Source organism: Oryctolagus cuniculus, chromosome 16 (genome assembly GCF_051225735.1).
Source record: "Oryctolagus cuniculus isolate XC-2025 breed Fujian yellow rabbit chromosome 16, ASM5122573v1, whole genome shotgun sequence".
NCBI lineage: Eukaryota > Metazoa > Chordata > Mammalia > Lagomorpha > Leporidae > Oryctolagus > Oryctolagus cuniculus.
In genome coordinates, this window is record NC_142882.1 from 33,516,437 (window position 1) to 33,660,615 (window position 144,179).

Consider the following 144,179-nt stretch of genomic DNA (forward strand, 5'->3'; position numbering starts at 1 on the left):
TTCCCTGACCCCTGGCTTTTTTTTTTTAAAGATTTGTTTATTTATTTGAAAGAGTTACAAACACCCACCCACCCACCCACACACACACACACACACAGAGAGAGAGGTCTTCCATCTGATGGTTTACTCCCCAGCTGGTTGCAATGGCTGGAGCTGCGCTGATCTGAAGCCAGGAGCTAAAAGCTTCAAGTTCTCCCATGCATGTGCATGGGCCCAAGCACTTGGGACATTTTCTACTGCTTTCTCAGGACATAGCCAGGAGCTAGATCAGAAGTGGAGCAGCAAGGACTCAAACCAGTGCCCATATGGGATGCCCATAATGTTTTCTTTAATTGGAGAAATGTTCCTTTGATAGAATGAGCGTATGACCCCACAATATTCTCTACTTACTCATAATAGGGTCTGAAATGTAAAAGTCATGATTAATTTCTTAGAAGAAAATTTACATACCCAGAAGCAAAGAGTGAAAATTAACCTTTTGTTTTTCTCATGAATGAATCAGAGTTTCAAAACTAATACTTAACTTGTATTTTAGAGGAGTTAATGACTTAACCATCTCTTCTATTAGAAATACTACGTTGTGGCCAGTGCTGTGGCACAGCAGGTTAAAGCACTGGTCTCAAGTGCCAGCATCCCATATGGGCTCCGGTTCTAGTCCCAGCTGCTCCTCTTCTGATCCAGCTCTCTGCTATGGCCTGGGAAAGCAATAGATGGCCCACATCTTTGGGCTGTTCTGAAGCTCTTAGCATAGTGAACATATATTAGATTCTCATTATTGAAATCTTTAGAAATGTCAGAAAGCATGTAACTTTCTTTAATGATCTGAAACAGAGATGAGATCCATAAGGGCAGAACTGCTCAGCAGCCACACTGCAGGAATATGTATCTTTCTGACGATATCTTCATCTGCTTCTTGCAGTTGCAGCTAGTCTATGAGCTCTTGGTCTGTTTTCTGCCCTTGGGAGGGCCTAGGGTGCTCTATATTGTCTGTAAGGATTCAAAATTTGTTGTATATTAGTGTCTAATCATAAAATTTCCAAAGTGACAAGCTGGATGTAATAAACTATTCCAGACTGCAAAAAAAAAAAAAACCACAAAAAACAAGAAAATACAAACATGGTGTACTGTCTATAAAGTACAGCGGTAGATCTGTATTATAGAGATACACATCTCTACACAATTCTCTGTTTCTTTCCCTCTGAAAGTCTACATTCAGCTCTCGATGGTGTGATTACTTAGGAATAGATTTCATATACTTACTTTCATAATCAGTGAACTCAGAATTATTATTGTAGTATTGAGGATTGTACTGACTAAAACACTATGTTTATTCCATGTTAAATAACATCATCGTATCTTTGGATTCCATTTGTCCTGCTACTGATGTATTCACAGGAGAGGGGAGGTGGGAGGAAAACCCAAGATCCATCAGGGTGGAGGAGGAATGTCAGAGGCTGTGGTTCTATTGTACTGCAGCTTGGGTTCTGGAAGAACACATTAATGCACCCAGATGGTTTGAAGCTAACTGAAGGGCTATGTTCTGTACAATTGTCTGTGGTGCTGCATTTTCATTTATGTAAAATTTATTTCCTTCAAGTAATATATTAATTTGGATGAAAATGAAGATGTTAAGGAATTTTCAGAATGGGTCTGTTTAACCCTCATTGGCTTTGTTTTTAGGCACTTAACTCAGAAAAGAAAAGATAGAAAAATACGTTTTGGGTTCTCTTCATCTGTACCACGGCACTCTTTGGTTAAGATTTGTCATTTTGTCATATTTGATTCTCTAGACTCCCTGAAAAATCCCCTACTTCATTAGATGGAGTCCGTGTCTCACCATGGCAGGGAAATGTTCCAGCTTTGCATTTAGCTAGGCCGTGGACACATGCCATGGCACTTGCCAGCCAATTGTGTCAGGGGCATCATCTGAATCAGAATTACTTGCATGAAAACAAGGAGTTGCAGATTCTTCCAGTGAAAGTGGAGAGGAGCAAGAGCTGCAGAACATTGCCAGGGTTGAATGTGCCATGGGATGCCATGTGGTGGCTGGTGTCTGGGGTGCTGGTTCTGCAGAAGATAGGGCTTATGGGGGCTGGTGCTGTGGTATAGCAGGTGAGGCTGCCTCCTGCAGTGCCAGCATCCCATATGGTCACCGGTTGGAGTCCAGCCTGCTCCACTTCCAATCCAGGTGTGCTGTGGCCTGAGAAAGCAGTAGAAAATGGCCCATGTCCTTGGACCCCTGAACCCACATGGGAGACCTGGAAGAAGCTCCTAGCTCCTGGCTTTGGATCAGCTCAGCTCTGGCCATTGCATCCAATTGGGGAGTAAACCAGCAGATGGACGATTCTCTCTCTCTCTCTCTCTCTCTCTCTCTCTCTCTGCCTCTCCTCTCTCTGTAATTCTGACTTTCAAATAAATAAATCTTTTTTTAAAAAAAAAGCTTATGCTTAAGGGTAGTGTTCATGGAAAATGTGTGGGACATTTTTCAGCAAGATTTTAGATGAATTTTCCAACCCCTGAACCTCCTAGAGATTGGAATAGACTTCTAATGCGTAACTTCCACTTATGCTTAATTAGGTTTTTGTTTTGAATTGTTTTTGATGAAACAGCAAGGAATTCTGAGTTATAGACTTCCTATTTCAGAGACAGAAGAACACTGATGCCTGCATTATAACTAAATAATGCCTATCACCCTTTCTTAAGCAACAAATGATCACAGATTCTCTCTTTGCTGCTAAGTAATGAGCATGGTGATTCTTCCCACCGTAACCACCTTCCCACCTACACTCCCTCCCCTCTTCCTCCTTCCTCTCCTATTGAGATGGAATGCCTTACATAGCTAGGCTGAACTTTTAATCCACTTGGCCCTAGGTGTTCATACACTTCAACTCTGTGTGATTATTCATATGCCCTTTTTATGACAAGGCTTATGTCAGAATGACAAATTATATATTCACCTAATACTGAGAGTCATCAAATTGATTTCTATTTTCTTCTCTCTTAGGCAGTTCTTGAGGGGCAGAAATATTTATTTTGTATATCATGTATTTATTCAACTAAAAGACTGACTGTCAAGATGCTGAGTTTTAGTGTCAAAGCAAATATGTTTCTAGACCCCATGAAGTTTACAGTCTGGCAAGAAAGAGCCATCTACCCAAAGAATATTGTTTAACATAGTAAATGCTGGGGTGAAGTCAGTGGATAAAGATTGAAGCATTCTTAATCTAGCACTAACTCTAATCCCATGATCTCTAATTGAGAGAAGTAATCAGAAACACAGAACTCCATGTTAGCCAGTTATCTCTTTGAATTTCTGATTAAAAAATAAAACATATCAAACAACACACAAATACCTAGGAGTGCATAATATTTATATACTATCTTGATATTAAAAATAAGAACAAATAACCATGAAAAATAGCAACTTTGAATCTCCTTTGTTTTCTAGACAAGTTATAATCCTATGTGGTTCTTTACAGTACATTATTACCATAAATTACAGTACATCATTACAGTAAATTATTACAGTAAATAATTACAGTAAATTATTTTTGTAGGTACTCTTCATCTCTCTCACATTTTTCCATTTGATAAATCAGATTTTAAAAACTGAGACACAAGACAAAAGAAATATCTTTAAGCTAGTATTATATATTGATTGACATTCTAAAAAACAGTTATTTATTTATTTGAAAGTCACAGTTACAGAGAGAGGAAGGGGAGAGAGAGAGAGAGAGAGAGAGAAGCATCTTCCATCTTTTGGTTCACTCACCAATTGGTCACAATGGCTGGAGCTGTACAGCTCCAATGCCAGCAGTCAGGAGCTTCTTCTGGGTCTCCCACACAGATGCAGCTGCCCAAGGACTTGGGCCATCTTCCACCGCTTTCCCTGGCCATAGCAGAGAGTTGGATCGAAAGCAGAGTAGCCGGGTTCAACCTCCACCCATATGGAATGTCAATGCTTTACATGCTATGCCACAGTGCTGGCCCCTTGATTGGCCTTTAACTTAGACTTTTTTATGATATTAAAAAACACCATGCTTTTCTAAGCTCTTTCCATTCAGTTTCTATTTTGTAAACTCCAGATAATACTGTCCCCAGAATTAATCTAAGGTATAAATGCTATGATATAAGGCATTTAAACCCTTAACCTGTCTCTTTGAATACGCAGCTATGTTAGCTCTGTGTCCATTCTTCTGTCTCTGTACTAGATGAATAAAAAGACAGTTTAAAATGATTTGAAAAGAACTATAAGGGGTCGGTGCTGTGTTGCTGCTGCCAATTGGGGAGTGAACCAGCAGATGGTAAACCTCTCTTTCTCTCTCTGTCTCTGCCTCTCCTTCTCTGTAACTCTGACTTCCAAATAAATCAATAAATCTTAAAAGAACTATAAACATCAATAAAACACAAATGAAAATTGTATTCTCAAAACTGGATATTAAACCATGCCTTCTACACCTCTGTTAAAAGCTACATTCTATCATAGTCATTTATGATTTCTAGGGCCAAAGTAGTAAATAAGATTTTTCTGGAAGAGACAGAGGTTATGAGGGAGCCAGGATTTGGGGTCAGTTAGCAGCAGTGAGTGTCACTCTTTCAGATTTGATTCAGGAAAGGAAGAAAGCAACTGATCCCTGAGATTTTGGTGGGGGGAAGGAAAGGAAGGAGGGACTGAATAAAAGCAAAGGCCCTCTGGTTGTGGGCACCCACCCCTGACTACAGCCTTTGGGAGGGCCAGCTGGTGTCTCTATGGATGATGTGGCCTGTACTCCATTTCCCAGAGTTCCCAGGAGCTCAGATGTATTATGCCTTCTGAATGCCTGTGCACATGTGCATGCTGCTGCCATTCCCTGGGGCCTGAGTTGGAACAGAGGGAGTTCATTCCCTGATCAGGGTCAGCCCTGGGGGCTGTGCTTCTCCTTCTCTGGCATTTACTGCATCTCCTGCTCTGCACGTGCGATCCCAGGGAGTTTCCAAGTGCTCACCCCGAGCCTGCCTCCTGCTGCATCTTCCCTCTTCATCATTCACCTGTGGGTCCACTTACCAGGGAGTCTCTTCCCGCCACTCCCCGAATCGCTCCCCGTGTGTCCAGAAGAAAGGGTACCTCCTCCAGGGACTTTCTGCTGCAGGTTTGGCATGCAGGAAGGGGCAGGACATGTGTGGGAGAAGGGTGGGTGCCAGGGAGCCATAGATCATGGCAGCTTCCCCCGAGGTCAGGACTGGGACCCGGGCTGTTCTGTCTCCCACCTCCACTTCCCAGGCTCCCAGTGCCTGGAATCTCTCCTGCAGGACCTCACCCAAACTGTCCCTAATGCGCTTTATTTAGTGGTTACAGGAGAGAGGGGGCAGCATTCTGGGAACATGCACATGCAGGGAAGGAAGGCAGAAAGACTCCAGCTCTCCACAGTTAAATAAGCTGGGTTCCCACTGTGGGTGGTCTCAGAATGCAGTCTGGCCAGGCCTCTTGATGTTTACTGGACTGGTTCCTGCAGGGTGGGTCTGGGTGGCCTTCAGCAGGGAGCCTGGGGCAGCAGAGGGGTGGGCAGGAGGATCTGACTAGGTTCTGCCCCACTGCTCTCATCCTGCACCTCATCTTCCTGGTGGGGAGCAGTGTGAAGTGTGCATTGATCCCTCTCAAGTATTAATTATCAGATTTTTCCAATGTGGAATTTGAAGCTGTTCCAGAAACCTGGGGTGGGAAAACTCCCTTCTTTCAAACAGGCACAGAGACAGTGGAGGATCCAAGGAGTTCCTATTAATGGCCCTAGGCTCAGCTGGAATGATTTCCTGAGAATTGTGCATCAAATTCAAGTTTCTTAGCTGTTACAGCATTGGTGGGTTTAAATGGCAGCCTTCATGACTTAGGTCCACATTTCCAATGGTCAGTGGGTCCAGTATGTTTGTAAAAGAGATGCCGGGGACAGATTTATTAGGATAGATTTATGACTGGAGTTTACAGAAGCAGAACTTAGGACATCTTCCCTCCCTAGATAAGATTTCAGTGGGCAGCTGTTTCACTCGTTAATTGTGAGCATCCACTTTTAAAGGTTTGTGTTGGATGTGGTCCACTTCTCTTTCTTTGATGATTTATTTGGCTGCTTTTCATTTTCTGTCTTCAGCTATTTCTTCTCCTGTTAGCAAGGCTGTCAACTGTTTTGACCTGACGCTGATCCCTTTGCAAAGTGAGAAGGGAATTAAAATTAATGCAAGTCTACTGTGTTGTCAATAACTGGAGCTACTTTTTTAAAGATTTATTTATTCATTTGAAAGAGTTACACAGAGAGAGGAGAGAGAGAGAAAGAGAGAGAGACGTCTTCTGTCCGATGGTTCACTCCCCAATTGGCAGCAACAGCTGGAGCTGTGCCAGTCTGAAGCCAGGAGCTTCTTCTGGGATGAAGCTGTTTTTTAAAATAATTATTTATTTATTTGAAAGGCAGAGTTACAGAGTGGAAGAAACAGAAATCAATGGTTGGAGCTGTTTGGATCCACAACCAGAAGCCAGGAGCTTTGTCCAGGTCTCATAGGTGGGTGCAGGAGATGAGGGATTTGGGCCATCTTCTACTGTTTTCCCAGGCCACAGCAGAGAGCTGGATGGGAAGTGCAGCAGCCAGGGTCCCAACCGGCACCCATATAGGATGCTGACACTGCAGGCAGTAGCTTTACCCACTATGCAACAGTGTTGCCCACTAACTGGAGCCCTTTTAATCTGAGTTTGCATAAAGTGGAGAATTACAACATCATAAATACAGATAAGTAACATCTTTTTCTCTGCCCAGTACTTTACAGTTACCCAGTGATCCACTGAGAATATTACATTCCACACTGTGTAATTAAGAAGGTCAGTTAATTGTCTTATTTTGGGTTCTGTGGTTAAACCCATGACATTTTTAAAATGGGAGGATATTAGTTCTACAATTTCATAAAGACTGCTCTGTGGAAGCATCAATAGAAGTTATAACTGTGAGAGTGGTAAGAAAGAAGAGGGGAAGAAATAAGTGCCCCTTACTCCACTCAGAGATGTCCACAAATGGAGTAGAAGATGTGCCCTTGAAAACTATGGCTGACTTTCTGGGACAAACTGTGTTTGAGTGCTTCACATGTTCTTATAGAAAGGTGTTGCCACCAGGTTATTAGTATATTTATTTAGTTAGTTTTTAAAGATTTCTTTATTTATTTGAAAATCAGAGCTACACAGAGAGAGAAGGAGAGACAGAGAGAGAGAGAGAGAGAGAGAGATAGAGAGAGAGAGAGAGAGAGAGATGTCTTCCATCAGGTTCAATTCCCCAGATAATACTACATCATTGTGAACTTTGCTCAGTTCCTGACCTATACCTTTCCTTTAACCTAGTACTTTGCCATGTAGTAGCCCATGAAAACTGCAGACTGCATAAATGAATGAATATTTGGAGGGTTGTGATTTCTTAGAGGAACATCATGAGACAGAAGGAATAAAACAAAACAAAAGTATCCTCCGTATATAGAAGATATACTGTTTTTGCAAGCTATAGAGAAGAGGAAGAAGAAGGAAAGTAGTGAGACTGGAAAGGTTGTGGCAAAGGTAATAGGCACTAGTCAAGAATTCAACAAGCCCATTAGGAAAGTATTTTTTTATTTTTTTATTTTCTTTTTTTTATCTTTTATTTAATGAATATAAATTTCCAAAGTACGACTCATGGGTTACAATGGCTTTCCCCCCCATACCGTCCCTCCCACCCACAACCCTCCCCTTTCCCACTCCCTCTCCCCTTCCATTCACATCAAGATTCATTTTTGATTATCTTAATATACAGAAGATCAGCTTAGTATACCTTAAGTAAGGATTTCAACAGTTTGTTCCCACACAGAAACATAAAGTGAAAAATAATAGATGATTTTTTTTTAAATGATGATGAAATCAGATCAGACCTATTGTCATGTTTAATCCCAGTGAGAGTCAAGTTGGGAATTGATAATTTCTTTTTTTTTTTTTTTACAGAAGATCAGTTTAGTGTACATTAAGTAAAGATTTCAATCGTTTGCACCCCCATAGAAACACAAAGTGAAATATACTGTTTGAGTAGTCGTTATAGCATTAAGCCTCAGTGTACAGCACATTAAGGACAGAGATCCTACATGAGGAGTAAGTGCACAGTGACTCCTGTTGTTGACTTTACAAATTGACACTCCTGTTTATGGCATCAGTAATCTCCCTTTGCACCAGTCATGAGTTTCCAAGGTTATGGAAGCCCCTTGAGTTCTCCGACTCTTATCTTGTTTAGACAAGGTCATAGTCAAAGTGGAGGTTCTCTCCTCCCTTCAGAGAAAGGCACCTCCCTCTTTGAAGACCTGTTCTTTCCACTGGGATCTCACTCACAGAGATCTTTTTGCCAGAGTGTCTTGGCTTTCCATGCCTGAAATACTCTCATGGGCTTTTCAGCCAGATGCGAGTGCCTTTAGGGCTGATTCTGAGGCCAGAGTGCTATTTAGGACATCGCCATTCTATGAGTCTGCTGAGTATCTCACTTCCCATGTTGGATCATTCTCCCCTTTATTTATTCTATCGGTTAGTGTTAGCAGATACTAGACTTGTTTATGTGCTCCCTTTGACTCTTAGTCCTTTCATTATGATCAATTGTGAACTGAAATTGATCACTTGGAATAGTGAGATGGCATTGGCACATGCCACCTTGATGGGATTGAATTGGAATCCCCTGGTATGTTTCCAACTCTACCAATTGGGGCAAGTCAGCCCGAGCATGCCCCAAATTATACATCTCTTCCCTCTCTTATTCCCACTCTTATGTTTAACAGGGATCACATTTCAGTTAATTTTCAACACTTAAGAATAACTGTGTGATAATTACAGAATTAAACCAGTCATATTAAGTAGAACAGACAAAAAAAAATACTATGAGGGATAATGTATTAAGTTGTCCATTAGCAGTCAGGGCTATGCTGATCAAGTCACCATTTCTCATAGTGTCCATTTCACTTCAGGAGGTTTCCTTTTTGGTGTTCAGTCAGTTGTCACTGATCAGGGAGAACATATGGTATTTGTCCCTTTGGGACTGGCTTACTTCACTCAGCATGATGTGTTCCAGATTCCTCCATTTTGTTGCAAATGACTGGATTTCGTTGTTTCTTACTGCGGTATAGTATTCTAAAGAATACATATCCAATAATTTCTTTATCCAGTCTACCATTGATGGGCATTTAGGTTGGTTCCAGGTCTTGGCTATTGTGAATTGTGCTGCAATAAACATTAGGGTGCAGACCGCTTTTTTGTTTATCAATTTAAACTCCTTTGGGTAAATTCCAAGGAGTGGGATGGCTGGGTCGAACGGTTTCTGAGGAATCTCCAGACTGATTTCCATAGTGGCTTGACCAGTTTGCATTCCCACCAACAGTGGGTTAGTGTCCCTTTTTCCCCACATCCTCGCCAGCATCTGTTGTTGGTAGATTTCTGTATGTGAGCCATTCTAACCGGGGTGAGGTGAAACCTCATTGTGCTTTTGATTTGCATTTCCCTGATTGCTAGTGACCTTGAACATTTTTTCATGTGCCTGTTGGCCATTTGGATTTCCTCTTTTGAAAAATGTCTATTGAGGTTCTTGGCCCATCTCTTAAGTGGGTTGCTGGTTTTGTTTTTGTGGAGTTTCTTGATCTCTTTGTAGATTCTGGTTATTAACCCTTTATCTGTTGCATAGTTTGCAAATATTTTTTCCCATTCTGTCGGTTGTCTCTTCACTCTCCTGACTGTTTCTTTTGCAGTACAGAAACTTCTCAATTTGATGCAATCCCAATAGTTTATTTTGGCTTTGACTGTCTGTGCCTCCCGGGTCTTTTCCAGAAATTCTTTGCCTGTGCCAATATCTTGAAGGGTTTCTCCAATGTTCTCTAATAACTTAATGGTGTCAGGACGTAGATTTAGGTCTTTAATCCACGTTGAGTGGATTTTTGTGTAAGGTGTAAGGTAGGGGTCTTGCTTCATGCTTCTGCACGTGGAAATCCAGTTTTCCCAGCACCATTTATTGAATAGACTGTCCTTGCTCCAGGAATTAGTTTTAGATCCTTGATCAAATATAAGTTGGCTGTAGGTGTTTGGATTGATTTCTGGTGTTTCAATTCTGTTCCATTGGTCTATCCATCTGTTTCTGTACCAGTACCATGCTGTTTTGATTACAACTGCCCTGTAGTATGTCCTGAAGTCTGGTATTGTGATGCCTCCGGCTTTGTTTTTGTTGTACAAGATTGCTTTAGCTATTCGAGGTCTCTTGTGCCTCCATATGAATTTCAGCATCATTTTTTCTAGATCTGCGAAGAATGTCTTTGGTATCTTGATTGGGATTGCATTGAATGTATAAATTGCTTTTGGGAGAATGGACATTTTGATGATGTTGATTCTTCCAATCCATGAGCATGGAAGATTTTTCCATTTTTTGGTATCCTCTTCTATTTCTTTCTTTAAGGTTTTGTAATTTTCATCGTAGAGATCTTTAACGTCCTTGGTTAAGTTTATTCCAAGGTATTTGATTGTTTTTGTAGCTATTGTGAATGGGATTGATCTTAGCAGTCCTTTCTCAGTCATGGCATTACTTGTGTATACAAAGGCTGTTGATTTTTGTGCATTGATTTTATATCCTGCCACTTTGCCAAACTCCTCTATGAGTTCCAATAGTCTCTTAGTAGAGTTCTTTGGATCCTTTAAGTACAGAATCATGTCGTCTGCAAAGAGGGATAGTTTGACTTCTTCCTTCTTGATTTGTATTCCTTTGATTTCTTTTTCTTGTCTGATGGCTCTGGCTAAAACTTCCAGAACTATGTTAAATAGCAGTGGTGAGAGTGGGCATCCCTGCCTGGTGCCAGATTTCAGTGGAAATGCTTCCAACTTTTCCCCATTCAATAGGATGCTGGCTGTGGGTTTTTTTATAAATTGCTTTGATTATATTGAGGAATGTTCCTTCTATACCCAATTTGCTTAGAGTTTTCATCATGAAAGGGTGTTGAATTTTATCAAATGCTTTCTCTGCATCAATTGAGATAACCATATGGTTTTTCTTCTGCAGTCTGTTAATGTGGTGAATCACATTGATTGATTTGCGAATGTTGAACCATCCCTGCATACCAGGGATGAATCCCACTTGGTCTGGGTGGATGATTTTCCTGATGTGTTGTTGTATTCTATTGGCCAGAATTTTATTGAGGATTTTTGCATCTATGTTCATCAGGGATATTGGTCTGTAATTCTCTTTCAGTGCTGCATCTTTCTCTGGCTTAGGGATTAAGGTGATGCTGGCTTCATGGAAAGAATTTGGGAGGATTCCCTCTTCTTCGATTGTTCTGAATAGTTTGAGAAGAAATGGGATTAGTTCTTCTTTAAATGTCTGGTAGAATTCAGCAGTGAATCCATCTGGTCCTGGGCTTTTCTTTGTTGGGAGGGCCTTTATTACTGTTTCAATTTCTGTTTCAGTTATGGGTCTATTTAGGTTTTCGATGTCTTCATGGTTCAATTTTGGTAGATTGCATGTGTCCAGGAATCTATCCATTTCTGATAGGTTTTCCTGTTTGCTGGCATACAGGTCCTTGTAGTAATTTCTGATGATTCTTTTTTATTTCTGTGGTGTCTGTTGTTACGTTTCCTTTTTCATCTCTGATTTTATTGATTTGGGTCTTTTCTCTTCTTTTTTTTAGTTAGTTGGGCCAATGGGGTGTCAATTTTGTTTATTTTTTCAAAAAACCAGCTTCTCGCTTGGCTGATTTTTTGTAATGTTTTTTTGGATTCAATCCTGTTAATTTCTTCTCTGGTTTTAATTATTTCTCTTCTCCTTCTAGATTTGGGTTTGGTTTGCTGCAGTTTTTCTAGGTCCTTGAGGTGCGCTGAAAGCTCATTTATTTGGTACCTTTCCAATTTCTTGATGTAGGCACCTATTGCTATAAATTTGCCTCTCAATACTGCTTTTGCTGTATCCCATAAGTTTTGATATGTTGTGTTGTTGTCTTCATTTACTTCCAGAAAGTTTTTGATTTCTCTTTTGATTTCTTGAATGACCCAGTGTTCATTCAGGAGCATGTTGTTCAGTCTCCATGTGTTTGCATACTTTCTGGGGTTTCCTGAGTTGCTAATTTCCAGCTTCATCCCGCTGTGGTCTGAGAAGCTGCATGGTATGATTCTAATTCTTTTAAATTTGCTGAGACTTGCTTTATGGCCTAGTATGTGATCAATCTTAGAGAAGGTTCCATGCGCTGCTGAGAAGAATGTGAAGTCTGTAGATGTAGGGTTGAAAGTTCTGTAGATATCTGTTAGATCCATTTGGACAATAGTGTCAATTAAATCTGCTGTTTCCTTGTTGATCTTCTGTCCGGATGATCTGTCTATTTCTGAGAGTGGAGTATTGAAGTCCCCCAGTACTATTGTATTGGAATCTAAATCTCCCTTTAAGTCCCTTAACATATCTTTTAAATAGACCGGTGCCCTGTAATTAGGTGCATATACATTTATAATAGTTACATCTTCCTGTTGAATTGAACCCTTAATCATTATATAGTGTCCCTCTTTGTCTCTCTTAACAGTTTTTGTATTAAAGTTTATTTTGTCTGATATTAATATGGCTACACCTGCTTTTTTTTTGGTTTCTGTTGGCATGGAATATCTTTTTCCAACCTTTCACTTTCAGTCTGCATGCCTCTTTGTTAGAGAGATGTGTTTCTTGTAGGCAACAAATAGTTGGGTTGTGTTCTGTGAGCCAGTCAGCCAAACGGTGTCTTTTAACTGAAGAATTCAGACCGTTAATGTTCAATGTGACAATTGATACGTAATGAATTTGCCCTGCCTTTTTCCCGGAAATATTTTCTAGTATATGCTTTGAGCTTCCCATGCTCTTTTACTGGTAGGTGTTCTTCCTTTCCCTTCTTTCATATTGATGGCCGTGTTTCTGTGTTTCTGAGTGTAGCACATCTTTAAGTATCTTTTGCAGGGCCGGACGAGTGGCCACAAAGTCTTTCAATTTCTGTTTGCTATGAAAGGTCTTTATTTCACCTTCATTCACAAATGAGAGCTTGGTAGGATATAATATTCTGGGCTGGCAATTTTTCTCTCTTAGCACCTGTGCTATGTCTCGCCATTCCCTCCTAGCTTGTAGGGTTTCTGATGAGAAGTCAGCTGTGAGTCTGATTGGAGATCCTCTGAGAGTAATCTGACGTTTCTCTCTTGCACATTTTAGGATCTTTTCTTTATGTTTCACTGTGGTAAGTTTAATTACCACGTGTCGTGGTGAGGATCTCTTTTGGTCATGTTTATTGGGGGTTCTATGAGCTTCCTGTACTAGGATATCTCTGTCCTTCTCCAAACCTGGAAAGTTCTCTGCTAGTATCTCACTAAAAAGGCCTTCCAATCCTTTCTCTCTCTCCATGCCTTCAGGAACTCCTAGAACTCGAATGTTGGTTTTTTTAATAGTATCCTGTAGATTCCCAACAATATTTTTTAGGTTTCTAATTTCCTCTTCTTTTCTTTGGTTTGACTGTATGTTTTCCTGTGCTCTATCTTCTAAGTCCGATATTCTCTTTTCTGCTTCACCCATTCTGTTTTTAAGGCTTTCTAATGTGTTTGTCATTTGATCTATTGAGCTCTTCATTTCATTTTGATTTCTCTTGACTATTACACTTTCCTGTTCTACTAGTTTCTGAGTTTCATTTTGACTCTTCCTTAAAATTTCATTTTCACGAGAGAGATTTTCAATCTTGTCCATTAAGGATTTCTGTAGTTCAAGGATTTGCTTTTGAAAACTTCTAAATGTTCTTATCATAAATTTTTTGAAATCCGTATCTTGCATTTCTTCTATCTCATCATCTTCATACTCTTGGCTTGGGGTGTTTTGCTTATTTGGAGGCATCATAGTGTCATCGTTGATCTTGCTCCCTCTATTTCTGTGTTTGTTACTCGGCATAGTTAATTCTTCTTGCGTCACTGTGCGTTTTTTTTCTTTTTTTTTTTTTTATACTGTGTCCGTGTTAAGTGGACTGCCTGCTGTTGGAGGAGCCTTGGAGGCTTGAGATGGGTGCGGCCTGAGAGCTCTGCCTGGTTCTTCCTGGTTAAGGGTGTGCAAAGGTGACACCCTCAGGTTATGCGTGGTAAATCTCTCTCTTTTTATTTATTTATTTATTTTATTTATTCAGGGGGTAAGTAACACCGCAGGGCAGGGCTGTGCAGAATTGATGGTATTTAGCTTCCAGTCTTTGGCTCCTCTGGACTCCCACTGGGTTGGCTAGGCTACTGAATTGTAGTGACTCAGTTCCTTAACTCTCCCCCATTGATATGTAAATCCAAAGAGGAGGCCTGCTCTTTGTCTCTTGGGAATTCTTCAAGCCTTGCAGCCTTGTAACCTTTGCAAGGTTAGGGGGAAGAGAAACCCCAAAGCTTTTTTTTTTTTCCTTCTTTCCGGTAGTGAGTTTGCTGCACTTTCCAGCCCCCCTCTAGATTCTGACCCCCGTTTCCCCACCAATGTCTCGGGTTATTGAGCTCACCTCCCCTTCCAGCGCCGATGTGTGGACTCGGAGCCCTGAGCGTCCCAAGTCTCCCCGCTGTTGTCTGTGTGGCATGCACTCCCCTTGGAGCACTGTCGCGCAGACCCTGGGGCTTCTGCGTCTGGGTCCCGCGACTTGGCTTCCGCGTGGTGGGCGACCTTGTTCTCCCAGTAGGTCCTCCGATTCACGCCTGCTCCATCCAGAAGGGTTTCCCCTGTATCTTTGTGGGGAATCAAGGCAGGACTGCCTGTTGCTCAGCCACCTACACCCACACCTGAGCAGTTTCTGGACCACTTCCCGCTTGCGAGGTCTCAGGCTTCCTCTTCTCCCATTAGGAAAGTATTAAGGATTCTTTACTTCCATGTAGACTCTGCCCTCTAATGGTGAACAGGGTCCTCTAAACCCACTTGTTGCACAAATGAAAACCCAAGCATTGTCTTCTCCCACAGATGGAGTCTGCTATTGGTTTTGATTTACATTTCCCTAATGGCTAGTGATATTGGGCATGTTCATCTATGTCTTGACAATTGAGATTTCTTCTTCTGAGAAACATCTATTCTGATCATTGCCCATTTCTTACGTGTACATTTTGCTTCTTGTTTGGAGTTTTTCCAGTTCTATATATGTATGTTCTGGCTATCAATCTTTTGTCATAGTCAGAGTTTTCAATGTTTCCTGCCATTCCGTCCATTGTATCTTCACTCTGTTGATTACTTTGTTGTGAAGATGTATCTTAATTTGATATGCTCAAATTTGTATATTTTATTTTTGTTACTTGTGCTTTTGGAATCTTATGCAAACTGTTGTCTCTGCTAATGTTTTACAGTTTCTCATATGTTTACTTAGGTTTTGGGTTTTTTTTTTAACATACATAATTTTATTACAAAATTTTTTTTAAAAAAACAACACAGAATGCAACATCCTAACAAAAAATCCAAATTTACAAATGATACTAATTCCTACAACTTTGCTGCGCTACCATACACAAGTCAAGAAATTAAAGAAACCATTAAATATTTAGGAACATTCAACATCAGAAGCTTTAAAATCTAACTGTATGTAGTAGCCCCTCAAAAAGCTACAACCTGCATTTTTTAAAAAAAGTATTTTCTCTACAAAGAATCTTATCAGCTATACAAAAATCTGTACAGTTTTTTTATACTGAAGCTAATATTGAGCTGCACTTGAATTCACATTCTTAGCAAAACAACTGCCTGAGCACACACGCACACTCCACACTCATCATTACAGGATAGCCATTTATTCTTCATCTTCATCCTCTTCCTCATCATCTTCATCTTCTTCTTCTTCCTCTTCTTCCTCCACATCTTCAGGTTCATTCTTCTTGTTTGAGCCTGTGGGCCTACCAGGGCCCTTCTTTCCCGCTTCACTTTTGCCCTTGGCACGGTATGCAGCAATATCCTTTTCATATTTCTCCTTTAGCTTAGCTGCTTTCTGTTCATATGGTTGTTTATCTTTGGCTGAGTGTTCAGACCGCATCTCACCCAATTTTTTTGCAGTGTCCCCAATGGACAGGCCAGGGTGTTCACTTTTGATCTTTGGGCGATGTTCAGAGCAAAAGAGAAAGAAGGCAGATGGTGGTCTTTTAGGAGCATTGGGATCCTTTTTCTTTCCCTTCTTATCACCCTTGGGAGGAACGTAATTTTTCATCTCCCTGTCATAACAAGCTTTTTCACTTTTTGCCATATCTTCAAACTTGGACTTTTCCTTTGCAGACATGGTCTTCCATCTCTCCGAGCATTTCTTAGAGAATTCTGCGAAATTGACCGAAGAGTCAGGGTGTTTCTTCTTGTGCTCTTCCCGGCACGTCTGCACGAAGAAGGCATAGGAGGACATTTTGCCCCTTGGCTTGTTGGGGTCTCCTTTACCCATGACGACGGAACGGCGGCCACCTGGTGTGAGTTGTTCCTCAGACTCCCGCAGAGCGGCCAGATCCGACGGCATTGCTTCCTTCCCTCAGCTCCGGCATGAACTCAGGATGTGAGGGCGATCTGGCTGCGACATCTGTCACCCCATTGATCGCCAGGGTTGATTCGGCTGATCTGGCTGGCTAGGCGGGTGTCCCCTTCCTCCCTCACCACTCCATGTGCGTCCCTCCTGAAGCTGCGTGCTGGGTCGAAGAGGACGACCTTCCCCGCTAGAGGAGGACCGGTCTTCGGTCAAGGGTATACGAGTAGCTGCGCTCCCCTGCTAGAACCTCAAAACAAGCTCTCAAGGTTTTGGTTTTATATTTAGACTTTTAATTAACCTTGAGTTGCTTTTACATAGTGTATGAGGTGTTGGGGTATCTTTTCAGGCTTCTACATATGGATAATCACTTTCCTTTAAACCATTTGCTAAGGGGATTCTTCTTTCTCCTGTTTGTTTTCTTTCCTTTATTAAATAGGGGTTGGCTGTAGAAAAGTCAGTTTATTTCAGCTGCCTATTTTTTCCATTGAACTATGTGTCTGTTTTTCCAACAGTGCTAACACTGCTTCTATTTTTTTTAAGATTTCTTTATTTGAAAGGCCAGATGCTTCTTCCAAGTCTCTCATGTGGGTGCCAGCACCCAAGAACATGGTCCATCTTCCACCAATTTCCCAGGTGCATTAGTAGGGAGCTGGATTGGAAGTGGAGAACCTGGTCTTCGAGCAACAACATATGGGATACATGCACAGCAGGACAAGGCATTAACCTACTACACCACAGCATCAAACCCTTCCTTATTTACTTCTGCTGTGATCTTTCATTATTCACTTTTCTACTGCCCCACAACTTGACTCATTCCTGTTTTTTTTTTTTTTTTTTTCTGGGTCCTGGAGGATGGTAGTAGGTTGCTTCTGGGATATCTTTTTTATGTTAGTAGGTGCTTGGTAATCTAAAATCATAGTTTTTACTTTCTATATTTCTCTGTTAATCACGAGGACCTTCTAGATGACAGCAGAAAATGCTAGCAGAAATGAGGATATATTAATTTGCTAAGAAAATACCACAGAGAATATGATTTAAATCATGGAATTTTACTTCTCAGAGTTGTAGAGCTTGAAAATATCAGATCAAGGTGCTAATAGGCTCGATTTTTCCAGAAGCCCTTCTCTGATGTGACAGACACATCTATCATTTGATCTGCTTAAAAGCACTTTCTTCAGGTAGAGTTATGTTGGTGGTTAGCACTTCAGTGTTTGAGTTTTAGGGAGGCACATTTCAGTCCACAACAGCAAAGGGGCCCTGTGGTCTACTTCAATGACAGCCATCTCTGCGGAGGATAGAAAGTTTGAAATCAGCATTAGGATTTCTCACATTATTACTGTCAGTGCTATCTCCATCAAATGTGCATTCATGTACACACAAACAAAACTACCTGTACACATAAACACATTCAACAGTGGAAATGCCTGATGGTTGTGTACAGATAACATCAATATAATAATCCATAATATGGCCTATTAGCAGACATTAAAAGAGAATTAGAAAGAATGACAACAAAATCTGCAGTTACCTATATTTATGTCTATATGTATGATATTCAGTATTTATAGTTGCTAAAAGATGAATACTGATGTGTGGAAATAAAAGCTAAACCTTACCTTGCAATATTGCAGCCTAGTCTACATGAAAGATGTCTTCCTAAAACCATTCCCTGGGCCCACTCTGTGGCATAGTAGATTAAGCATCCACCTGCAGCACCAGCATCCCACATGGGCACCAGTTTGAGTCCCTGCTCCTGCACTTCCAATCCAGCTCTTTACTAATGGCCTAGGAATGCAGTGGAATATGCCCTGAGTGCTTGGGCCCCTGCACCCATGTGAGAGACCTGGAGAAAGCTGCTGACTCCTGGCTTCTGGCACCTGGCTTCAGATCGGCCCAGCTCCAGCCATTCTGGCCATTTAGGGGTGAACCAGTCGATAGCAGACCTCTCTTTCTCTTCCTCTCTATATCTGTCACTCTGCCTCACAATAAATAAATACATTTTTTAAAAACTTTTCCCTTTTTAAATTTCTTAATTGTTTTAAAGATTTATTTATTTATTTATTTATTTACAAGTCGAGTTACAGACAGAGAGGAGAACCAGAGAGAAAGAGGGAGGTCTTCCATCTGATGTTCACTCCCTAATTGATTGCAACTGCCATAGCTGTGCTGATCCGATGCCAGGAGCCAGGAGCTAGTTCCAGGTCTCCCAGATCGGTACAGGGGCCCAAGGACTTGGGCCATCTTCTACTACTTTGCCAGGCCATAGCAGAGAGCAGGATCAGAAGTGGAGCAGCTGAGTATTGAACCGGCCCCCATATGGGATGCTGGAGCTTCAGGCGAGGGTGTTAACCTGCTCCACCACAGCACCAGTCCAACATTTTAAATTTCTGATACTCTAAAGTAGCAAAGGACTGCATTACATCTAGGAAAGATGTATTTAAAAATTATAAATCTAGTGCATTTTAGCAGAAGTCCTAACAAATACTTCTGATTTTCTCAACATTATGTATAAATAAATGATAGAATGAGTCATTGTCAGATTAATAGAAGGAGTTTGAGAGGATTGTCTCTCTTTCAATTGTGTTGAATAGTTTGAGAAGCATTTGTTCTTTAAAAGACTTGTAGAATTCAATAGTGAGGCTGTCTGATCCTGGACTTTTCCTTGTTGGGAGGGTCTTTATTACTCATCCAATCTCTGTCTTGGTTTTTGATTTGTTTAGCTTTTCTATGTGTCTTCATGACTCAATTTTGGTATATTGTGTATGTCCAGGAATCTGTTGATTTTTCCTCTAGGTTTTCCAATTTGTTAACCATCACAACAGATGCCCGCATCATATATTGCAGTGCTAATCTGAGTTTTGGGTACTCCACTTCCAAATCAGTTTCATGTTAATATCCCTGGGAAGCAATGGATAATAGCTCAAATTCTTTCCTTCTTGTCATCTAATTTGGAGAACTGTAACCTCAATGGGGACTTGAAACCTGGTCTTGCACAGTGGTAGCCATATAGAAAGTGAACCAGCAGATGGGAGATCTCTCTGCTTCTCTTTCCTTCTCTCTTTGTCTCTGTGTCTCTCTGCCATTTTTTATCATATTAAAATATTTAATTACTTATTTGAAAGAGTTACAGAGAGAGGGAGAGACAGAAATCTTCCACCACCTAATTCATTTTTGAGATGACTTTAATAGCCAGAGTGTGGCCAGGTTGAAGCCAGGAGCTTTTCCTCCGATGTGCGTGGCAGCATCCCAGCCACTTGGGCCAACTTTCCCTGCTTTTTCAGTCCATTGGTAAGGAGCTGGATCAGAAATGGAATAGCTGGTACTTGAACTGGTGCACGTAGAGGATGCCAATGTAACAGATAGCAACTTTGTCCACTGCACCACAACCACCAGCTCCTCTTTCTGCCTTTCCAATAAATAAATCTTTTGAAAAAGAATTTAAGGTAGTAAAAGTAATCATGACTGAGCAATGACAAATTTATTGAAGTGATCGACTTTCTTAAAGGTCTATTTATGAATTTGAAAAGCAGCACTAGAAAGAGAGAGTGGGAGAGATGGATCTTCCTCCTGGTTTGTTCGCTCCTCAAATGGCTGCAGTGACTGTGGCTAGGCCAGACTGATATCAGGAGCCAGGGGCTTCTTCCAGGTCTCTCACATGGGTGCAGGAGCCCCAATATTTGAGTCACCCTGTGCTGCTTTTCCAGACACATTAGCAGGGAACTGGATCCGTTTGGAGCATTAATGTCTATGATACTCTCCTTGCAGTTGAAGGATTTAGAATCCATTTCAATTATGGGTGGGCCAAGTACAACAGCTCCCAATTGTCCAAGGTTTGGATTAGATGGGTTCTGAGAAATTTTGTTAAAATAGTTATTAATCATAACTCTCAGTTTAAGCTTTTCTTACCCAATTTTCATGTTTGCTGATGTTTATATCTATGGGAAAATTGGGTCTCTGGATTGTAACCAATGAAAGCATCCAGACTAACAGTAATAAGGTCAACAGTCAGCAGAATGATGTCCAGCTGAACTGAAATAGCTTTTCTTATTTGGTAGAGGGGTTACCTCCTGCATTATACTGACATACTGACATAGACAGTAGATATTGGAGCCTGTCTCCTCTGCCAAATGGAGAATGCCGCATTTTGATCCATCATATATATATTTATATATTATAATATATATTATATATTTCTATACATAATATAGAATTACATATAATTATCATAAATATATAATATATAATTATATATAAATATTATATATGAATTTATTTATATATAAATATATAATTATTTCTGATCCAGCTCCATACCAATGGATTGAAAAACCAGTGAAAGATGGTCCAAGTGCCTGGGTTGCTGCCACACACATTGGAGGAGGAGCTCCTGGCTTCAACCTGGCCACACTCTGGCTATTGAAGTCATCTCAATAATATATATATATGATATATATAATAGTTATAATAAATTATATAATATTATCTGTTTATAATTATTATATATTATATAATATATGATAAAGCATAATATATTTTATATATGAATATATTTATATACATAAATATATATAAATAAATGTAAATATATATATATATAGAATTTATTTACGTATTTGACAGGTGTACTTACAGACAGTGAGAGGAAGAGACAGAGAGAAAGGTCTTCCATATGCTCATTTACTCCCCTAATGACTGCAATGTCTGCAGCTGGGCCAATCTGAGCTAGGAGCTTCTAGGTCTCCCACATTTTGGCAGGGACCAAAGCACTTGGAACAGCTTCTACTGCTTTCCCAGGCTATTGCAGAGAGCTGGATGGGAAAAGGAGAAATGAGGACTAGAACTGGTGCTCATATGGGGTGCCAGCACTGCAGGTAAAGGATTACACCACTGCACCACAGTGCTGGCCCCAGTCTATCCTTTATTAAGGAGATCTCAGTAATCATGTTCAGGTATTGCTGTCCTATATTCATGGCCAAAGTCCTAGCAGACAACATGGTTTGGAGAATCGTAAGCACAAGGTGTGTAGGAGACTTCATTTCTCATACAGCACAGTTAATAACAAGGTTCCAAGAGGGGAAATTACTTGCATCATAGTCTTTGAGAACTAATGGACATCACAGGTGATCTAAAGAATTTAGAAGGTTTGTGAGCCCCTAGAGTGAAAAAGTCACTGGGAGCACAAGGACAGTGCCTAGAGTTTATTTTGATGGATTTTAGCCCCTTTCATTGGAGGGAGGCCCGAAGAAGCTGGACTGATTAGTAAACCTCAGAAGTGTCTTTTCAAGGTGAAGGCAAACTGAGACTGAGGGGTTTTTGGAAAAACGTTGAACAAAAGACATTTCCCACACGTGGTTAAGACACATCATTTATCTACTGATTTTCATCAGATCTGTTAACATTAGGTATAAGGTACAGTGGACATGGTGGATGGCATATAGCAATATGATTTTAGTAATATATCATGAGGTGCTTTTTTTAAATGGATTTAGCAGGTAAAATTGGGCTACCTAATGGGATGTAGCTGGAATAATCACCTTTTTGTTAAATAAATCTGAGGTAATAAATGTTAGTGTATGAAGACATTGAGTTTTCTTTTATTGGGCCTTCTTGGTTATTTTAATCTGGGATCTGCGAATTCTCATTTTCTTTATTTTATTCCTCATCATGTCGGACCAACTCTGCTGCTTTGGGGATTTTTTTAGTACATCTGACATTTGGAAATTTAGACAATAGTATAGTTAAAATGAGATGTACCAAGTAAAGTATTTATTTTTATTCTGATACATATTTTGGAATTCTTCTAAAATTCCTATTGAGTATCCTTGTTAAATTTAGTTGCATCCCAGGTTAAGACTTATTGGAGGCAGGCTCCATGGCTCAATAAGCTAATCCTCCACCTGCGGTGCAGGCACACCAAGTTCTAGTCCTGCTGGGAGAGCCAGATTCTGTCCCAGTTGCTCCACTTCCAGTCCAGCTCTCTGCTATGGCCCAGGAGTGCAATGGAGGATGGCCAAAGTGCCTGGGCCCCGTACCTGCATGGGAGACCAGGAGGAAGCACTTGGCTCCTGGCTTTGGATCAGCGCCATGTGCCAGCTGCAGCACACTGGCCGCAGCGGTCACTAGGGGGTAAACCAACAGAAAAAGGAAGACCTTTCTCTCTGTCTCTCTCACTGTCCACTCTGCCTGTCAAAATAAAAAATAATTTTTATAAAAAGACTTATTGGAGCCACTTTAGTGATTACACCCATGAAACTTTGTTAATAAATGCAAATAGAACCTGGGAAAATTGATGTATATCTTATGCTGTAGAGACTTAAGATTGAACATCTTTTTAATCTTTTTTAATTATATAATTTAAAAACAAATTTTAGATTTTTTTTTTTTACTTTACTAAGTCACAGCTCTGGCCCCATTAATATGACTTAACAATGTTTTTTCCTCTCAGACTTATCTCTATTGTTTCAGTTAACTGCATGCCTTTTCTTTACATTCAGATTCCCTCAGCTGTCAAAGCTTATTCATCTTAATTCTGTTGTTCCTATTTCCCTCCCTTTTATTCTGTCCCTAGGCTAATTGAGATCATGATTCTCCATTCCTTCTGTGTGGTGTCACAGTAGGCTTGAAGTGTTCTTTTTCTCTTCTGATTTCTAAAGAAAGAAATTATGTATTCCCCCAGTTTAGATATTTTAATAATGCACTCTAAAACAAAGGTTAAATGTTCTTAATTTGACAAGAATTTTCGGGGCCAGTGGTGTGGCATAGTGGGTAGAGCCACCACTTGCAGTGCTGGCAGCTCATATGGATCCAGATCTCTGCTATAGCCTGGGAAAGCAGTAGAAGATGGCCCAAGTCCTGGGCCCCTGCACCCATGTGGGAGACCTGGAAGAAGCTCCTTGCTCCTGGCTTTGGATTGGCACAACTCTGGCCATTGCAGCCAACTGGGGAGAGAACCAGTGGATGGAAGACCCCTCTCTCTTCTCTGCCTCTCTCTGTGCAACTCTGACTTTCAAATAAATAAATAAATCTTTTAAAAAAAGATTTTTTTCTAATTTTAGATTTGTTCTACTTCATTGCCACTTCAGGGTGTGTGTAAGGAGTGCATATCCAGTTTTTCTATTTTGGAATTTGGGGATTTTGTATTAGCTCTGCTGTGTATTCATTTTTCTTGAGCATTGGTGATATCTTCTCCTTAGTTGTATTAAGAGAGAGAGCAATAGCCCTCATGTCTTTTTAGGTAAGTAAGACATATTAAAAACAGAGCATTCAGTATACATTCATAGTATTTTGACTTGTTCAATTGATTTTCCTGACCTCCCTTGGATATTCTTGGTCTTTGCTGTACAACTTTCTATACTCATTAATTCTTTGATATTCCCAAATCCAGAAAATGAATGACTCAACAGCTGTGTTCCTGTATTTGCTGGGATTCAGGGTAAGAAGCAAAGTGGAGGTGTTCAGGAATCTAAAGTTACATGCTACATAGCAAAGCACATCATTTCCTATACAAAGTGACTGGGAAATCCAGAATCTTTTGCACACATATTGGATCCTGAACTATTACTGACCTATTCAGTAAGATTTTAATGTATTTATTTTCTGTGTGTGTGTTTGTATTTCTAAATAAACTCTGCTGGGCTACTTAACATTAACATGTATTGCAGAATTCTTTCATCAGTTTTTACTTTTAAAAAGTTTCTCTTTCAGTTTTATGGGAGAGGGTAGAAGTTTCCTGCTATGTAACTGAAAATTCATTCATTCATTAAAGTTAAAAATATTTGTTGCAAATTGGTAGAATACGATTAATTCTCATGTGATTTACATGAAACTAAATACATTCTCTATTTTGTTTTGCTTAAAATTTCCGCATGTGTGGACTTCTTTTTTCCTTCTTGCCCCAAATCCCTTTTTGTATTGGGATGGCAAATGGGTTTTACACTGGAGAAAACATGTTATTTTGGCAAAGAAGTACTTAGCGTTCCTGCTTCAAGTATTCAAATATTGCATTGGAAATCAGTATATTTGTTTACTGTACAAATGTCCTTCATACAATTTTGTAATCTTCTGGGATGGGAGAGGAAGCAGGAAATAGGAGGATTATGGGTGGGAGGGATGTTTTGGGGGAGGGGAAGCCACTGTAATCCAAAAGCTGTACTTTGGAAATTTATATTTATTAAAAAAATTAAACAATTTTGTAATCTTCATCTTCCTTTTTATTTCATCCTTTTTTTAAAAAAATTCATTTATTTTACTTGAAAATCAGAGTTACACAGAGAAGGAGAGAGAGAGAGCAGTCTTCCAACTGCTGGTTCACTCCCCATTTGGCCACAATGGCTGGAGCTCTGCCAATCCAAAGCCAGGAGCCAGCAGCTTCTTTTGGGTCTCCTATGCAGGTGCAGGAGCCCAAGGGCCTGGGCCATCCTCTACTGCTGGATAGTAAGTCTTACTTGCCTAAAAAGATGGATAGTAATTTGAGTAGCCAGGACTTGAACTGGCACCCAATTGGAATGTCAGCACTGCAAGCCACAGCTCTACTTGCTACTCCACAGCATCAGCCCCCTAAATTCTTATGAGTATTGCTACACGATTGGAATTTATAATTGATAATGCTGAACAATTGAAACTGTCTTATTTACAATTGTAGGACTGGATATGGCAGTTCTACTTGAAGTAAAGTATGTAGCCTGCTTATTGTATGATTTTCGGAAAAGCATGTATTTATATATAACAGCAGATCTGTTAATCATTTAAAAGTGAATTGTCATGATTACCCAGATGTAAAGAATGCAATATGTGCTAATGAGTTAGCAGTCACAGACATTTAGAATTAGAGGGATTTTAGAACTTTTTCAATACTGCAGTTTTTATGAAAAACTGATAATTTTTTTTATTTGACAGGTAGAGTTATATACAGTGAGAAATCAGAAAGGCCTTCCTTCCATTGGTTCAGTCCCCAGATGGCTGCCACAGTTGGAGCTGTGCCCATCCAAAGCCAGGAGTCAGGTGCTTTCTCCTGGTCTCCCATCCGGGTGCAGGGCCCAAGCACTTGGGCCATCCTCTACTGCCTTCCCGGGCCATAGCAGAAAGCTGGACTGAAAGAGGAGCAACCAGAACACTTTGCCCATAAGGGATACCAGCACCACAGGTGGAGAATTAACCAAGTGAGCCACGGCGCTGGCCCCCGATAAATTTACTCTTAACAAAATATCAAAATATCTTATTTAGTATAAAGTTAGTAGTGAAAAGAGACTACCTTGTTGAACACAGAAATTTGAGATTATATTTCTTGGTATTAATTTGCATCTTAAGGCTTATTGCCTAGTTTATTTCAATATTTCAATCTAATATTCCTAATAATATCTTGTACTTAGTGGTTCACTGTGTGCCAGACAATATTCTTTTGATTTTTTAAAAGATTTATTTATTTATTTATTTATTTGGAAGTCCGAGTTACACAGATAGTGAACAAGAGGAAGAGAGAGAGTTCCTCCATCTGCTTTTTCATTCCCCAGATGACCTAAAAGGTCAGAGATATGCCAATCTGAAACCAGGAGCCAGGACCTCTTCAGGGTCTCCCATGCAGATTCAGGGGCCCAAGGACTTGGGCCAACTTCCTACTGCTCTCCCAGGCTATAGCAGACAGCTGAATGGAAAATGGAGCAGCCTGGACTTGAACCGGCCTCCATATGGGATGCCCCCACTGCATGCAGTGGCTTTACTAGCTACACCACAGCACTGGCCTCAAGACAATGCTCTAAAATGATGCATTAATTATTCCCAAATATTGAAAAGTGGCATGGTACACATTTGAATGTGTTGTTTTGTACTAGTTGTAGAAACAGTTTAAAATATATTTAGATTTAAAAATGTAAGCTTTGATCTAAAGGTTTACTTTCCCTTAAGGTGCCTGTTTGGAAACTGAGAGATCATTGAAGTCTCAAGATAGAGTACAACTGATCTTATCCAAGCCTCCTTTATCACATGAGGATGCTAAATGCCAAGCCCAGAGAAGTAAAGTGAATTGTTCAAGGTCACATAGGTAAGTTGTGGCAGGGATAATTCTGTATTAGCATTAGGTATCCTGATACATAGGCCACTGTTCTGTCAATTTTGTACTCCTTCTGGAGTTAAAGATTCTAAGTTGTGGAAAATTGAATTTGGAAATTTAGTGGTTGCTATGTTGTTATGGTGAGAAATTTCTGTGTATAGCTATGAGTTGCTTAAATTTTATTCAATATATTTTTCTAGTATGTTTGCTATTTATTTGAAATGTATAACAAATAGCTTCATCTATTTGCCAAAAGAATTTTTTAAAGATTTATTTATATTATTTGAAAGTCAGAATTACACAGAGAGAGAAGGAGAGGCAGAGAGAGTGGTCTTCCATTCACTGGTTCACTCCACAGTTGGCCTCCATGGCTGCAGCTGTGCTGACTGGAAGGCAGGAACCAGGAGCCTCTTCCTGGTCTCCTATGCAGTTGCAGGGGCCCAAGGACTTGTACCATTTTATAGTGTTTCCCAGGCCATAGCAGAGAGCTGGATAGGAAGTGGAGCACCCAGGTCTTGAACTGATGCCCCTATGGAATACCAGCACTGCAGGTGGCAGCCTCACCCACTATGCCACAGTGCCAGCCCTTGCCAAAAGAATTTATAGAAGCTATTCCATATATACACTTAACAATTATTTAGTTACTTGACATGAACTATCCCTGCATATTTGAAAATTTTGAATGGTATCACTTGGGTTTTAAGAATGTTATATTTTAGGTCTCTTAATATTTTTAGTGATGATGTTTTAAAGGCCCTTCCTGTTTTATGAAAAATGATAAGGATTTTGTTTTACAATGGCCATAGTATTACTACTTAAAGCAATAGATTAAATAACACTTTTAAACAAAGTCATTTAATACTAAATTCTAACACACTGGTATATTTTAAAGTGAGAAGCCGGATTTCTTTCAGATATTCTAAAGAAGAATGATAATCAAAATTGAAGACATCTACAGTTTTTAATCACTTGTTTTAAATATTGGTCATAATGGTCCAATTTTGAGTTTAATTTTAATTAGCTTTTAAATGATTCAATATGTTTTATAGAAAAAATTCGGAGAACATAATTATATACTCAACCTCCCTCCCTTCTTTTTCCTTCTTTGTCATTTTTTTTAGCTTATGAAATGACATTTTCAGTTTACATTACATTAAAAACGGTTGTTGAATCAAGGGACAAGTTTAACAGGCAAAAAGCAAAAAGATCGTAATTTAGAGGGAATACAGACAATGGCTCTAAACAATATTTGAATATCACATCTAAACAATATTTGAATAAATTGATAAATATTTTAATTTCTCCTACTAAAATGCTCAAAGTCTTTAATTATTTATCAAATATTAGTGCAAAATTATGGATTTAAATGATCCCAAAAAGTGATGAATTTTTGTGTAATAAAGTCCAATTTTTGTCAAGGCTTTTTGACAGTCTCACAGAAAACTTATGTTTGTGAATGGGAAGAATAATACCAAAATATCCATACTACCAAAAGCAATTTGCAAATTCAATGCAATCCCAATCAACATACCAACGATGTTCTCAGAGCTAGAAAAAATGATGCTAAAATTCACATAGAAACATGAGAGATGCTTAACATCTAAAGCAATATTATAAAGCAAAAAAAAAGCTGGAGACATCACACCATATTTTAAGACATATTACAGGGGTCAGCACTATGACAAAGCAGGTAAAGTCACCATCTGCAGTGCTGGCATCTCATATGGGTGCCAGTATGTTTCCCAGCTGCTCCACTTCTTATACCCCTCTCTGGTATAGCCTGAGAAAAAAGTAGAAAATGGCCAAAGTCTTTGGGCCCCTGCACCTGCATAGAGACCTGGAAGAAGCTCCTGACACTTGGATTCAGATCAACAGAGCTCCGGCCATTGTGGCCATTTGGGGAGTAAACCAGTGGATGGAAGACCTCTCTCTCTCTCTGCCTCTACCTCTCTGTAACTCTGCCTTTCAAATAAATATACTGCAAAAAAAAAAAAAGAAGAAGTGTTAGCACTGATATAATAACAGACACATAGTTCAATGGAAAAGACTTGGTAGCATAGAAATAAACCCAAATTTCTACCAGCAACTCATATTTAACAAAGGAACTAAAATGAACTGGAGAAAGAAGAATCTCTTTCACAAGTGGTGCAGAGGAACTTGATTATCCATATGTAGAAGCCTGAAAAGAGACTCCAACATCTCTTACACTATGTGAAAGTGAACTCACAGTGAATTAAAATGTAATCATAAGACCCAAACCCAAGTAAACATAGGGAAACTCTAAATATTGTCAACACACAATAGCTTTTGGGTAAGATTCCAATAGCAATAGTCACAAAAATAAAAACAGAGACATTTGAGTATATCCAACTAAGATACTTCTTCACAACAAAGTAAACATCAGAGTGTAGATACAATGAACAGATGGCAGGAAAAATTAAAACTCTGAATGTTTACAGATTTCCAGAACATTTACATGAATTGGAAAAACTCCAAAAAATACAGTGAAGAAACAGGCAAGGATCTGAATAGACATTTCTCAGAAGAAATGTACATGGTCAAAACATGTGAATATGCCCGATGTCACTAGCCATTATGTAAATATAAATCAGAACACCATATCAGTCTCCAACACCTGTGGGAGAATACAACACTCAGGTGTTTGTGTGTGCAGCAAGTGGGTTTAGAGGACCCTGTTCACCTCTGGAGAGCAGAGCCTACAGGGAGGTAAAGAAACCTTACTGCGCAGGGGCATGCTAATCTTCTCTGTATCATTCCAATTTTAGTATATGTGCTGCCGAAGCGAGCACATGTGCTGCCGAAGCGAGAAAGAGATGAAAAGAATTTATCTCAGCTAGCCACTAATATTCAAGAAACAAGGTCTTCAGGAAAGCCAACTCAACTGACATTTTCATGTCATTGTTAAATAAAGGAAAAATTATCTAGGTTCAGCAATACGTAGTTTATAAGAGAAAGACTACAGAGTAATTTCCTTGGCATAGAAATAACTTTGTCTTTTTTTTTTTTTATCTATGAGGGCTTGCTATCACCACCACACACCCACATCCCATATACAAATGTCTGGCTTGAGTGGTAGCTTCTCTGCTTTGAGGCAAGTTTCTGCTAGTGTGCACCCTGGGAGGAGACGGAGGATGGCAGAAGTGCTTGGGTCCCTGCACCCAAATGGGACATCCAGAATGAATTCCCAGTTCCTGGTTTTGGCTTGGTCAAGCTTTGGCTATTGCAAGTGTCTGGGGAGTGAAGCAGTGGTTCCCTCTTCCTGTCACTCTGCCTTTCAAATCAATAACTGTTGTTGGTAATGACTAATAATGATATTCACTGATTGTCAAATTTTGAATCTATTAATTATAGACAATTTCTCTTTGTATTTTTAAACTTTCATAATGTTCTGTAGCCAATTTCATCACTAGAAATAAAAATTTTCCTCAAAAAAAAAAAAAAGAAACCTTACTGCTTTCCTAATGTGCTTATTAAGTTCTTGACCAGCGCCTGTTAGTCTTGCCACAAACTTTCTAGTCTTACTACTTTCCTTCTTCTTCTTCTTCTCTGTGACTTGTAAAATAGTATACATTCTATATACTGTGGATACTTTTGATTTATTTTATTCCTTCGGTCTCCTATGAAGTTCCTCCACAAAAGCACAGCCCTCAAAATATTCATTCATTTATGCAGTCTGCAGATTTCATGAGCTACTAAATTCCAAGTAGTATGTTAAAGGCAAGATCTGGGCCTAAGAGAAAAGTGGTCTAAATTCTGTGCCTAGAAGAGGATTTGGGACATAGTAGAACTTCAGTGAAGTGCTATGTGAATGACATGCACTCATTAAATGAGTAATCTAAAGCATACACTTCATTTAAGCAACACAGCAGCCCTACTCACCTCAGGTAGAGCAATTGAGAGGAATAATGTGAACAAAAATAAGACATCAATAAGTTGAATAATAACAGAGAAAAAACAAAATGAGATAGATGCCAACATTACTGAGCTATTTTTGAGGAATTAAATTGATAGAGGGGCTGGCATTGTGGCCAAGTGGGGAAAGCTGCAATCTGTGAGGCCAGCATAACATCTGAGTTCCACTTTGAGTTTAGGAATCTCCACTTCCAATTTAGCTCACTGCTAAACACCTGGGAAACCAGCAGAAGATGGACGAAGGACTCAGGTCCTTGCCACTCATGTGGGAGACTTGGATGAAGCTCCTGACTCCAGCATGCCCCAGGCTCAACTGTTGAAACTCTCTGGGGTGTGAGCCAGCAGATGAAAGCTATCTATGTCTTTCCCTCTCTCTCTAAATCCACCTTTCAAATAATAAAGATTTAATAAACAAATTAACTGATTTCAAAATACACAAAAACATGAACAATACTATATCATTTTTATGCCAAACTGATAAAAAATAACAAATGCTAGAGAGCACATGGGAAAAGAAAACCACCATATATGGTAGGTGAAAACACAAGTTAGTACAGATGTTATGCATAACAGTATGGTCATTCCTTAAAAAGGATAAAAATTGGGGCTGGCGCTGTTGTGCAGTGAGTTAAAGCCCTGGCCTGAAGGGCCAGCATCCCATTTGGGTGCCAGTTCTAGTTCCAGCTGCTCTTCTTCCAATCCAGCTCTCTGCTATCTCCTGGGATAGCAGTAGAAGATGGCCCAAGTCCTTGGGCCCATGCACCCATGAGGGAGACCCAGAGGAAGCTCCTGTCTCCAGGTTTCAGAATGGCATAACTCTGGCCTTTGTAGTCATCTGTAGAGCGAACCAGCTAATGGAGGAACTCTCTGTGTCTCTACCTCTATTGTAACTCTTTCAAATAAATAACAAAAATTAAACTAAGATAAAAATTGACCTACCATGTGAGAGTTATCTTGCTCTTGGCTATATAGAATAAGGAAATTTTATTAGAAGGAAAGGAGGAGAGCATATCAAAGATACAGCAATTTTCCCATAACACAGCCACTATAACACAGTTCACTGCAGCCAGGATGTGAAACCAATCTAGCTGTCCATCAATGAAAAACAATGGACAGGGCAACCTCTTTTAGATACAAAAAAAGAACAAAATATTATTAAATTAATTGAAATAAGCCAGAAGCAGGAACACAAATGTCACCTGGTCCTTGTCGCATGTGGAAGTGAAAGAAAATAATGGATCTGAACACAGAACTGTGATTACTAGAGGCTGAGAAGGGAAGCAGCTAGGGATAGAGGGGGATTGGATAATAGGTATCAAAAATCAAAGAGGCAGAAAGAACTTCTGGTGTTCCATAATATAATGAGATGACTACATTCAACCATATTAGGTTCTGTGTAAAGAACTGAAGGAGAGGAGCTGGTAGTCTCAAATCATGGAGAAGAATTAGAAACTGTAGTTGCTTGGGGGCCAGCATTGTGGCACAGTGGGCTAACACCCTGGCCTGAAGCACCAGCATCCCATGTGGGTACCAGTTCTAGTCCTGGCTGCTCCTCTTCTGATCCAACTCTCTGCTATGGCCTGGGAAAGCAGTAGAAGATGGCCCAAGTCCTTGGGTCCCTGCACCCAAGTGGGAGATCTGGAAGAAGCTCCTGGTTCCTGGAATCAGATTGGCAGAGCTCCGGCCATTGTGGCCATCTGGGGAGTGAACCGGCAGAGGAAGGCCTCTCTCTCTCTCTGCTGCTACTTCTCTCTGTAACTCTGTCTTTCAAATAAATAACTCTTTAAAAACTTAATAAAACTGTAGTTGCTTAGCTTGATCACTTTTTACTGCATAAATGTGTGCAAATATTGCACTACACCCTGTAATAATGCATGACTAGGACACATTAATCACAAATTATTTCAATGAAATTTTAAAAATTAGAAGCATTTCTTTATATTAACAATGAACTATTTGAAAATGAAATTAGAGAAACATTTCCATGCATAGCAGCATAAGAACCAGGAACCAATGTCTTCAATGTTATCAGTGATGAATCAGATTCACAGCCCCCAGCACTCAGTTTTTGCCATATACTTTACCATGGCAATTGTGGGCATATAGTAGTAAATCAATGGACAGGAATCCTTTGTCTCTAAATCTGCTAAATAAATAAACAAGGAATTCATCAAAGAAAAAGAGATATCAATTTGGATGCCAGGCACAAAAACACATGCACTTGAGCTATCCTCCAGTTTGTGATGCCAACAAATCTTTCAGACATGTTACATTTTCAGAGACTTTTCTGTAATCTTGCTAAGCTTTCTGGAAATCTGCCTTATAGCAAAGGGTTTCCCAATTCCATTACACTCATGATTTTTCTTTTGTGTGATATATTAGTTTACCATCTAGAGATAATTTATGGTACAAAACTTTTCTATGCATGCATGTTTTCTCATTTGTGAGTCTATTCATGGGAATTGAAGACTGATTTATAACAGAAATACATTTTCCAAATTCATTGCATAGACTTTTGTTCCTTATGAATTCTCTGAAGTCTGTTGATGTCTAATTTCTGGCTAAAGGTTTTATTGTATTTACAGCATGCAAAGACTATCACCTTTTGTGAATTCTGTGTCTATACAAGCCTGAAATAAAGAAAATGTTTTTGCACAATCAGTATACGCCTAAGAAACCACCTGTGTCAATTCTCTGATGTACCATTGACTTCTGACTCTAATAATATTTATAAGCTTTCTCCTTTACATGAGTCTCTGTTGGATAGGATGTGATTTCCAGCAAAAGGTTTTGTCACAATACTTACATGAATTTTGGAGAAAAGCTCTTCCACATTCATTATATTGTTAAGGTCTCTCCCTTGTTCAAATTCCATGATGGATTATGAGGCATTACCTATGTGAAATGACTTTCTCACATTTATTTCATTCATTAGATATATATGTTGTGCATTCTGATATAAGGAGAGATTTGGGCAGAGCTTTCCAACACTCATTACACCCATAAGGTTTCTCTCCCACGTGAATTCCCTGTTGTCTTATGAGGTATGGCTTCTAATTAAAGGGATTTTACTTTCAAAGGAGTTTTTCCCTATATGAATTTGATGATGTACAATGAGGGCTGAATTATGGTAAAAGGCTCTGAGTCATTACATTCATAAAATTGCTCCCCATGAGAATTCTTTTATGTTTGATGAGGTCTGATTTGCACCACAAAGGCTATTCACATGTATTATATTCATGCATTTCTCCCCTTGGTGAATTCTCTAATATTTCATGAGATATAACTTGCACAAAAAGGTCAAGTAGAAAATTCCCTGTGTGGATACTCTGATATCTTATGAGTTATGAAGTACAGCAAAGAGGCTTTCCACCATCCTTCCATCCATAAAACCTACCTAAATTGAGCAACAAAGATATAAAAAACCTAAACACACACATAACCAGATGGAAATGATACCAGTAATAAAGACCATCACTACCAAGAAAACCCCAAAACTGGAAGGCTTCACTGCTGAATTCTAACAGACATTTAAAGCACTAACTGCAATTCTTCTCAAGTTATTCAAAACAATTGAGAGAGAGGCGATTCTCCCAAATTCTTTCTATGAAGCCAACATCACCTTCATTCCTAAACTTGAAAAAAGTGCAACAAAGAAAGTAATTATAGACCAATTTCCCTGATGAACATACATGCAAAGATCTGCAACAGAATTCTGGCCAATTGAATCCAACAATGCATCAGAAAGATCATCCACCCAGACCAAGTGGGATTTATCCTTGGTATGCAAGGATGGGACCAAAGGCTTTTCCACAGTCATTTCATTTATAAGCTTTCTCCATGGTGTGAAGGCTCTGATACTTTCTGAGGTTTGACTTCTCAGCAAAGGTTTTTCCACAGTCATTGCAATCATAAGGTTTCCCCCAGTACAAATTGTCTGATGCTTTGTGAGCTTTGATTTCTCAGCAAAAGCTTTTCCACAATGATTGCATTCATAAGGTTTCTCCCCTCTGTGAATTCTCTGATGATTTATGAGGTTTGCCTTCTGGCCAAAGGATTTTCCATAGTAATTGCATTCATAAGGTTTCTCACCTGTGTGAATTCTCTGATGATTTATGAGGTTTGCCTTCTGGCCAAAGGATTTTCCACAGTCATTACATTCAAAAGGTTTCTCACCTGTGTGAATTCTCTGATGATTTATGAGGTGTTTCTTCTGGCCAAAGAACTTCCCACAGTCATTAGATTTGTAAGATTTCAACCCTGTGTGAATTCTCTGATGTCTAATGAGATCTGACTTCTGGTGAGTGGTTTCCACACAATCATTACACACATGAGGGTTTTCCACAATATGAGTGCTGTGATGGAGGGTATTTAATACTGAATGAATTCCCACAAGGTTTACATGCATAGGATTTCTTCCCTATATTTGGTCTATGATTCAGTCTAACATGTGATTGGTAAATGACAGGTTCCACAGTCCCAATATACTTATAAATGTTCTCTCTTTTCAGGTGAATACAATCAGAATTCCACAGTCAGTCAGCTGGGAGGGGTGGATGAATCCGGAAACAGCTGGTTTCCTTGTACTAAAACAAGCGCCATATCACGAAGGACTCTTGCATTTCTTTTTCTTTTTTGCATTTTTCACATTTTCTTATTTATCATGGTTTGTAATAAATTTTCTGATGTGGGTTGTGGTTTTGAGGCTGGCTTAAGGAGTTCAGGGAACCAGAGGAATGGTCTTTTTCAATTAGGGCACAGCTGTTGTTTCTCTCCAATTCTGGCTTTCTGTAATTGCTTTGGGTGCCTCAGGCAATTTTTCATTTTGAGCGACTTTTTCCTAAATGCTTTGTTGGTCTGAGTTGGTTTTGCCTTTTTCCTTTTCAAATTGTGTATTCTGATGCAATACAAACAAGGGTTTAGAACGAGGATCCATTAGGAAATTGAAAAACAGAACATATTGGGTTTTCATGATTAGAAATCATAGGCAACATGACCAAGATGAGTTTTTGGGTTTTGGAAAATGACATAGAACCCTTCCACTGAGGGGCAGATATTAATTTCCTCCAAATCGAGAGTGAGTGCGATTTTCAGGTGAATTCAATCAGAATTCCACAGCCAGTCAGCTAGGAGGGGTGGATGAATCCGGGAACAGCTGGTTTCCTTGCAACTAAATCAAGCCCAATATCACAAAGGACTCTTGCATTTCTTTGGCTTCTTTCACTTTTTTCTTTTTATCATGGTTTGTAATGAATTTTCTGATGTGAGCTTTGGTTTTGAGGCTGCAATATAGAGTTCAGTGCACAGGAGGAATGGTCTTTTACAAACAGGGCATAGCTGTTGGCCTGCTTCAATTCTGGCTTGCTGTCATTGTTTTGGGTGCCTCAGCCGATTTGTGGTTTCTTGTGTGGCAATTTCCTAAATGTTTTCGGGGTCTGAGTTGGCTTTGCCTTCTTCATTCCCAAATTCTGTATTCTGACGCAACACAAACAAGAGTTTGGACAGAGTAGCAATTATGAAATAAAAAACATTACAAATGGGCATTTGAAGAATATAAATCTACAGGTAACACGACCAAGGTGAGTTTTTGTGTTTTGGAAAATCAAATGGAACACTTTGGCTGAGGTGACAGATATTAATTGCCTCCAAAATAAGTTACACTGTGATTTTCAGGTTAATTCAGACAGATTTCCACAGGCATCAGCTGGAGGTGCGGATGAATCCGGGATCATTCGGTTTTCTTGAGACTAAATCAAGTCCAATATCATCATGGATTCTTGCATTTTTTTGGCTTTTTTCTCATTTTTCTTATTTATCATGGTTTGTAATGAATTTTCTGATGTGAGCTTTGGTTTTGAGGCTTGCATATTGAGTTCAGGGCACAAGAGGAAGGTTCTTTTTCAACCAGGGCACAGCTGTTGGCTTGCTCCAATTCTGGCTTGCTGTCATTGTTTTGGGTGCCTCAGCCGATTTGTGGTTTCTTGAGTGGCAATTTCCTAAAAGTTTTCTGGGTCTGAGTCGGTTTTGCCTTCCTATTCCCAAATTTTGTATTCTGATGCAATACAAGCATGTTTTGGAGAGTAGCCATTATGAAAAAAAAAAAAAAAAAAAAAACACAGCGCATTGCCCTTTCAGGATTAGAAATCTACAGGCAACACAACCAAGATGAGTTTCTGTGTTTTGGAAAATGACATAGAACGCTTCTGCTGAGGGGACAGATTCTAATTCCCTCCAAAATGAGTGTGAGTGCGATATTGAGGTGAATTCAATCAGAATTCCAGAGTCAGTCTGTGGAAGGGGGGGATGAATCTGGAAACAGCCCGTTTCTTTGTGTCTAAATCCAGCCAAATATCACAAAGGACTCCTGCATTTCTTTGGCTTTTTCACATTTCCCTTATTTATCAAGGTTTGTAATGAATTTTCTGATGTGAGCTTTGGTTTTGAGGCTGCAATATAGAGTTCAGGGCACCAGAGGAATGGTCTTTTTCAAACAGGACACAGCTGTTGGTTTGCTCCAATTCTGGCTATTGTCTTTGTTTTGGGTGCCTCAGCTGAAATTTGGTTTCTTGAGTTTCACTGCGATTGTCAGGTTAATTCAGTCAGAATTCCACAGGCAGTCAGCTTTAGTGGTGGATGAATCTGGGAACAGCCGGTTTCCTTGCAACTAAATAAAACCCAATATCCTTATGGATTCTTAGATTTCTTTGTCTTTTTTCTCTTTTTTCTTATTTATCATGGTTTGTAATGAATTTTCTGATGTGAGCTTTGGTTTTGAGGCTGGCATATTGAGTTCAGGGCACAAGAGGAAGGTTGTTTTTCAATCAGGGCACAGCTGTTGGCTTGCTCCACTTCTGGCTTGCTGTCATTGTTTTGAGTGCCTCAGCCGATTTGTGGTTTCTTGTGTGGCAATTTCCCAAATGTTTTCAGGGTCTGAGTTGGCTTTGCTTTCTTCCTTCCCAAATTTTGTATTCTGATGCAATGCAAAGAAGAGGTTGTTCAGAATAGCCATTATGAAAGAAAAAACACAACAAATAGGCGTTTGAAGCTTAGAAATCTACAGGTAACATGACCAAGGTGAGTTTTTGTGTTTATGAAAATAAAATGGAACACTTTGGCTGAGGTGACAGATATTAATGGCCTCCAAACTGAGTTTCACAGTGATTTTCAGGTTAATTCAGTCAGAATTCCACAGGCAGTCAGCTGGAGGGGTGGATGAATCCGGGAATAGCCGGTTTCCTAGCAACTAAATCAAGCCTTATATCATTATGGATTCTTGCATTTTTTTGGCTTTTTTCTCTTTTTTCTTATTTATCATGGTTTGTAATGAATTTTCTGATGTGAGCTTTGGTTTTGAGGCTGGCATATTGAGTTCAGGGCACAAGAGGAAGGTTCTTTTTCAATCAGGGCACAGCTGTTGGCTTGCTCCACTTCTGGCTTGCTGTCATTGTTTTGGGTGCCTCAGCTGATTTGTGGTTTCTTGTGTGGCAATTTCCTAAATGTTTTCGGGGTCTGAGTTGGTTTTGTCTTCTTCCTTCCCAAATTTTGTATTCTGATGCAATACAAGCAACATTTTTTACAGAGTAGCCATTATGAAAGAAAAAAAAAAAACACAGCAAATTGACCTTTCAGGATTAGAAATCCATAGGCAACACAACCAAGATGAGATTCTGTGTTTTGGAAAATGACATGGAACGCTTCTGCTGAGGTGACAGATTCTAATGCCCTCCAAATGGAGTGTGAGAGCGATTTTGAGGTGAATTCAATCAGAATTCCAAAGTCAGTCTGAGGAAGGGGGGGATGAATCTGGAAACAGCCAGTTTCTTTGTGTCTAAATCCTGCCAAATATCACAAAGGACTCTTGCATTTCTTTGGCTTTTTCACATTTCCCTTATTTATCATGGTTTGTAATGAATTTTCTGATGTGAGCTTTGGTTTTGAGGCTGCAATATGGAGTTCAGGGCACAAGAGGAAGGTTCTTTTTCAATCAGGGCACAGCTGTTGGCTTGCTCCACTTCTGGCTTGCTGTCATTGTTTTGGGTGCCTCAGCTGATTTGTGGTTTCTTGTGTGGCAATTTCCTAAATGTTTTCGGGGTCTGAGTTGGTTTTGCCTTCTTCCTTCCCAAATTTTGTATTCTGATGCAATACAAGCAAGATTTTGGACAGAGTAGCCATTATGAAAGAAAAAAAAAAACACAGCAAATTTACCATTCAGGATTAGAAATCCATAGGCAACACAACCAAGATGAGATTCTGTGTTTTGGAAAATGACATGGAACGCTTCTGCTGAGGGGACAGATTCTAATTCCCTCCAAATGGAGTGTGAGAGCGATCTTGAGGTGAATTCAATCAGAATTCCAAAGTCAGTCTGTGGAAGGGGGGGATGAATCTGGAAACAGCCACTTTCTTTGTGTCTAAATCCAGCCAAATATCACAAAGGACTCTTGCATTTCTTTGGCTTTTTCACATTTCCCTTATTTATCATGGTTTGTAATGAATTTTCTGATGTGAGCTTTGGTTTTGAGGCTGGCATATTGAGTTCAGGGCACAAGAGGAAGGTTCTTTTTCAATCAGGGCACAGCTGTTGGCTTGCTCCACTTCTGGCTTGCTGTCATTGTTTTGGGTGCCTCAGCTGATTTGTGGTTTCTTGTGTGGCAATTTCCTAAATGTTTTCGGGGTCTGAGTTGGTTTTGTCTTCTTCCTTCCCAAATTTTGTATTCTGATACAATACAAGCAAGATTTTGGACAGAGTAGCCATTATGAAAGAAAAAAAAAAACACAGCAAATTGACCTTTCAGGATTAGAAATCCATAGGCAATACAACCAAGATGAGATTCTGTGTTTTGGAAAATGACATGGAACGCTTCTGCTGAGGTGACAGATTCTAATTCCCTCCAAATGGAGTGTGAGAGCGATCTTGAGGTGAATTCAATCAGAATTCCAAAGTCAGTCTGTGGAAGGGGGGGATGAATCTGGAAACAGCCACTTTCTTTGTGTCTAAATCCTGCCAAATATCACAAAGGACTCTTGCATTTCTTTGGCTTTTTTCTCTTTTTTCTTATTTATCATGGTTTGTAATGAATTTTCTGATGTGAGCTTTGGTTTTGAGGCTGGCATATTGAGTTCAGGGCACAAGAGGAAGGTTCTTTTTCAATCAGGGCACAGCTGTTGGCTTGCTCCACTTCTGGCTTGCTGTCATTGTTTTGGGTGCCTCAGCTGATTTGTGGTTTCTTGTGTGGCAATTTACTAAATGTTTTCGGGGTCTGAGTTGGTTTTGTCTTCTTCCTTCCCAAATTTTGTATTCTGATGCAATACAAGCAACATTTTTTACAGAGTAGCCATTATGAAAGAAAAAAAAAAAAACACAGCAAATTGACCTTTCAGGATTAGAAATCCATAGGCAACACAACCAAGGTGAGATTCTGTGTTTTGGAAAATGACATGGAACGCTTCTGCTGAGGGGACAGATTCTAATGCCCTCCAAATGGAGTGTGAGAGCGATTTTGAGGTGAATTCAATCAGAATTCCAAAGTCAGTCTGTGGAAGGGGGGGATGAATCTGGAAACAGCCACTTTCTTTGTGTCTAAATCCTGCCAAATATCACAAAGGACTCTTGCATTTCTTTGGATTTTTTCTCATTTTTCTTTTTTTCATGGTTTGTAATGAATTTTCTGATGTGAGCTTTGGTTTTGAGGCTGGCATATTGAGTTCAGGGCACAAGAGGAAGGTTCTTTTTCAATCAGGGCACAGCTGTTGGCTTGCTCCACTTCTGGCTTGCTGTCATTGTTTTGGGTGCCTCAGCTGATTTGTGGTTTCTTGTGTGGCAATTTACTAAATGTTTTCGGGGTCTGAGTTGGTTTTGTCTTCTTCCTTCCCAAATTTTGTATTCTGATGCAATACAAGCAACATTTTTTACAGAGTAGCCATTATGAAAGAAAAAAAAAAAAACACAGCAAATTGACCTATCAGGATTAGAAATCCATAGGCAACACAACCAAGGTGAGATTCTGTGTTTTGGAAAATGACATGGAACGCTTCTGCTGAGGGGACAGATTCTAATGCCCTCCAAATGGAGTGTGAGAGCGATTTTGAGGTGAATTCAATCAGAATTCCAAAGTCAGTCTGTGGAAGGGGGGGATGAATCTGGAAACAGCCACTTTCTTTGTGTCTAAATCCTGCCAAATATCACAAAGGACTCTTGCATTTCTTTGGCTTTTTCACATTTCCCTTATTTATCATGGTTTGTAATGAATTTTCTGATGTGAGCTTTGGTTTTGAGGCTGGCATATTGAGTTCAGGGCACAAGAGTAGGTTCTTTTTCAATCAGGGCACAGCTGTTGGCTTGCTCCACTTCTGGCTTGCTGTCATTGTTTTGGGTGCCTCAGCTGATTTGTGGTTTCTTGTGTGGCAATTTCCTAAATGTTTTCGGGGTCTGAGTTGGTTTTGCCTTCTGCCTTCCCAAATTTTGTATTCTGATGCAATACAAGCAAGATTTTGGACAGAGTAGCCATTATGAAAGAAAAAAAAAAAAACACAGCAAATTGACCTTTCAGGATTAGAAATCCATAGGCAACACAACCAAGATGAGATTCTGTGTTTTGGAAAATGACATGGAACGCTTCTGCTGAGGTGACAGATTCTAATTCCCTCCAAATGGAGTGTGAGAGCGATCTTGAGGTGAATTCAATCAGAATTCCAAAGTCAATCTGTGGAAGGGGGGGATGAATCTGGAAACAGCCAGTTTCTTTGTGTCTAAATCCTGCCAAATATCACAAAGGACTCTTGCATTTCTTTGTCTTTTTCACATTTCCCTTATTTATCATGGTTTGTAATGCATTTTCTGATGTGAGCTTTGGTTTTGAGGCTGGCATATTGAGTTCAGGGCACAAGAGGAAGGTTCTTTTTCAATCAGCCACCGCTGTTGGCTTGCTCCACTTCTGGCTTGCTGTCATTGTTTTGGGTGCCTCAGCCGATTTGTGGTTTCTTGAGTGCCAATTTCCTAAATGTTTTCTGGGTCTGAGTCGGTTTTGCCTTCTTATTCCCAAATATTGTATTCTGATGCAATACAAGCAAGATTTTGGAGAGTAGCCATTATGAAAGAAAGAAAAAAAAAAAAAACACAGCGCATTGCCCTTTGAGGATTAGAAATCTACAGGCAACACGACCAAGATGAGTTTCTGTGTTTTGGAAAATGACATAGAACGCTTCTGCTGAGGGGACAGATTCTAATTCCCTCCCAAATGAGTGTGAGTGCGATTTTGAGGTGAATTCAATCAGAATTCCAAAGTCAGTCTGTGGAAGGGGGGGATGAATCTGGAAACAGCCAGTTTCTTTGTGTCTAAATCCAGCCAAATATCACAAAGGACTCTTGCATTTCTTTGGCTTTTTCACATTTCCCTAATTTATCATGGTTTGTAATGAATTTTCTGATGTGAGCTTTGGTTTTGAGGCTGCAATATAGAGTTCAGGGCACCTGAGGAATGGTCTTTTTCAAACAGGGCACAGCTGTTGGTGTGCTCCAATTCTGGCTATTGTCTTTGTTTTGGGTGCCTCAGCTGAAATTTGGTTTCTTGAGTTTCACGGCGATTGTCAGGTTAATTCAGTCAGAATTCCACAGGCAGTCAGCTTTAGTGGTGGATGAATCTGGGAACAGCCGGTTTCCTTGCAACTAAATCAAACCCAATATCATTATGGATTCTTGCATTGCTTTGGCTTTTTTCTCATTTTTCTTATTTATCATGGTTTGTAATGAATTTTCTGATGTGAGCTTTGTTTTGAGGCTGGCATATTGAGTTCAGGGCACAAGAGGAAGGTTCTTTTTCAATCAGGGCACAGCTGTTGGTGTGCTCCAATTCTGGCTATTGTCTTTGTTTTGGGTGCCTCAGCTGAAATTTGGTTTCTTGAGTTTCACTGCGATTGTCAGGTTAATTCAGTCGGAATTCCACAGGCAGTCAGCTTTAGTGGTGGATGAATCTGGGAACAGCCGGTTTCCTTGCAACTAAATCAAACCCAATATCATTATGGATTCTTGCATTTTTTTGGCTTTTTTCTCTTTTTTCTTATTTATCATGGTTTGTAATGAATTTTCTGATGTGAGCTTTGGTTTTGAGGCTGGCATATTGAGTTCAGGGCACAAGAGGAAGGTTGTTTTTCAATCAGGGCACAGCTGTTGGCTTGCTCCACTTCTGGCTTGCAGTCATTGTTTTCAGTGCCTCAGCCGATTTGTGGTTTCTTGTGTGGCAATTTCCCAAATGTTTTCAGGGTCTGAGTTGGCTTTGCCTTCTTCCTTCCCAAATTTTGTATTCTGATGCAATGCAAAGAAGAGTTTGTACAGAATAGCCATTATGAAAGAAAAAACACAACAAATAGGCGTTTGAAGCTTAGAAATCTACAGGTAACATGACCAAGGTGAGTTTTTGTGTTTATGAAAATAAAATGGAACACTTTGGCTGAGGTGACAGATATTAATTGCCTCCAAACTGAGTTTCACTGTGATTTTCAGGTTAATTCAGTCAGAATTCCACAGGCTGTCAGCTGGAGGGGTGGATGAATCCGGGAACAGCCGGTTTCCTAGCGACTAAATCAAGCCCTATATCATTATGGATTCTTGCATTTTTTTGGCTTTTTTCTCTTTTTTCTTATTTATCATGGTTTGTAATGAATTTTCTGATGTGAGCTTTGGTTTTGAGGCTGGCATATTGAGTTCAGGGCACAAGAGGAAGGTTCTTTTTCAATCAGGGCACAGCTGTTGGCTTGCTCCACTTCTGGCTTGCTGTCATTGTTTTGGGTGCCTCAGCTGATTTGTGGTTTCTTGTGTGGCAATTTCCTAAATGTTTTCGGGGTCTGAGTTGGTTTTGCCTTCTGCCTTCCCAATTTTTGTATTCTGATGCAATACAAGCAAGATTTTGGACAGAGTAGCCATTATGAAAGAAAAAAAAAAAACACAGCAAATTGACCTTTCAGGATTAGAAATCCATAGGCAACACAACCAAGATGAGATTCTGTGTTTTGGAAAATGACATGGGACGCTTCTGCTGAGGTGACAGATTCTAATGCCCTCCAAATGGAGTGTGAGAGCGATTTTGAGGTGAATTCAATCAGAATTCCAAAGTCGGTCTGTGGAAGGGGGGGATGAATATGGAAACAGCCAGTTTCTTTGTGTCTAAATCCTGCCAAATATCACAAAGGACTCTTGCATTTCTTTGGCTTTTTCACATTTCCCTTATTTATCATGGTTTGTAATGAATTTTCTGATGTGAGCTTTGGTTTTGAGTCTGGCATATTGAGTTCAGGGCACAAGAGGAAGGTTCTTTTTCAATCAGGGCACAGCTGTTGGCTTGCTCCAATTCTGGCTTGCTGTCATTGTTTTGGGTGCCTCAGCCGATTTGTGGTTTCTTGAGTGCCAATTTCCTAAATGTTTTCTGGGTCTGAGTCGGTTTTGCCTTCTTATTCCCAAATTTTGTATTCTGATGCAATACAAGCAAGATTTTGGAGAGTAGCCATTATGAAAGAAAAAAAAAAAGCGCATTGTTCTTTGTGGATTAGAATTCTACAGGCAACACGACCAAGATGAGTTTCTGTGTTTTGGAAAATGACATAGAACGCTTATGCTGAGGGGACAGATTCTAATTCCCTCCCAAATGAGTTTGAGTGCGATTTTGAGGTGAATTCAATCAGAATTCCAAAGTCAGTCTGTGGAAGGGGGGGATGAATCTGGAAACAGCCAGTTTCCTTGTGTCTAAATCCAGCCAAATATCACAAAGTACTCTTGTATTTCTTTGGCTTTTTTCTCTTTTTACTTATTTATCATGGTTTGTAATGAATTTTCTGATGTGAGCTTTGGTTTTGAGGCTGGCATATGGAGTTCAGGGTACCGGAGGAATACTCTTTTTAAAACAGGGCATAGCTGTTGGCCTGCTCCAAATCTGGCTTGCTGTCATTTCTTTGGGTGCCTCAGCTGAATTTTGGTTTCTTGAGCGGCAATTTCCTAAATGTTTGCTGGGTCTGAGTTGGTTTTGCTTTCTTCCTTCCCAAATTTGCTTTTCTGATGGCATGCAAACAGGAGTTTCGGCAGAGTAGCCATTATGAAATAAAAAACACTACAAATATGCGTTTAAAGCTTAGAAATCTACAGGTAATACGACCAAGGTGAGTTTTTGTGTTTTAGAAAATCAAATGGAACACTTTGGCTGAGGTTACAGATAGTAATTGCCTCCAAACTGAGTTTCACTGCGATTTTCAGGTGAATTCCGTCAGAATTCCACAGGCAGTCCGCTGGAGGGGTGGATGAATCTGGGAACAGCCGGTTTCCATGCGAATAAAACAAGCCTAATATCATTATGGATACTTGCATTTCTTTGGCTTTTTTCTCATTTTTTATTTATCAAGGTTTGTAATGAATTTTCTGATGTGAGATTTGGTTTTGAGGCTGCAATATGCAGTTCAGGGCACCGGAGGAATGGCCTTTTTCAAACAGGGCACAGCTGTTGTGCTGCTCCAATTCTGGCTTGCTGTCATTGTTTTGAGTGCCTCAGCTGACTTTTGGTTTCTTGAGCAGCAATTTCCTGCATGTTTTCATGGTCTGAGTTGGTTTTGCCTTCTTCCTTCCCAAATTTTGTATTCTGACGCCATACAAACAAGAGTTTGGGCAGAGCAGCCATTTTGTAATGAAAAACACAGCAAATAGGCATTTGAAGCTTAGAAATCTACAGGTAACATGACCAAGGTGAGTTTTTGTGTTTTGGAAAATCAAATGGAACACGTTGGCTGAGGTGACAGATATTAATTGCCTCCAAACTGAGTTTCACTGCGATTTTCAGGTGAATTCAGTCACAATTCCACAGGCAGTCAGCTGGAGGGGTGGATGAACTGGGAACAGCCGGTATCCTTGCGAATAAATCCAGCCCAATATCATTATGGATTCTTGCATTTCTTTGTCTTTTTTCTCATTTGTCTTATTTATCATGGTTTGTAATGAATTTTCTGATGTCAGCTTTGGTTTTGAAGCTGCAATATGGAGTTCAGGGCACCGGAGGAATGGCCTTTTTCCATCAGGGCACAGCTATTGGCTTGCTCCAATTCTGGCTTGCTGTCATTATTTTGGGAGCCTCAGCTGACTTTTGGTTTCTTGAGCGGCATTTTCCTAAATGTTTTCTGGGTCTGAGTTGGTTTTTCCTTCTTCCTTCCCAAATTTTGTATTCTGATGCAATACAAACAAGAGTTTCGGCAGAGTAGCCATTATGAAATAAAAAACACAACAAAAAGCATTTCAAGGTTATACATGTACAGAAAACACGACCAAGGTGAGTTTTTGTGTTTTGGAAAATCAAATGGAACACTTTGACTGAGGTGACAGATATTAATTGCCTCCAAACTGAGTTTCACTGTGATTTTCAGGTTAATTCAGTCGAATTCCACAGGTAGCCAGATGGAGGGGTGGATGAATCTGGGAACAGCCGGTTTCCTTGCGACTGAATCAAGCCCAATATCATTATGGATTCTTGCAGTTCTTTGGCTTTTTTCTCATTTTTCTTATTTATGATGGTTTGTAATGAATTTTCTGATGTGAGCTTTGGTTTTGAGTCTGCAAGATGGAGTTCAGGGCACCGGAGGAATGGCCATATTCAATCAGGGCACAGACCTTTGCTTGCTCCAATTCTGGCTTACTGTCATTGGTTTGGGTGCCTCAGCTGAGTTTGCTTTCTTGAGCGGCAAGTTCCTAAATGTTTTCTGGGTCTGAGTTGGTTTTGCCTTCTTCCTTCAAATGTTGCTTCTGACGCAATACAAACAAGAGTTTAGACAGAGTAGCCATTATGAAATAAAAAACACAACAAATAGGCGTTTGAAGCTTAGACATCTACTGATAACATGACCAAGGTGAGTTTTTGTGTTTTGGAATATAAAATGGAACACTTTGGCTGTGGTGACAGATATTAATTGCCTCCAAACTGAGTTTCACTGTGATTTTCAGGTTAATTGAGTCAGAATTCCACAGGCAGTCAGCTGGAGGGGTGGATGAATCTGGGAACAACCGGTTTCCTTGCGACTAAATCAAACCTAATATCATTATGGAATCTTGCATTTCTTTGGATTTATTCTCATTTTTCTTATTTATCATGGTGTGTAATGAATTTTCTGATGTGAGCATTGGTTTTGAGTCTGGAAGATGGAGTACAGGGCAGAAGAGAATGGTTCTTTTTCAATCAGGGCACAGCTCTTTGCTTGCTCCAATTCTGGTTTAATGCAATTGGTTTGGGTACCTCTGCTGACTTTTGGTTTCTTGAGCGGCAATTTCCTAAATGTTTTCTGGGTCTGAGTTGGTTTTGCCTTCTTCCTTGTCAAATTTTGTATTCTGACGCAATACAAAAAAGAGTTTGGTTAAAGTAGCCATTATGAAATAAAAACCAGAACAAATATGCTTTTGAAGCTTAGAAATCTACAGGTAACTCGACCATGGTGAGTTTTTGTGTTTTGGAAAATCAAATGGAACACTTTGGCTGAGGTGACAGATATTAATTGCTTCCAAACTGAGTTTCACTGCGATTTTCAGGTTAATTCAGTCAGAATTCCACAGGTAGTCAGCTGGAGGGGGGGATGAATCTGGGAAGAGCTGATTTCCTTGAGACTAAATCAAGCCCAATATCATTATGGATTCTTGCATTTCTTTGGCTTTTTTCTCATTTTTCTTATGTATCATGGTTTGTAGTGAATTTTCTGATGTGAGCTTTGGTTTTGAGTCTGCAATATGGAGTTCAGGGCACAAGAGGAAGGTTCTTTTTCAAACAGGGCACAGCCATTTGCTTGCTCCAGTTCTGGCTTGCTGTCATTGTTTTGGGTGCCCCAGCTGATTTTTGGTGTGTTGAGTGGCAATTTCCTAAATGTTTTCTGGGTCAGAGTTGGTTTTGCCTTCTTCCTTCCCAAATTTTGTATTCTGACACCATACAAACAAGAGGTTGGACAGAGTAGCCATTATGAAATAAAAAAAAAACACAAGAAATAGGAGTTTGAAGCTTAGAAATCTACAGGTAACACGACCAAGGTGAGATTTTGTGTTTTGGAAAATGAAATGGAACACTTTGGCTGAGGTGACACATATTAATTGCCTCCAAACTGAGTTTCACTGCGATTTTCAGGTTAATTCAGTCAGAATTCCACAGGCAGTCAGCTGGAGGGGTCGATGAATCCGGGAACAGCCCATTTCCTTGCGACTGAATCAAGCCCAATATCATTGTGGATTCTTGCATTTCTTTGGCTTTTTTCTCATCTTTCTGATTTATCATGGTTTGTAATGAATTTTCGGATGTGAGCTTTGGTTTTGAGGCTGGCATTTTGAGTTCAGGGAACCGGAGGAATGGTCCTTTTCAAACAGGGCACAGCTGTTGGCCTGCTCCAATTCTGGCTTGCTGTCATTTTATTTTGGGTGCCTCAGCTTATTTGTGGTTTCTTGAGCGGCAATTTTCTGAATGTTTTCTGGGTCTGAGTTGCTTTTGCCTTCTTCCTTCCCAAATTTTGTATTCTGACGCCATACAAACAAGAGTTTCAGCAGAGTAGCCATTATGAAATAAAAAACACAACAAATAGGCGTTTGAAGCTTAGAAATCTACAGGTAACACGACCAAGATGAGTTTTTGTGTTTTGGAAAATCAAATGGAACACTTTGGCTGAGGTGACAGATATTAATTGCCTCCAAAAAGAGTTTCAATGCGATTTTCAGGTTAATTCAGTCAGAATTCCACAGGCTGTCAGCTGGAGGGGTGGATGAATCCGGGAACAACCGGTTTCTTTGCGACTCAATCAAGCCCAATAGCATTATGGATTCTTGCATTTCTTTGGCTTTTTGCTTCGTTTTCATATTTATCATCGTTTCTAATGAATTTTCTGATGTGAGTATTGGTTTTGAGGCTGCAATATGGAGTTCAGAGTAACGGAGGAATGGTCTTTTTCAAACAGGGCACAGCTGTTGGCCTGCTCCAATTCTGGTTTGCTGTCATTCTTTTGAGTGCCTCAGCCGATTTGTGGATTCTTGAGCGGCAATTTCCTACATGTTTTCTGGGTCTGAGTTGGTTTTGCCCCCTTCCTTCCCAAATTTTGTATTCTGACGCCATAGAAAGAAGAGTTTGGGTAGAGTAGCCATTATGAAATAAAAAACACAACACATAGGCGTTTGAAGCTTAGAAATCTACAGGTAACACGAGCAAGGTGAGTTTTTGTGTTTTGGATAATAAAATGGAACACTTTGGCTGATTTGAGAGATATTAATTGCCTCCAAAGTGAGTTTCACTGCGATTTTCAGGTTAATTCAGTCAGAATTACACAGGCAGTCAGCTGGAGGGGTGGATGAATCCGGGAACAGCCCGTTTCCTTGCGACTAAATCAAGCCCAATATCATTATGGATTCTTGCATTTCTTTGGATTTTTCGCATTTTTCTTATTTATCATGGTTTGTAATGAATTTTCTGATGTGAGCTTTGGTTTTGAGGCTGGCATATTGAGTTCAGGGCACCGGAGGAATGGTCTTTTTCAAAAAGGGCACAGCTGTTGGCCTGCTCCAATTCTGGCTTGCTGTCATTGTTTTAAGTACCTCAGCCGATTTGTGGTTTCTTGAGTGGAAATTTTAAATGTTTTCTGGACAGAGTAGCCATTATGAAATAAAAAATACAACAAATAGGCGTTTGAAGCTTAGAAATCTACAGGTAACACGAGCAAGGTGAGTGTTTGTGTTTTAGATAATAAAATGGTCTGAGGTGACAGATATTAATTGCCTCCAAACTGAGTTTCACTGCGATTTTCAGGTTAATTCAGTCAGAATTCCACAGGCAGTCAGCTGGAGGGGTGGATGAATCCAGGAACAGCCTGTTTCCTTGCGACTAAATGAAGCCCAATATCATTATGGATTCTTGCATTTCTTTGGTTTTTTTCTCATTTTTCTTATTTATCATGGTTTGTAATGCATTTTCTGATGTCAGCTTTGGTTTTGAGGCTGCAATATAGAGTTCAGGGCACCGGGGCAATGGTCTTTTTCAAGCAGGACACAGCTGTTGGCTTGTTGGAATTCTGGCTTGCTGTCATTGTTTTGCGTGCCTCAGCTGTTTTTGGTTTCTTGAGCGGCAATTTCCAAAATGTTTTCTGGGTCTGAGTTGGTTTTGCCTTCTTCCTTCCCAAATGTTGTATTCTGACACAATACAAACAAGAGTTTGGGCAGAGTAGCTATTATGAAATAAAAAACACAACAAATAGGCTTTTGAAGCTTAGAAATCTACAGGTAACACGACCAAGGGGAGTTTTTGTGTTTTGGAAAATCAAATGGAACACTTTGGCTGAGGTGACAGTTATTTACTGCCTCCAAACGGAGTTTCACTGCGATATTCAGGTTAATTCAGTCAGAATTCCACAGGCAGTCAGCTGGAGGGGTGGATGAATCCGGGAACAGCCGGTTTCCTTGTGACTGAACCAAGCCCAATATCATTATGGATTCTTGCATTTCTTTGGCTTTTTTCTCATTTTTGTTATGTATGATGGTTTGTAATGAATTTTCTGATGTCAGCTTTGGTTTTGAGGCTGCAATATGGAGTTCAGGGCACCGGAGGAATAGTCTTTTTCAAACAGGGCACAGCTGTTGGCCTGCTCCAATTCTGGCTTGCTGTCATTGTTTTGAGTGCCTCAGCCGATTAGTGGTTTCTTGAGTGGCAATTTCCTAAATGTTTCCTGGATCTGAGTTGGTTTTGCCTTCTTCCTTCCCAAATTTTGTATTCTGACGCAATACAAACAAGAGTTTGGGCAGAGTAGCCATTATGAAATAAAAAACACTAAAAATAGGCGTTCGAAGCTCAGAAATCTACAAGTAACAGGACAAGATGAGGTTTTGTGTTTTGGCAAATAAAATGGAACACTTTGGCTGAGGTGACAGATATTAATGGCCTCCAAACCGAGTTTCACTGCGATTTTCAGGTTAATTCAGTCAGAATTCCACAGGCAGTCAGCTGGAGGTGTGGATGAATCTGGGTACAGCCAATTTCCTTGCGACTAAATCAAGCCCAATATCATTATGGATTCTAGTATTTCTTTGGCTTTTTTCTCATTTTTCTTATTTATCATGGTTTGTAATGAATTTTCTGATGTGAGCTTTGGTTTTGAGGCTGCAATATGGAGTTCAGGGCACAAGAGGAAGGTTATTTTTCAAAAAGGGCACAGCTGTTGACTTGCTCCAAGTCTGCCTTGCTGTCATTGTTTTGGGTGCCTTAGCTGACTTTTGGTTTCTTGAGCGGCAATTTCCTAAATGTTTTCTGTGTCTGAGAGGTTTTTGCCTTCTTCCTTCCCAAATTTTGTATTGTGATGCAATACAAACATGTGTTCAGACAGAGTACCGATTATGAAATAAAAAACACAACAAATAGGCGTTTGAAGGTTATGATTCTACAGGTATCATGACCAAGGTGAGTTTTTGAGTTTTGAAAAATCAAATGGAACACTTTGGCAGAGGTGACAGATATTAATTGCCTTCAAACTGAGTTTCACTGCATTTTTCAGGTTAATTCAGTCAGAATTCCACAGGCAGTCAGCTGTAGGGGTGGATGAATGCGGGAACATCCGGTTTCCTTGCGACTAAATCAAGTCCAATATCATTATGGATTCTTGCATTTCTTTGGCTTTTTTCTCATTTTTCTTATTTGTAATGGTTTGTAATGCATTTTCTGATGTGAGCTTTGGTTTTGAGGCTGGCATATTGAGTTCAGGGCACAAGAGGATGGTTCTGTTTCAATCAGGGCACAGTTGTTGATTTGCTCCATCCGGCTTGCTGTCATTGTTTTGGATGCCTCAGAAGATTCGTGGTTTCTTGAGTGGCAATTTCATAAATGTTTTCTGTGTCTGAGTTGGATTTGCCTTCTTATTCCCAAATTTTGTATTCTGATGCAATGCAAAGAAGAGTTTGGACAGAGTAGCCATTATGAAATAAACAACACAACAAATAGGCATTTGAAGCTTGGAAATCTACAGGTAACAAGACCAAGGTGAGTTTTTGTGTTTTGGAAAATAAAATGGAACACTTTGGCTGAGGTGACAGATATTAATTGCCTCCAAACTGAGTTTCACTGCAATTTTCAGGTTAATTCAGTCAGAATTCCACACGCAGTCAGCTGGAGTGTTGGATGAATCCGGGAACAGCCGGTTTCCTTGCAACTAAATCCAGCTCAATATCATTATGGTTTCTTGCATTTCTTGGCTTTTTTCTCATTTTTCTTATGTATCGTGGTTTGTAATGAATTTCCTGATGTGAGCTTTGGTTTTGAGGCTGGAATATGGAGTTCAGGGTACCGGAAGAATGGCCTTTTTCAATCAGGACTCAGCTGATTGCCTGCTCCAATTCTGGCTTGCTGTCATGGTTTTGGGAGCCTCAGCTGACTTTTGGTTTCTTGAGTGGCAATTTCCTAAATGTTTTCTGGGTCTGAGTTGGCTTTGCCTTCTACCTTCCGAAATTTTGTATGTTGATGCAATACAAGCAAGATTTTGGACAGAGTAGCCATTATGAAATAAAAAACACAACAAATAGGCGTTTGACGCTTTGAAATCTATAGGAAACATGACCAAAGTGAGTTTTTTTGTTTTGGAAAATGAAATGGAACACTTTGGCTGAGGTGACAGATATTAATTGTCTCCAAACCGAATTTCACTGCCATTTTGAGGTTAATTCAGTCAGAATCTCTATTCACTCAGCTGGGAGTTGTGGATGAATCTGGAAATAGCTGTTTACTTAGGAATAAATCAAGCCCAATATCACTAAGAAAACTTGCATTTCTTTGGCTTTTTTCTGATTTTTCCTATTTATCATGGTTTGAAATGAATTTTCTGATGTGAGCTTTGGTTTTGTGGCTGGCATATTGAGTTTAGGGCACAAGAGGAATGGTCTTTTTCAATCAGGGCACAGCTGTTGGCGTGCTCCAGTTCTGCTTGCTGTCATTGTTTTGGATTCCTTAGCTGATTTGTGGATTCTTTTTCTGCAGTTTCCTAAATGTTTTCTGGGTCTGAGTCGGATTTGCCTTCTTATTACCAAATTTTGTATTCTGACGCAATACAAGCAAGATTTTGGACAGAGTAGCCATTATGAAAGAAAAAAAAAAAAACCACAGTAAATTGCCCTTTCAGGATTAGAAATCTACAGGCAACACGACTAAGATGAGTGTTTGTGTTTTGGAAAATGACATGGAACACTTCTGCTGAGGGGACAGATACTAATTCCCTCCAAATTGAGTGTGAGTGCGATTTTGAGGCGAATTGAGTCAGAATTCCAAAGTCAGTCTGTGGAAGGGGGGGATGAATCCGGAAACAGCCTGTTTCCTTCTGTCTAAATCCAGCCAAATACCACAAAGGACTCTTGAATTACTTTGGCTTTCTCAGATTTCCCTTTTTTTATCATTGTTTGTAATGATTTTTTTTTTTGTGAGCTTTGGTTTTGAGGCTGGAATATGGAGTTCAGGGCACTGGATTAATGGTCTAGTTCAATCAGGGCACAGCTGTTGGCTTGCTCCAATTCTGGCTTGCTTTCAAGGTTTTGGGTGCCTCAGCCCATTTGTGGTTTCTTGAGCGGCAATTTCCTACATGTTTTCTGGCTCTGAGTAGGTTTTGCCTTCTTCCTTCCCAAATTTTGTATTCTGGCGTAATACAAACAAGAGTTTGGACAGAGTAGCCATTATGAAATAAAAAACACAAAAATATGCGTTTGAAGCTTATATATGTACTGGTCACAAGACCAAGGTATGATTTTTTGTTTTCGAAATTAAAATTGAACACTCTGGCTGAGGTGACAGATATTAATTGCCTCCAAAACCGAGTTTCACTGCGATTTTCAGATTAATTCAGTTAATTCAGTTAGGATTCCACAGGCTTGCATTTCTTTGGCTTTTTCTCATTTCCCTTATTTATCATGGTTTGTAATGAATTTTCTGATGTGAGCTTTGGTTTTGAGGCTGGAATATGGAGTTCAGGGTACTGGAGGAATCGTCTTTTTCAAACAGGGCACAGCTGTTGGCTTGCTCCAATTCTGGCTTGCTGTCATTGTTTTGGGTGCCTCAGCTCAATTTTTGTTTGTTGAGCGGCAATTTCCTAAATGTTTTCTTGGTCTGATTTGGTTTTGCCTTCCTCCTTCCCAAATTTTGTATTCTGACGCCATACAAACATGAGTTTGGGCAGAGTACCGATTATGAAATACAAAACACAACAAATGGGCATTGGAAGCTTAAAAATCTACAGGTTACATGACCAAGGTGAGTTTTTGTGTTTTGGAAAAAAAAATGTTACACTTTGGCTGAGGTCACAGATATTAATTGACTCCAAACTGAGTTTCACTGCGATTTTCAGGGTAATTCAGTCAGAATTCCACAGGCAGACAGCTGGAGGTATGGATGAATCTGGGGACAGCCGGTTTCCTTGCGACTAAATCAAACCCAATATCATTAAGGATTCTTGCATTTCTTTGGCTTTTTTCTCTTTTTTCTTATTTATCATGGTTTGTAATGAATTTTCTGATGTGAGCTTTGTTTTTGAGGCTGGCATATTGAATTCAGGGCACAAGAGGAAGGTTCTTTTTCAATCAGGGCACAGCTGTTGGCTTGCTCCAATTCTGGCTTGCTGTCATTGTTTTGGGTGCCTCAGCTGATTTGTGGATTCTTGAGCGGCAATTTCCTAAATGTTTTCTGGGTCTGAGTCGGTTTTGCCTTCTTATTCCCATATTTTGTATTCTGATGCAATACAAGCAAGATTTGGACAGAGTAGCCATTATGAAAGAAAAAAAAAACACAGAAATTGCCCTTTCAGGATTAGAAATCTACTGGCAACATGATCAACATTAGTTTCTGTGTTTTGGAAAATGACATGGAACCCTTCTGCTGAGGGGACAGATTCTAATTCCCTCCAAATTGAGTGTGAGTGCGATTTTGAGGTGAAATCAATCAGAATTCCAAAGTCAGTCAGTGGAAGGGGGGATGAATCTTTAAACAGCCAGTTTCCTTGTGTCTAAATCCAGCCAAATATCACTAAGAACTCGTGCATTTCTTTGGCTTTTGTCTCATTTTTCTGATTTATCATGGTTTGTAATGAATTTTCTGATGTGAGCTTTGGTTTTGAGGCTGGCATATTGAGTTCAGGGCACCGGATCAATGGTCTTTTTCAAACAGGACACAGCTGTTGGCTTGTTGCAATTCTGGCTTGCTGTCATTGTTTTGCGTGCCTCCGCTGTTTTTGGTTTCTTTAGCGGCAATTTCCTACATGTTTTCTGGGTCTGAGTTGGTTTTGCCTTCTTCCTTTCCAAATTTTGTATTCTGACGTAATACAAACAAGAGTTTGGACAGAGTAGCCATTATGAAATAAAAAACACAGCAAATATGCGTTTGAAGCTTATATATGTACAGGTAACACGAGCAAGGTAAGTTTTTGTGTTTTCGAAAGTAAAATTGAACACTCTGGCTGAGGTAACAGATATTAATTGCCTCCAAAACCGAGTTTCACTGCGATTTTTTTGTTAATTCATTCAGAAACCAAAGACACTCAGTTGGGAGGTGTGGATGAATCTGGAAACAGCCGTTTACATGGCCATAATTCAAGCCCAATATCCCTAAGAACTCCTGCATTTCTTTGGCTTTTTTCTCATTTTTCTTATTTATCATGGTTTGTAATGAATTTTCTGATGTGAGCTTTGGTTTTGAGGCTGGCATATGGAGTTCAGGGCACAAGAGGAAGGTTCTTTTTCAATCAGGGCACAGCTGTTGTCTTTCTCCAATTCTGGCTTGCTGTCATTGTTGAGGGTTCCTCAGCTGACTTTTGGTTCTTGAGTGGCAATTTCCTAAAGGTTTTCCGTGTCTGAGTTGGTTTTGCCTTCTTCCTTCCCAAATTTTGTATTCTGACGCAATACAAACAAGAGTTTGGACAGAGTAGCAATTATGAAATAAAAAACAAAACAAATAGGCATTTGAAGTTTTGAAATCTACAGGTAAGAAGACTAAGGTGAGTTTTTGGGTTTTGGAAGATAAAATGGAACACTTTGGCTGAGGTGACAGATATTAACTGCCTCCAAACCGAGTTTCACTGCGATTTTTTTGTTAATTCATTCAGAAACCAAAGACACTCAGTTGGGAGGTGTGGATGAATCTGGAAACAGCCGTTTACATGGCAAAAAATCAAGCCCAATATCCCTAAGAACTCCTGCATTTCTTTGGCTTTTTTCTCATTTTTCTTCTTTATCATGGTTTGTAATGAATTTTCTGATGTGAGCTTTGGTTTTGAGGCTGGTATATTGAGCTCAGGGCACAAGAGGAAGGTTCTTTTTCAATCAGGGCACAGCTGTTGGCTTGCTCCAATTCTGGCTTGCTGTCATTGTATTGGGTGCCTCAGCCGATTTGTGGTTTCTTGAGTGGCAATTTCCTAAATGTTTTCTGGGTCTCAGTCGGTTTGGCCTTCTTATTCCCAAATTTTGTATTCTGAATCAATACAAGCAAGATTTTGGCAGAGTAGAAATTACGAAAGAAAAAAAAATACACAGCAAATTGCCCTTTCAGGATTAGAAATCTACAGGCAACACGACCAAGATGAGTTTCTGTGTTTTGGAAAATGACATGGAACACTTCTGCTGAGGGGACAGATTCTAATTCCCTCCAAATTGAGTGTGAGTGCGATTTTGAGGTGAATTCAATCAGAATTCCAAAGTCTGTCTGTGGAAGGGGGGGATGAATCTGGAAACAGCCAGTTTCTTTGTGTCTAAATCCAGCCAAATACCACAAAGGAGTCTTGAATTTCTTTGGCTTTCTCAGATTTCCCTTATTTATCGTGGTTTGTAATGAATTTTCTGATGGGAGCTTTGGTTTTGAGGCTACAATATGGAGTTCAGGGCACCACAGGAATGGTCTTTTTAAAACAGGGCACAGCTGTTGGCTTGCTCCAATTCTGTCTTGCTTTCAAGGTTTTGGGTGCCTCAGCTGATTTGTGGTTTCTTGAGCGGCAATTTCCTGAATGTTTTCTGGGTCTGAGTTGGTTTTGCCTTGTTCCTTTCCAAATTTTGTATTCTGACGTAATACAAACAAGAGTTTGGACAGAGTAGCCATTATGAAATAAAAAAACACAACAAATATGCGTTTGAAGCTTATATATGTACAGGTAACACGAGCAAGGTAAGTTTTTGTGTTTCGAAAGTAAAATTGAACACTCTGGCTGAGGTGACAGATATTAATTGCCTCCAAAACCGAGTTTCACTGCGATTTTTTTGTTAATTCATTCAGAAACCAAAGACACTCAGTTGCGAGGTGTGGATGAATCTGGAAACAGCCGTTTACATGGCCATAATTCAAGCCCAATATCCCTAAGAACTCCTGCATTTCTTTGGCTTTTTTCTCATTTTTCTTATTTATCATGGTTTGTAATGAATTTTCTGATGTGAGCTTTGCTTTTGAGGCTGGTATATTGAGTTCAGGGCACAAGAGGAAGGTTCTTTTTCAATCAGGGCACAGCTGTTGGCTTTCTCCAATTCTGGCTTGCTGTCATTGTTTTGGGTGCCTCAGCTCAATTTTGGTTTCTTGAGTGGCAATTTCCTAAATGTTTTCTGGGTCTGAGTTGGTTTTGCCTTCTTCCTTTCCAAATTTTGTATTCTGACGCAATACAAACAAGAGTTTGGACAGAGTAGCAATTATGAAAAAAAAAACAAAACAAATAGGCATTTGAAGTTTTGAAATCTACAGCTAAGAAGACTAAGGTGAGTTTTTGAGTTTTGGAAGATAAAATGGAACACTTTGGCTGAGGTGACAGATATTAATTGCCTCCAAACCGAGTTTCACTGCGATTTTCAGGTTAATTCAGTCAGAAACCACAGACATTCAGCTGGGAGGTGTGGATGAATCTGGAAACAGCCGTTTACATGGCAATAAATCAAGCCCAATATTACTAAGAACTCCTGCATTTCTTTGGCTTTTTTCTCATTTTTCTTCTTTATCATGGTTTGTAATGAATTTTCTGATGTGAGCTTTGGTTTTGAGGCTGGCATATTGAGTTCAGGGCACAAGAGGAAGGTTCTTTTTCAATCAGGGCACAGCTGTTGGCTTGCTCCACTTCTGGCTTGCTGTCATTGTTTTGGGTGCCTCAGCCGATTTGTGGTTTCTTGAGTGGCAATTTCCTAAATGTTTTCTGGGTCTGAGTCGGTTTTGCCTTCTTATTCCCAAATTTTGTATTCTGATGCAATACAAGCAAGATTTTGGCAGAGTAGCCATTATAAAAGAAAAAAAAAAAAACACAGCAAAATGCCCTTTCAGGATTAGAAATCTACAGGCAACGCGACCAAGATGAGTTTCTGTGTTTTGGAAAATGACATGGAACACTTCTGCTGAGGGGACAGATTCTAATTCCCTCCAAATTGAGTGTGAGTGCGATTTTGAGGTGAATTCAATCAGAATTCCAAAGTCTGTCTGTGGAAGGGGGGGATGAATCTGGAAACAGTCAGTTTCCTTGTGTCTAAATCCAGCCAAATACCACAAAGGACTCTTGAATTTCTTTGGCTTTCTCAGATTTCCCTTATTTATCATGGTTTGTAATGAATTTTCTGATGGGAGCTTTGGTTTTGAGGCTGCAATATGGAGTTCTGGGCACTGGATTAATGGTCTTGTTCAATCAGGGCACAGCTGTTGGCTTGCTCCAATTCTGTCTTGCTTTCAAGGTTTTGGGTGCCTCAGCTGATTTGTGGTTTCTTGAGCAGCAATTTCCTAAATGTTTTCTGGGTCTGAGTTGGTTTTGCCTTCTTCTTTCCCAAATTTAGTATTCTGATGCAATGCAAAGAAGAGTTTGTACAGAGTAGCCATTATGAAATAAACAACACAACAAATAGGCGTTTCAAGATTTTAAATCTGCAGGTAACACGACCAAAGTGAGTTTTTTTGTTTTGGAAAATAAAATGGAAAACTTTGGCTGAGGTGACAGATATTAATAGCCTCCAAACGGAGTTTCACTGTGATTTTCGGGTTCATTCTGTGAGAATTCCACAGGCAGTCAGCTTTAGGCGTGGATGAATCTGGGAACTGCTGGCTTCCTTGCGACTAAATCAAGCCCAATATCATTATGGATTCTTGCATTTCTTTGGCTTTTTTTCTGATTTTTCTTATTTATCATTGTTTGTAATGAATTTTCTGATGTGAGCTTTGGTTTTGAGGCTGGCATATTGAGTTCAGGGCACAAGAGGAAGGTTCTTTTTCAATCAGGGCACAGCTGTTGTCTTGCTGCAATTCTGCTTGCTGTTATTGTTTTGGGTGCCTCAGCTGATTTGTGGATTCTTGTATTGCAGTTTCCTAAATGTTTTCTGGGTCTGAGTCGGATTTGCCTTCTTATCCCAAATTTTGTATTCTGATGCAACATAAGCAAGATTTTGGACAGAGTAGCCATTATGAAAGAAAAAAAAAAACATAGCAAATTGCCCTTTCAGGATTAGAAATCTATAGGCAACACGACCAAGATGAGTTTCTGTGTTTTGGATAATGACATGGAACACTTCTGCTGAGGGGACAGATTCTAATTCCCTCCAAATTGAGTGTGAGTGCGATTTTGAGGTGAATTCAATCAGAATTCCAAAGTCTGTCTGTGGAAGGGGGGGGATGAATCTGGAAACAGTCAGTTTCCTTGTGTCTAAATCCAGCCAAATACCACAAAGGACTCTTGAATTTCTTTGGCTTTCTCAGATTTCCCTTATTTATCATGGTTTCTAATGAATTTTCTGATGTGAGCTTTGGTTTTGAGGATGGAATATGGAGTTCAGGGCACTGGATTAATGGTCTTGTTCAATCAGGGCACAGCTGTTGGCTTGCTCCAATTCTGTCTTGCTTTCAAGGTTTTGGGTGCCTCAGCCGATTTGTGGTTTCTTGAGCAGCAATTTCCTAAATGTTTTCTGGGTCTGAGTTGGTTTTCCCTTCTTCCTTCCCACATTTTGTATTCTGACGCAATACAAACAAGAGTTTTGACAGAGTAGCCATGATGAAATAAAAAAAAAAAAAACAAATTAGCGTTTGAAGCTTATAAATCTAAGGGTAACATGACCAAGGTGAGTTTTTGTGATTTGGAAAATAAAATGGAACACTTTGGCTGAGGTGACAGATATTATTGCCTCCAAACTGAGTCTTACTGCGATTTTCAGGTTAATTCAGTCGGAATTCCACAGGCAGTCAGCTGGAGGGGTGGATGAATCTGGGAACAGCCGGTTTCCTTGCAACTAAATCAAGCCCACTGTCCTTATGGATTCTTGCATTTCTTTGGCTTTTTCTCCATTTTCTTATTTATCATGGTTTGTAATGAATTTTCTGGTGTGAGCTTTGGTTTTGAGGCTGGTATATTGAGTTCAGGGCACAAGAGGGAGGTTCTTTTTCAATCAGGGCACAGCTGTTGGCTTGCTCCAATTCTGGCTTGCTGTCATTGTTTTGGGTGCCTCAGCCGATTTGTGGTTTCTTGAGCGGCAATTTCCTTAATGTTTTCTGGGTCTGAGTCGGTTTTGCCTTCTTATTCCCATATTTTGTATTCTGATGCAATACAAGCAAGATTTGGACAGAGTAGCCATTATGAAAGAAAAAAAAAACACAGAAATTGCCCTTTCAGGATTAGAAATCTGCTGGCAACATGATCAAGATTAGTTTCTGTGTTTTGGAAAGTGACATGGAACCCTTCTGCTGAGGGGACAGATTCTAATTCCCTCCAAATTGAGTGTGAGTGCAATTTTGAGGTGAAATCAATCAGAATTCCAAAGTCAGTCAGTGGAAGGGGGTATGAATCTTTAAACAGCCAGTTTCCTTGTGTCTAAATCCAGCCAAATATCACTAAGAACTCGTGCATTTCTTTGGCTTTTGTCTCATTTTTCTGATTTATCATGGTTTGTAATGAATTTTCTGATGTGAGCTTTGGTTTTGAGGCTGGCATATTGAGTTCAGGGCACCGGATCAATGGTCTTTTTCAAACAGGACACAGCTGTTGGCTTGTTGCAATTCTGGCTTGCTGTCATTGTTTTGCGTGCCTCAGCTGTTTTTGGTTTCTTTAGTGGCAATTTCCTACATGTTTTCTGGGTCTGAGTTGGTGTTGCCTTCTTCCTTCCCAAATTTTGTATTCTGGCGTAATACAAACAAGAGTTTGGACAGTGTAGCCATTATGAAATAAAAAAACACAACAAATATGCGTTTGAAGCTTATATATGTACAGGTAACACGAGCAAGGTAAGTTTTTGTGTTTTCGAAAGTAAAATTGAACACTCTGGCTGAGGTGACAGATATTAATTGCCTCCAAAACCGAGTTTCACTGCGATTTTTTTGTTAATTCATTCAGAAACCAAAGACACTCAGTTGGGAGGTGTGGATGAATCTGGAAACAGCCGTTTACATGGCCATAATTCAAGCCCAATATCCCTAAGAACTCCTGCATTTCTTTGGCTTTTTTCTCATTTTTCTTATTTATCATGGTTTGTAATGAATTTTCCGATGTGAGCTTTGCTTTTGAGGCTGGCATATGGAGTTCAGGGCACAAGAGGAAGGTTCTTTTTCAATCAGGGCACAGCTGTTGTCTTTCTCCAATTCTGGCTTGCTGTCATTGTTGTGGGTTCCTCAGCTGACTTTTGGTTTCTTGAGTGGCAATTTCCTAAATGTTTTCTGGCTCTGACACGGTTTTTCCTTCTTATTCCCAAATTTTGTATTCTGACGCAATACAAACAGGAGTTTGGACAGACTAGCAATGATGAAATAAAAAACAAAACAAATAGGCATTTGAAGCTTAGAAATCTACAGGTAAGAAGACTAAGGTAAGTTTTTGAGTTTTGGAAAATAAAATGGAACACTTTGGCTGAGGTGACAGATATTAATTGCCTCCAAACCGAGTTTCACTGCGATTTTCAGGTTAATTCAGTCAGAAACCACAGACACTCAGCTGGGAGGTGTGGATGAATCTGGAAACAGCCGTTTACATGGCAATAAATCAAGCCCAATATTACTAAGAACTCCTGCATTTCTTTGGCTTTTTTCTCATTTTTCTTATTTATCATGGTTTGTAATGAATTTTCTGATGTGAGCTTTGGTTTTGAATCTGCTATATTGAGCTCAGGGCACAAGAGGAAGGTTGTTTTTCAATCAGGGCACAGCTGTTGGCTTGCTCCAATTCTGGCTTGCTGTCATTGTTGTAGGTTCCTCCGCTGACTTTTGGATTCTTGAGTGGCAATTTCCTAAATGTTTTCTGGGTCTGAGTCGGTTTTGCCTTCTTCCTTGCCAAATTTTGTATTCTGACGCAATACAAACAAGAGCTTGGGCAGAGTAGCCATTATGAAATAAAAAACAAAACAAATAGGCATTTGAAGTTTTGAAATCTACAGGTAAGAAGACTAAGGTGAGTTTTTGAGTTTTGGAAGATAAAATGGAACACTTTGGCTGAGGTGACAGATATTAATTGCCTCCAAACCGAGTTTCACTGCGATATTCAGGTTAATTCAGTCAGAAACCACAGATACTCAGCTGGGAGGTGCGGATGAATCTGGAAACAGCCGTTTACATGGCAATAAATCAAGCCCTATATTATAAGAACTCCTGCATTTCTTTGCCTTTTTTCTCTTTTTTCTTATTTATCATGGTTTGTAATGAATTTTCTGATGTGAGCTTTGGTTTTGAGTCTGGCATATTGAGTTCAGGGCACAAGAGGAAGGTTCTTTTTCAATCAGGGAACAGCTGTTGGCTTGTTCCAATTCAGTCTTGTTTTAAGTTTTTGGGTGCCTCAGCGGTGTTTGGTTTCTTGAGGGGCAATTTCCTAAATGTTTTCTGGGTCTGAGTTGGTTTTGCCTTCTTATTCCCAAATTTTGTATTCTGACGCAATACAAACAAGAGTTTGGACAGAATAATGAATTTTCTGATGTGAGCTTTGGTTTAGAGGCTGCAATATGGAGTTCAGTGCACAAGAGAATGGTTCATTTTCAATCAGGGCACAGCTGTTGGCTTGCTCCAATTCTGGCTTGCTGTCATTGGTTTAGGTGCCCCAGCCGATTTGAGGTTTCTTGAGCAGCAATTTCCTAAATGTTTTCTGGGTCTGAGTTGGTTTTGCCTTCTTCCTCCCCAAATTTTGTATTCTGACGCAATACAAACAAGAGTTTGGACAGAGTAGCCATTATGAAATAAAAAACACAACACATAGGCATTTGAAGCTTAAAAATCTACAGGTAACACGAACAAGGTGAGTTTTTGTGTTTTGGAAAATAAAATGGAACACTTTGGCTGAGGTGACAGTTATATATTGCCTCCAAACTGAGTTTCACTGCGAATTTCAGGTTAATTTAGTCAGAAGTCTACAGGCAGTCAGCTTTAGGGTTGGATGAATCCGGGAACAGCCGGTTTCCTTGAGACTAAATCAAGCCCAATATCATTATGGATTCTTGCATTTCTTCGGCTTTTTTCTCATTTTTCTTATTCATCATGGTTTGTAATGAATTTTCTTGTGTGATCTTTGGTTTTGAGGCTGGCATATTGAGTTCAGGGCATCAGAGGAATGGTCTTTTTCAAACAGGGCTCAGCTGTTGGCTTGCTCCAATTCTGGCTTCCTGTCATTGTTTTGTGTCCCTCAGCCAATTTGTGGATTCTTGAGTGGTAATTTCCTAAATGTTTTCTGGGTCTGAGTTGGTTTTGCCTTCTTATTCCCAAATTTTGTATTCTGATGCAATACAAGCAAGATTTTGGACAGAGTAGCCATTATGAAAGAAAAAAAAAACACACCAAATTACCCTTTCAGGATTAGAAATCTACAGGCAACATGAGCAAGATGAGTTTCTGTGTTTTGGAAAATGACATGGAACACTTCTGCTGAGGGGACAGATAGTAATTCCCTCCAAATTCAGTGTGAGTGCGATTTTGAGGTGAATTGAGTCAGAATTCCAAACTCAGTCTGTGGAAGGGGGTATGAATCTTTAAACAGCCAGTTTCCTTCTGTCTAAATCCAGCCAAATATCACAAAGGACCCTTGCATTTCTTTGGCTTTTTCACATTTCCCTTATTTATCAAGGTGTGTAATGAAATTTGTGATGTGAGCTTTAGTTTTGAGGCTGGCATATTGAGTTCAGGGCACAAGAGGAAGGTTCTTTTTCAATCAGGGCACAGCTGTTGGCTTGCTCCAATTCTGGCTTGCTGTCCTTGTTTTGGGTGCCACAGCTAACTTTTGGTTACTTGAGCGGCAATTTCCTAAATGTTTTCTGGGTCTGAGTTGGTTTTGCCTTCTTCCTTCCCAAATGTTGTATTCTGACGCCATACAAACAAGAGTTTGGGCAGAGTAGCCATTATGAAATAAAAAACACAACAAATAGGCGTTGGAAGCTTAGAAATCTACAGGTAACTCAACCAAGGTGAGGTTTTGTGTTTTGGAAAATGAAATGGAAGACTTTGGCTGAGGTGACAGATATTAATTGCCTCCAAACTGAGTTTCACTGTGATTTTCAGGTGAATTCAGAGAGAATTCCACAGGCAGTCAGCTGGAGGGGTGGATGAATCCGGGAAAGCCGGTTTCCTTGCGACTAAATCTAGCCCAATATCATTATGGATTCTTGCATGTCTTTGTCTATTTTCTCATTTTTCTTATTTATCATGGTTTGTAATGAATTTTCTGATGTGAGCTTTGGTTTTGAGGCTGCAATATGGAGTTCAGGGAACCTGAGGAATGGTCTTTTTTAATCAGGGCACAGCTGTTGCCTTGCTCCAATTCTGGCTTGCTGTCATTGGTTTGGGTGCCTCAGCCAATTTGTCGTTTCCTCAGTGGCAATTTCCTAAATGTTTACTGGTTCTGAGTTGGTTTTGCCTTCTTCCTTCCCAAATTTTGTATTCTGAAGAAATATAAACAAGAGTTTAGACAGAGTAGCCATTATGAAATTAAAAGCACAACAAATAGGCGTTTGAAGCTTAGAAATCTACAGGTAACACGACTAAGGTGAGTTTTTGCGTTTTGGAAAATAAAATGGAACACTTTGGCTGAGGTGACAGATATTAATAGTCTCCAAACTGAGTTTCACTGCGATTTTCAGGTTAATTCATTCAGAAGTCCACAGGCAGTCAGCTGGAAGGGTGGATGGATCTGGGAACAGCTGGTTTCGTTGTGACTGAATCAAGCCCAATATCATTATGGATTCTTGCATTTCCTTGGCTATTTTCTCATTTTTCTTTTTATCATGGTTTGTAATGAATTTTCTGATGTGAGCTTTGGTTTTGATGCTGGCATATTGGGTTCAGGGCACAAGAGGAAGGTTCTTTTTCAATCAGGGCACAGCTATTGGTTTGCTACAATTCTGTCTTGCTTTAAAGGTTTTGGGTGCCTCAGCGTTGTTGTTTTTTGATCCACATTTTCTGAATGTTTTCTGGTCTGAGTTGGTTTTGCCTTCTTCCTTCCCAAATTTTCTGACGCAATACAAACAAGAGTTTGGACAGAGTAGCCATTATGAAATTAAAAACACAACATTACGCATTTGAAGCTTAGAAATCGATAGGTAACACGACCAAGGTGAGTTTTTGTGTTTTAGAAAGTGTCATGGAACACTTCTGCTGAGGGGACAATTTCTAATTCCCTCCAAAGTGAGTTTCACTGCGATTTCCAGGTTAATTCAGTCAGAATACACATTCACTCAGCTGGGAGGTGTGGAAGAATCTGGAAACAGCAGTTTACATGGGAATAAATGAAGCCCAATATCACTAAGAACTCCTGCATTTCTTTGGCTTTTTTCTCATTTTTCTTATTTATCATGGTTTGTAATGAATTTTCTGATGTGAGCTTTGGTTTTGAGGCTGGCATATTGAGTTCAGGGCACAAGAGGAAGGTTCTTTTTCAATCAGGGCACAGCTGTTGGCTTGCTCCAATTCTGGCTTGCTGTCCTTGTTTTGGGTGCCTCAGCTGACTTTTGGATTCTTGAGCGGCAATTTCCTAAATGTTTTCTTGGTCGGAGTTGGTTTTGCCTTCTTCCTTCCCAAATTTTGTATTCTGACGCAATATAAACTAGAGTTTGGACAGAGTAGCCATTATGAAATAAAAAACACAACACATAGGCGTTTGAAGCTTAGAAATCTACAGGTAACACGACCAAGGTGAGTTTTTGTGTTTTGGAAAATAAAATGGAACACTTTGGCTGAGGTGACAGATATTAATTGCCTCCAAACTGAGTTTCACTGTGATTTTCAGGTTAATTCAGTGAGAATTGCACAGGCAGTCACCTGGAGGGGTGGATGAATCCAGGACTAGCCGGATTTCTTACGACTAAATCAAGCCCAATATCATTATGGATTCTTGCATTTCTTTGGCTTTTTTCTCTTTTTTCTTATTTATCATGCTTGGTAATGAATTTTTGATGTGAGCTTTGGATTTGAGGCTGCAATAAGAACTTCCGGGCACAAGAGAAATGTTCTTTTTCAATCAGGGCACAGCTGTTGGCTTGCTCTAATTGTGGCTTGCTGTCATTGTTTTGGGTGCCTCAGCAAATTTGAGGTTTCTTGAGTGGCAATTTCCTAAATGTTTTCTGGGTCTGACACGGTTTTTTCTTCTTATTCCCAAATTTTTTATTCTGACTCAATACAAACAAGAGTTTGGACAGAGTAGCCATTATGAAATAAAAAACACAACAAATAGGCGTTTGAAGCTTAGAAATCTACAGGTAACACGACCAAGGTGAGTTTTTGTGTTTTGGAAAATAAAATGGAACACTTTGGCTCAGGTGACATATATTAATTGCCTCCAAACTGAGTTTCCCTGTGATTTTCAGGTTAATTAAGTGAGAATTGCACAGGCAGTCACCTCGAGGGGTGGACGAATCCAGGAATAGCCGGATTCCTTACGACTAAATCAATCCCAATATCATTATGGATTCTTGCATTTCTTTGGCTTTTTTCTCATTTTTGTTATGTATGATGGTTTGTAATGAATTTTCTGATGTGCGCTTTGTTTTTGAGGTTGGCATATTGAGTTCAGGGCACAAGAGGATGGTTCTTTTTCAATCAGGGCACAGCTGTTGGCTTGCTCCAATTCTGGCTTGCTGTCATTGTTTTGGGTGCTTCAGCCGATTTGTGGTTACTTGAGTGGTAATTTACTAAATGCTTTCTGGGTCTGAGTTGGTTTTGCCTTGTTATTCCCAAATTTTGTATTCTGATGCAATACAAGCAAGATTTTGGACAGAGTAGCCATTATGAAAAGAAAGAAAATACGGCAAATTGCCCTTTCAGGATTCAAAAGCTACAGGGAACAAGACCAAGATGAGTTTCTGTGTTTTGGATAATGACTTGGAACACTTCTGCTGAGGGGACAGATTCTAATTCCCTCCAAATTGAGTGTGAGTGCGATTTTGAGGTGAATTCCATCAGAATTCCAAAGTCAGTCTGTGGAAGGGGTTGATGAATCTGGAAACAGCCAGTTTCCTTGTGTCTAAATCCAGCCAAATATCACAAAGGACTCTTGCATTTATTTGACTTTTTCATATTTCCCTTATTATCAAGGTTTGTAATGAATATTCTGATGTGAGCTTTGGTTTTGAGGATGGAATATGGAGTTCAGGGCACCGGAAGAATGGTCTTTTTAAAACAGGGCACAGCTGTTAGCTTGCTCCAATTCTGGGTTGCTGTCATTGGTTTTGGGGTTTCAGCTGACTTTTGGTTTCTTGAGCGGCAATTTTCTAAATTTTTTCTGTGTCTGAGTTAGTTTTGCCTTATTCCTTCCCAAATTTTGTATTCTGACACAATGCAACAAATAGATATTTACAGATAATAAATCTGCTGGTAACACGCCAATATGATTTTTTTTTTTTGGAAAATAAAATGGAACACTTTGTCTGAGGTGACAGATATTAATTGCCTCCAAACTGAGTTTCACTGCGATTTTCTGATAAATTCAGTCGGAATTCCACAGGCAGTCAGCTGGAGCTGTGGATGAATCTGGGAACAGCCGATTTCCTTGCGACTAAATCAAGCCCAATATCATTATGGATTCTTGCATTTCTTTGGCTTTTTTCTCATCTTTCTTATTTATCATGGTTTGTAATGAATTTTCTGGTGTGAGCTTTGGTTTTGAGGCTGGCATATTGAGTTCAGGGCACAAGTGGAAGGTTCTTTTTCAATCAGGTCACAGCTGTTGGCCTGCTCCAATTCTGGCTTGCTGTCATTGTTTGGGTGCCTCAGGAGATTTGTGGTTTCTTGAGTGCCAATTTCCTAAATGTTTTCTGGGTCTGAGTCGGTTTTGCCTTCTTATTCCCAAATTTTGTATTCTGATGCAATACAAGCAAGATTTTGGAAAGAGTAGCCATTATGAAAGAAAAAAAAAAAAACACATCAAATTGCCCTTTCAGAATGAGAAATGTAGGCAATATGAACAAGATGTGTTTCTGTGTTTTGGAAAATGACATGGAACCCTTTTGCTGAGGGGACAGATTCTAATTCCCTCCAAATTTGGTTTCTTGTGTGGCATTTTCCTGAAAGTTTTCTGGGTCTGTGTTGGTTTTGCCTTTTTCCTTCCCAAATTTTGTATTCTGCCGCAGTAGAAACAAGAGTTTGGACAGAGTAGCCATTTTGTAATGAAAAACACAACAAATAGGCATTTGTAGCTTAGAAATCTACAGGTAACACGACCAAGGTGAGCTTTTGTGTTTTGGAAAATAAAATGGAACACTTTGGCTGTGGTGACAGATATTAACTACCTCCGTTCAGGTTAATTCAGTCAGAATTCCACAGGCAGTCAGCTGGATGGGTGGATGAATCCGGGAACAGCCGGTTTCCTTGCAACTAAATCCAGCCCAATATCATTCTTGATTCTTGCATTTCTTTGTCTATTTTCTCATTTTTCTTATTTATCATGGTTTGTAATGAATTTTCTGATGTGAGCTTTGGTTTTGAGGCTGCAGTATGGAGTTCAGGGCACCGGAGGAATGGTCTTTTTCAATCAGGGCACAGCTGTTGGCCTGCTCCAATTCTGGCTTGCTGTCATTGTTTTGGGTGCCTCCGCCGATTTGAGGTTTCTTGAGTGGCAATTTCCTAAACGTTTTCTGAGTCTCAGTTGTTTTTGTCCTCTTCCTTCCCAAATTTTCTATTCTGACGTTATACAAGCAAGATTTTGGACAGAATAGACATTATGGAATAAAAAACACATCAAATAGGCTTTTGAAAGCTACAGGTAACACGACCAAGGTGAGATTTTGTGTTTTGGAAAAAGATATGGAACACTTTTGCTGAGGTGACAGATATTAATTGCCTCCAAACCGAGTTTCACAGCGAATTTCATTTTAATTCAGTCAGAAACCACAGACACTCAGCTGGGAGGTATAGAAGAATCTGGAAACAGCCATTAACAAGGGAATAAATCAAGCCCAATATCACTAAGAACTCCTGCATTTCTTTGGATTTTTTCTGATTTTTCTTATTTATCATGGTTTGTAATGAATTTTCTGATCTGAGGTTTGGTTTTGAGGTTGCAATATCGAGTTCAGGACACCGGAGGAATGGTCTTTTTCAATCAGGACACAGCTGTTGGCTTGCTCAAATTCTGTCTTGCTTTCAAGGTTTTGGCTTCCTCAGCGGCCCTTTGTTTCTTGAGCGGCAATTTCCTAAATGTTTTCTGGGTCTGAGTTGGTTTTGCCTTCTTCCTTCCCAAATTTTGTATTCTGACGCCATACAAACAAGAGTTTGGACAGAGTAGCCATTATGAAATAAAAAACACAACAAATAGGCGTTTGAAGCTTAGAAATCTACAGGTAACACAACCAAGGTGAGTTTTTGTGTTTTGGAAAATCAAATGGAACACTTTGGCTGAGGTGACAGATATTAATTGCCTCCAAATTGAGTTTCACTGCGATTTTCAGGTTAATTCAGTCAGAATTCCACAAGCTGTCAGCTGGAGGGGTGGATGAATCCGGGAACAGCCGGTTTCCTTGCGACTAAATCAAGCCCAATATCATTCTGGATTCTTGCATTTATTTGGCTTTTTTCTCATTTTTCTTATTTATCATGCTTTGTAATAAATTTTCTGATGTGATCTTTGGTTTTGAGGCTGCAATATGGAGTTCAAGGCACCGGAGGAATGGTCTTTTTCAAACAGGTCACAGCTGTTGGCCTGCTCCAATTCTGGCTTGCTGCCATTTATTTGGGTGCCTCAGCTGACTTTCGGTTTCTTGAGTGGCAATTTCCTAAATGTTTTCTGGGTCTGAGTTGGTTTTGCCCTCTTCCTTCCCAAATTTTCTTTTCTGATGGCATACAAACAAGACTTTGGACAGAGTAGACATTATGAAATAAAAAACACATCAAATAGGCTTTTGAAATCTACAGGTAACACGACCAAGGTGAGATTTTGTGTTTTGTAAAAAGACATGGAACACTTTTGCTGAGGTGACAGATATTAATTGCCTCCAAACCGAGTTTCACAGCGAATTTCATTTTAATTCAGTCAGAAACCACAGACACTCAGCTGGGAGGTGTAGAAGAATCTGGAAACAGCCATTAACAAGGGAATAAATCAAGCCCAATATCACTAAGAACTCCTGCATTTCTTTGGATTTTTTCTGATTTTTCTTTTTTATCATGGTTTGTAATGAATTTTCTGATCTGAGGTTTGGTTTTGAGGTTGCAATATCGAGTTCAGGACACCGGAGGAATGGTCTTTTTCAATCAGGGCACAGCTGTTGGCTTGCTCCAATTCTGTCTTGCATTCAAAGATTTGGGTTCCTCAGCGGCCCTTTGTTGCTTGAGCGGCAATTTCCTAAATGTTTTCTGGGTCTGAGTTGGTTTTGCTTTATTCCTTCCCAATATTTGTATTCTGCCCAAATACAAACAGGAGTTTGGGCAGAGTAGCCATTATGAAACAAAAAACACAACAAATAGGCATTTGAAGCTTAGAAATCTACAGGTAACACGACCGAGGTGAGTTTTTGTGTTTTAGAAAATAAAGTGGAACACTTTAGCTGAGGTGACAGTTATTAATTGCTTCCAAACTGAGTTTCACTGCGATTTTCAGGTTAATTCAGTCAGAATTCCACAGGCAGTCAGCTGCAGGGTTGGATGAATCCGGGAACAGCCGGTTTCCTTGCGAACAAATCCAGCCCAATATCATTCTGGATTCTTGCATTTTTGGGTATTTTCTCATTTTTCTTATGTATGAAGGTTTGTAATGAATTTTCTGATGTGAGCTTTGGTTTTGAGGCTGCAATATGGAGATCAGGGCACCGGAGGAATGGTCTTTTTCAATCAGGGCACAGCTGCTGGCTTGCTCCAATTCTGGCTTGCTGTCATTGTTTTGGGTGCCTCCGCCGATTTGAGGTTTCTTGAGTGGCAATTTCCTAAACGTTTTCTGAGTCTCAGATGGTTTTGTCCTCTTACTTCCGAAATTTTGTATTGTGACGCAATACAAACAAGAGTTTGGACAGAATAGACATTATGAAATAAAAAACACATCAAATAGGCTTTTGAAAGCTGCAGGTAACACGACCAAGGTTAGATTTTGTGTTTTGGAAAAAGACATGGAACACTTTTGCTGAGGTGACAGATATTAATTGCCTCCAAACCGAGTTTCACAGCGAATTTCATTTTAATTCAGCAGAAACCACAGACACTCAGTTGGGAGGTATAGAAGAATCTGGAAACAGACATTAACAAGGGAATAAATCAAGCCCAATATCACTAAGAACTCCTGCATTTCTTTGGATTTTTTGATTTTTCTTATTTATCATGATTTGTAATGAATTTTCTGATCTGAGGTTTGGTTTTGAGGTTGCAATATCGAGTTCAGGACACCGGAGGAATGGTCTTTTTCAATCAGGGCACAGCTGTTGGCTTGCTCCAATTCTGGCTTGCTTTCAAAGTTTTGGGTTCCTCAGCGGCCCTTTGTTCCTTGAGCGGCAATTTCCTAAATGTTTTCTGGGTCTGAGTTGGTTTTGCCTTCTTCCTTCCCAAATTTTGTAATCTGACGCAATAGAAACAAAAGTTTGGGCAGAGTAGCCATTATGAAATAAAAAACACAACAAATAGGCGTTTGAAGCTTGGAAATCTACAGGTAACTCGACCATGGTGAGTTTTTGTGTTTTGGAAAATCAAATGGAACACTTTGGCTGAGGTGACAGATATTAATTGCCTCCAAACTGAGTTTCACTGGGATTTTCAGGTTAATTCAGTCAGAATTCCACAGGCAGTCAGCTGGAGGGTGGATGAATCCAGGAACAGCCCGTTTCCTTGCGACTCAATCAATCCCAATATCATTATGGATTCTTGCATTTCTTTGGCTTTTTTCTCATTTTTCTTATTTATCATGGTTTGTAATGAATTTTCTGATGTCAGCTTTGGTTTTGAGACTGCAATATGGAGTTCAGGGCACCAGAGGTATGGTCTTTTTCAAACAGGGCACAGCTGTTGTGCTGCTCCAATTCTGGCTTGCTGTCATTGTTTTGAGTGCCTCAGCCGATTTGTGGTTTCTTGAGCGGCAATTTCCTAAAGGTTTTCTGGGTCTGAGTTGGTTTTGCCTTCTTCCTTCCCAAATTTGTATTCTGACGCAATACAAACAAGAGTTTCGGCAGAGTAGCCATTATGAAATAGAAAAACACAACAAAAAGGCGTTTGAAGCTTAGAAATCTACAGGTAACACGACCAAGGTGAAGTTTTGTGTTTTGGAAAATCAAATGGAACACTTTGGCTGAGGTGACAGATATTAATTGCCTCCAAACTGAGTTTCCCTGCGATTTTCAGGTTAATTCAGTCATAATTCCACAGGCAGTCAGCTGGAGGGGTGGATGAATCCGGGAACAGCCCATTTCCTTGCGACTGAATCAAGCCCAATATCATTATGGATTCTTGCATTTCTTTGGCTTTTTTCTCCTTTTTCTTATTTATCATGGTTTGTAATAAATTTTCTGATGTGAGCTTTGATTTTAAGGCGGCAATATGGCGTTCAGGGCACCGGAGGAATGGTCTTTTTCAAACAGGGTACAGATGTTGGCTTGCTCCAATTCTGGCTTGCTGTCATTGTTTTGGGAGCCTCAGCTGACTTTTGGTTTCTTGAGCCACAATGTCCTAAATGTTTTCAGGGTCTGAGTTGGTTTTGCCTTCTTCCTTCCCAAATTTTGTATTCTGATGGAATACAAACAAGAGTTTGGACAGAGCAGTCATTATGAAATAAAAAGCACAACAAATAGGCGTTTGAAGCTTATAAGTCTACTCAAAACACGACCAAGGTGAGTATTTGTGTTTTGGAAAATAAAATGGAACACTTTGTTGAGGTCACAGATATTAATGGCCTCCAAACTGAGTTTGACTGCGATTTTCAGGTTAATTCAGTGAGAATTCCACAGGCAGTCAGCAGGAGGGGTGGATGAATCTGGGAGCAGCCGGTTTCCTTGCGACTAAATCCAGCCCAATATCAGAAAGGTCTCCTGTATTTCTTTGGCATTTTTCTCATTTTTTGATTTATCCTGCTTTGTAATGAATTTTCTGATGTGAGATTTGGTTTTGAGGCTGCAATATGGAGTTTAGGGCACAAGAGGAAGGTTTTTTTTTTTTAAACAGGGCACAGCTCTTGGCTTGCTCCAATTCTGGCTTGCTGTCATTGTTTTGCATGCCTCAGCTCAATTTTGGTTTGTTGAGTGGCAATTTCCTAAATGTTTTCTGGGTCTGAGTTGGTTTTGCCTTCTTCCTTCCCAAATTTTGTATTCTGTCGCATTACAAACAAGAGTTTGGACAGAGCAGCCATTATGAAATAAAAAACACAACAAATAGGTGTTAGAAGCTTAGAAATCTACAGGTAACAGGACCAAGGTGAGTTTTTGTGTTTTGGAAAATCAAATGGAACACTTTGGCTGAGGTGACAGATATTAATTGCCTCCAAACTGAGTTTCACTGTGATTTTCAGGTGAATTCAGTCAGAATTCCACAGGCAGTCAGCTGGAGGGGTGGATGAATCCGGGAACAGCCCATTTCCTTGCGACTGAATCAAGCCCAATGTCATTATGGATTCTTGCATTTCTTTGGCTTTTTTCTCATTTTTCTTATTTATCATGGTTTGTAATGAATTTTCTGATGTCAGCTTTGGTTTTGAGGCTGCAATATGGAGTTCAGGGCACCAGAGGTATGGTCTTTTTCAAACAGGGCACAGCTGTTGTGCTGGTCCAATTCTGGCTTGCTGTCATTGTTTTGAGTGCCTCAGCCGATTTGTGGTTTCTTGAGCGGCAATTTCCTAAAGGTTTTCTGGGTCTGAGTTGGTTTTGCCTTCTTCCTTCCCAAATGTTGTATTCTGACGCAATACAAACAAGAGTTTGGGCGGAGTAGCCATTATGAAATAAAAAACACAACAAAAAGGCGTTTGAAGCTTAGAAAAATACAGGTAACACGACCAAGGTGAGTTTTTGTGTTTTGGAAAATCAAATGGAACACTTTGTTGAGGTCACAGATATTAATAGCCTCCAAACTGAGTTTCACTGCGATTTTCAGGTTAATTCAGTCAGAAGTCCACAGGCAGTCAGCTGGAGGTGTGGATGAATCAGGGAACAACCGGTTTCCTTGCGACTGAATCAAGCCCAATATCATTCTTGATTCTTGCATTTCTTTGGCTTTTTTCTCCTTTTTCTTATTTATAATGGTTTGTAATGAATTTTCTGATGTGAGCTTTGGTTTTGAGGCTGCAATATTGAGTTCAGGGCACCTGAGGAATGGTCTTTTTCAAACAGGGTACAGATGTTGGCTTGCTCCAATTCTGGCTTGCTGTCATTGTTTAGGTGCCTCAGATGACTTTTGGTATCTTGAGCGGCAATGTCCTAAATGTTTTCTGGGTCTGAGTTGGTTTTGCCTTCTTCCTTCCCAAATATTGTATTCTGATGGAATACAAACAAGAGTTTGGACAGAGTAGTCATTATGAAATAAAAAACACAACAAATAGGCGTTTGAAGCTTATAAGTCTACTCGTAACGAGACCAAGGTGAGTTTTTGATTTTGGAAAATAAAATGGAACACTTTGGCTGAGGTGACAGATATTAATTGCCTCCAAACTGAGGTTCACTGCGATTTTCAGGTTAATTCAGTCATAATTCCACAGGCAGTCAGCTGAAGGGGTGGATGAATCTGGGAACCGCCAATTTCCTTGCGACTCAATCAAGCCCAATATCATTATGGATTCTAGCATTTCTTTGGCTTTTGTCTCATTTTTCTTATTTATCATGGTTTGTAATGAATTTTCTGATGTGAGCTTTGGTTTTGAGGCTGCAATATGGAGTTCAGGGCACAAGAGGAAGGTTATTTTTCAAAAAGGGCACAGCTGTTGACTTGCTCCAAGTCTGCCTTGCTGTCATTGTTGTGGGTGCCTCAGCTGACTTTTGGTTTCTTGAGCGGCAATTTCCTAAATGTTTTCTGGGTCTGAGAGGTTTTTACCTTCTTCCTTCCCAAATTTTGTATTGTGACGCAATACAAACATGAGTTCAGACAGAGTAGCGATTATGAAATAAAAAACACAACAAATAGGCGTTTGAAGCTTAGAAATCTACAGTTTCACGACCAAGGTGAGTTTTTGTGTTTTGAAAAATCAAATGGAACACTTTGGCTGAGGTGACAGATATTAATTGCCTCCAAACTGAGGTTCACTGCGATTTTCCTGTTAATTCAGTCATAATTCCACAGGCATCAGCTGGAGGGGTGGATGAATCTGGGAACAGCCAATTTCCTTGCGACTCAATCAAGCCCAATATCATTATGGATTCTTGCATTTCTTTGGCTTTTGTCTCATTTTTCTTATTTATCATGGTTTGTAATGAATTTTCTGATGTGAGCTTTGGTTTTGAGGCTGCAATATGGAGTTCAGGGCACCGGAGGAAGGTTATTTTTCAAAAAGTGCACAGCTGTTGACTTGCTCCTATTCTGCCTTGCTGTCATTTTTTTGGGTGCCTCAGCCGATTATTGGTCTTTTGAGCGACAATTTACTACATGTTTTCAAGGTCTGAGTTGGTTTTGCCTTCTTCCTTCCCAAATGTTGTATTCTGACGCCATACAAACAAGAGTTTCGGCAGAGTAGCCATTATGCAATAAAATCACAACAAATAGGTTTTGAAGCTTATAAATCCATAGGTAACACGAGCAAGGTGAGTTTTTGTGTTTTGGAAAATAAAATGGAACACTTTGGCTGAGGTGACAGATATTAATTGCCTCCAAACTGAGTTTCACTGCGATTTTCAGGTGAATTCAGTCAGATCCACAGGCAGTCAGCTGGAGGTGTGGATGAATCCGGGAACAGCCGGTTTCCTTGCGACTAAATCAAGCCAAATATCATTCTTGATTCTTGCATTTCTTTGGCTTTTTTCTCCTTTTTCTGATATAGCATGCTTTGTAATGAATTTTCTGATGTGAGCTTTGGTTTTGAGGCTGCAATATGGAGTTCAGGGCACCTGAGGAATGGTCTTTTTCAAACAGGGCACAGCTGTTGGGCTGCACCAATTCTGGCTTGCTGTCATTGTTTTGAGTGCCTCAGCCGATTTGTGGTTTCTTGAGCGGCAATTTCCTAAAGGTTTTCTGGGTCTGAGTTGGTTTTGCCTTCTTCCTTCCCAAATTTTGTATTCTGACGCCATGCAAACAAGAGTTTCGGCAGGGTAGCCATTATGAAATAAAAAACACCACAAATAGGCTTTTGAAGCTTAGAAATCTACAGGTAACACAACAAAGGTGAGTTTTTGTGTTTTGGAAAATAAAATGGAACACTTTGGCTGAGGTGACAGATATTAATTGCCTCCAAACTGAGTTTCACTGCGATGTTCAGGTTAATTCAGTCAGAATTCCACAGGCAGTCAGCAGGAGGGGTGCATGAATCCGGGAACAGCCCGTTTTCTTGCGACTAAATGAAGCCCAATATCATTATGGATTCTTGATTTCTTTGGCTTTTTTCTCATTTTTCTTATTTATCATGGTTTGTAATGAATTTTCTGATGTCAGCTTTGGTTTTGAGGCTGTAATATGGAGTTCAGGGCACCGGGGGAACGGTCTTTTTCAAACAGAGCACAGCTGTTGGCCTGCTCCAATTCTGGCTTGCTGTCATTGTTTTGGGTGCCTCCGCCAATTTGAGTTTTTTTGAGCAGCAATTTCTTAAAAGTTTTCTGGGTCTGAGTTGGTTTTGCCTTCTTCCTTCCCAAATATTGTATTCTGATGCAATACAAACAAGAGTTTGGGCAAAGTGGCCATTATGAAATAAAAAACACAACAAATAGGTTTTGAAGCTTAGAAATCCAGAGGTAACATGACCAAGGTGAGTTTTTGTGTTTTGGAAAATCAAATGGAACAGTTTGGCTGAGGTGACATATATGAATTGCCTCCAAACTGAGTTTCACTGCGATTTTCCGGTTAATTCAGTCAGAATTCCACAGGCAGTCAGCTGGAGGGGTGGATGAATCTGGGAACAGCCGGTTTCCTTGAAACTAAATCCAGCCCAACATCATTATGGATTCTTGCATTTCTTTGGCTTTTGTCTCACTTTTCTGATTTATCATGGTTTGTAATGAATTTTCTGATGTGAGCTTCGGTTTTGAGGCTGGCATATGGAGTTCAGGGCACAAGAGGAAGGTTCTTATTCAATCAGGGCACAGCTGCTGGGTTACTCCAATTCTGGCTTACTGTCATTGTTTTGGTTGCCTCCGCCGATTTGAGGTTTCTTGAGCATCAATTTCCTAAATGTTTTCTTCGTCTGAGTTGGTTTTCCTTCTTCCTTCCAAAATTTTGTATTCTGACCCAATACAAAAAAGAGTTTGGACAGACTTGCCATTTTGCCATAAAAAAAAAACACAATAAATAGGCGTTTGAAGCTTAGAAATCCACAGGTAATACGACCAAGGTGAGTTTTTGTGTTTTGGAAAATAAAATGGGACACTTTGGCTGAGGTGACAGATATTAATTGCCTCCAAACTGAGTTTCCCTGCGATTTTCCGGATAATTCCATCAGAATTCCACAGGCAGTCAGCTGGAGGGGTGGATGAATCTGGGAATAGCCGGTTTCCTTTTGAATAAATCAAGCCCAATATCATTATGGATTCTTGCGTTTCTTTGGCTTTTTTCTCTTTTTTCTTATTTATCATGGTTTGTAATGAATTTTCTGATGTGAGCTTTGGTTTTAAGCTGGCATATTCAGTTCAGGGCACCAGAGGAAGGTTGTTTTTCAATCAGGGCACAGCTGTTGGCCTGCTCCAATTCTGGCTTGCTGTCATTGTTTTGGGTGCCTCAGCTGATTTGTGGATTCTTGAGTGGCAATATCCTAAATGTTTTCTGGGTCTGAGTTAGCTTTGCCTTCTTATTCCCAAATTTTGTATTCTGATGCAATACAAGCAAGATTTTGACAGAGTAGCCATTATGAAAGAAAAAAAAAAAGCAAAGCAAATTGGCCTTTCATGTTTAGAACTGTACAGGCAACACAACCAAGATGAGATTCTGTGTTTTGGAAAATGACATGGAACGCTTCTGCCGAGGGGACAGATACTAATTTCCTCCAAATTGAGTGTGAGTGCAATTTTGAGGTGAATTCAATCAGAATTCCAAAGTCAGTCTGTTTAAGGGTGGGATGAATCCTGAAACAGCCAGTTTCCTTGTGTCTAAATCCAGCCAAATATCACAAAGGACTCTTGCATTTCTTTGGCTTTTTCACATTTCCCTTATTTATCATGGTTTATTATGAATTTTCTGATGTGAGCTTTGGTTTTGAGGCTGCAATATGGAGTTCATGGCACAAGAGAATGGTTCTTTTTCAATTGGGGCACAGTTGTTGGCTTGCTCCAATTCTGGCTTGCTGTCATTGTTGGGTGCCTCAGCTGACTTTTGGTTTCTTGAGGGTCAGTTTGCTGAATATTTTCTGGGTCTGAGTTGGTTTTCCCTTCTTCATACCCAAATTGTGTATTCTCATGCAATACAAGCAAGATTGTTGACAGAGTAGCCATTATCAAGGCAAACAAAAAACAAAAAACACAGCAAATTGGCCTTTCAGGATTAGAAATCTACAGGCAACATGACCAAGATGAGTTTCTGTGGTTTGGAAAATGATATGGAACCCTTCTGCTGAGGGGAGAGATACTAATTCATCCAAATTGAATGTGAGTGGGATTTTGAGGTGAATTCAATCAGAAGTCCAAAGTCATTCTGTGGATGGGGGGATGAATCTGGAAACAGCCACGTTCCTTTTGTCTAATCCCGCCAAGTATCACAAAGGACTCTTGCATTTCTTTGGCTTTTTCACATTTCCATTATTCATCATGGTTTGTAATGAATTTTCTGATGTGAGCTTTGGTTTTGAGGCTACAATATGGAGTTCAGGGTAACGGAGGAATGGTCTTTTTCAAACAGGGCACAGCTGTTGGCCTGCTCCAATTCTGGCTTGCTGTCATTGTTTTGGGTGCCTCAGCTGACTTTTAGTTTCTTGAGCGGCAATTTCCTAAATGTTTTCTGGGTCTGAATTGGGTTTGCCTTCTTCCTTCCCAAATGTTGTACTCTGATGCCATACAAACAAGAGTTTGGGGAGAGTAGCCATTATGAAATAAAAACACAACAAATAGGCATTTGAAGCTTTGAAATCTACAGGTAACACGACCAAGGTGAGGTTTTGTGTTTTGGAAAATCAAATGGAACACTTTGGCTGAGGTGACAGATATTAATTGCCTCCAAACTGAGTTTCACTGTGTTTTTCCGGTTAATTCACTCAGAATTCCACAGGCTGTCAGCTGGAGGGGTGGATGTATCTGGGAACAGCCAGTTTCCTTGCGACTAAATCAAGCCCAATATCATTATGGATTCTTCCATTTCTTTGGCTTTTTTATCATTTTTCTTATTTTTTATGGTTTGTAATGAATTTTCTGATGTGAGCTTTGGTTTTGAGGCTGCAATATGGAGTTCATGGCACAAGAGGAAGGTTCTATTTCAATCAGGGCATAGCTGTTGTCTTGCTCCAATTCTGGCTTGCTGTCATTGTTTTCGATACCTCAGCTAATCTGTGGTTTCTTGAGCGGCAATTTCCTAAATGTTTTGTGCATCTGAGTTGGTTTTTCCTTCTTCCTTCCCTAATTTTGTATTCTGAGGCAACACAAACAAGAGTTTGGACAGAGTAGCAATTATGAAATAAAAACCACAACAAATAGGCATTTGAAGCTTAGAAATCTACAGGTAACATTACCAAGGTGAGTTTTTGTGCTTTGGAAAAAAAATGGAACACTTTGGCTGAGGTGACAGATATTAATTGCCTCCAAACTGAGTTTCACTGCGATATTCAGGTGAATTCAGTCAGAATTCCACAGGCAGTCTGCTGGAGGGGTGGATCAATCCAGGAACAGCCAGTTTCTTTGCAACTAAATCAAGCCCAATATCATTATTGATTCTTGCATTTCTTTGGCTTTTTTCTCCTTTTTCTTATTTATCATGGGTTGTAATGAATTTTCTGATGTCAGCTTTGGTTTTGAGGCTGCAATATGGAGTTCAGGGCACAAGAGGAAGGTTCTTTTTCAAACAGGGTACCGCTGTTGGCTTGCTCCAATTATGGCTTGCTGTCATTGTTGTGGGTGCCTCAGCTGACTTGGTTTCTTGAGTGGCAATTTCCTAAATGTTTTCTGGGTCTGAGTTGGTTTTGCCTTCTTCCTTCCCAAATTTTGTATTCTGACGCCATACAAACAAGAGTTTGGGCAGAGTAGCTATTATGAAATAAAAAACACAACAAATAGGCATTTGAAGCTTAGAAATCTACAGGTAACATGACCAAGGTGAGTTTTTGTGTTTTGGAAAATAAAATGGAACACTTTGGATGAGGTGACAGATATTAATTGCCTCCAAACTGAGTTTCACTGCGATTTTCAGGTTAATTCAGTCAGAATTTCACAGGCAGTGAGCTGGAGCAGAGGATGAATCCAGCAACAGCCGGTTTCCTTGTGACTAATAAGGCCAAATGTCATTATGGATTCTTGCATTTCTTTGGCTTTTTTCTCTGATTTCCTATTTATCATGGTTTGTAATGAATTTTCTGATGTGAGCTTTGGTTTTATGGCTGCAATATGGAGTTCAGAGCACCGGGGGAATGGTCTTTTTCAAACAGGGCACAGCAGTTGGCCTGCTCCAATTCTGGCTTGCTGTCATTGTTTTGGGTGCCTCAGCCGATATGTGGTTTGTGAGCGGCAATTTCCTAAATGTTTTCTGGGTCTGAGTTGGTTTTGCCTTCTTCCTACCCAAATTTTGTATTCTGACGCCATACAAACAAGAGTTTCGTCAGAGTAGCCATTATGAAATAGAAAAACACAACAAATAGGCGTTTGAAGCTTAGAAATCTACAGGTAACACGACCAAGGTGAGATTTGTGTTTTGGAAAATCAAATGGAACACTTTGGCTGAGGTTACAGATATTAATTGCCTCCAAAGTGAGTTTCACTGTGATTTTCAGGTTAATTCAGTCAGAATTACACAGGCAGTCAGCTGGAGGGGTGGATGAATCCGGGAACAGCCGGTTTCCTTGCGACTGAATCAAGCCCAATATCATTATGGATTCTTGCTTTTCTTTTCTTTTTTCTCCTTTTTCTTATTTATCATGGTTTGTAATGAATTTTCTGATGTGAGCTTTGGTTCTGAGGCTGGCATATTGAGTTCAGGGCAGAAGAGGAAGGTTCTTTTTCAAACAGGGCACAGCTGTTGGCTTGCTCTAATTCTGGCTTGCTGTCATTGCTTTGGGTGCCTCAGCTAACTTTTGATTTCTTGAGCGGCAATTTCCTGAATATTTTCTGGGTCTGAGTTGGTTTTGCCTTCTTCCTTCCCAAATTTTGTATTCTGACGCCAAACAAACAAGAGTTTGGGCAGAGTAGCCATTATGAAATAAAAAACACAACAAATAGGCGTTTGAAGCTTACAAATCTACAGGTAACATGACCAAGGTGATTTTTTGTGTTTTGGAAAATAAAATGGAACACTTTGGCTGAGGTGACAGATATTAATTGCCTCCAAACTGAGTTTCCCTGCGATTTTCAGGTTAATTCAGTCAGAATTCCACAGGCAGTCAACTGGAGGGGTGAATGAATCCGCGAACAGCCGGCTTCCATGTGACTAAATCAAGCCCAATAACATTACGGATTCTTGCATTTCTTTGGCTTTTTTCTCCTTTTTCTTTTTTATCATGGTTTGTAATGAATTTTCTGATATGAGCTTTGGTTTTGAGGCTGCAAAATGGAGTTCAGGGAGCAAGAGGAATGTTCTGTTTCAAACAGGGCACAGCTATTGGCCTGCCTCAATTCTGGCTTGCTTTCATTGTTTGGGATCCTCAGCTGATTTGTGGTTTCTTGAGTGGCAATTTGCTAAATGTTTTCTGGGTCTGAGTTGTTTTTCCCTTCTTCCTTCCCAAATTTTGTATTCTGACGCCATACAAACAAGAGTTTGGGTAGAATAGCCATTATGAAATAAAAAACACAACAAATAGGCATTTGAAGTTTAGAAATCTACAGGTAACACGACCAAGGTGAGTTTTTGTGTTTTGCAAAATAAAATGGAACACTTTAGCTGAGGTGACAAATATTAATTGTCTCCAAAATGAGTTTCACTGCTATTTTGAGGTTAATTCAGTCAAAATTCCATAGGCAGTCAGCTGGAGGGGTGGATGAATCCGGGAGCAGCCGGTTTCCTTGCGACTATATCAAGCCCGATATCATTACGGATTCTTGCATTTTTTTGTCTTTTTTCTCCTTTTTCTTATTTATCATGGTTTGTAATGAATTTTCTGATGTGAGCTTTGGTTCTGAGGCTGGCATATTGAGTTCAGGGTACAAGAGGAAGGTTCTTTTTCAAACAGGGTACAGCTATTGGCTTGCTCCAATTATGGCTTGCTGTCATTGTTGTGGGTGCCTCAGCTGACTTGGTTTCTTGAGTGGCAATTTCCTAAATGTTTTCTGGGCCTGAGTTGGTTTTGCCTTCTTCCTTCCCAATTTTGTATTCTGACGCCATACAAACAAGAGTTTGGGCAGAGTAGCCATTATGAAATAAAAAACACAACAAATAGGCATTTGAAGCTTAGAAATCTACAGGTAACACGACCAAGGTGAGTTTTTGTGTTTTGGAAAATCAAATGGAACACTTTGGCTGAGGTGACAGATATTAATTGCCTCCAAACTGAGTTTCACTGCGATTTTCAGGTTAATTCAGTCAGAATTCCACAGGCAGTCAGCTGGAGCAGAGGATGAATCCAGCAACAGCCGGTTTCCTTGTGACTAATAAGGCCAAATGTCATTATGGATTCTTGCATTTCTTTGGCTTTTTTCTCTTTTTTCTTATTTATCATGGTTTGTAACGAATTTTCTGATGTGAGCTTTGGTTTTATGGCGGCAATATGGAGTTCAGGGCACCGGGGGAATGGTCTTTTTCAACAGGGCACAGCTGTTGGCCTGCTCCAATTCTGGCTTGCTGTCATTGTTTTGGGTGCCTCAGCCGATATGTGGTTTGTGAGCGGCAATTTCCTAAATGTTTTCTGGGTCTGAGTTGGTTTTGCCTTCTTCCTTCCCAAATTTTGTATTCTGACGGCATACAAACAAGAGTTTGGGGAGAGTAGCCATTATGAAATGAAACACACAACAAATAGGCATTTGAAGCTTAGAAATCTACAGGTAACACGACCAAGGTGAGTTTTTGTGTTTTGGAAAATCAAATGGAGCACTTTGGCTGAGGTGATAGATATTAATTGCCTCAAAACTGAGTTTCACTGCGATTTTCAGGTTAATTCAGTCAGAAATCCACAGGCCGTCAGCTGGAGGGGTGGATGAATCCGGGAACAGCCGGTTTCCTTGCGACTAAATCAAGCCCAATATCATTATGGTTTCTTGTATTTCTTTGGCTTTTTTCTCTTTTCTCTAATTTATCATGGTTTGTAATGAATTTTATGATGTGAGCTTTGGTTTTGAGGCTGCAATATGGAGTTCAGGGCACAAGAGGAAGGTTCTTTTTCAAAAAGGGTAAAGCTGTTGGCTTGCTCCAATTCTGGCTTGCTGTCATTGTTTTGGGTGCCTCAGCTGATTTGTGGTTTCTTGAGTGGCAATTTGCGAAATGTTTTCTGGGTCTGAGTTGGTTTTGCCTTCTTCCTTCCCAAATGTTGTATTCTGACGCAATACAAACAAGAGTTTGGACAGAGTAGCCATTATGAATTAAAAAAGACAACAAATAGGCGTTTGAACCTTAGAAATCTACAGGTAACACGACCAAGGTGAGTTTTTGTGTTTTGGAAAATGAAATGGAACAGTTTGGCTGAAGTGACAGATATTAATTGCCTCCAAACTGAGTTTCACTGCGATTTTCAGGTTAATTCAGTCAGAATTCCACAGGCAGTCAGCTGGAGGGGTGGATGAACCCGGGAACAGCTCGTTTCCTTGCAACTTAATCAAGAACAATATCATTATGGATTCTTGCATTTTTTTGGTTTTTTCTCATTTTTCTTATTTATCATGGTTTGTAATAAATTTTCTGTTGTAAGCTTTGGTTTTGAGGCTGGTATATTGAGTTCAGGGCACAAGAGGAAGGTTTTTTTTCTATCAGGGCACAGCTGTTGGCTTGCTCAAATTCTGGCTTGCTGTCGTAGTTTTGAGTGCCTCAGCGATTTTGGTTTCTTGAGCAGGAATTTCCTAAATGTTTTCTGGGTCTGAGTTTGTTTTGCCTTCTTCGTTCCCAAATTTTGTATTCTGACGCCATACAAACAAGAGTTTCAGTGGAGTAGCCATTATGAAATAAAAACACAACAAATAGGATATTGAACCTTAGAAATCTACAGGTAACACAACCAAGGTGAGTTTTTGTGTTTTGGAAAATCAAATGGAACAGCTTGGCTGAGGTGACAGATATTAATTGCCTCCAAACTGAGTTTCCCTGGGATTTTCAGGTTAATTCAGTCAGAATTCCACAGGCAGTCAGCTGGAGCAGTGGATGAATCCGGGAACAGCCGGTTTCCTTGCGACTATATCAACTCCGATTTCATTATGGATTCTTCCATTTCTTTGGCTTTTTTCTCCTTTTTCTTATTTATCATGGTTTGTAATGAATTTTCTGATGTGAGCTTTGGTTTTGAGGCTGCAATATGGAGTTCAGGGCACGAGAGGAAGGTTCTTTTTCAAAAAGGGTAAAGCTGTTGGCTTGCTCCAATTCTGGCTTGCTGTCATTGTTTTGGGTGCCTCAGCCAATTTGTATTTCTTGAGCGGCAATTTCCTAAATGTTTTCTGGGTCTGAGTTGGTTTTGCCTTCTTCCTTCCCAAATTTTGTATTCTGACGCAATACAAACAAGAGTTTGGACAGAGTAGCCATTATGAATTAAAAAAGACAACAAATAGGCATTTGAACCTTAGAAATCTACAGGTAACACGACCAAGGTGAGTTTTTGTGTTTTGGAAAATGAAATGGAACAGTTTGGCTGAAGTGACAGATATTAATTGCCTCCAAACTGAGTTTCACTGCGATTTTCAGGTTAATTCAGTCAGAATTCCACAGGCAGTCAGCTGGAGGGGTGGATGAACCCGGGAACAGCTGGTTTCCTTGCAACTTAATCAAGAACAATATCATTATGGATTCTTGCATTTTTTTGGTTTTTTTCTCATTTTTCTTATTTATCATGGTTTGTAATAAATTTTCTGTTGTAAGCTTTGGTTTTGAGGCTGGTATATTGAGTTCAGGGCACAAGAGGAAGGTTTTTTTTCTATCAGGGCACAGCTGTTGGCTTGCTCAAATTCTGGCTTGCTGTCGTAGTTTTGAGTGCCTCAGCCGATTTTGGTTTCTTGAGCAGGAATTTCCTAAATGTTTTCTGGGTCTGAGTTGGTTTTGCCTTCTTCCTTCCCAAATTTTGTGTTCTGACGCCATACAAACAAGAGTTTCAGTGGAGTAGCCATTATGAAATAAAAACACAACAAATAGGCGATTGAACCTTAGAAATCTACAGGTAACACAACCAAGGTGAGTTTTTGTGTTTTGGAAAATAAAATGAAACAGTTTGGCTGAGGTGACAGATATTAATTGCCTCCAAACTGAGTTTCCCTGGGATTTTCAGGTTAATTCAGTCAGAATTCCACAGGCAGTCAGCTGGAGCAGTGGATGAATCCGGGAACAGCCGGTTTCCTTGCGACTATATCAACTCTGATTTCATTATGGATTCTTCCATTTCTTTGGCTTTTTTCTCCTTTTTCTTATTTATCATGGTTTGTAATGAATTTTCTGATTTGAGCTGTGGTTTTGAGGCTGGCATATTGAGTTCAGGGCACGAGAGGAATGGTCTTTTTCAAACAGGGCAAAGCTGTTGGCCTGCTTCAATTCTGGCTTACTGTCATTGTTTTGGGTGCCTCAGCCGATTTGTGGTTTCTTGAGCCTCAATTTCCTAAATGTTTTCTGGGTCTGACTTGCTTTTCCCTTCTTCCTTCCCAAATTTTGTATTCTGACGCCATACAAACAAGACTGTGGGCAGAGTAGCCATTATGAAATAAAACACAAAACAAATAGGCATTTGAAGCTTAGAAATCTACACGAACACGACCAAGGTGAGGTTTTGTGTTTTGGAAAATCAAATGGAACACGTTGGCTGAAGTGACAGATATTAATTGCCTCCAAACTGAGTTTCCCTGCGATTTTCAGGTTAATTCAGTCAGAATTACACAGGCAGTCAGCTGGAGGGGTGGATGAATCCGGGAACAGCCGGTTTCCTTGCGACTGAATCAAGCCCAATATCATGATGGATTCTTGCTTTTCTTTTGTTTTTTTTTTTTCTCCTTTTTCTTATTTATCATGGTTTGTAATGAATTTTCTGATGTGAGCTTTGGTTCTGAGGCTGGCATATTGAGTTCAGGGCAGAAGAGGAAGGTTCTTTTTCAAACAGGGCACAGCTGTTGGCTTGCTCTAATTCTGGCTTGCTGTCATTGCTTTGGGTGGCTCAGCTGACTTTTGGTTTCTTGAGTGGCAATTTCCTAAATGTTTTCTGGGTCCGAGTTGGTTTTGCCTTATTCCTTCCCAAATTTTGTATTCTGACGCCATACAAACAAGAGTTTGGGCAGAGCAGCCATTATGAAATAAAAAACACAACTAATAGGCGTTTGAAGCTTAGAAATCTACAGGTAACACAACCAAGGTGAGTTTTTGTGTTTTGGAAAATCAAATGGAACACTTTGGCTGAGGTGACAGATATTAATTGCCTCCAAACTGAGTTTCACTGCGATTTTCAGGTTAATTCAGTCAGAATTCCACAGGCAGTCAGCTGGAGCAGTGGATGAATCCGGGAACAGCCGGTTTCCTTGCGACTATATCAACTCTGATTTCATTATGGATTCTTCCATTTCTTTGGCTTTTTTCTCCTTTTTCTTATTTATCATGGTTTGTAATGAATTTTCCGATGTGAGCTTTGGTTTTGAGGCTGCAATATGGACTTCAGGGCACCGGAGGAATGGTCTTTTTCAAGCAGGGCACAGCTGTTGGCCTGCTTCAATTCTGGCTTGCTGTGTTTGTTTTGGGTGCCTCAGCCGATTTGTGGTTTCTTGAGCAGCAATATCCTAAATGTTTTCTGGGTCTCAGTTGCTTTTCCCTTCTACCTTCCCAAATTTTGTATTCTGACGCCATACAAACAAGACTGTGGGCAGAGTAGCCATTATGAAATAAAACACAAAACAAATAGGCGTTTGAAGCTTAGAAATCTACAGGTAACACGACCAAGGTGAGGTTTTGTGTTTTGGAAAATCAAATGGAACACTTTGGCTGAGGTGACAGATATTAATTGCCTCCAAACTGAGTTTCCCTGCGATTTTCAGGTTAATTCAGTCAGAAATCCACAGGCCGTCAGCTGGAGGGCTGGATGAATCCGGGAACAGCCGGTTTCCTTGCGACTAAATCAAGCCCAATATCATTATGGTTTCTTGTATTTCTTTGGCTTTTTTCTCTTTTCTCTAATTTATCATGGTTTGTAATGAATTTTCTGATGTGAGCTTTGGTTTTGAGGCTGCAATATGGAGTTCAGGGCACAAGAGGAAGGTTCTTTTTCAAAAAGGGTAAAGCTGTTGGCTTGCTCCAATTCTGGCTTGCTGTCATTGTTTTGGGTGCCTCAGCCGATTTGTATTTCTTGAGCGGCAATTTCCTAAATGTTTTCTGGGTCTGAGTTGGTTTTGCCTTCTTCCTTCCCAAATGTTGTATTCTGACGCAATACAAACAAGAGTTTGGACAGAGTAGCCATTATGAATTAAAAAAGACAACAAATAGGCGTTTGAACCTTAGAAATCTACAGGTAACACGACCAAGGTGAGTTTTTGTGTTTTGGAAAATGAAATGGAACAGTTTGGCTGAAGTGACAGATATTAATTGCCTCCAAACTGAGTTTCACTGCGATTTTCAGGTTAATTCAGTCAGAATTCCACAGGCAGTCAGCTGGAGGGGTGGATGAACCTGGGAACAGCTGGTTTCCTTGCAACTTAATCAAGAACAATATCATTATGGATTCTTGCATTTTTTTGGTTTTTTCTCATTTTTCTTATTTATCATGGTTTGTAATAAATTTTCTGTTGTAAGCTTTGGTTTTGAGGCTGGTATATTGAGTTCAGGGCACAAGAGGAAGGTTTTTTTTCTATCAGGGCACAGCTGTTGGCTTGCTCAAATTCTGGCTTGCTGTCGTAGTTTTGAGTGCCTCAGCCGATTTGTGGTTTCTTGTGTGGCAATTTCCCAAATGTTTTCTGGGTCTGAGTTTGTTTTGCCTTCTTCCTTCCCAAATGTTGTATTCTGACGCAATACAAACAAGAGTTTGGACAGAGTAGCCATTATGAAATAAAAATAACACTACAAATAGGCGTTTGAAGATTATATTCTACAGGTAACACGACCGAGGTGAGTTTTTGTGTTTTGCAAAATAAAATGAAACAGTTTGGCTGAGGTGAAAGATATTAATTGCCTCCAAACTGAGTTTACCTGGGATTTTCAGGTTAATTCAGTCAGAATTCCACAGGCAGTCAGCTGGAGCAGTGGATGAATCCGGGAACAGCCGGTTTCCTTGCGACTAACTCAAGCCCAATATCATTATGGATTCTTGCATTTCTTTGGCTTTTTTCTCCTTTTTCTTATTTATCATGGTTTGTAATGAATTTTCTGATGTGAGCTTTGGTTTTGAGGCTGGCAAATTGAGTTCAGGGCACGAGAGGAATGGTCTTTTTCAATCAGGGCACAGCTGTTGGCTTGCTCCAATTCTGGCTTGCTTTCCTTGTTTTGGGTGCCTCGGCCATTAGGAAAGAAAAAAAAAAAAAACACAGAAAATTGCCCTTTCGGGAGTAGAAATCTACAGGCAGCACGACCAATATGAGTTTCTGTGTTTGGGAAATGACATGGAACCCTTTTCCTGAGGGGACAGATTCTAACTCCCTAAAAATTGAGTGTGAGTGCGATTTTGTGGTCAATTCACTCAGAATTCCAAAGTCAGTCTGTGGAAGGGGGCAATGAATCTGGAACCAGTCCGTTTCCTTGTGTCTAAATCCAGCCAAATATCACAAAGGACTCTTGCATTTCTTTGGCTTTTTCACATTTCCCTTATTTATCATGGTTTGTAATGAATTTTCTAATGTGAGCTTTGTTTTGAGGTGGCAATATTGAGTTCAGGGCACAAGAGGAATGGTCTTTTTCAAACAGGGCACAGCTGTTGGCTTGCTCCACTTCTGGCTTGCTGTCATTGTTTTGGGTGCCTCAGCCGATTTGTGGTTTCTTGAGTGGCAATTTCCTACATATTTTCTGGGTCTGAGTCGGTTTTGCCTTCTTATTCCCAAATTTTGTATTCTGATGCAATAGAAGCAAGATTTTGGACAGAGTAGACATTATGAAAGAAAAAAAAAAAAACACAGCGCATTGTACTTTTTGGATTAGAAATCTACAGGCAACACGACCAAGATGAGTTTCTGTGTTTTGGAAAATGATATGGAACCCTTCTGCTGAGGGGACAGATACTAATACCCTCCAAATTGAGTGTGAGTGCGATTTTGAGATGAATTCAATCAGATTCCAAAGTCAGTCTGTGGAAGGGGGACAAATCTGGAAACAGCCAGTTTCCTTGTGTCTAAATCCAGTCCAATATTACAAAGGACTCTTGCATTTCTTTGGCTTTTTCACATTTCCCTTATTTATCATGGTTTGTAATGAATTTTCTAATGTGAGCTTTGTTTTGAGGTGGCAATATTGAGTTCAGGGCACAAGAGGAATGGTCTTTTTCAAACAGGGCACAGCTGTTGGCTTGCTCCAATTCTGGCTTCCTGTCATTGTTTTGGGTGCCTCAGCCGATTTGTGGTTTCTTGAGTGGCAATTTCCTACATATTTTCTGGGTCTGAGTCGGTTTTGCCTTCTTATTCCCAAATTTTGTATTCTGATGCAATAGAAGCAAGATTTTGGACAGAGTAGACATTATGAAAGAAAAAAAAAAAACACAGCGCATTGTACTTTTTGGATTAGAAATCTACAGGCAACACGACCAAGATGAGTTTCTGTGTTTTGGAAAATGATATGGAACCCTTCTGCTGAGGGGACAGATACTAATACCCTCCAAATTGAGTGTGAGTGCGATTTTGAGATGAATTCAATCAGATTCCAAAGTCAGTCTGTGGAAGGGGGACGAATCTGGAAACAGCCAGTTTCCTTGTGTCTAAATCCAGTCCAATATTACAAAGGACTCTTGCATTTCTTTGGTTTTTCCACATTTCCCTTATTTATCATGGTTTGTAATGAATTTTCTGATGTGAGCTTTGGTTTTGAGGCGGCAATATGGAGTTCAGGGTAACAGAGGAATGGTCTTTTTCAAACAGGGCACAGCTGTTGGCTTGCTCCAATTCTGGCTTGCTGTCATTGTTTTGGGTGCCTCAGCTGACTTTTGGTTTCTTAGCGGCAATTTCCTAAATGTTTTCTGGGTCTGAGTTGGTTTTGCCTTCTTCCTTCCCAAATTTTGTATTCTGACACCATACAAACAAGAGTTTGGACAGAGTAGCCATTATGAATTAAAAAAGACAACTAATAGGTGTTTGAAGCTTAGAAATTTACAGGCAACATGACCAAGGTGAGTTTTTGTGTTTTGGAAAATCAAATGGAACACTTTGGCTGAGGTGACAGATATTAATTGCCTCCAAACTGAGTTTCACTGTGATTTTCAGGTTAATTCAGTCAGAATTCCACAAGCAGTCAGCTGGAGGGGTGAATGAATCCGGGAACAGCCGGTTTCCCTGCGACTAAATCAAGCCCAATATCATTATGGATTTTTGCATTTCTTTGGCTTTTTTCTCTTTTTTCTTATGTATCATGGTTTGTAATGAATTTTCTGATGTGAGCTTTTGTTTTGAGCTGGCAATATTGAGTTCAGGGCACAAGAGTAATGGTCTTTTTCAATCAGGGCACAGCTGTTGGCTTGCTCCAATTCTGGCTTGCTGTCCTTGTTTTGGGTGCCTCAGCTGACTTTTGGTTTCTTGAGTGGCAGTTTCCTACATGTTTTCTGGGTCTGAGTCAGTTTTGCCTTCTTCCTTCCCAAATTTTGTATTCTGATGCAATGCAAGCAAGATTTTGGACAGAGTTAGCTCTCTGTCCATTCTTCTGTCTCTTTACTAGATGAATAAAAAGACAGTGTAAAATGATTTGTAAAGAACTATAAGGGGTCAGCGCTGTGCTGCTGCTGCCAATTGAGGAGTGAAGCAGGAGATGGAAAACACCTCTCTCTCTCTCTCTCTCTCTCTCTGTGCCTCTCCTTCTCTGTTACTCTGACTTCTAAATAAAAAAATGAATCTTAAAAGAAGTATAAACATCAATAAAACACAAATGAAAATTGTATTCTCAAAACTGGATATTAAACCATGCCTTCTACACCTCTGTTAAAAGTTACATTCTATCATAGTCATTTATGATTTCTAGGGCCAAAGTAGTAAATAAGATTTTTCTGGAAGAGACAGAGGTTATGAGGGAGCCAGGATTTGGGGTCAGTTAGCAGAAGTGAGTGTCACTCTTTCAGATTTGATGCAGGAAAGGAACAGCAACTGATCCCTGAGATTTTGGGTTGGGAAGGAAAGGAAGGAGGGACTTAACAAAAGCAAATGCCCTCTGGTTGTGGGCACCCACCCCTGACTGCAGCTTTTTGGAGGAACAGCTGGTGTCTCTAGGGATGCTGCAGCCTGGACTCCATTTCCCAGAGTTCCCAGTAGCTCCGAGGTATTCTGCTTTCCAAATACCTGTGGGCATGCACCTGCCACTGCCAGTCCCTGGGGCTCAGAGTTGGACCAGGGGAGTTCATTCCTTGATCAGTGTCAACCCTGGGGGCTATGCTGCTCCTTCTCTGGCATTTACTGCAACTCCTGCTCTGCACGTGCGATCCCAGGCAGTTTCCGAGTGCTCACCCTGAGCCTGCCTCCTGCTGCTTCTTCCCTCTTCATCCACCAACTGTGGGTCCCACATGCCAGGGACTCTCTTCCCCACACTCCCAATTTCACTCCCCGTGTATCTGGAAGAAAGGGTACCTGCTCCAGGGACTTTCTGCTGCAGGTTTGGCATGCAGGAAGGGGCGGAGACACATGTGGGAGAAGTGTGCCAGCGATCCTGGCAGCTTCTCCCGAGGTCAGGGCTGGGACCCGGGCTGCTCTGTCTCCCACCTCTATTTCCCAGGCTCAAAGTGCCCGGACTCTCTCCTGCAGTACCTCACCTAAACTGTCCCTAATGTGCTTTATTTAGTGGTTACAGGAGAGAGGGGGCAGTGTTCTGGGAACCTGCACTCACAGGGAAGGAAGGCAGAAAGACTCCTGATCTCCACAGTTAAATAAGCCGGGTTCCCACTGTGGGTGGTCTCAGAATGCAGTCTGGCCTGGTCTCTTGATGTTTCCTGGGCTGGTTCCTGCAGGGTGGGGCTGGATGGCCTTCAGCAGGGAGCCTGGGGCAGCAGAGGGGTGGGAAGGAGGATCTGTCTAGGATCTGCCCCACTGCTCTCATCCTGCACCTCATCTTCCTGGTGGGGAGCAGTGTGAAGCGTGAATAGCTGCTTTGTGTGTTGATCCCTCTCAAGTATTAATTATCAAATTTTTCCAATGTGGAATTTGAAGCTGTTCCAGAAACATGGGGTGGGAAATCTCCCTTCTTTCAAACAGGCACAGAGACAGTGGAGGATCCAAGGAGTTTCTATTAATGGCCCTAGGCTCAGCTGGAATGATTTCCTGAGAATTGAGCATCAAATTCAAGTTTCTTAGCTGTTACAGCATTGGTGGGTTTAAATGGCAGCCTACATGATTAGAACCACATTTCCAATGGTCAGTGGGTCCAGTATGTTTGTAAAAGAGATGCCAGGGACAGATTTATTAGGACAGATTTATGACTGGAGTTTACAAAAGCAGAACTTAGGACATCTTCCCTCCCTAGACAAGATTTCAGTGGGCAGCTGTTTCACTCATTAATTGTGAGCATCCACTTTTAAAGGTTTGTGTTGGATGGGGTCCACTTCTCTTTCTTTGATGATGTATTTGGCTGCTTTTCATTTTCTGTCTTCAGCTATCTCTTCTCCTGTTAGCAAGGCTGTCAACTGTTTTGACCTGCCACTGATCCCTTTGCAAAGTGAGAAGGGAACCAAAATTAATGCAAGTCTACTGTGTTGTCAATAACTGGAGCTACTTTTTTAAAGATTTATTTATTCATTTGAAAGAGTTACACAGAGAGGAGAGAGAGAGAGAGAGAAAGAGAGAGAGGTCTTCCATCCGATGGTTCATTCCCCAATTGGCAGCAATAGCTGGAGGTATGCCAATTTGGAGCCAGTAGCCAGGAGCTCCTTCTGAGATGAAGCTGTTTTTTTAAATAATTATTTATTTATTTGAAAGGCAGAACTTTGTCCAGGTCTCATAGGTGGGTGCAGGAGATGAGGGGTTTGGGCCAACTTCTACTGTTTTCCCAGTCCACAGCAGAGAGCTGGATGGGAAGTGCAGCAGCCAGGATCCCAACCGGCACCCATATAGGATGCTGACAAGGCAGCAGTAGCTTTACCCACTATGCAACAGTGCTGCCCACTAACGGGAGCTCTTTTAATCTGAGTTTGCATAAAGAGGAGAATTACAGCATCATAAATACAGATAAGTAACAGTTTTTCTCTGCCCAGCACTTTATATTACCCAGTGCTCCACTGAGAATCTTACATTCCACACTGTGTAATTAAGAAGGCCAGTTACTTATCTTATTTTGGGTTCTGTGTTTAAACCCATGACACTTTTGACATGGGAGGATATTAGTTCTACAATTTCATAGAGACTGGTCTTTGGAAGCATCGATAGAAGTTATAACTGTGAGAGTGGTAAGAAAGAAGAGGGGAAGAAATAAGTGCCCCTTACCTCCCTCAGAGATGTCCACAAGTGCAGTAGACGATATGCCCTTATGGTTGACTTTCTGGGACAAACTGTGTTTGAGTGCTTCACATGTTCTGATAGAAAGGTGTTGCCACCAGGTTTTTAGTATATTTTGTTAGTTTTTAAAGATTTATTTATTTATTTGAAAATCAGAGTTACACAGAGAGAGAAGGAGAGGCAGAGAGAGAGAGAGAGAGAGAGAGAGGTCTTCCATCAGGTTCATTTCCCCAATGGCTTCATCATTGTGAACTTTGCTCAGTTCCTGACCTATACCTTTCCTTTAACCTAGTACTTTGCCATGTAGTAGCCCATGAAAACTGCAGACTGCATAAATTAATGAATACTTGGAGGGTTGTGATTTCTTAGAGGAACATCATGAGATAGGAGGAATAAAACAAAACAAAAGTATCCTCCGTATATAGAAGGTACACTGTTTTTGCAAGCCACAGTGAAGAGGAAGAAGCAGGAAAGTAGTGAGACTGGAAAGTTTGCGGCAAAGGTAATAGGCACTGGTCAAGAATTTAACAAGCCCATTAGGAAAACATTAAGGTTTCCTTACTTCCATGTAGACTCTGCCCTCTTATGGTGAACAGGGTCCTCTAAACCCACTTGTTGCACAAATGAAAACCCAAGCATTGTCTTCTCCCACAGATGGAGTCTGCTATTGGTTTTGATTTACATTTCCCTAATGGCTAGTGATATTGGGCATGTTCATCTATGTCTTGACCATTGAGATTTCTTCTTCTGAGAAACATCTGTTTTGATCCTTGCCCATTTCTTAGCTGTACATTTTGCTTCTTATTTGGAGATTTTCCCAGTTCTATATATGTATGTTCTGGCTATCAATCTTTTGTCATAATCAGAGTTTTCAATGTTTCCTGCCATTCTGTCCATTGTATGTTCACTCTGTTGATTACTTTGTTGTGAAGATGTATCTTAATATGATATGCTCAAATTTCTATATTTTATTTTTGTTACTTGTGCTTTTGGAATCTTACCCAAAACTGTTATCTATGCTTATGTTTTATAGTTTCTCATATGTTTACTTAGTTTCTGGTTTTATATTTAGACTTTTAATTCACCTTGAGTTGCTTTTACATAGTGTATGAGGTTTTGGGTATATTTTCAGGCTTCTACATATGGATAATCACTTTCCTTTAAACCATATGCTAAAGGGGTTCTTCTTTCTCCTGTTTGTTTTCTTTCCTTTGTTAAATAGGAGTTGCCTGTAGAAAAGTCGGTTTATTTCAGCTGCCTATACTTTTACATTGAACTATGAGTCTGTTTTCCAACAGTGCTAACACTGTTTCTATATTTTTAAGATTTATTTATTTATTGGAAAGGCCAGATGCTTCTTCCAAGTCTCTCATGTGGGTGCCAGCACCGTAGAACACGGTCCATCTTCCACCAATTTCCCAGGTGCATTAGTAGGGAGCTGGATTGGAAGTGGAGCACCTGGTCTCCTAGCAGCAACATATGGGATGCATGCACAGCAGGTCAAGGCTTTAATCCACTACACCACAGCACCAAACACTTCCTTATTTACTTCTGCTGTGATCTTTCATTATTCACTTTTTTCTACTGCCCTGCAACTTGACTCCTTCCTGTTTTTTTTCTGGGTCCTGGACGATGGTAGTAGGTGGCTTCTGGGATCTTTTTGTGTTAGTAGATACTTGGTAATCTAAAATCACAGTTTTTAGTTTCTATATTTCTCTGCTAATCACTAGGACCTTCTGGATGACAATAGAAAATGCTGGCAGAAATGAGGATATATTAATTTGCTAAGAAAATACCACAGAGAATATGATTTAAATCATGGAATTTTACTTCTCAGAGTTGTAGAGCTTGAAAATATCAGATCAAGGTGCTTAAATAGGCTCGATTTTTCCAGAAGCCTTTCTCCGATGTGACAGACACATCTACCATTTGATCTGCTTAAAAGCACTTTCTTCAGGTAGAGTCATGTTGCTGGTTAGCACTTCCGTGTTAGAGTTTTAGGGAGGCACATTTCAGTCCATAACAGCAAAAGGGGCCCTGTGGTCTACTTCAATGACAGCCATCTCTGCGGAGGACAGAAAGTTTGGAATCAGCGTTAGGATTTCTCACAGTATTACTGTCAGTGCTATCTCCATCAAATGTGCATTCATGTACACACAAATCTACCTGTACTCATAAACACATTCAACAGTGGAAATGCCTGATGGTTGTGTATGGGTAACATCAATATAATAATCCATAAGATGGCCTATTAGCAGACATTAAAAAGAGAATTAGAAAGAATGACAACAAAATCTTCAGTTACCTATATTTATGTCTATATGTATGATATTCAGTATTTATAGTTGCTAAAAGATGAATACTGATGTGTGGGAATAAAAGCTAAACCTTACCTTGCAATATTGCAGCCTAGTCTACATGAAAGATGTCTTCCTAAAACCATTCACTGGGCCCACTCTGTGGCATAGTAGATTAAGCATCCACCTGCAGCACCAGCATCCCACATGGGCACCAGTTTGAGTCCCTGCTCCTGCACTTCCAATCCAGCTCTTTACTAATGGCCTAGGAAAGCAGTGCAATATGCCCTGAGTTCTTGGGCCCCTGCACCCATGTGAGAGACCTGGAGGAAGCTGCTGACTCCTGGCTTCTGGCACCTGGCTTCAGATCGGCCCAGCTCCAGCCATTCTGGCCATTTAGGGGTGAACCAGTTGATAGAAGACCTCTCTTTCTCTTCCTCTCTATATCTGTAACTCTGCCTCACAATAAAGAAATACATTTTTTAAAAACCTTTCACATGTTAAATTTCTTAATTGTTTTAAAGATTTATTTATTTATGTACAAGTCGAGTTACAGACAGAGAGGAGAGACAGAGAGAAAGAGAGAGGTCTTCCATCTGGTGTTCACTCCCTAATTGATTGCAACTTCCAGAGCTGTGCTGATCTGAAGCCAGGAGCCAGGAGCTAGTTCCCGGTCTCCCAGATGGGTACAGGGGCCCAAAGACTTGGGCCATCTTCTACTACTTTGCCAGGCCATAGCAGAGAGCAGGATCAGAAGTGGAGCAGCTGAGTATTGAACCGGCCCCCATATGGGATGCTGGCGCTTCAGACCAGGGTGTTAACCTGCTCCACCACAGCACCGGTCCAACATTTTAAATTTCTGATACTCTAAAGTAGTACAGGACTGCATTACGTCTAGGAAAGATGCATTTAAAAATTATAAATCTAGTGCATTTTAGCAGAAGTTTTAACAAATACTTCTGATTTTCTCAGCATTATATATAAATAAATGACATAATGAGTCATTGTCAGATTTTTAGCTTTTGACAGCCACTTATAATATTTCACAGCTTTTTGAAATGTATTGCTAGTGTGTTTTTCTCAACACATGCACTGGATTTTACCAGTTTAGTGCACATGGAGTTGCCTCTTATAGGATTTGCATTTTAATGGGTTTTCATGGCACATGTAATCAACATCTGCAAAGCCTCTAAAACACATAAATAATAACATGAATCAGGCTTTTTTCTTAAATATTAATTTATTTATTTGAAAGAGTTGCACAAATAGAGAAGAGGTAGAGAGAGAGAGACAGACAGACAGAGACAGAGAGGTCTTCCATCGGCTGGTTTACTCCCAGTTGGCCGCAATGACTGGTCTGTGTCAATCTGAAGCCAGGAGCTTCTTCAGGGTCTTTCACATGTGTGCAAGGCCCCAAGGACTTGGGCCACCTTCTAATGCTTTCCCAGGACATAGCAGAGAGCTGGTTCAGAAGTGGAGCAGCCGCGACTTGAACTGGCACCCATATGGCTTGCCAACACTGCAGGCAACAACTTTATCTGCTATGCCACAGCGCCAGCCCCACATTGCATCTTTTTAAGATGATATGGATTTAAGTTCATGAGAAATTATTAGCATAGTGGGAACTGATAGATATGCATGAAGCAGGATGGACTTGTTAGGAATGGTGATGTTAATTTTCTTATAAAATAAATAAATAAGAAATTAAATATGGTCAGACATAAATGAAGACTAAATTTTATTAGTGGTAATCCAGAAAACACTGATCTCAGGTCTTTTTCTTCCAGTGTTAAGTTTATATTTTTAAATGCATATTAAGTGAACAAATTTCATGTAATTTATATATACAGATTGAAGAGCAAACTGATAACATCCTATCCTATCTTCCCTTGTTCTCATATTTCCAACTCCCTCCTTCTTGTTTTATTTTCTTTTAATTTTGACAGCTGCATGCTTTGATTTTATTTTAGAATCACAAGCTTTAACCCTCTACAAAATAAAGAATTCAGCAAGTAGTAGCAGAAATATCAATGAGTATATGTTGTGTACTCTATCAAAGAGTACAGAAAAGTGCTATGAACAATACTCAAATCTCAAAATGTCAATTTAACTCATATGCTGCTTTTTGTTGTCTATATATTAATTACCACCAGTCAGAGAAAACATATGGTATTTGTCTTTTGGGGACTGGCTTCTTTCATGAAGCATACTTGTTTCCAGTTCATCCATTTAGTTACAGAAGATGGGATTTCATTCTCAATTATGGTTGAATAGTATTTTACACTGTATATATAGCTCATATTTTTGTTCCAGTCACCAGTTGATGGACATCTGGGTTGATTCCATGTTAGCTATTGTGAATTGAGCTGTAATAAACATGAGGGTACAGATAACTCATGCCTGTGCATATTCTATTTCATTTCATGCGGATAAATTCCCAGTAGTCAGATGGCAGGATCACATGGTATGTTTGTTTTCAGATTTCTGAGGAACTTTGATACTGCCTTCCATAATGGTTGCACTAGCTTCATTCCCACCAACAGTGGATTAGGGTACCTTTTTCTCTCCCTCTCCACCAGCCTTTATTGTTTGTTGACCTTTTCAAAAGAATTATTTATTTGAAAGATTGAGTTACAGAGATGGAGAGGCAGAGGCAGAGAGACAGAAGTATTTTATCTGCTTGTTTATGCTCCATATGGCCCAACAGGTAGTGCTGGTCCAATCGGAAGCCAGAGTCAGGAGCATCTCCCTGGTCACCCATGCGGGTGCAGGGACCCAGGCACTTGGGCCATCCTCCACTGCCCTCCCAGTCCAGTGCAGAAAGCTGGACTGGAATAGCAGCAACCGGGACCAGAACTGGCACCCATATGGGATGCCGTCTCCACGGGTGGAGGATCAACCCAGTGTGCTATGGCACTGGCCCCCATCAGGGATATTTTTCTATAGTACTCTCTCTCCACTGTATCTTTTTCTAGTTGAAGAATTAAGGTGATGCAGGATTAATAGAAGGAGTTTGAGAGGATTGTCTCTCTTTCAATTGTGTTGAATAGTTTGAGAAGCATTAGTTCTTTAAAAGTCCTGTAGAATTCAATAGTGAGGCTGTCTGATCCTGGACTTTTGCTTGTTGGGAGGGTCTTTATTACTCATCCAATCTCTGTCTTGGTTTTTGATTTGTTTAGCTTTTCTATGTGTCTTCATGACTCAATTTTGGTATATTGTGTATGTCCAGGAATCTGTTGATTTTTACTCTAGGATTTCCAATTTGTTAGCAGTCACAACAGATGCCCACATCCTATATTGCAGTGCTAATCTGAGTTTTGGGTACTACACTTCCAAATCAGCTTCATGTTAATATCCCTGGGAAGCAATGTATAATAGCTCAAATTCTTTCATTCCTGTCGTCAAATTGGAGAACTGTAACCTCAATGGGGACTTGAGAACCTGGTCTTGCACAGTGGTAGCCATATAGAAAGTGAACCAGCAGATGGGAGATCTCTCTGCTTCTCTTTCCTTCTCTCTTTGTCTCTGTGTGTCTCTGCCTTTTTTATCATGTTAAAATATTTAATTACTTACTTGAAAGAGTTACAGAGAGAGGGAGAGACAGAAATCTTCCACCACCTAATTCATTTTTGAGATGACTTTAATAGCCAGAGTGTGGCCAGGTTGAAGCCAGGAGCTTTCCCTCCGATGTGCATGGCAGCAAGGAGCTTTTCCTGCAATGTGCGTGGCAGCATCCCAGGCACTTGGGCCATCTTTCCCTGCTTTTTCAGTCCATTGGTAAGGAGCTGGATCAGAAATGGAATAGCTGGTACTTAAACTGGTGCACATACAGGATGCCAATGTAACAGATAGCAGCTTTGTCCACTGCACCACAACCACCAGCTCCTCTATCTGCCTTTCCAATAAATAAATCTTTTGAAAAAGAACTGAAGGTAGTAAAAGTCATCATGACTGAGCAATGGCAAATTTATTGAAGTGATCTATTTTCTTAAAGATCCTTTTATGAATTTGAAAGGCAGCACTAGATGGAGAGAATGGGAGAGATTGATCTTCCTCCTGGTTTGTTCACTCCTCAAATGGCTGCAATGACTGCGGCTAGGCCAGACTGATATCAGGAGCCAGGGGCTTCTTCCAGGTCTCTCACAAGGGTGCAGGAGCCCCAATATTTGAGTCACCCTGTGCTGCTTTTCCAGACACATTAGCAGAGAACTGGATCCGTTTGGAGCATTAATGTCTATGATACTCTCCTTGCAGTTGAAGGATTTAGAATCCATTTTGATTATGGGTGGGCCAAGTACAATGTCTTCCAATTGTCCAAGGTTTGGATTAGATGGGTTCTGAGAAATTTTGTTAAAATAGTTATTAATCTTGTTTAGACAAGGTCATAGTCAAAGTGGAGGTTCTCTCCTCCCTTCAGAGAAAGGTACCTCCTTCTTTGATGACCTGTTCTGTCCACTGGGATCTCACTCGCAGAGATCTTTTGCCAGAGTGTCTTGGCTTTCCATGCCTGAAATACTCTCATGAGCTTTTCAGCCAGCTCCGAATGCCTTTAGGGCTGATTCTGAGGCCAGAGTGCTATTTAGGACATCTGCCATTCTATGAGTCTGCTGAGTATCTCACTTCCCATGTTGGATCACTCTCCCCTTTATTTACTCCATCGGTTAGCGTTAGCAGGTACTAGACTTGTCTATGTGCTCCCTTTGACTCCCAGTCCCTCCACCATGACCAACTGTGAACTGAAACTGATCACCTGGAACAGTGAGATGGCATTGGTACATGCCACCTCAATGGGATTGAATTGGAATCCCCTGGTATGCTTCCAACTCCACCACTTGGGGCAAGTCAGCCTGAGCATGTCCCAAATTATACATCTCTTCCCTCTCCCATTCCCACCACCATGTTCAACAGGGATCACATTTCAGTTAATTTTCAACACTTAAGAATAACTGCGCATCAATTACAGATCTAAACCAGTCATATTAAGTAGAACAGATAAAAAAAACTACTAAGAGGGATAATGTATTAAGTTGTTCATTAACAGTCAGGGCTATGCTGATCAAGCCACCGTTTCCCATAGTGTCCACCTCACTCCAACAGGTTTCCCTCTTGGTGTTCAGTCAGTCGTCACTGATCAGGGAGAACATATGGTATTTGTCCCTTTGGGACTGGCTTATTTCACTCAGCATGATGTGTTCCAGATTCCTCCATTTTGTTGCAAATGACTGGATTTCGTTGTTTCTTACTGCGGTATAGTATTCTAAAGAGTACATATCCCATAATTTCTTTATCCAGTCTATCGTTGATGGGCATTTAGGTTGGTTCCAGGTCTTAGCTATTGTGAATTGTGCTGCAATAAACATTAGGGTGCAGACCTCTTTTTTGTTTGCCAATTTAAATTCCTTTGGGTAAATTCCAAGGAGTGGGATGGCTGGGTCGAACCGTAGGGTTATCTACGACCTTGTCTAAACAAGATAAGAGTCGGAGAACTCAGAGGGCTTCCATAGCCTTGGAAACTCATGACTGGAGCATAGGGAGATTACTGATGCCATAGACAGGAGTGTCAATTGGTAAAGTCAACAACAGGAGTCACTGTGCACTTGCTCCTCATGTAGGATCTCTATCCTTAATGTGCTGTACATTGAGATTTAATGCTATAACGAGTACTCAAACAATATATTTCACTTTGTGTTTCTATGGGGGTGCAAACTGTTGAAATCCTTACTTAATGCATACTAAACTGATCCTCTGTTAAAAAAAAAAAAAGAAATTATCAATTCCCAACTTGACTCTCACTGGGATTAAACATGACAATAGGTCTGCTCTGATTTCATCATCATTTAAAAAAAAAAATCATCTATTATTTTTCACTTTATGTTTCTGTGTGGGAGCAAACTGTTGAAATCCATACTTGATGTATACTAAGCTGATCTTCTGTATATTAAGATAATCAAAAATGAATCTTGATGTGAATGGAAGGGGAGAGGGAGTGGGAAAGGGGAGGGTTGTGGGTGGGAGGGACGGTATGGGGGGGAAGCCATTGTAATCCATAAGTCGTACTTTGGAAATTTATATGCATTAAATAAAAATTAAAAAAAATAGTTATTAATCATAACTCTCAGTTTAAGCTTTTCTTACCAAATTTTCATGTTTGCTGATGTTTATATCTATGGGAAAATTGGGTCTCTGGATTGCAACCAATGAAAGCATCCAGACTAACAGTAATAAGGTCAACAGTCAGCAGAATGATGTCCAGCTGAACTGAAATAGCTTTTCTTATTTGGTAGAGGGGTTACCTCCTGCATTATGCTGACATACTGACATAGACAGTAGATATTGGAGCCTGTCCCTTCTGCCAAATGGAGAATACCATATTTTGGTCCATCATATATATATTTATATATTATAATATATATTATATATTATACTATATATTTCTATACATAATATAGAATTGCATATAATTATTATAAATATATAATTGTATATAATTATTATATATGAATTTGTTATTTATATATAAATAATTATTTCTGATCCAGCTCCTTACCAATGGATTGAAAAAGCAGTGAAAGATGCTCCAAGTACCTGGGTTCCTGGGACACACATCAGAGGAAAAGCTCCTGGTTTCAACCTGGCCACACTCTGGCTATTGAAGTCATCTCAATAATATATATATATATATATATATATATATATATATATAAAATACATATAATAAATTATATACTATTATCTGTTTATAATTATATATTATATAATATATTGTATGATAAATTATAATATATTTTATATATGAATATATTTATATACATAAATATATAAATAAATGTAAATATATATATAAGGAATTTATTTATGTAGTTGACAGGTTTACTTACAGAGAGTGAGAAGAAGAGACACAGAAAGGTCTTCCATATGCTCATTTACTCCCCTAATGACTGCAATGTCTGCAGCTGGGCCAATCTGAGCTAGGAGCTTCCAGGTCTCCCATATTTTGGCAGGGACCAAAGCACTTGGAACAGCTTCTACTGCTTTCCCAGGCTATTGCAGAGAGCTGGATGGGAAAAGGAGAAATGGGGACTAGAACTGGTGCTCATATGGGGTGCCAGCATTGCAGGTAAAGGATTACACCACTGCACCACAGTGCTGGCCCCAGTCTATCCTTTATTAAGGAGATCTCAGTAATCATGTTCAGGTATTGCTGTCCTATATTCATGGCCAAAGTCCTAGCAGGCAACATGGTTTGGAGAATCATAAGCACAAGGTGTGTAGGAGACTTCATTTCTCATACAGCACAGTTAATAACAAGGTTCCAAGAGGGGAAATTACTTGCATCATAGTCTTTGAGAACTAATGGACATCACAGGTGATCTAAAGAATTTAGAAGGTTTGTGAGCCCCTAGAGTGAAAAAGTCACTGGGAGCACAAGGACAGTGCCTAGAGTTTATTTTGATGGATTTTAGCCCCTTGCATTGGAGGGAGGCCCGAAGAAGCTGGACTGATTAGTAAACCTCAGAAGTGTCTTTTCAAGGTGAAGGCAAACTGAGACTGAGGGGTTTTTGGAAAAACGTTGAACAAAAGACATTTCCCACACGTGGTTAAGACACATCATTTATCTACTGATTTTCATCAGATCTGTTAACATTAGGTATAAGGTACAGTGGACATGGTGGATGGCATATAGCAATATGATTTTAGTAATATATCATGAGGTGCTTTTTTTAAATGGATTTAGCAGGTAAAATTGGGCTACCTAATGGGATGTAGCTGGAATAATCACCTTTTTGTTAAATAAATCTGAGGTAATAAATGTTAGTGTATGAAGACATTGAGTTTTCTTTTATTGGGCCTTCTTGGTTATTTTAATCTGGGATCTGCGAATTCTCATTTTCTTTATTTTATTCCTCATCATGTCGGACCAACTCTGCTGCTTTGGGGATTTTTTTAGTACATCTGACATTTGGAAATTTAGACAATAGTATAGTTAAAATGAGATGTACCAAGTAAAGTATTTATTTTTATTCTGATACATATTTTGGAATTCTTCTAAAATTCCTATTGAGTATCCTTGTTAAATTTAGTTGCATCCCAGGTTAAGACTTATTGGAGGCAGGCTCCATGGCTCAATAAGCTAATCCTCCACCTGCGGTGCAGGCACACCAAGTTCTAGTCCTGCTGGGAGAGCCAGATTCTGTCCCAGTTGCTCCACTTCCAGTCCAGCTCTCTGCTATGGCCCAGGAGTGCAATGGAGGATGGCCAAAGTGCTTGGGCCCCGTACCTGCATGGGAGACCAGGAGGAAGCACTTGGCTCCTGGCTTTGGATCAGCGCCATGTGCCAGCCGCAGCACACTGGCGGCAGCGGTCACTAGGGGGTAAACCAACAGAAAAAGGAAGGCCTTTCTCTCTGTCTCTCTCACTGTCCACTCTGCCTGTCAAAATAAAAAATAATTTTTATAAAAAGACTTATTGGAGCCACTTTAGTGATTACACCCATGAAACTTTGTTAATAAATGCAAATAGAACCTGGGAAAATTGATGTATATCTTATGCTGTAGAGACTTAAGATTGAACATCTTTTTTTAATCTTTTTTAATTATATAATTTAAAAACAAATTTTAGATTTTTTTTTTTACTTTACTAAGTCACAGCTCTGGCCCCATTAATATGACTTAACAATGTTTTTTCCTCTCAGACTTATCTCTATTGTTTCAGTTAACTGCATGCCTTTTCTTTACATTCAGATTCCCTCAGCTGTCAAAGCTTATTCATCTTAATTCTGTTGTTCCTATTTCCCTCCCTTTTATTCTGTCCCTAGGCTAATTGAGATCATGATTCTCCATTCCTTCTGTGTGGTGTCACAGTAGGCTTGAAGTGTTCTTTTTCTCTTCTGATTTCTAAAGAAAGAAATTATGTATTCCCCCAGTTTAGATATTTTAATAATGCACTCTAAAACAAAGGTTAAATGTTCTTAATTTGACAAGAATTTTCGGGGCCAGTGGTGTGGCATAGTGGGTAGAGCCACCACTTGCAGTGCTGGCAGCTCATATGGATCCAGATCTCTGCTATAGCCTGGGAAAGCAGTAGAAGATGGCCCAAGTCCTGGGCCCCTGCACCCATGTGGGAGACCTGGAAGAAGCTCCTTGCTCCTGGCTTTGGATTGGCACAACTCTGGCCATTGCAGCCAACTGGGGAGAGAACCAGTGGATGGAAGACCCCTCTCTCTTCTCTGCCTCTCTCTGTGCAACTCTGACTTTCAAATAAATAAATAAATCTTTAAAAAAAGATTTTTTTCTAATTTTAGATTTGTTCTACTTCATTGCCACTTCAGGGTGTGTGTAAGGAGTGCATATCCAGTTTTTCTATTTTGGAATTTGGGGATTTTGTATTAGCTCTGCTGTGTATTCATTTTTCTTGAGCATTGGTGATATCTTCTCCTTAGTTGTATTAAGAGAGAGAGCAATAGCCCTCATGTCTTTTTAGGTAAGTAAGACATATTAAAAACAGAGCATTCAGTATACATTCATAGTATTTTGACTTGTTCAATTGATTTTCCTGACCTCCCTTGGATATTCTTGGTCTTTGCTGTACAACTTTCTATACTCATTAATTCTTTGATATTCCCAAATCCAGAAAATGAATGACTCAACAGCTGTGTTCCTGTATTTGCTGGGACTCAGGGTAAGAAGCAAAGTGGAGGTGTTCAGGAATCTAAAGTTACATGCTACATAGCAAAGCACATCATTTCCTATACAAAGTGACTGGGAAATCCAGAATCTTTTGCACACATATTGGATCCTGAACTATTACTGGACTATTCAGTAAGATTTTAATGTATTTATTTTCTGTGTGTGTGTTTGTATTTCTAAATAAACTCTGCTGCGCTACTTAACATTAACATGTATTGCAGAATTCTTTCATCAGTTTTTACTTTTAAAAAGTTTCTCTTTCAGTTTTATGGGAGAGGGTAGAAGTTTCCTGCTATGTAACTGAAAGTTCATTCATTCATTAAAGTTAAAAATATTTGTTGCAAATTGGTAGAATACTATTAATTCTCATGTGATTTACATGAAACTAAATACATTCTCTATTTTGTTTTGCTTAAAATTTCTGCATGTGTGGACTTCTTTTTTCCTTCTTGCCCCAAATCCCTTTGTGTATTGGGATGGCAAATGGGTTTTACACTGGAGAAAACATGTTATTTTGGCAAAGAAGTACTTAGCCTTCCTGCTTCAAGTATTCAAATATTGCATTGGAAATCAGTATATTTGTTTACTGTACAAATGTCCTTCATACAATTTTGTAATCTTCTGGGATGGGAGAGGAAGCAGGAAATAGGAGGATTATGGGTGGGAGGGATGTTTTGGGGGAGGGGAAGCCACTGTAATCCAAAAGCTGTACTTTGGAAATTTATATTTATTAAAAAAATTAAACAATTTTGTAATCTTCATCTTCCTTTTTATTTCATCCTTTTTAAAAAAAGATTCATTTATTTTACTTGAAAATCGGAGTTACACAGAGAAGGAGAGAGAGAGAGAGAGAGCAGTCTTCCAACCGCTGGTTCACTCCCCATTTGGCCACAATGGCTGGAGCTCTGCCAATCCAAAGCCAGGAGCCAGCAGCTTCTTTTGGGTCTCCTATGCAGGTGCAGGAGCCCAAGGGCCTGGGCCATCCTCTACTGCTGGATAGTAAGTCTTACTTGCCTAAAAAGATGGATAGTAATTTGAGTAGCCAGGACTTGAACTGGCACCCAATTGGAATGTCAGCACTGCAAGCCACAGCTCTACTTGCTACTCCACAGCATCGGCCCCCTAAATTCTTATGAGTATTGCTACACGATTGGAATTTATAATTGATAATGCTGAACAATTGAAACTGTCTTATTTACAATTGTAGGACTGGATATGGCAGTTCTACTTGAAGTAAAGTATGTAGCCTGCTTATTGTATGATTTTCGGAAAAGCATGTATTTATATATAACAGCAGATCTGTTAATCATTTAAAAGTGAATTGTCATGATTACCCAGATGTAAAGAATGCAATATGTGCTAATGAGTTAGCAGTCACAGACATTTAGAATTAGAGGGATTTTAGAACTTTTTCAATACTGCAGTTTTTATGAAAAACTAATAATTTTTTTTATTTGACAGGTAGAGTTATATACAGTGAGAAATCAGAAAGGTCTTCCTTCCATTGGTTCAGTCCCCAGATGGCTGCCACAGTTGGAGCTGTGCCCATCCAAAGCCAGGAGTCAGGTGCTTTCTCCTGGTCTCCCATCCGGGTGCAGGGCCCAAGCACTTGGGCCATCCTCTACTGCCTTCCCGGGCCATAGCAGAAAGCTGGACTGAAAGAGGAGCAACCAGGACTAGAACACTTTGCCCATAAGGGATACCAGCACCACAGGTGGAGAATTAACCAAGTGAGCCACGGCGCTGGCCCCCGATAAATTTACTCTTAACAAAATATCAAAATATCTTATTTAGTATAAAGTTAGTAGTGAAAAGAGACTACCTTGTTGAACACAGAAATTTGAGATTATATTTCTTGGTATTAATTTGCATCTTAAGGCTTATTGCCTAGTTTATTTCAATATTTCAATCTAATATTCCTAATAATATCTTGTACTTAGTGGTTCACTGTGTGCCAGACAATATTCTTTTGATTTTTTAAAAGATTTATTTATTTATTTATTTGGAAGTCAGAGTTACACAGATAGTGAACAAGAGGAAGAGAGAGAGAGAGAGAGGTCCTCCATCTGCTGGTTCACTCCCCAGATGGCCTAAAAGGTCAGAGATATGCCAATCTGAAACCAGGAGCCAGGACCTCTTCAGGGTCTCCCATGCAGATTCAGGGGCCCAAGGACTTGGGCCAACTTCCTACTGCTCTCCCAGGCTATAGCAGACAGCTGAATGGAAAGTGGAGCAGCCTGGACTTGAACCGGCCTCCATATGGGATGCCCCCACTGCATGCAGTGGCTTTACTAGCTACACCACAGCACTGGCCTCAAGACAATGCTCTAAAATGATGCATTAATTATTCCCAAATATTGAAAAGTGGCATGGTACACATTTGAATGTGTTGTTTTGTACTAGTTGTAGAAACAGTTTAAAATATATTTAGATTTAAAAATGTAAGCTTTGATCTAAAGGTTTACTTTCCCTTAAGGTGCCTGTTTGGAAACTGAGAGATCATTGAAGTCTCAAGATAGAGTACAACTGATCTTATCCAAGCCTCCTTTATCACATGAGGATGCTAAATGCCAAGCCCAGAGAAGTAAAGTGAATTGTTCAAGGTCACATAGGTAAGTTGTGGCAGGGATAATTCTGTATTAGCATTAGGTATCCTGATACATAGGCCACTGTTCTGTCAATTTTGTACTCCTTCTGGAGTTAAAGATTCTAAGTTGTGGAAAATTGAATTTGGAAATTTAGTGGTTGCTATGTTGTTATGGTGAGAAATTTCTGTGTATAGCTATGAGTTGCTTAAATTTTATTCAATATATTTTTCTAGTATGTTTGCTATTTATTTGAAATGTATAACAAGTAGCTTCATCTATTTGCCAAAAGAATTTTTAAAGATTTATTTATATTATTTGAAAGTCAGAATTACACAGAGAGAGAAGGACAGGCAGAGAGAGTGGTCTTCCATTCACTGGTTCACTCCACAGTTGGCCTCCATGGCTGGAGCTGTGCTGACTGGAAGGCAGGAGCCAGGAGCCTCTTCCTGGTCTCCTATGCAGGTGCAGGGGCCCAAGGACTTGCACCATTTTATAGTGTTTCCCAGGCCATAGCAGAGAGCTGGATAGGAAGTGGAGCAGCCAGGTCTTGAACTGATGCCCCTATGGAATACCAGCACTGCAGGTGGCAGCCTCACCCACTATGCCACAGTGCCAGCCCTTGCCAAAAGAATTTATAGAAGCTATTCCATATATACACTTCACAATTATTTAGTTACTTGACATGAACTATCCCTGCATATTTGAAAATTTTGAATGGTATCACTTGGGTTTTAAGAATGTTATATTTTAGGTCTCTTAATATTTTTAGTGATGATGTTTTAAAGGCCCTTTCTGTTTTATGAAAAATGATAAGGATTTTGTTTTACAATGGCCATAGTATTACTACTTAAAGCAATAGATTAAATAAAACTTTTAAACAAAGTCATTTAATACTGAATTCTAACACACTGGTATATTTTAAAGTGAGAAGCCGGATTTCTTTCAGATATTCTAAAGAAGAATGATAATCAAAATTGAAGACATCTACAGTTTTTAATCACTTGTTTTAAATATTGGTCATAATGGTCCAATTTTGAGTTTAATTTTAATTAGCTTTTAAATGATTCAATATGTTTTATAGAAAAAATTCGGAGAACATAATTATATACTCAACCTCCCTCCCTTCTTTTTCCTTCTTTGTCATTTTTTTTAGCTTATGAAATGACATTTTCAGTTTACATTACATTAAAAAGGGTTCTTGAATCAAGGGACAAGTTTAACAGGCAAAAAGCAAAAAGATCGTAATTTAGAGGGAATATAGACAATGGCTCTAAACAATATTTGAATATCACATCTAAACAATATTTGAATAAATTGATAAATATTTTAATTTCTCCTACTAAAATGCTCAAAGTCTTTAATTATTTATCAAATATTAGTGCAAAATTATGGATTTAAATGATCCCAAAAAGTGATGAATTTTTGTGTAATAAAGTCCAATTTTTGTCAAGGCTTTTTGAAAGTCTCACAGAAAACTTATGTTTGTGAATGGGAAGAATAATACCAAAATATCCATACTACCAAAAGCAATTTGCAAATTCAATGTAATCCCAATCAACATACCAACGATGTTCTCAGAGCTAGAAAAAATGATGCTAAAATTCACATAGAAACATGAGAGATGCTTAACATCTAAAGCAATATTATAAAGCAAAAAAAAGCTGGAGACATCACACCATATTTTAAGACATATTACAGGGGTCAGCACTATGACAAAGCAGGTAAAGTCACCGTCTGCAGTGCCGGCATCTCATATGGGTGCCAGTATGTTTCCCAGCTGCTCCACTTCTTATACCCCTCTCTGGTATAGCCTGAGAAAAAAGTAGAAAATGGCCAAAGTCTTTGGGCCCCTGCACCTGCATAGAGACCTGGAAGAAGCTCCTGACACTTGGATTCAGATCAACAGAGCTCCGGCCATTGTGACCATTTGGGGAGTAAACCAGTGGATGGAAGACCTCTCTCTCTCTCTGCCTCTACCTCTCTGTAACTCTGCCTTTCAAATAAATATACTGCAAAAAAAAAAGAAGAAGTGTTAGCACTGATATAATAACAGACACATAGTTCAATGGAAAAGACTTGGTAGCATAGAAATAAACCCAAATTTCTACCAGCAACTCATATTTAACAAAGGAACTAAAATGAACTGGAGAAAGAAGAATCTCTTTCACAAGTGGTGCAGAGGAACTTGATTATCCATATGTAGAAGCCTGAAAAGAGACTCCAACATCTCTTACACTATGTGAAAGTGAACTCACAGTGAATTAAAATGTAATCATAAGACCCAAACCCAAGTAAACATAGGGAAACTCTAAATATTGTCAACACACAATAGCTTTTGGGTAAGATTCCAATAGCAATAGTCACAAAAATAAAAACAGAGACATTTGAGTATATCCAACTAAGATACTTCTTCACAACAAAGTAAACATCAGAGTGTAGATACAATGAACAGATGGCAGGAAAAATTAAAACTCTGAATGTTTACAGATTTCCAGAACATTTACATGAATTGGAAAAACTCCAAAAAATACAGTGAAGAAACAGGCAAGGATCTGAATAGACATTTCTCAGAAGAAATGTACATGGTCAAAACATGTGAATATGCCCGATGTCACTAGCCATTATGTAAATATAAATCAGAACACCATATCAGTCTCCAACACCTGTGGGAGAATACAACACTCAGGTGTTTGTGTGTGCAGCAAGTGGGTTTAGAGGACCCTGTTCACCTCTGGAGAGCAGAGCCTACAGGGAGGTAAAGAAACCTTACTGCGCAGGGGCATGCTAATCTTCTCTGTATCATTCCAATTTTAGTATATGTGCTGCCGAAGCGAGCACATGTGCTGCCGAAGCGAGAAAGAGATGAAAAGAATTTATCTCAGCTAGCCACTAATATTCAAGAAACAAGGTCTTCAGGAAAGCCAACTCAACTGACATTTTCATGTCATTGTTAAATAAATGAAAAATTATCTAAGTTCAGCAATACGTAGTTTATAAGAGAAAGACTACAGAGTAATTTCCTTGGCATAGAAATAACTTTGTTTTTTTTTTTTTTTTTTTTTTTTTTTTTTTATCCATGAGGGCTTGCTATCACCACCACACACCCACATCCCATATACAAATGCCTGGCTTGAGTGGTAGCTTCTCTGCTTTGAGGCAAGTTTCTGCTAGTGTGCACCCTGGGAGGAGACGGAGGATGGCAGAAGTGCTTGGGTCCCTGCACCCAAATGGGACATCCAGAATGAATTCCCAGTTCCTGGTTTTGGCTTGGTCAAGCTTTGGCTATTGCAAGTGTCTGGGGAGTGAAGCAGTGGTTCCCTCTTCCTGTCACTCTGCCTTTCAAATCAATAACTGTTGTTGGTAATGACTAATAATGATATTCACTGATTGTCAAATTTTGAATCTATTAATTATAGACAATTTCTCTTTGTATTTTTAAACTTTCATAATGTTCTGTAGCCAATTTCATCACTAGAAATAAAAAATTTTCCTCAAAAAAAAAAAAAAAGAAACCTTACTGCTTTCCTAATGTGCTTATTAAGTTCTTGACCAGCGCCTGTTAGTCTTGCCACAAACTTTCTAGTCTTACTACTTTCCTTCTTCTTCTTCTTCTCTGTGACTTGTAAAATAGTATACATTCTATATACTGTGGATACTTTTGATTTATTTTATTCCTTCGGTCTCCTATGAAGTTCCTCCACAAAAGCACAGCCCTCAAAATATTCATTCATTTATGCAGTCTGCAGATTTCATGAGCTACTAAATTCCAAGTTGTATGTTAAAGGCAAGATCTGGGCCTAAGAGAAAAGTGGTCTAAATTCTGTGCCTAGAAGAGGATTTGGGACATAGTAGAACTTCAGTGAAGTGCTATGTGAATGACATGCACTCATTAAATGAGTAATCTAAAGCATACACTTCATTTAAGCAACACAGCAGCCCTACTCACCTCAGGTAGAGCAATTGAGAGGAATAATGTGAACAAAAATAAGACATCAATAAGTTGAATAATAACAGAGAAAAAACAAAATGAGATAGATGCCAACATTACTGAGCTATTTTTGAGGAATTAAATTGATAGAGGGGCTGGCATTGTGGCCAAGTGGGGAAAGCTGCAATCTGTGAGGCCAGCATAACATCTGAGTTCCACTTTGAGTTTAGGAATCTCCACTTCCAATTTAGCTCACTGCTAAACACCTGGGAAACCAGCAGAAGATGGACGAAGGACTCAGGTCCTTGCCACTCATGTGGGAGACTTGGATGAAGCTCCTGACTCCAGCATGCCCCAGGCTCAACTGTTGAAACTCTCTGGGGTGTGAGCCAGCAGATGAAAGCTATCTATGTCTTTCCCTCTCTCTCTAAATCCACCTTTCAAATAATAAAGATTTAATAAACAAATTAACTGATTTCAAAATACACAAAAACATGAACAATACTATATCATTTTTATGCCAAACTGATAAAAAATAACAAATGCTAGAGAGCACATGGGAAAAGAAAACCACCATATATGGTAGGTGAAAACACAAGTTAGTACAGATGTTATGCAGAACAGTATGGTCATTCCTTAAAAAGGATAAAAATTGGGGCTGGCGCTGTTGTGCAGTGAGTTAAAGCCCTGGCCTGAAGGGCCAGCATCCCATTTGGGTGCCAGTTCTAGTTCCAGCTGCTCTTCTTCCAATCCAGCTCTCTGCTATCTCCTGGGATAGCAGTAGAAGATGGCCCAAGTCCTTGGGCCCATGCACCCATGAGGGAGACCCAGAGGAAGCTCCTGTCTCCAGGTTTCAGAATGGCATAACTCTGGCCTTTGTAGTCATCTGTAGAGCGAACCAGCTAATGGAGGACCTCTCTGTGTCTCTACCTCTATTGTAACTCTTTCAAATAAATAACAAAAATTAAACTAAGATAAAAATTGACCTACCATGTGAGAGTTATCTTGCTCTTGGCTATATAGAATAAGGAAATTTTATTAGAAGGAAAGGAGGAGAGCATATCAAAGATACAGCAATTTTCCCATAACACAGCCACTATAACACAGTTCACTGCAGCCAGGATGTGAAACCAATCTAGCTGTCCATCAATGAAAAACAATGGACAGGGCAACCTCTTTTAGATACAAAAAAAGAACAAAATATTATTAAATTAATTGAAATAAGCCAGAAGCAGGAACACAAATGTCACCTGGTCCTTGTCGCATGTGGAAGTGAAAGAAAATAATGGATCTGAACACAGAACTGTGATTACTAGAGGCTGAGAAGGGAAGCAGCTAGGGATAGAGGGGGATTGGATAATAGGTATCAAAAATCAAAGAGGCAGAAAGAACTTCTGGTGTTCCATAATATAATGAGATGACTACATTCAACCATATTAGGTTCTGTGTAAAGAACTGAAGGAGAGGAGCTGGTAGTCTCAAATCATGGAGAAGAATTAGAAACTGTAGTTGCTTGGGGGCCAGCATTGTGGCACAGTGGGCTAACACCCTGGCCTGAAGCACCAGCATCCCCTGTGGGTACCAGTTCTAGTCCTGGCTGCTCCTCTTCTGATCCAACTCTCTGCTATGGCCTGGGAAAGCAGTAGAAGATGGCCCAAGTCCTTGGGTCCCTGCACCCAAGTGGGAGATCTGGAAGAAGCTCCTGGTTCCTGGAATCAGATTGGCAGAGCTCCGGCCATTGTGGCCATCTGGGGAGTGAACCGGCAGAGGAAGACCTCTCTCTCTCTCTGCTGCTACTTCTCTCTGTAACTCTGTCTTTCAAATAAATAACTCTTTAAAAACTTAATAAAACTGTAGTTGCTTAGCTTGATCACTTTTTACTGCATAAATGTGTGCAAATATTGCACTACACCCTGTAATAATGCATGACTAGGACACATTAATCACAAATTATTTCAATGAAATTTTAAAAATTAGAAGCATTTCTTTATATTAACAATGAACTATTTGAAAATGAAATTAGAGAAACATTTCCATGCATAGCAGCATAAGAACCAGGAACCAATGTCTTCAATGTTATCAGTGATGAATCAGATTCACAGCCCCCAGCACTCAGTTTTTGCCATATACTTTACCATGGCAATTGTGGGCATATAGTAGTAAATCAATGGACAGGAATCCTTTGTCTCTAAATCTGCTAAATAAATAAACAAGGAATTCATCAAAGAAAAAGAGATATCAATTTGGATGCCAGGCACAAAAACACATGCACTTGAGCTATCCTCCAGTTTGTGATGCCAACAAATCTTTCAGACATGTTACATTTTCAGAGACTTTTCTGTAATCTTGCTAAGCTTTCTGGAAATCTGCCTTATAGCAAAGGGTTTCCCAATTCCATTACACTCATGATTTTTCTTTTGGGTGATATATTAGTTTACCATCTAGAGATAATTTATGGTACAAAACTTTTCTATGCATGCATGTTTTCTCATTTGTGAGTCTATTCATGGGAATTGAAGACTGATTTATAACAGAAATACATTTTCCAAATTCATTGCATAGACTTTTGTTCCTTATGAATTCTCTGAAGTCTGTTGATGTCTAATTTCTGGCTAAAGGTTTTATTGTATTTACAGCATGCAAAGACTATCACCTTTTGTGAATTCTGTGTCTATACAAGCCTGAAATAAAGAAAATGTTTTTGCACAATCAGTATACGCCTAAGAAACCACCTGTGTCAATTCTCTGATGTACCATTGACTTCTGACTCTAATAATATTTATAAGCTTTCTCCTTTACATGAGTCTCTGTTGGATAGGATGTGATTTCCAGCAAAAGGTTTTGTCACAATACTTACATGAATTTTGGAGAAAAGCTCTTCCACATTCATTATATTGTTAAGGTCTCTCCCTTGTTCAAATTCCATGATGGATTATGAGGCATTACCTATGTGAAATGACTTTCTCACATTTATTTCATTCATTAGATATATATGTTGTGCATTCTGATATAAGGAGAGATTTGGGCAGAGCTTTCCAACACTCATTACACCCATAAGGTTTCTCTCCCACGTGAATTCCCTGTTGTCTTATGAGGTATGGCTTCTAATTAAAGGGATTTTACTTTCAAAGGAGTTTTTCCCTATATGAATTTGATGATGTACAATGAGGGCTGAATTATGGTAAAAGGCTCTGAGTCATTACATTCATAAAATTGCTCCCCATGAGAATTCTTTTATGTTTGATGAGGTCTGATTTGCACCACAAAGGCTATTCACATGTATTATATTCATGCATTTCTCCCCTTGGTGAATTCTCTAATATTTCATGAGATATAACTTGCACAAAAAGGTCAAGTAGAAAATTCCCTGTGTGGATACTCTGATATCTTATGAGTTATGAAGTACAGCAAAGAGGCTTTCCACCATCCTTCCATCCATAAAACCTACCTAAATTGAGCAACAAAGATATAGAAAACCTAAACACACACATAACCAGATGGAAATGATACCAGTAATAAAGACCATCACTACCAAGAAAACCCCAAAACTGGAAGGCTTCACTGCTGAATTCTAACAGACATTTAAAGCACTAACTGCAATTCTTCTCAAGTTATTCAAAACAATTGAGAGAGAGGCGATTCTCCCAAATTCTTTCTATGAAGCCAACATCACCTTCATTCCTAAACTTGAAAAAAGTGCAACAAAGAAAGTAATTATAGACCAATTTCCCTGATGAACATACATGCAAAGATCTGCAACAGAATTCTGGCCAATTGAATCCAACAATGCATCAGAAAGATCATCCACCCAGACCAAGTGGGATTTATCCTTGGTATGCAAGGATGGGACCAAAGGCTTTTCCACAGTCATTTCATTTATAAGCTTTCTCCATGGTGTGAAGGCTCTGATACTTTCTGAGGTTTGACTTCTCAGCAAAGGTTTTTCCACAGTCATTGCAATCATAAGGTTTCCCCCAGTACAAATTGTCTGATGCTTTGTGAGCTTTGATTTCTCAGCAAAGGCTTTTCCACAATGATTGCATTCATAAGGTTTCTCCCCTCTGTGAATTCTCTGATGATTTATGAGGTTTGCCTTCTGGCCAAAGGATTTTCCATAGTAATTGCATTCATAAGGTTTCTCACCTGTGTGAATTCTCTGATGATTTATGAGGCTTGCCTTCTGGCCAAAGGATTTTCCACAGTCATTACATTCAAAAGGTTTCTCACCTGTGTGAATTCTCTGATGATTTATGAGGTGTTTCTTCTGGCCAAAGAACTTCCCACAGTCATTAGATTTGTAAGATTTCAACCCTGTGTGAATTCTCTGATGTCTAATGAGATCTGACTTCTGGTGAGTGGTTTCCACACAATCATTACACACATGAGGGTTTTCCACAATATGAGTGCTGTGATGGAGGGTATTTAATACTGAATGAATTCCCACAAGGTTTACATGCATAGGATTTCTTCCCTATATTTGGTCTATGATTCAGTCTAACATGTGATTGGTAAATGACAGGTTCCACAGTCCCAATATACTTATAAATGTTCTCTCTTTTCAGGTGAATACAATCAGAATTCCACAGTCAGTCAGCTGGGAGGGGTGGATGAATCCGGAAACAGCTGGTTTCCTTGTACTAAAACAAGCGCCATATCATGAAGGACTCTTGCATTTCTTTTTCTTTTTTGCATTTTTCACATTTTCTTATTTATCATGGTTTGTAATAAATTTTCTGATGTGGGTTGTGGTTTTGAGGCTGGCTTAAGGAGTTCAGGGAACCAGAGGAATGGTCTTTTTCAATTAGGGCACAGCTGTTGTTTCTCTCCAATTCTGGCTTTCTGTAATTGCTTTGGGTGCCTCAGGCAATTTTTCATTTTGAGCCACTTTTTCCTAAATGCTTTGTTGGTCTGAGTTGGTTTTGCCTTTTTCCTTTTCAAATTGTGTATTCTGATGCAATACAAACAAGGGTTTAGAACGAGGATCCATCAGGAAATTGAAAAACAGAACATATTGGGTTTTCATGATTAGAAATCATAGGCAACATGACCAAGATGAGTTTTTGGGTTTTGGAAAATGACATAGAACCCTTCCACTGAGGGGCAGATATTAATTTCCTCCAAATCGAGAGTGAGTGCGATTTTCAGGTGAATTCAATCAGAATTCCACAGCCAGTCAGCTAGGAGGGGTGGATGAATCCGGGAACAGCTGGTTTCCTTGCAACTAAATCAAGCCCAATATCACAAAGGACTCTTGCATTTCTTTGGCTTCTTTCTCTTTTTTCTTTTTATCATGGTTTGTAATGAATTTTCTGATGTGAGCTTGGGTTTTGAGGCTGCAATATGGAGTTCAGGGCACAAGAGGATGGTTCTTTTTCAATCAGGGCACAGCTGTTGGCTTGCTCCACTTCTGGCTTGCTGTCAATCGTTTGAGTGCCTCAGCCGATTTGTGGTTTCTTGTGTGGCAATTTCCCAAATGTTTTCAGGGTCTGAGTTGGCTTTGCCTTCTTCCTTCCCAAATTTTGTATTCTGATGCAATTTAAAGAAGACTTTGTACAGAATAGCCATTATGAAAGAAAAAACACAACAAATAGGCGTTTGAAGCTTAGAAATCTACAGGTAACACAACCAAGGTGAGTTTTTGTGTTTTGGAAAATCAAATGGAACACTTTGGCTGAGGTGACAGATATTAATTGCCTCCAAATTAAGTTTCACTGGGATTTTCAGGTTAATTCAGTCAGAATTCCACAGGCCGTCAGCTGGAGGGGTGGATGAATCCGGGAACAGCCCGTTTCCTTGCGACTGAATCAAGCCCAATGTCATTATGGATTCTTGCATTTCTTTGGCTTTTTTCTCATTTTTCTCATTTATCATGGTTTGTAATGAATTTTCTTATGTGAGCTTTGGTTTTGAGAGTGCAATATAGAGTTCAGGGCACCGGAGGAATGGTCTTTTTCAAACAGGACACAGCTGTTGGTTTCCTCCAATTCTGGCTATTGTCTTTGTTTTGGGTGCCTCAGCTGAAATTTGGTTTCTTGAGTTTCACTGGGATTGTCAGGTTAATTCAGTCAGAATTCCTCAGGCAGTCAGCTTTAGTGGTGGATGAATCTGGGAACAGCCGGTTTCCTTGCAACTAAATCAAGCCCTATATCATTATGGATTCTTGCATTTCTTTGGCTTTTTTCTCTTTTTTCTTATTTATCATGGTTTGTAATGAATTTTCTGATGTGAGCTTTGGTTTTGAGGCTGGCATATTGAGTTCAGGGCACAAGAGGATGGTTCTTTTTCAATCAGGGCACAGCTGTTGGCTTGCTCCACTTCTGGCTTGCTGTCATTGTTTTGGGTGCCTCAGCTGATTTGTGGTATCTTGAGCGGCAATTTCCTAAATGTTTTCGGGGTCTGAGTTGGTTTTGCCTTCTTCCTTCCCAAATTTTGTATTCTGATGCAATACAAGCAAGATTTTGGACAGAGTAGCCATTATGAAAGAAAAAAAAAAAAACACAGCAAATTGACCTTTCAGGATTAGAAATCCATAGGCAACACAACCAAGGTTAGATTCTGTGTTTTGGAAAATGCCATGGAACACTTCTGCTGAGCGGACAGATTCTAATTCCCTCCAAATGGAGTGTGAGAGCGATTTTGAGGTGAATTCAATCAGAATTCCAGAGTCAGTCTGTGGAAGGGGGGGATGAATCTGGAAACAGCCAGTTTCTTTGTGTCTAAATCCTGCCAAATATCACAAAGGACTCTTGCATTTCTTTGGCTTTTTCACATTTCCCTTATTTATCATGGTTTGTAATGAATTTTCTGATGTGAGCTTTGGTTTTGAGTCTGACATATTGAGTTCAGGGCACAAGAGGAAGGTTCTTTTTCAATCAGGGCACAGCTGTTGGCTTGCTCCAATTCTGGCTAGTGTCATTGTTTTGGATGCCTCAGCCGATTTCTGGTTTCTTGAGTGGAAATTTCCTAAATGTTTTCTGGGTCTGAGTCGGTTTTGACTTCTTATTCCCAAATTTTGTATTCTGATGCAATGCAAAGAATAGATTGTAAAGAATAGCCATTATGAAATAAAAAACACAAAAAATAGGTGTTTGAAGCTTAGAAATCTACAGGTAACATGACCAAGGTGTTTTTTTGTTTATGAAAATAAAATGGAATACTTTGGCTGAGGTGACAGATATTAATTGCCTCCAAACTGAGTTTCACTGTGATTTTCAGGTTAATTCAGTCAGAATTCCACAGGCAGTCAGCTGGAGGGGTGGATGAATCCTGGAACAGCCGGTTTCCTAGCGACTAAATCAAGCCCTATATCATTATGGATTCTTGCATTTTTTTTGCTTTTTTCTCTTTTTTCTTATTTATCATGGTTTGTAATGAATTTTCTGATGTGAGCTTTGGTTTTGAGGCTGGCATATTGAGTTCAGGGCACAAGAGGAAGGTTCTTTTTCAATCAGGGCACAGCTGTTGGCTTGCTCCACTTCTGGCTTGCTGTCATTGTTTTGGGTGCCTCAGCTGATTTGTGGTTTCTTGTGTGGCAATTTCCTAAATGTTTTCGGGGTCTGAGTTGGTTTTGTCTTCTTCCTTCCCAAATTTTGTATTCTGATGCAATACAAGCAAGATTTTGGACAGAGTAGCCATTATGAAAGAAAAAAAAAAAAAACACAGCAATTTGACCTTTCAGGATTAGAAATCCATAGGCAACACAACCAAGATGAGATTCTGTGTTTTGGAAAATGACATGGAACGCTTGTGCTGAGGGGACAGATTCTAATTCCCTCCAAATGGAGTGTGAGAGCGATTTTGAGGTGAATTCAATCAGAATTCCAAAGTCAGTCTGTGGAAGGGGGGGATGAATCTGGAAACAGCCAGTTTCTTTGTGTCTAAATCCAGCCAAATATCACAAAGTATTCTTGCATTTCTTTGGCTTTTTTCTCTTTTTTCTTATTTATCATGGTTTGTAATGAATTTTCAGATGTGACCTTTGGTTTTCAGGCTGCAATATAGAGTTCAGGGCACCGGAGGAATGGTCTTTTTCAAACAGGGCACAGCTGTTGGCGTGCTCCAATTCTGGCTATTGTCTTTGTTTTGGGTGCCTCAGCTGAAATTTGGTTTCTTGAGTTTCACTGTGATTGTCAGGTTAATTCAGTCAGAATTCCACAGGCAGTCAGCTTTAGTGGTGGATGAATCTGGGAACAGCCGGTTTCCTTGCAACTAAATCAAGCCCTATATCATTATGGATTCTTGCATTTTTTTGGCTTTTTTCTCTTTTTTCTTATTTATCATGGTTTGTAATGAATTTTCTGATATGAGCTTTGGTTTTGAGGCTGGCATATTGAATTCAGGGCACAAGAGGATGGTTCTTTTTCAATCAGGGCACAGCTGTTGGTTTGCTCCACTTCTGGCTTGCTGTCATTGTTTTGAGTGCCTCAGCCGATTTGTGGTTTCTTGTGTGGCAATTTCCCAAATGTTTTCAGGGTCTGAGTTGGCTTTGCCTTCTTCCTTCCCAAATTTTGTATTCTGATGCAATGTAAAGAAGAGTTTGTACAGAATAGCCATTATGAAAGAAAAAACACAACAAATAGGCGTTTGAAGCATAGAAATCTACAGGTAACATGACCAAGGTGAGTTTTTGTGTTTATGAAAATCAAATGGAACACTTTGGCTGAGATGACAGATATTAATGGCCTCCAAACCGAGTTTCACAGTGATTTTCAGGTTAATTCAGTCAGAATTCCACAGGCAGACAGCTGGAGGGGTGGATGAATCCGGGAACAGCCGGTTTCCTAGCAACTAAATCAAGCCTTTTATCATTATGGATTCTTGGATTTTTTTGGCTTTTTTCTCTTTTTTCTTATTTATCATGGTTTTTAATGAATTTTCTGATGTGAGCTTTGGTTTTGAGGCTGGCATATTGAGTTAAGGGCACAAGAGGAAGGTTCTTTTTCAATCAGGGCACAGCTGTTGACTTGCTCCACTTCTGGCTTGCTGTCATTGTTTTGGGTGCCTCAGCTGATTTGTGGTTTCTTGTGTGGCAATTTCCTAAATGTTTTCGGGGTCTGAGTTGGTTTTGTCTTCTTCCTTCCCAAATTTTGTATTCTGATGCAATACAAGCAAGATTTTGGACAGAGTAGCCATTATGAAAGAAAAAAAAAAAAACACAGCAAATTGACCTTTCAGGATTAGAAATCCATAGGCAACACAACCAAGGTGAGATTCTGTGTTTTGGAAAATGACATGGAACGCTTCTGCTGAGGTGACAGATTCTAATTCCCTCCAAATGTAGTGTGAGAGCTATTTTGAGGTGAATTCAATCAGAATTCCAAAGTCAGTCTGTGGAAGGGGGGGATGAATCTGGAAACAGCCAGTTTCTTTGTGTCTAAATCCTGCCAAATATCACAAAGGACTCTTGCATTTCTTTGGCTTTTTTCTCTTTTTTCTTATTTATCATGGTTTGTAATGAATTTTCTGATGTGAGCTTTGGTTTTGAGGCTGGCATATTGAGTTCAGGGCACAAGAGGAAGGTTCTTTTTCAATCAGGGCACAGCTGTTGGCTAGCTCCAATTGGCTTCCTGTTATTGGTTTGGGTGCCTCAGCTGACTTTTGGTTTCTTCAGCAGCAATTTCCTAAATGTTTTCTGGGTCTGAGTTGGTTTTGCCTTCTACCTTCAAAAATTTTGTATTCTGATGCTATACAAGCAGAGTTTGGACAGAGTAGCCATTATGAAAAAAAAAAAAAAAAAACAGCATATTGCCCTTTCAGGATTAGAATTCTACAGGCAACACGACCAATATGAGTTTCTGTGTTTTGGAAAATGACATGGAACCGTTCTGCTGAGGGGACAGATTCTAATTCCCTCCAAATACAGTGTGAGTGAGATTTTGAGGTGAATTCAATCAGAATTCCAAAGTCAGTATATGGAAGGGGGGATGAATGTTGAAACAGGCAGTTTCCTTTTCTCTAAATCCAGCCAAATATAATAAAGGACTCTTGCATTTCCTTGGCTCTTTCACATTTCCCTTATTTATCAAGGTTTGAAATGAAATTTCTGATGTGAGCTTTGGTTTTAAGGCTGCAATATGGAGTTCAGGGCACCGGAGGAATGGTCTTTTTCAAACAGTATACAGCTGTTGGCTTGCTCCAATTCTGGCTTGCTGTCATTGTTTTGGGTGCCTCAGCTGACTTCAGGTTTCCTGAGTGGCAATTTCCTAAATGTTTTCTGGGTCTGAATTGGTTTTGCCTTCTTCCTTCCCAAATTTTGCATTCTGACACAATGCAAACAAGAGTTTCGACAGAGTAGCCATTATGAAATAAAAAACACAACAAAAGGTGTTCGAAGCATATAAATCTACAGATAACACGACCAAGGTGAGTTTTTGTGTTTTGGAAAATCAAATGGATCACTTTGGCTGAGGTGACAGATATTAATTGCCTCCAAACTGAGTTTCACTGCGATTTTCAGGATAATACAGTCAGAATTCCACAGGCAGTCAGCTGGAGGGGTGGATGCATCTGGGAACAGCCGGTTTCCTTGTGACTGAATCAAGCCCAATATCATTATGGATTCTTGCATTTCTTTGGCTTTTTTCTGATTTTCCTTATTTATCATGGTTTGTAATGAATTTTCTGATGTGAGCTGTGGTTTTGAGGCTGGCATATTGAGTTCAGGGCACAAGAGGATGTTCTTTTTCAATCAGGGCACAGCTGTTGGCTTGCTCCAATTCTGACTTGCTATCATTGTTTTTGGTGCCTCAGCCAATTTGTGGTTTCTTGAGCGGCAATTTCCTAAATGTTTTCTGGGTCTGAGTTGGTTTTGCCTTCTTCCTTCCCAAATTTTGTATTCTGCCACAATACAAACAAGAGTTTAGGCACAGTAGCCATTATGAAATAAAAAACGCAACAGATAGGTGTTTGTAGCTTAGAAATCTACAGGTAACACGACCAAGGTGAGTTTTCCTGTTTTGGAAAATACAATGGAAACTTTGGCTGAGGTGACAGATATTAATTGCCTCCAAACTGAGTTTCACTGCGATTTTCAGGATAATTCAGTCAGAACTCCACAGGCAGTAAGCTGGAGGGGTGGATGAATCCGAGAACAGCCGGTTGCCTTGCGACTAAATCCAGCACAATATCACTAAGAACTCATGCATTTCTTTGGCTTTTTTTCTCATTTTTCTTATTAATTATGGTTTGTAATGAATTTTCAGATGTGAGCTTTGGTTTTCAGGCTGGCATATTGAGTTCAGGGTGCAAGAGGACAGTTCTTTTTTAATCAGGGAACAGCTGTTGCCTTGCTCCAATTCTGGCTTGCTGTCATTGGTTTGGGTGCCTCAGCCGATTTCTGGTTTCTTCAGTGGCAATTTCCTAAATGTTTACTGGTTCAGAGTTGGTTTTGCCTTCTTATTCCCAAATTTTTTATTCTAACACAATGAAAACAATAATTTGGACAGAGTAGCCATCATGAAATAAAAAAGAAAACAAATAGGCATTTGAAGCTACAGGTAACATGACCAAGTTGTTTTTGTGTTTTGGAAAATCAAATGGAACACTTTGGCTGAGGTGATAGATATTAATAGTCTCCAAACTGAGTTTCACTGCGATTTTCAGGATAATTCAGTCAGAAGTCCACAGGCATTCCCATGGAGGGGTGGATGAATCCGGGAACAGCCGGTTTCCTTGCGACTAAATGAAGTCCAATATCATTATGGATTCTTGCATTTCTTTGGCTTTTTTCTGATTTTTCTTATTTATCATAGTTTGTAATGAATTTTCTGATGTGACCTTTGGTTTTGAGGCTGGCATGTTGAGGTCAAGGCACCAGAGGAATGGTATTTTTCAATGAGGGCACAGCTGTTGGCTTACTTCAATTCTGCTTTGCTGTCATTTTTTTGTGTCCCTCAGGCGATTTGTGGATTCTTGGGTGGTAATTTCCTAAATGTTTTCTGGGTCTCAGTTGGTTTTGCCTTCTTATTCCCTTATTTTGTATTCTGATGCAATTCAAGCAGATTTTGGACAGAGTAGCCATTATGAAAGAAAAAAAAACACAGCAAATTACCCTTTCAGGATTAGAAATCTACAGGCAACATGAGCAAGATGAGTTTCTGTGTTTTGGAAAATGACATGGAACACTTCTGCTGAGGGGACAGATTCTAATTCCCTCCAAATTGAGTGTGAGTGCGATTTTGAGGTGAATTCAATCAGAATTCCAAAGTCAGTCTGTGGAAGTGGGGGATGAATCTGGAAATAGCCAGTTTTCTATTGTGTAATTCCAGATAATTATCACAAAGGACTCTTGCATTTCTTTGGCTTTTTCACATTTCCCTGATTTATCATGGTTTGTAATGAATTTTCTGGTTTGAGCTTTGGTTTTGAGGCTGGCATATTGAGTTCAGGGCACAAGAGGAAGGTTCTTTTTCAATCAGGGCACAGCTGTTGGCTTGCTCCACTTCTGGCTTGCTGTCATTGTTTTGGGTGCCTCAGCCGATTTGTGGTTTCTTGTGTAGCAATTTCCTAAATGTTTTCTGATTCTCAGTTGGTTTTGCCTTCTTCCTTCCCAAATTTTGTATTCTTACGCAATAGAAACAAGAGTTTGGGCACAGTAGCCATTATGAAGTAAAAAACACAACAAATATGTGTTTGAAGCTTAGAAATCTACAGGTAACACGACCAAGGTTAGTTTTTGTGTTTTGGAAAATCAAATGAAACACTTTGGCTGAGGTGACAGATATTAATTGCCTCCAAACTGAGTTTCATTGCGATTTTCAGGTTAATTCAGTCAGAATTCCACAGGCAGTCAGCTGGAGTGGTGGATGAATCCGGGAACAGCTGGTTTCCTTGTGTCTAAATCCAGCCAAGTCTCACAAAGGACTCTTGCATTTCTTTGTTTTTTTCAAATTTCCCTTATTTATCCTGGTTTGTAATGAATTTTCTGATGTGAGCTTTGCTTTTGAGGTGGCAATATGGAGTTCAGGGCACCGGAGGAATGGTCTTTTTCAAACAGGGCAGAGCTGTTGGCTTGCTCCACTTCTGGCTTGCTGTCATTGTTTTGGGTGTCTCAGCTGACTTTTGGTTTCTTGAACGGCATTTTCCTAAATGATTACTGGGTCTGAGTTGATTTTGCCTTCTTTCTTCCCAAATTTTGTATTCTGACGCAATACAAACAAGGGTTTGTTTACAGTAGATATTATGAAATAAGCAACAAAACAAATAGGCGTTTGAAGCTTATACATCTACAGGTAACACGACCAAGGTGAGTTTTTGTGTTTTGGAAAATACAATGGAACACTTTGGCTGAGGTGACAGATATTAATTGCCTCCAAACTGAGTTTCACTGTGATTTTCAGGTTAATTCAGTCAGAAATCCACAGGCAGTCAGCTGGAGGGGTGGATGAATCCGGGAACAGCCGGTTTCCTTACGACTAAATCAAGCCCAATATCATTATGGATTCTTGCAATTCTTTGGCTTTTTTCTCATTTTTCTTATTTATCATGGTTTGTAATGAATTTTCTGATGTGAGCTTTGGTTTTGAGACTGCAATATGGAGTTCAGGGCACTGGATTAATGGTCTTTTTCAATCAGGGCACAGCTGTTGGCTTGCTCAAATTCTGGCTTGCTGTCATTGTTTTGGGTGCCTCAGCCGATTTGTGGTTTCTTGAGCGGCAATTTCCTAAATGTTTTCTGGGTCTGAGTTGGCTTTGCCTTCTTCCTTCCCAAATTTTGTATTCTGACGCAATACAAACAAGATTTTGGGGAGAGTAGCCATTATGAAATAAAAAACACAACAAATAGGCATTTGAAGCTACAGGTAACACGACCAAGGTGAGATTTTGTGTTTTGCAAAATCAAATGGAACACTTTGGCTGAGGTGACAGATAGTAATTGCCTCCAAAATGAGTTTCACTGCAATTTTCACGTTAATTCAGTCGGAATTCCACAGGCAGTCAGCTGGAGGGGTGGATGCATCCGGGAACATCTGGTTTCCTTGTGACTAAATCAAGGCCAATATCATTATGGATTCTTGCATTGCTTTGGCTTTTTCTCATTTTTCTTTTGTATCATGGTTTGTAATGAATTTTCTGATGTGAGCTTTGGTTTTAAGCTGGCATATTGAGTTCAGGGCACAAGAGGAGGGTTGTTTTTCAATCAGGGCACAGCTGTTGGGTTGCTCCAATTCTGGCTTGCTGTCATTGTTTTGGGTGCCTCAGCTGATTTGTGGATTCTTGAGTGGCAATATCCTAAATGTTTTCTGGGTCTGAGTTACTTTTGCCTTCTTATTCCCAAATTTTGTATTCTGATGCAATACAAGCAAGATTTTTACAGAGTAGCCATTATGAAAGAAAAAAAAAAAAAACAAAGCAAATTGGCCTTTCAGGATTAGAACTGTACAGGCAACACAATCAAGATGAGTTTCTGTGTTTTGGAAAGTGACATGGACCCCTTCTGCTGAGGGGACAGATACTAATTTCCTCCAAATTGAGTGTGAGTGCAATTTTGAGGTGAATTCAATCAGAATTCCAAAGTCAGTCTGTTTAAGGGTGGGATGAATCCTGAAACAGCCAGTTTCCTTGTGTCTAAATCCAGCCAAATACCACAAAGGACTGTTGAATTTCTTTGGCTTTCTCAGATTTCCCTTATTTATCGTGGTTTGTAATGAATTTTCTGATGTGAGCTTTGGTTTTGAGGCTGGTATATTGAGTTCAGTGCACAAGAGGAAGGTTCTTTTTCAATCAGGGCACAGCTGTTGGCTTGCTCCAATTCTGTCTTGCTGTCATTGTTCTGCATGCCTCAGCTTACTTTTGGTTTCTTGAGCAGTAATTTCCTAAATATTTTCTGGGTCTGAGTTGGTTTTGCCTTCTTCCTTCCCAAATTTTGTATTCTGATGCAATACAAACAAGAGTTTGTTTACAGTAGCCATTATGAAATAAGCAACAAAACAAATAGGCGTTTGAAGCTTATACATCTACAGGTAACAAGACCAAGTTAGTTTTTGTGTTTTGGAAAATAAAGTGGAACACTTTGGCTGAGGTGACAGATAGTAATTGCCTCCAAACTGATTGTCACTGCGATTTTCAGGTTAATTCCATCAGAATTCCACAGGCATTCAGCTGCAGGGGTGGATGAAACCAGGAACAGCCGGTTTCCTTGCGACTAAATCAAGCCCAATATCATTATGGATTCTTGCATTTCTTTGGCTTTTTCTCATTTCTCTTATGTATCATGGTTTGTAATAAATTTTCTGATGTGAGCTCTGGTTTTAAGGCTGGCATATTGGGTTCAGGGCACAAGAGGATGGTTCTTTTCAATCAGGGCACAGCTGTTGGCCTCCTCCAATTCTGGCTTGCTGTCAATGTTTTGAGTGCTTCAGCAAATTTGTGGATTCTAGTGTGTCAATTTACTAGATGTTTTTTGGGTCTGTGTTGGTTTTGCCTTCTTCCTTCCCAAATTTTGTATTCTGATGCAATACAAACAAGAGTTTGGACAGAGTAGGTATTATGAAATAAAAAACACAACAAATAGCCGTTTGAAGCTTAGAAATCTACAGGTAACACGACCAAGGTGAGTTTTTGTGTTTTGGAAAATCAAATGGAACACTTTGACTGAGGTGACAGATATTAATTGCCTCCAAACTGAGTTTCACTGTGATTTTCAGGTTAATTCAGTCAGAATACCACAGGCAGTCAGCTGCAGGGGTGGATGAATCCTGGAACAGCCTGTTTCCTTCGAGTGAATCAAGCCCAATATCATAATGGATTCTTGCATTTCTTTGGCCTTTTTCTTATTTTTTTATTTATCATGGTTTGTAATGAATTTTCTGAGGTGAGCTTTGGTTTTGAAGCTGCAATATGGAGTTCAGGATCCGGGGGAATGGTCTTTTTCCTTTTTTTTTTTTTTTCTTGACAGGCAGAGTGGACAGTGAGAGAGAGAGACAGGGAGAAATTTCTTCCTTTGCCGTTGGTTCACCCTCCAATGGCCGCCGCGGCCAGTGTGCTGCGGCGGGCGCACCGCGCTGATCCGATTGCAGGAACCAGGAGCCAGGTGCTTTTCCTGGTCTCCCATGGGGTGCAGTGCCCCAGCACTTGGGCCATCCTCCACTGCACTCCCTGGCCACAGCAGAGGGCTGGCCTGGAAGAGGGGCAACCGGGACAGAATCCGCACCCAGACCGGGACTAGAACCTGGTGTGCTGCGGCCGCTAGGTGGAGGATTAGCTTAATGAGCCGCAGAGCCAGCTGGGAATGGTCTTTTTCAAACAGGGCACAGCTCTTGGCCTGCTCCAATACTGGCTTGCTGTCATTGTTTTGAATGCCTCAGCCGATTAGTGGTTTCTTGAGCGGCAATATCCTAAATGTTTTCTGCGTCTGAGTTGTTTTTGCCTTCTTCCTTCCCAAATTTTGTATTCTGCCACAATACAAACAAGAGTTTGGGCAGAGTAGCCATTTTGTAATGAAAAACACAGCAAATAGGCGTTTGAAGCTTAGAAATCTACAGGTAACACGACCAAGGTGAGTTTTTGTGTTTTGGAAAATCAAATGGAACACTTTGCCTGAGGAGACAGATATTAATTGCCTCCAAACTGAGTTTCACTGCGATTTTCAGGTGAATTCAGTCAGAATTCCACAGGCAATCAGCAGGAGCGGTGGATGAATCCGGGAATAGCCGGTTTCCTTGCGACTAAATCCAGCCCAATATCATTATGGATTCTTGCATTTCTTTGGTTTTTTTCTCATTTTTCTTATTTATCATGGTTTGTAATGAATTTTTTGATGTGAGCTTTGGTTTTGAGGCTGGCATATTGAGTTCAGGGCACAAGAGGAAGGTTCTTTTTCAATCAGGGCACAGCTGTTGGCATGCTCCAATTCTGTCTTGCTGTCATTGTTTTGGGTGCCTCAGCTGACTTTTGGTTTCTTGAGTGGCAATTTACTAAATGTTTTCTGGATCTTAGTTGGTTTTGCCTTCTTCCTTCCGAAATATTGTATTCTGACACGATACAACCAATAGTTTGGACAGAGTTGCCATTATGAATTAAAAAACACTACAAATAAGCCTTTGAAGCTTAGAAATCTACAGGTAACATAACCAAGGTGAGTTTTTATGTTTTGGAAAATCAAATGGAATACTTTGGCTGAGGTCACAGATATATATTGCCTCCAAAGTGAGTTTCACTGCGATTTTCTGGTTAATTCAGTCAGAATTCCACAGGCAGTCAGCAGGAGTGGTGGATGAATCTGGGAACAGCCGGTTTACTTGCGACTCAATCAAGCCCAATATCATTATGGATTCTTGCATTTCTTTGGCTTTTTTCTCATTTTACTTATTTATCATGGTTTGTAATGAATTTTCTGATGTGAGCTTTGGTTTTGAGGCTGGCATATGGAGTTCAGGGTACCGGAGGAATACTCTTTTTCAAACAGGGCATAGCTGTTGGCCTGCTCCAAATCTGGCTTGCTGTCATTTCTTTGGGTGCCTCAGCTGAATTTTGGTTTCTTGAGCAGCAATTTCCTAAATGTTTGCTGGGTCTGAGTTGGTTTTCCTTCTTCCTTCCCAAATTTTGTATTCTGACCGCATACAAACAAGAGTTTGGACAGAGTAGCCATTATGGAATGAAAAACACAACCAATAGGCGTTTGAAGCTTAGAAATCTACAGGTAACACGACCAAGGTGAGTTTTTGTGTTTTGGAAAGTCAAATGGAACACTTTGGCTAGGTGACAGATATTAATTGCCTCCAAACTGAGTTTCACTGCGATATTCAGGTTAATTCAGTCAGAATTCCACAGGCAGTCACCTGGAGGGGTAGATGAATCCGGGAACAGCCGGTTTCCTTGCGACTAAATCAAGCCCAATATCATTATGGATTCTTGCATTTCTTTTTTCACCTTTTTCTTATTTATCATGGTTTGTAATGAATTTTCTGATGTGCGCTTTGGTTTTGAGGCTGGCATATGGAGTTCAGGGCAAAAGAGGAATGGTCATTTTCAATCAGGGCATAGCTGTTGGCTTGCTCCAATTCTGGCTTGCTGTCATTGTTTTGGGTGCCTCAGCCGATTTGTGGTTTCTTGAGTGGCATTTTCCTAAATGTTTTCTGGGTCTGAGTTGGTTTTTCCTTCTTCCTTCCCAAATTTTGTATTCTGATGCAATACAAACAAGAGTTTCGGCAGAGTAGCCATTATGAAATAAAAAACACAACAAACAAGCATTTCAAGGTTATACATGTACAGAAAACACGACCAAGGTGAGTTTTTGTGTTTTGGAAAATCAAATGGAACACTTTGACTGAGGTGACAGATATTAATTGCCTCCAAACTGAGTTTCACTGCGATGTTCAGGTTAATTCAGTCGAATTCCACAGGTAGCCAGATGGAGGGGTGGATGAATCTGGGAACAGCCGGTTTCCTTGCGACTGAATCAAGCCCAATATCATTATGGATTCTTGCATTTCTTTGGCTGTTTTCTCATTTTTCTTATTTATGATGGTTTGTAATGAATTTTCTGATATGAGCTTTGGTTTTGAGTCTGCAAGATGGAGTTCAGGGCACCGGAGGAATGGCCATATTCAATCAGGGCACAGACGTTTGCTTGCTCCAATTCTGCCTTACTGTCATTGGTTTGGGTGCCTCAGCTGAGTTTGCTTTCTTGAGCGGCAAGTTCCTAAATGTTTTCTGGGTCTGAGTTGGTTTTGCCTTCTTCCTTCCCAAATGTTGTATTCTGACACAATACAAACAAGAGTTTGGACAGAGTAGCCATTATGAAATAAAAAACACAACAAATAGGCGTTTGAAGCTTAGACATCTACTGGTAACATGACCAAGGTGAGTTTTTGTGTTTTGGAATTTAAAATGGAACACTTTGGCTGTGGTGACAGATATTAATTGCCTCCAAACTGAGTTTCACTGTGATTTTCAGGTTAATTCAGTCAGAATTCCACAGGCAGTCAGCTGGAGGGGTGGATGAATCTGGGAACAACCGGTTTCCTTGCGACTAAATCAAACCTAATATCATTATGGAATCTTGCATTTCTTTGGATTTATTCTCATTTTTCTAATTTATCATGGTGTGTAATGAATTTTCTGATGTGAGCTTTGGTTTTGAGTCTGGAAGATGGAGTTCAGGGCAGAAGAGGATGGTTCTTTTTCAATCAGGGCACAGCTCTTTGCTTGTTCCAATTCTGGTTTAATGTAATTGGTTTGGGTACCTCAGCTGACTTTTGGTTTCTTGAGCGGCAATTTCCTAAATGTTTTCTGGGTCTGAGTTGGTTTTGCCTTCTTCATTGTCAAATTTTGTATTCTGACGCAATACAAAAAAGAGTTTGGTTAAAGTAGCCATTATGAAATAAAAACCACAACAAATATGCTTTTGAAGCTTAGAAATCTACAGGTAACTCGACCATGGTGAGTTTTTGTGTTTTGGAAAATCAAATGGAACACTTTGGCTGAGGTGACAGATATTAATTGCTTCAAAACTGAGTTTCACTGTGATTTTCAGGTTAATTCAGTCAGAATTCCACAGGTAGTCAGCTGGAGGGGGGGATGAATCTGGGAAGAGCTGATTTCCTTGAGACTAAATCAAGCCCAATATCATTGTGGATTCTTGCATTTCTTTGGCTTTTTTCTCATTTTTCTTATGCATCATGGTTTGTAGTGAATTTTCTGATGTGAGCTTTGGTTTTGAGTCTGCAATATGGAGTTCAGGGCACAAGAGGAAGGTTCTTTTTCAAACAGGGCACAGCCATTTGCTTGCTCCAGTTCTGGCTTGCTGTCATTGTTTTGGGTGCCTCAGCTGATTTTTGGTGTATTGAGTGGCAATTTCCTAAATGTTTTCTGGGTCAGAGTTGGTTTTGCCTTCTTCCTTCCAAATTTTGTATTCTGACGCCATACAAACAAGAGGTTGGACAGAGTAGCCATTATGAAATAAAAAAAAAACACAAGAAATAGGAGTTTGAAGCTTAGAAATCTACAGGTAACACGACCAAGGTGAGATTTTGTGTTTTGGAAAATCAAATGGAACACTTTGGCTGAGGTGACACATATTAATTGCCTCCAAACTGAGTTTCACTGCGATTTTCAGGTTAATTCTGTCAGAATTCCACAGGCAGTCAGCTGGAGGGGTGGATGGATCCGGGAAAGATGGTTTCCTTGCGACTAAATCAAGCCCAATATCATTGTGGATTCTTGCATTTCTTTGGCTTTTTTCTCATCTTTCTTATTTATCATGGTTTGTAATGAATTTTCGGATGTGAGCTTTGGTTTTGAGGCTGGCATTTTGAGTTCAGGGCACCGGAGGAATGGTCCTTTTCAAACAGGGCACAGCTGTTGGCATGCTCCAATTCTGGCTTGCTGTCATTTTATTTTGGGTGCCTCAGCTTATTTGTGGTTTCTTGAGCGGCAATTTTCTGAATGTTTTCTGGGTCTGAGTTGCTTTTGCCTTCTTCCTTGTCAAATTTTGTATTCTGACGCAATACAAACAAGAGTTTCAGCAGAGTAGCCATTATGAAATAAAAAACACAACAAATAGACGTTTGAAGCTTAGAAATCTACAGGTAACACGACCAAGGTGAGTTTTTGTGTTTTGCAAAATCAAATGGAACACTTTGGCTGAGGTGACAGATATTAATTGCCTCCAAAAAGAGTTTCCATGCGATTTTCAGGTTAATTCAGTCAGAATTCCACAGGCTGTCAGCTGGAGGGGTGGATGAATCCGGGAACAACCGGTTTCTTTGCGACTCAATCAAGCCCAATAGCATTATGGATTCTTGCATTTCTTTGGCTTTTTTCTTCGTTTTCATATTTATCATCGTTTCTAATGAATTTTTTGATGTGAGTTTTGGTTTTGAGGCTGCAATATGGAGTTCAGAGTAATGGAGGAATGGTCTTTTTCAAACAGGGCACAGCTGTTGGCCTGCTCCAATTCTGGTTTGCTGTCATTCTTTTGAGTGCCTCAGCCGATTTGTGGATTCTTGAGCGGCAATTTCCTACATGTTTCTGGGTCTGAGTTGGTTTTGCCCCCTTCCTTCCCAAATTTTGTATTCTGACGCCATAGAAAGAAGAGTTTGGGTAGAGTAGCCATTATGAAATAAAAAACACAACACATAGGCGTTTGAAGCTTAGAAAACTACAGGTAACACGACCAAGGTGAGTTTTTGTGTTTTGGAAAATCAAATGGAACACTTTGGCTGAGGTGACAGATATTAATTGCCTCCAAAAAGAGTTTCAATGTGATTTTCAGGTTAATTCATTCAGAATTCCACAGGCTGTCAGCTGGTGGGGTGGATGAATCCGGGAACAACCGGTTTCCTTGCGACTAAATCAAGCCCAATATCATTATGGATTCTTGCATTTCTTTGGATTTTTCGCATTTTTCTTATTTATCATGGTTTGTAATGAATTTTCTGATGTGAGCTTTGGTTTTGAGGCTGCAAAATGGAGTTCAGGGCACAAGGGGAAGGTTCTTTTTCAATCAGGGCACAGCTGTTAGTCTGCTCTAATTCTGGCTTGCTGTCATTGCTTTGAGTGCCTCAGCCGATTTGTGGTTTCTTGAGCGGCAATTTCCTACATGTTTTCTGGGTCTGAGTTGATTTTGCCTTCTTCCTTCCCAAATTTTGTATTCTGCCACAATACAAACAAGAGTTTGTTTAAAGTAGCCATTATGAAATAAAAAACACTACAAATAGGCGTTTAAAGCTTAGAAATCTACAGGTAACACGAACAAGGGGAGTTTTTGTGTTTTGGAAAATACAATGGAACACTTTGGCTAGGTGACAGATATTAATTGCCTCCAAACTGAGTTTCACTGCGATATTCAGGTTAATTCAGTCAGAATTCCACAGGCAGTCCGCTGAAGGGGTGGATGAATCCGGGAACAGCCGGTTTCCTTGCGACTAACTCAAGCCCAATATCATTATGGATTCTTGCATTTTTTGGCTTTTTTCTCCGTTTTCTTATTTATCATGGTTTGTAATGAATTTTCTGATGTGAGCTTTGGTTTTGAGGCTGGCATATTGAGTTCAGGGCACCGGAGGAATGGTCTTTTTCAAACAGGGCACAGCTGTTGGCCTGCTCCAATTCTGGCTTGCTGTCCTTGTTTTGGGTGCCTCAGCCGACTTTTGGTGAGTTTTTGTGTTTTGGAAAATAAAATGGAACACTTTGGCTGAGGTGACAGATATTAATTGTCTCCAAACCGAATTTCACTGCCATTTTGAGGTTAATTCAATCAGAATCCCTATTCACTCAGCTGGGAGTTGTGGATGAATCTGGAAACAGCTGTTTACTTAGGAATAAATCAAGCACAATATCACTAAGAAAACTTGCATTTCTTTGGCTTTTTTCTGATTTTTCCTATTTATCATGGTTTGAAATGAATTTTCTGATGTGATCTTTGGTTTTGTGGCTGGCATATTGAGTTTAGGGCACAAGAGGAAGGTTCTTTTTCAATCAGGGCACAGCTGTTGGCGTGCTCCAGTTCTGCTTGCTGTCATTGTTTTGGATTCCTTAGCTGATTTGTGGATTCTTTTTCTGCAGTTTCCTAAATGTTTTCTGGGTCTGAGTCGGATTTGCCTTCTTATTCCCAAATTTTGTATTCTGACGCAATACAAGCAAGATTTTGGACAGAGTAGACATTATGAAAGAAAAAAAAAAAAAACACAGTAAATTGCCCTTTCAGGATTAGAAGTCTACAGGCAACGCGACTAAGATGAGTTTTTGTGTTTTGGAAAATGACATGGAACACTTCTGCTGAGGGGACAGATACTAATTCCCTCCAAATTGAGTGTGAGTGCGATTTTGAGGTGAATTGAGTCAGAATTCCAAAGTCAGTCTGTGGAAGGGGGGGATGAATCCGGAAACAGCCTGTTTCCTTCTGTCTAAATCCAGCCAAATACCACAAAGGACTCTTGAATTACTTTGGCTTTCTCAGATTTCCCTTATTTATCATTGTTTGTAATGATTTTTTTTTTGTGAGCTTTGGTTTTGAGGCTGGAATATGGAGTTCAGGGCACTGGATTAATGGTCTAGTTCAATCAGGGCACAGCTGTTGTCTTGCTCCAATTCTGGCTTGCTTTCAAGGTTTTGGGTGCCTCAGCCCATTTGTGGTTTCTTGAGCGGCAATTTCCTACATGTTTTCTGGCTCTGAGTAGGTTTTGCCTTCTTCCTTCCCAAATTTTGTATTCTGGCGTAATACAAACAAGAGTTTGGACAGAGTATCCATTATGAAATAAAAAACACAACAAATATGCGTTTGAAGCTTATATATGTACTGGTCACAAGACCAAGGTATGATTTTTTGTTTTCGAAATTAAAATTGAACACTCTGGCTGAGGTGACAGATATTAATTGCCTCCAAAACCGAGTTTCACTGCGATTTTCAGATTAATTCAGTTAATTCAGTTAGGATTCCACAGGCTTGCATTTCTTTGGCTTTTTCTCATTTCCCTTATTTATCATGGTTTGTAATGAATTTTCTGATGTGAGCTTTGGTTTTGAGGCTGGAATATGGAGTTCAGGGTACTGGAGGAATGGTCTTTTTCAAACAGGGCACAGCTGTTGGCTTGCTCCAATTCTGGCTTGCTGTCATTGTTTTGGGTGCCTCAGCTCAATTTTGGTTTGTTGAGCGGCAATTTCCTAAATGTTTTCTGGGTCTGAGTTGGTTTTGCCTTCTTCCTTGCCAAATTTTGTATTCTGACGCAATACAAACAAGAGCTTGGGCAGAGTAGCCATTATGAAATAAAAAACAAAACAAATAGGCATTTGAAGTTTTGAAATCTACAGGTAAGAAGACTAAGGTGAGTTTTTGAGTTTTGGAAGATAAAATGGAACACTTTGGCTGAGGTGACAGATATTAATTGCCTCCAAACTGAGTTTCACTGCGATATTCAGGTTAATTCAGTCAGAAACCACAGATACTCAGCTAGGAGGTGTGGATGAATCTGGAAACAGCCGTTTACATGGCAATAAATCAAGCCCAATATTACTAAGAACTCCTGCATTTCTTTGGCTTTTTTCTCATTTTTCTTATTTATCATGGTTTGTAATGAATTTTCTTTTTTTTTTTATTTATTTATTTTTTTTTTTATTTTTGACAGGCAGAGTGGACAGTGAGAGAGAGAGACAGAGAGAGAAAGGTCTTCCTTTGCCGTTGGTTCACCCTCCAATGGCCGCCGCTGCAGCCAGCGCACCGTGCTGATCCGATGGCAGGAGCCAGGAGCCAGGTGCTTTTCCTGGTCTCCCATGGGGTGCAGGGCCCAAGCACCTGGGCCATCCTCCACTGCACTCCCTGGCCATAGCAGAGAGCTGGCCTGGAAGAGGGGCAACCGGGACAGAATCCGGCGCCCCGACCGGGACTAGAACCCGGTGTGCCGGCGCCGCAAGGTGGAGGATTAGCCTATTGAGCCACGGCGCCGGCCCTGTAATGAATTTTCTGATGTGAGCTTTGGTTTTGAGGCTGGTATATTGAGCTCAGGGCACAAGAGGAAGGTTCTTTTTCAATCAGGGCACAGATGTTGGCTTGCTGCAATTCTGGCTTGCTGTCATTGTTTTGGGTGCCTCAGCCGATTTGTGGTTTCTTGAGCGGCAATTTCCTAAATGTTTTCTGGGTCTGAGTCGGTTTTGCCTTCTTCCTTCCCAAATTTTGTATTCTGATGCAATACAAGCAAGATTTTGGCAGAGTAGCCATTATGAAAGAAAAAAAAAAAAAACACAGCAAATTGCCCTTTCAGGATTAGAAATCTACAGGCAACTCGACCAAGATGAGTTTCTGTGTTTTGGAAAATGACATGGAACACTTCTGCTGAGGGGACAGATTCTAATTCCCTCCAAATTGAGTGTGAGTGCGATTTTGAGGTGAATTCAATCAGAATTCCAAAGTCTGTCTGTGGAAGGGGGGGATGAATCTTTAAACAACCAGTTTCTTTGTGTCTAAATCCAGCCAAATACCACAAAGGACTGTTGAATTTCTTTGGCTTTCTCAGATTTCCCTTATTTATCATGGTTTGTAATGAATTTTCTGATGTGAGCTTTGGTTTTGAGGCTGGCATATTGAGTTCAGGGCACAAGAGGAAGGTTCTTTTTCAATCAGGGCACAGCTGTTGTCTTGCTGCAATTCTGCTTGCTGTCATTGTTTTGGGTGCCTCAGCTGATTTGTGGATTCTTGTGTTGCAGTTTCCTAAATGTTTTCTAGGTCTGAGTCGGATTTGCCTTCTTATTCCCAAATTTTGTATTCTGATGCAACATAAGCAAGATTTGGACAGAGTAGCCATTATGAAAGAAAAAAAAAACACAGCAAATTGCCCTTTCAGGATTAGAAATCTATAGGCAACACGACCAAGATGAGTTTCTGTGTTTTGGAAAATGACATGGAACCCTTCTGCTGAGGGGACAGATTCTAATTCCCTCCAAATTGAGTGTGAGTGCGATTTTGAGGTGAATTCAATCAAAATTCCAAAGTCTGTCTGTGGAAGGGGGGGATGAATATGGAAACAGCCAGTTTCTTTGTGTCTAAATCCAGCCAAATACCAAAAAGGACTCTTGAATTTCTTTGGCTTTCTCAGATTTCCCTTATTTATCATGGTTTCTAATGAATTTTCTGATGTGAGCTTTGGTTTTGAGGATGGAATATGGAGTTCAGGGCACTGGAATAATGGTCTTGTTCAATCAGGGCACAGCTGTTGGCTTGCTCCAATTCTGTCTTGCTTTCAAGGTTTTGGGTGCCTCAGCCAATTTGTGGTTTCTTGAGCGGCAATTTCCTAAATGTTTTCTAGGTCTGAGTTGGTTTTCCCTTCTTCCTTCCCACATTTTGTATTCTGACGCAATACAAACAAGAGTTTGGACAGAGTAGCCATCATGAAATAAAAAAAAAAAAAAAAAAAAAAAAAAAAAAAAAAAAAAAAGTAGCGTTTGAAGCTTATGAATCTAAGGGTAACACGACCAAGGTGAGTTTTTGTGATTTGGAAAATCAAATGGAACACTTTGGCTGAGGTGACTGATATTATTGCCTCCAAACTGAGTCTTACTGCGATTTTCAGGTTAATTCAGTGAGAATTCCACAGGCAGTCAGCTGGAGGGGTGGATGAATCCGGGAACAGCCGGTTTCTTTGCAACTAATTCAAGCCACTATGATTATGGATTCTTGCATTTCTTTGGCTTTTTTCTCTTTTTTCTTATTTATGATGATTTGTAATGAATTTTCTGATGTGAGCTTTGGTTTTGAGGCTGGCATATTGAGTTCAGGGCACAAGAGGAAGGTTCTTTTTCAATCAGGGCACAGCTGTTGGCTTGCTCCAATTCTGGCTTGCTGTCATTGTTTTGGGAACCTCAGCCGATTTGTGGTTTCTTGAGCGGCAATTTCCTTAATGTTTTCTGGGTCTGAGTCGGTTTTGCCTTCTTCCTTCCCATATTTTGTATTCTGATGCAATACAAGCAAGATTTGGACAGAGTAGCCATTATGAAAGAAAAAAAAAAAAACACAGAAATTGCCCTTTCAGGATTAGAAATCTACTGGCAACGTGATCAAGATTAGTTTCTGTGTTTTGGAAAGTGACATGGAACCCTTCTGCTGAGGGGACAGATTCTAATTCCCTCCAAATTGAGTGTGAGTGCAATTTTCAGGTGAAATCAATCAGAATTCCAAAGTCAGTCAGTGGAAGGGGGGGATGAATCTTTAAACAGCCAGTTTCCTTGTGTCTAAATCCAGCCAAATATCACTAAGAACTCGTGCATTTATTTGGCTTTTGTCTCATTTTTCTGATTTATCATGGTTTGTAATGAATTTTCTGATGTGAGCTTTGGTTTTGAGGCTGGCATATTGAGTTCAGGGTACCGGATCAATGGTCTTTTTCAAACAGGACACAGCTGTTGGCTTGTTGCAATTCTGGCTTGCTGTCATTGTTTTGCGTGCCTCAGCTGTTTTTGGTTTCTTTAGCGGCAATTTCCTACATGTTTTCTGGGTCTGAGTTGGTTTTGCCTTCTTCCTTTCCAAATTTTCTATTCTGACGTAATACAAACAAGAGTTTGGACAGAGTAGCCATTATGAAATAAAAAACACAACAAATAGGCGTTTGAAGCTTATATATGTACAGGTAACACGAGCAAGGTAAGTTTTTGTGTTTATGAAAATAAAATTGAACACTCTGGCTGAGGTGACAGATATTAATTGCCTCCAAAACCGAGTTTCACTGCGATTTTTTTGTTAATTCATTCAGAAACCAAAGACACTCAGTTGGGAGGTGTGGATGTATCTGGAAACAGCCGTTTACATGGCCATAATTCAAGCCCAATATCCCTAAGAACTCCTGCATTTCTTTGGCTTTTTTCTCATTTTTCTTATTTATCATGGTTTGTAATGAATTTTCTGATGTGAGCTTTGCTTTTGAGGCTGGCATATTGAGTTCAGGGCACAAGAGGAAGGTTCTCTTTCAATCAGGGCACAGCTGTTGTCTTTCTCCAATTCTGGCTTGCTGTCATTGTTGTGGGTTCCTCAGCTGACTTTTGGTTTCTTGAGTGGCAATTTCCTAAATGTTCTGGGTCTGACACGGTTTTTCCTTCTTATTCCCAAATTTTGTATTCTGACGCAATACAAACAAGAGTTTGGACAGAGTAGCAATGATGAAATAAAAAACACAACAAATAGGCATTTGAAGCTTAGAAATCTACAGGTAACACGACCAAGGTGAGTTTTTGTGTTTTGGAAAATAAAATGGAACACTTTGGCTGAGGTGACAGATATTAATTGCCTCCAAACCGAGTTTCACTGCGATTTTCAGGTTAATTCAGTCAGAAACCACAGACACTCAGCTGGGAGGTGTGGATGAATCTGGAAACAGCCGTTTACATGGCAATAAATCAAGCCCAATATTACTAAGAACTCCTGCATTTCTTTGGCTTTTTTCTCATTCTTCTGATTTATAATGGTTTGTAATGAATTTTCTGATGTGAGCTTTGGTTTTGAATCTGCTATATTGAGCTCAGGGCACAAGAGGAAGGTTCTTTTTCAATCAGGGCACAGCTGTTGTCTTGCTCCAATTCTGGCTTGCTGTCATTGTTGTAGGTTCCTCCGCTGACTTTTGGATTCTTGAGTGGCAATTTCCTAAATGTTTTCTGGGTCTGAGTCGGTTTTGCCTTCTTCCTTGCCAAATTTTGTATTCTGACGCAATACAAACAAGAGCTTGGGCAGAGTAGCCATTATGAAATAAAAAACAAAACAAATAGGCATTTGAAGTTTTGAAATCTACAGGTAAGAAGACTAAGGTGAGTTTTTGAGTTTTGGAAGATAAAATGGAACACTTTGGCTGAGGTGACAGATATTAATTGCCTCCAAACCGAGTTTCACTGCGATTTTCAGGTTAATTCAGTCAGAAACCACAGACATTCAGCTGGGAGGTGTGGATGAATCTGGAAACAGCCGTTTACATGGCAATAAATCAAGCCCAATATTACTAAGAACTCCTGCATTTCTTTGGCTTTTTTCTCATTTTTCTTATTTATCATGGTTTGTAATGAATTTTCTGATGTGAGCTTTGGTTTTGAGGCTGGTATATTGAGTTCAGGGCACAAGAGGAAGGTTCTTTTTCAATCAGGGCACAGCTGTTGGCTTGTTCCAATTCTGTCTTGTTTTAAGTTTTTGGATGCCTCAGCGGTGTTTGGTTTCTTGAGAGGCAATTTTCTAAATGTTTTCTGGGTCTGAGTTGGTTTTGCCTTCTTCCTTCCCAAATTTTGTATTCTGACACAATACAAACAAGAGTTTGGACAGAATAATGAATTTTCTGATGTGAGCTTTGGTTTTGATGCTGCAATATGGAGTTCAGTGCACAAGAGAATTGTTCTTTTTCAATCAGGGCACAGCTGTTGGCTTGCTCTAATTGTGGCTTGCTGTCATTGTTTTGGGTGCCTCAGCAAATTTGAGGTTTCTTGAGTGGCAATTTCCTAAATGTTTTCTGGGTCTGACACGGTTTTTTCTTCTTATTCCCAAATTTTTTATTCTGACTCAATACAAACAAGAGTTTGGACAGAGTAGCCATTATGAAATAAAAAACACAACAAATATGCGTTTGAAGCTTAGAAATCTACAGGTAACACGACCAAGGTGAGTTTTTGTGTTTTGGAAAATAAAATGGAACACTTTGGCTCAGGTGACATATATTAATTGCCTCCAAACTGAGTTTCCCTGTGATTTTCAGGTTAATTCAGTGAGAATTGCACAGGCAGTCAGCTCGAGGGGTGGACGAATCCAGGCATAGCCGGATTCCTTAGGACTAAATCAATCCCAATATCATTATGGATTCTTGCATTTCTTTGGCTTTTTTCTCATTTTTGTTATGTATGATGGTTTGTAATGAATTTTCTGATGTGCGCTTTGTTTTTGAGGTTGGCATATTGAGTTCAGGGCACAAGAGGATGGTTCTTTTTCAATCAGGGCACAGCTGTTGGCTTGCTCCAATTCTGGCTTGCTGTCATTGTTTTGGGTGCTTCAGCCGATTTGTGGTTACTTGAGTGGTAATTTACTAAATGCTTTCTGGGTCTGAGTTGGTTTTGCCTTGTTATTCCCAAATTTTGTATTCTGATGCAATACAAGCAAGATTTTGGACAGAGTAGCCATTATGAAAAGAAAGAAAATACGGCAAATTGCCCTTTCAGGATTCAAAAGCTACAGGGAACAAGACCAAGATGAGTTTCTGTGTTTTGGATAATGACTTGGAACACTTCTGCTGAGGGGACAGATTCTAATTACCTTCCAATTGAGTGTGAGTGCGATTTTGAGGTGAATTCCATCAGAATTCCAAAGTCAGTCTGTGGAAGGGGTTGATGAATCTGGAAACAGCCAGTTTCCTTGTGTCTAAATCCAACCAAATATCACAAAGGACTCTTGCATTTATTTGACTTTTTCACATTTCCCTTATTATCAAGGTTTGTAATGAATATTCTGATGTGAGCTTTGGTTTTGAGACGGCAATATGGAGTTCAGGGCACCGGAAGAATGGTCTTTTTAAAACAGGGCACAGCTGTTAGCTTGCTCCAATTCTGGGTTGCTGTCATTGGTTTTGGGGTTTCAGCTGACTTTTGGTTTCTTGAGCGGCAATTTTCTAAATTTTTTCTGGGTCTGAGTTAGTTTTGCCTTATTCCTTCCCAAATTTTGTATTCTGACACAATGCAACAAATAGACATTTACAGATTATAAATCTGCTGGTAACACGCCAATATGATTTTTTTTGTTTTGGAAAATAAAATGGAACACTTTGGCTGAGGTGACAGATATTAATTGCCTCCAAACTGAGTTTCACTGCGATTTTCTGATAAATTCAGTCGGAATTCCACAGGCAGTCAGCTGGAGCTGTGGATGAATCTGGGAACAGCCGATTTACTTGCGACTAAATCAAGCCCAATATCATTATGGATTCTTGCATTTCTTTGGCTTTTTTCTCATCTTTCTTATTTATCATGGTTTGTAATGAATTTTCTGGTGTGAGCTTTGGTTTTGAGGCTGGCATATTGAGTTCAGGGCACAAGTGGAAGGTTCTTTTTCAATCAGGGCACAGCTGTTGGCCTGCTCCAATTCTGGCTTGCTGTCATTGTTTGGGTGCCTCAGGAGATTTGTGGTTTCTTGAGTGCCAATTTCCTAAATGTTTTCGGGGTCTGAGTCGGTTTTGCCTTCTTATTCCCAAATTTTGTATTCTGATGCAATACAAGCAAGATTTTGGAAAGAGTAGCCATCATGAAAGAAAAAAAAAAAAAACACATCAAATTGCCCTTTCAGAATGAGAAATGTAGGCAATATGAACAAGATGTGTTTCTGTGTTTTGGAAAATGACATGGAACCTTTTTGCTGAGGGGACAGATTCTAATTCCCTCCAAATTTGGTTTCTTGTGTGGCATTTTCCTGAAAGTTTTCTGGGTCTGTGTTGGTTTTGCCTTTTTCCTTCCCAAATTTTGTATTCTGCCGCAGTAGAAACAAGAGTTTGGACAGAGTAGCCATTTTGTAATGAAAAACACAACAAGTAGGCATTTGTAGCTTAGAAATCTACAGGTAACACGACCAAGGTGAGCTTTTGTGTTTTGGAAAATAAAATGGAACACTTTGGCTGAGGTGACAGATATTAATTGCCTCCAAACAGAGTTTCACTGCGATTTTCAGGTTAATTCAGTCAGAATTCCACAGGCAGTCAGATGGAGGGGTGGATGAATCTGGGAACAGCCAGTTTCCTTGCAACTGAATCAAGCCCAATATCATTCTGGATTCTTGCATTTCTTTGCCTTTTTTCTCATTTTTGTTATTTATCATGATTTGTAATGAATTTTCTGATGTGAGCTTTGGTTTTGAGGCTGCAATATGGAGTTCAGGCCACCGGGGGAATGGTCTTTTCCAAACAGGGCACAGCTGTTGGCCTGCTCCAATTCTGGCTTGCTGTCATTGTTTTGAGTGCCTCAGCTGAATTTAGATTTTTTAATGGCAATTTCCTAAATGTTTTCTGGGTCTGAGTTGGTTTTGCCTTCTTCCTTCCCAAATTTTGTATTCTGACGCAATACAAACAAGAGTTTGGACAGAGTATCCATTATGAAATAAAAAAACACATCAAATAGGTGTTTTAAGCTACAGGTAACACGACCAAGGTGAGATTTTGTGTTTTGAAAAAATAAAATGGAACACTTAGGCTGTGGTGACAGATATTAACTGCCTTCGTTCAGGTTAATTCAGTCAGAATTCCACAGGCTGTCAGCTGGAGGGGTGGATGAATCTGGGAACAGCCGGTTTCCTTGCGACAGTATCAAGGCCAATATCATTCTGGATTCTTGCATTTCTTTGACTTTTTTTCTCATTTTTCTTATTTATCATGGTTTGTAATGAATTTTCTGATGTGAGCTTTGGTTCTGAGGCTGGCATATTGAGTTCAGGGCACAAGAGGAAGGTTCTTTTTCAATCAGGGCACAGCTGTTGGCTTGCTCCAATTCTGGCTTGCTGTCAT

The 144,179-nt window shown here is 39.8% G+C and overlaps 1 long non-coding RNA gene and 2 pseudogenes across 3 annotated transcripts; 1 reads left to right on the forward strand and 2 right to left on the reverse strand.

The window, feature by feature from the left end:
• Nucleotides 1-29,257: 29,257 nt before the first annotated feature.
• On the reverse strand, nucleotides 29,258-29,325 carry LOC138848315 (U6 spliceosomal RNA; annotated as a pseudogene).
• Nucleotides 29,326-35,491: 6,166 nt separating this feature from the next.
• LOC149121668 (uncharacterized) lies at nucleotides 35,492-111,714 on the forward strand. Of its 3 annotated transcripts, none has more exons than XR_016223037.1 (3): nucleotides 35,492-35,525; nucleotides 108,206-108,341; nucleotides 111,399-111,714. It is a non-coding gene; the product is annotated as an uncharacterized LOC149121668 (long non-coding RNA). The 3 variants fall into 3 exon arrangements; XR_016223035.1 differs by lacking the exon at nucleotides 35,492-35,525 and adding an exon at nucleotides 44,926-45,170; XR_016223036.1 differs by lacking the exon at nucleotides 35,492-35,525 and adding an exon at nucleotides 45,617-45,747.
• On the reverse strand, nucleotides 111,088-111,155 carry LOC149121669 (U6 spliceosomal RNA; annotated as a pseudogene).
• Nucleotides 111,715-144,179: the final 32,465 nt, after the last annotated feature.